At 52.0% G+C, this 108,812-nt stretch overlaps 1 protein-coding gene across 4 annotated transcripts; it reads right to left on the reverse strand.

The window, feature by feature from the left end:
- Positions 1–19,827: 19,827 nt before the first annotated feature.
- Positions 19,828–83,414, reverse strand: MAP2K4 (mitogen-activated protein kinase kinase 4). Of its 4 annotated transcripts, none has more exons than XM_040331171.1 (15): positions 83,256–83,413; positions 72,126–72,158; positions 64,097–64,190; positions 61,321–61,428; positions 59,180–59,296; positions 56,725–56,793; positions 45,512–45,686; positions 42,004–42,123; positions 41,463–41,582; positions 39,480–39,531; positions 38,403–38,530; positions 24,323–24,400; positions 23,965–24,113; positions 21,839–21,884; positions 19,828–20,702 (listed from the first exon to the last, which is right to left on the reverse strand). In XM_040331171.1, exons 1-15 carry the CDS (start codon positions 83,338–83,340, stop codon positions 20,589–20,591), a joined length of 1,488 nt encoding a protein of 495 aa, XP_040187105.1. In that variant the 5' UTR covers positions 83,341–83,413; the 3' UTR covers positions 19,828–20,588. The 4 variants fall into 4 exon arrangements, with proteins under 4 accessions (XP_040187105.1, XP_040187108.1, XP_040187106.1 ...); XM_040331173.1 differs by lacking the exon at positions 19,828–20,702 and adding an exon at positions 20,782–20,862; XM_040331174.1 differs by lacking the exon at positions 61,321–61,428 and having other exon boundaries at positions 83,256–83,414.
- Between the last annotated feature and the right edge of the window lie 25,398 nt (positions 83,415–108,812).

Raw genomic sequence — 108,812 nt, forward strand, 5'->3', positions numbered from 1 at the left:
AGAGAACCCAGGGAACCCACAGAGCCCAGAGAGCCCAGAGAACCCAAAGAGACCAGAGAACCCAGAGAGCCCAGAGAACCCAGAGAGCCCAGAGAACGCAGAGAGCCCAGAGAGCCCAGAGAGCCCAGAGAACCCACAGAGCCCAGAGAACCCACAGAGCCCAGAGAGCCCAGAGAACCCAGGGAACCCAGAGAGCCCAGAGAACCCAGAGAACCCAGAGAGCCCAGAGAACCCAAAGAGACCAGAGAACCCAGAGAGCCCAGAGAGCCCAGAGAACCCAAAGAGACCAGAGAACCCAGAGAGCCCAGATGTCAGGGTACTAGCTCCATCTCTGACAGATTCCCGCACATGCCCAGTAGAATGACATTTCGGCGCATGCCTGTGCGTGGAAGCGCGCACGTGCACGTATGCGGCAACCCTGGGGCCAATCAGAGGCCGGACATTCCTATTTAAACCAGCAGCCTTCCCTGAACAGGTTGCTGGTTTGTCTTCAGCTCCTATGTGTTTACCTGTTGCCGTACCTGCCTGTTTTGACCCGGAATTCCTGACGACTCTCCTCTCACCTGGAACCTCTGACCCTTTGGCTAACGTTACCTGGATTGCTGTTGTCTCCTGCCCCTTGACCTTGGCTTGCTCTCATGGACTCCCTCTGAACTCTCCTGCCCTTGACCCTCGGCTTGTGACTCGGATTTGCCCTCATCTCCTGTGGACCCTACCAGACTCACCTACCAGTTCCTGCCTGACCAACGCTTGTCTCCAGTCTTCTGCACCTGCCCTGCTTCTGTCAGCTGCACCAAGTCTTCCTGCCAGCTCCCGGCGCCGGTGCCTCCTTGTGCCGTCCCTCCTCTGTCCCAACTCCAGGGAGTGGTCTGCACAGGGTCGCAAAGGTGAGCCGCCCTCAGCATCTCGGTCTCTGTGAGTACAGGTTCTGACACCAGAGAGCCCAGAGAGCCCAGAGAACCCAAAGAGCCCAGAGAACCCAGAGAACCCACAGAGCCCAGAGAGCCCAGAGAACCCAGAGAGCACAGAGAGCCCAGAGAACGCAGAGAGCCCAGAGAGCCCAGAGAACCCACAGAGCCCAGAGAGCCCAGAGAACCCAAAGAGACCAGAGAACCCAGAGAGCCCAGGGAACCCAAAGAGACCAGAGAACCCAGAGAACCCAAAGAGACCAGAGAACCCAGAGAGCCCAGGGAACCCAAAGAGACCAGAGAACCCAGAGAACCCAGAGAACCCAGAGAACCCAGAGAACCCAGAGAGCCCAGAGAGCCCAGAGAGACCAGAGAACCCAGAGAGCCCAGAGAACCCAAAGAGACCAGAGAACCCAGAGAGCCCAGAGAACCCAGAGAGCCCAGGGAACCCAAAGAGACCAGAGAACCCAGAGAACCCAAAGAGACCAGAGAACCCAGAGAGCCCAGGGAACCCAAAGAGACCAGAGAACCCAGAGAACCCAGAGAACCCAGAGAACCCAGAGAACCCAGAGAGCCCAGAGAGCCCAGAGAGACCAGAGAACCCAGAGAGCCCAGAGAACCCAAAGAGACCAGAGAACCCAGAGAGCCCAGAGAACCCAGAGAACCCAGAGAGCCCAGAGAGCTCAGTGCTCAGTCCTCAGTGCTCAGTCCTCAGATAGAGAATGTGATCATTCTCTCTTGTAATTGTAACAAAAGTACTGTGAACTTTAGAGAGGTGCAATGAGGAGATGGGAAGGAGAAACAAAACCGGGACCAGGAAAAGGGAGGAGCCGGTAAATAAACAAATGGTTTTAAATAAATTGAAATCCTTTACTGCACCCATTTCACCTCCCCCAGGTGTGTCACTACATGAAGGAGCAGCATTTTTACACTATGCTGTTATATTCATAACTCACCACAAGATGTCACTGTTACACTTCTGATCAGTTCAGCTAGAAAATCATTGCATGGTGAGTGTAGAAAGCACACAGAGCGGGGAGGGGGGGTTGCAGAAGACGGGGTGACCACGTGACTCTAGAGCCCCCTTTCTCCATAACCTGTACACAAGGTGGCGGTGCAATAACACCGGTGAGGTTCTGGTGTCCATAACCCATAAAATTGTCCTGCATGACATTTAGGAACTGGCGAGCCTTAGATGAATGCGCGGTTCCCTCCGCCCAGTCCATGGATAATATACATAGACATACATATGGAGATCATATCCCCCCCCCTTATGTATTTATACATAGAGATCATATCCCCCCCCCTTATATATTTATACATGGAGATCATATCCCCCCCTTATGTATTTATACATGGAGATCATATCCCCCCCTTATGTATTTATACATGGAGATCATATCCCCCCTTATGTATTTATACATGGAGATCATATCCCCCCCTTATGTATTTATACATGGAGATCATATCCCCCCTTATGTATTTATACATGGAGATCATATCCCCCCTTATGTATTTATACATGGAGATCATATCCCCCTTATGTATTTATACATGGAGATCATATCCCCCCCTTATGTATTTATACATGGAGATCATATCCCCCCCTTATGTATTTATACATGGAGATCATATCCCCCCCTTATGTATTTATACATGGAGATCATATCCCCCCCCTTATGTATATATACATGGAGATCATACCCCCCTTATTTATTTATACATAGAGATCATATCCCCCCTTATGTATTTATACATAGAGATCATACCCCCCCCCCCTTATGTATTTATACATGGAGATCATATCCCCCCTTATGTATTTATACATGGAGATCATATCCCTCCTTATGTATTTATACATGGAGATCATATCCCCCCTTATGTATTTATACATATAGATCATATCCCCCCCCTTATGTATTTATACATAGAGATCATATCCCCCCCCTTATGTATTTATACATGGAGATCATATCCCCCCTTATGTATTTATGCATGGAGATCATATCCCCCCTTATGTATTTATACATGGAGATCATATCCCCCCTTATGTATTTATACATGGAGATCATATCCCCCCTTATGTATTTATACATGGAGATCATATCCCCCCCCCCCTTATGTATTTATACATAGAGATCATATCCCCCCCCCCTTATATATTTATACATGGAGATCATATCCCCCCCTTATGTATTTATACATGGAGATCATATCCCCCCCTTATGTATTTATACATGGAGATCATATCCCCCCCTTATGTATTTATACATGGAGATCATATCCCCCCCCCCTTATGTATTTATACATGGAGATCATATCCCCCCCCCTTATGTATTTATACATGGAGATCATATCCCCCCTTATGTATTTATACATGGAGATCATATCCCCCCCTTATGTATTTATACATGGAGATCATATCCCCCCCCTTATGTATATATACATGGAGATCATACCCCCCTTATTTATTTATACATAGAGATCATATCCCCCCTTATGTATTTATACATAGAGATCATATCCCCCCCCTTATGTATTTATACATAGAGATCATATCCCCCCTCCTTATGTATTTATACATGGAGATCATATCCCCCCCTTATGTATTTATACATGGAGATCATATCCCCCCTTATGTATTTATACATGGAGATCATATCCCCCCTTATGTATTTATGCATGGAGATCATATCCCCCCTTATGTATTTATACATGGAGACCATATCCCCCCCTTATGTATTTATACATGGAGATCATATCCCCCCTTATGTATTTATGCATGGAGATCATATCCCCCCTTATGTATTTATACATGGAGATCATATCCCCCCTTATGTATTTATACATGGAGATCATATCCCCCCTTATGTATTTATACATGGAGATCATATCCCCCCCTTATGTATTTATACATGGAGATCATATCCCCCCCTTATGTATTTATACATAGAGATCATATCCCCCCCCTTATATATTTATACATGGAGATCATATCCCCCCTTATGTATTTATACATGGAGATCATACCCCCCTTATGTATTTATACATGGAGATCATATCCCCCCCTTATGTATTTATACATGGAGATCATACCCCCCTTATGTATTTATACATGGAGATCATATCCCCCCCTTATGTATTTATACATGGAGATCATATCCCCCCTTATGTATTTATACATGGAGATCATACCCCCCTTATGTATTTATACATGGAGATCATATCCCCCCCTTATGTATTTATACATAGAGATCATACCCCCCTTATGTATTTATACATGGAGATCATACCCCCCCTTATGTATTTATACATGGAGATCATATCCCCCCCTATATATATTTATACATGGAGATCATATCCCCCCTTATGTATTTATACATGGAGATCATATCCCCCCCTTATGTATTTATACATGGAGATCATATCCCCCCTTATGTATTTATACATGGAGATCATATCCCCCCTTATGTATTTATACATGGAGATCATATCCCCCCCTTATGTATTTATACATGGTGATCATATCCCCCCCTTATGTATTATACATGGAGATCATATCCCCCCTTATGTATTTATACATGGAGATCATATCCCCCCCTTATGTATTTATACATGGAGATCATATCCCCCCCTTATGTATTTATACATGGAGATCATATCCCCCCCCTTATGTATTCATACATGGAGATCATATCCCCCCCTTATGTATTTATACATGGAGATCATATCCCCCCTATATATATTTATACATGGAGATCATATCCCCCTTATGTATTTATACATGGAGATCATATCCCCCCTTATGTATTTATACATGGAGATCATATCCCCCCTTATGTATTTATACATGGAGATCATATCCCCCCCTTATGTATTTATACATGGAGATCATATCCCCCCCTTATGTATTTATACATGGAGATCATATCCCCCCTTATGTATTTATACATGGAGATCATATCCCCCCTTATGTATTATACATGGAGATCATATCCCCCCTTATGTATTTATACATGGAGATCATATCCCCCCTTATGTATTTATACATGGAGATCATATCCCCCCTTATGTATTTATACATGGAGATCATATCCCCCCTTATGTATTTATACATGGAGATCATATCCCCCCCTTATGTATTTATACATGGAGATCATATCCCCCCCTTATGTATTTATACATGGAGATCATATCCCTCCTTATGTATTTATACATGGAGATCATATCCCCCCTTATGTATTTATACATGGAGATCATATCCCCCCCTTATGTATTATACATGGAGATCATATCCCCCTTATGTATTTATACATGGAGATCATATCCCCCCTTATGTATTTATACATGGAGATCATATCCCCCCCTTATGTATTTATACATGGAGATCATATCCCCCCTTATGTATTTATACATGGAGATCATATCCCCCCCTTATGTATTTATACATGGAGATCATATCCCCCCCTTATGTATTTATACATGGAGATCATATCCCTCCTTATGTATTTATACATGGAGATCATATCCCCCCTTATGTATTTATACATGGAGATCATATCCCCCCCTTATGTATTATACATGGAGATCATATCCCCCTTATGTATTTATACATGGAGATCATATCCCCCCTTATGTATTTATACATGGAGATCATATCCCCCCCTTATGTATTTATACATGGAGATCATATCCCCCTTATGTATTTATACATGGAGATCATATCCCCCCTTATGTATTTATACATGGAGATCATATCCCCCCTTATGTATTTATACATGGAGATCATATCCCCCCTTATGTATTTATACATGGAGATCATATCCCCCCCTTATGTATTATACATGGAGATCATATCCCCCTTATGTATTTATACATGGAGATCATATCCCCCCTTATGTATTTATACATGGTGATCATATCCCCCCTTATGTATTTATACATAGAGATCATATCCCCCCTTATGTATTTATACATGGAGATCATATCCCCCCTTATGTATTTATACATGGAGATCATATCCCCCTTATGTATTTATACATGGAGATCATATCCCCCCTTATGTATTTATACATGGAGATCATATCCCCCCTTATGTATTATACATGGAGATCATATCCCCCCTTATGTATTTATACATGGAGATCATATCCCCCCTAATGTATTTATACATGGAGATCATATCCCCCCTTATGTATTTATACATGGAGATCATATCCCCCCTTATGTATTTATACATGGAGATCATATCCCCCCCTTATATATTATACATGGAGATCATATCCCCCCTTATGTATTTATACATGGAGATCATACCCCCCCTTATGTATTTATACATGGTGATCATATCCCCCCTTATGTATTTATACATGGAGATCATACCCCCCCCCCTTATGTATTTATACATGGAGATCATATCCCCCCCTTATGTATTTATACATGGAGATCATATCCCCCCTTATGTATTTAAACATGGAGATCATATCCCCCTTATGTATTTATACATGGAGATCATATCCCCCCTTATGTATTTATACATGGAGATCATATCCCCCCCCTTATGTATTTATACATGGAGATCATATCCCCCCCTTATGTATTTATACATGGAGATCATATCCCCCCCTTATGTATTTATACATGGAGATCATATCCCCCCCCTTATGTATTTATACATGGAGATCATATCCCCCCCCCTTATGTATTTATACATGGAGATCATATCCCCCCCCTTATGTATTTATACATGGAGATCATATCCCCCCCTTATGTATTTATACATGGAGATCATATCCCCCCCTTATGTATTTATACATGGAGATCATATCCCCCCCTTATGTATTTATACATGGAGATCATATCCCCCCTTATGTATTTATACATGGAGATCATATCCCCCCCTTATGTATTTATACATGGAGATCATATCCCCCCCTTATGTATTTATACATGGAGATCATATCCCCCCTTATGTATTTATACATGGAGATCATATCCCCCCTTATGTATTTGTACATGGAGATCATATCCCCCCCTTATGTATTTATACATGGAGATCATATCCCCCCTTATGTATTTATACATGGAGATCATATCCCCCCTTATGTATTTATACATGGAGATCATATCCCCCCTTATATATTTATACATGGAGATCATATCCCCCCCCCTTATGTATTTATATGAACTTATGCACGGAGGTGGGTGGTATGTGCAGGAGAGGGGGGAGGAGGGTGGAGGTGGGTGGTATGTGTGGGAGAGGAGAGCGGAGGTGGGTGGTATGTGCGGGAGAGGAGGGCGGAGGTGGGTGGTATGTGTGGGAGAGGAGAGCGGAGGTGGGTGGTATGTGTGGGAGAGGAGGGTGGAGGAGGGTGGTATGTGTGGGAGAGGAGGGTGGAGGAGGGTGGTATGTGTGGGAGAGGAGGGTGGAGGTGGGTGGTATGTGCGGGAGAGGAGAGCGGAGGTGGGTGGTAAGTGCGGGAGAGGAGGGTGGAGGTGGGTGGTATGTGCGGGAGAGGAGGGTGGAGGTGGGTGGTATGTGCGGGAGAGGAGAGCGGAGGTGGGTGGTATGTGTGGGAGAGGAGGGTGGAGGTGGGTGGTATGTGCGGGAGAGGAGAGCGGAGGTGGGTGGTAAGTGTGGGAGAGGAGGGTGGAGGTGGGTGGTATGTGCGGGAGAGGAGAGCGGAGGTGGGTGGTATGTGCGGGAGAGGAGAGCGGAGGTGGGTGGTAAGTGCGGGAGAGGAGGGTGGAGGTGGGTGGTATGTGCGGGAGAGGAGAGCGGAGGTGGGTGGTATGTGTGGGAGAGGAGGGTGGAGGTGGGTGGTATGTGTGGGAGAGGAGGGTGGAGGTGGGTGGTATGTGCGGGAGAGCGGAGGTGGGTGGTATGTGTGGGAGAGGAGAGCGGAGGTGGGTGGTATGTGTGGGAGAGGAGGGTGGAGGTGGGTGGTATGTGCGGGAGAGGAGAGCGGAGGTGGGTGGTATGTGTGGGAGAGGAGGGTGGAGGTGGGTGGTATGTGTGGGAGAGGAGAGCGGAGGTGGGTGGTATGTGTGGGAGAGGAGGGCGGAGGTGGGTGGTATGTGTGGGAGAGGAGGGCGGAGGTGGGTGGTATGTGCGGGAGAGGAGGGCGGAGGTGGGTGGTATGTGTGGGAGAGGAGTGCGGAGGTGGGTGGTATGTGCGGGAGAGGAGGGCGGAGGTGGGTGGTATGTGTGGGAGAGGAGTGCGGAGGTGGGTGGTATGTGTGGGAGAGGAGGGTGGAGGAGGGTGGTATGTGTGGGAGAGGAGAGCGGAGGTGGGTGGTATGTGTGGGAGAGGAGAGCGGAGGTGGGTGGTATGTGCGGGAGAGGAGGGTGGAGGTGGGTGGTATGTGCGGGAGAGGAGGGCGGAGGTGGGTGGTATGTGTGGGAGAGGAGGGTGGAGGTGGGTGGTATGTGTGGGAGAGGAGGGCGGAGGTGGGTGGTATGTGTGGGAGAGGAGGGCGGAGGTGGGTGGTATGTGTGGGAGAGGAGGGTGGAGGTGGGTGGTATGTGCGGGAGAGGAGGGCGGAGGTGGGTGGTATGTGCGGGAGAGGAGGGCGGAGGTGGGTGGTATGTGTGGGAGAGGAGGGCGGAGGTGGGTGGTATGTGTGGGAGAGGAGGGTGGAGGTGGGTGGTATGTGCGGGAGAGGAGAGCGGAGGTGGGTGGTATGTGCGGGAGAGGAGGGCGGAGGTGGGTGGTATGTGTGGGAGAGGAGGGTGGAGGTGGGTGGTATGTGTGGGCGGAGGAGGGTGGTATGTGCGGGAGAGGAGGGCGGAGGTGGGTGGTATGTGCGGGAGAGGAGGGCGGAGGTGGGTGGTATGTGTGGGCGGAGGAGTGTGGTATGTGTGGGAGAGGAGAGCGGAGGTGGGTGGTATGTGTGGGAGAGGAGTGCGGAGGTGGGTGGTATGTGCGGGAGAGGAGGGCGGAGGTGGGTGGTATGTGTGGGAGAGGAGAGCGGAGGTGGGTGGTATGTGTGGGAGAGGAGGGTGGAGGTGGGTGGAATGTGTGGGTGGAGGTGGGTGGTATGTGTGGGAGAGGAGGGCGGAGGTGGGTGGTATGTGTGGGAGAGGAGGGTGGAGGTGGGTGGTATGTGTGGGCGGAGGAGGGTGGTATGTGCGGGAGAGGAGGGCGGAGGTGGGTGGTATGTGCGGGAGAGGAGAGCGGAGGTGGGTGGTATGTGTGGGAGAGGAGGGTGGAGGTGGGTGGTATGTGCGGGAGAGCGGAGGTGGGTGGAATGTGTGGGAGAGGAGGGCGGAGGTGGGTGGTATGTGTGGGAGAGGAGGGCGGAGGTGGGTGGTATGTGTGGGAGAGGAGTGCGGAGGTGGGTGGTATGTGCGGGAGAGGAGGGTGGAGGTGGGTGGTATGTGCGGGAGAGGAGGGCGGAGGTGGGTGGTATGTGTGGGAGAGGAGTGCGGAGGTGGGTGGTATGTGTGGGAGAGGAGGGTGGAGGAGGGTGGTATGTGTGGGAGAGGAGAGCGGAGGTGGGTGGTATGTGCGGGAGAGGAGGGTGGAGGTGGGTGGTATGTGTGGGAGAGGAGAGCGGAGGTGGGTGGTATGTGCGGGAGAGGAGTGTGGAGGTGGGTGGTATGTGTGGGAGAGGAGGGTGGAGGTGGGTGGTATGTGTGGGAGAGGAGGGTGGTATGTGTGGGAGAGGAGGGCGGAGGTGGGTGGTATGTGTGGGAGAGGAGTGCGGAGGTGGGTGGTATGTGTGGGAGAGGAGGGTGGAGGTGGGTGGTATGTGTGGGAGAGGAGAGCGGAGGAGGGTGGTATGTGTGGGAGAGGAGGGCGGAGGTGGGTGGTATGTGTGGGAGAGGAGGGCGGAGGTGGGTGGTATGTGTGGGAGAGGAGTGCGGAGGTGGGTGGTATGTGTGGGAGAGGAGGGCGGAGGAGGGTGGTATGTGTGGGAGAGGAGAGCGGAGGTGGGTGGTATGTGTGGGAGAGGAGTGCGGAGGTGGGTGGTATGTGCGGGAGAGGAGGGCGGAGGTGGGTGGTATGTGTGGGAGAGGAGGGCGGAGGTGGGTGGTATGTGTGGGAGAGGAGGGTGGAGGTGGGTGGTATGTGTGGGAGAGGAGGGCGGAGGTGGGTGGTATGTGTGGGAGAGGAGGGTGGAGGTGGGTGGTATGTGTGGGAGAGGAGGGTGGAGGTGGGTGGAGGTGGGTGGTATGTGTGGGAGAGGAGGGCGGAGGTGGGTGGTATGTGCGGGAGAGGAGGGCGGAGGTGGGTGGTATGTGCGGGAGAGGAGGGTGGAGGTGGGTGGTATGTGTGGGAGAGGAGAGCGGAGGTGGGTGGTATGTGTGGGAGAGGAGAGCGGAGGTGGGTGGTATGTGTGGGAGAGGAGTGCGGAGGTGGGTGGTATGTGTGGGAGAGGAGGGTGGTATGTGCGGGAGAAGAGTGCGGAGGTGGGTGGTATGTGTGGGAGAGGAGAGCGGAGGTGGGTGGTATGTGTGGGAGAGGAGGGTGGAGGTGGGTGGTATGTGTGGGAGAGGAGGGTGGAGGTGGGTGGTATGTGTGGGAGAGGAGGGTGGTATGTGTGGGAGAGGAGGGTGGTATGTGCGGGAGAGGAGGGTGGTATGTGTGGGAGAGGAGGGCGGAGGTGGGTGGTATGTGTGGGAGAGGAGTGCGGAGGTGGGTGGTATGTGCGGGAGAGGAGAGCGGAGGTGGGTGGTATGTGCGGGAGAGGAGAGCGGAGGTGGGTGGTATGTGCGGGAGAGGAGGGCGGAGGTGGGTGGTATGTGTGGGAGAGAAGAGCGGAGGTGGGTGGTATGTGCGGGAGAGGAGGGCGGAGGTGGGTGGTATGTGCGGGAGAGGAGGGCGGAGGTGGGTGGTATGTGTGGGCGGAGGTGGGTGGTATGTGTGGGAGAGGAGGGTGGAGGTGGGTGGTATGTGTGGGAGAGGAGGGCGGAGGTGGGTGGTATGTGCGGGAGAGGAGGGCGGAGGTGGGTGGTATGTGTGGGAGAGGAGGGCGGAGGTGGGTGGTATGTGTGGGAGAGGAGTGCGGAGGTGGGTGGTATGTGCGGGAGAGGAGAGCGGAGGTGGGTGGTATGTGTGGGAGAGGAGAGCGGAGGTGGGTGTTATGTGTGGGAGAGGAGGGCGGAGGTGGGTGGTATGTGCGGGAGAGGAGGGCGGAGGTGGGTGGTATGTGTGGGAGAGGAGAGCGGAGGTGGGTGGTATGTGTGGGAGAGGAGAGCGGAGGTGGGTGGTATGTGCGGGAGAGGAGAGCGGAGGTGGGTGTTATGTGTGGGAGAGGAGGGCGGAGGTGGGTGGTATGTGCGGGAGAGGAGGGCGGAGGTGGGTGGTATGTGTGGGAGAGGAGTGCGGAGGTGGGTGGTATGTGCGGGAGAGGAGGGCGGAGGTGGGTGGTATGTGTGGGAGAGGAGTGCGGAGGTGGGTGGTATGTGCGGGAGAGGAGAGCGGAGGTGGGTGGTATGTGTGGGAGAGCGGAGGTGGGTGGTATGTGTGGGAGAGGAGTGCGGAGGTGGGTGGTATGTGTGGGAGAGGAGGGTGGTGGTGGGTGGTATGTGCGGGAGAGGAGTGCGGAGGTGGGTGGTATGTGTGGGAGAGCGGAGGTGGGTGGTATGTGTGGGAGAGGAGGGTGGTATGTGCGGGAGAGGAGAGCGGAGGTGGGTGGAATGTGTGGGAGAGGAGGGTGGTATGTGCGGGAGAGGAGGGTGGAGGTGGGTGGTATGTGCGGGAGAGGAGGGTGGAGGTGGGTGGTATGTGCGGGAGAGGAGGGTGGAGGTGGGTGGTATGTGTGGGAGAGGAGGATGGAGGAGGGTGGTATGTGTGGGAGAGGAGAGCGGAGGTGGGTGGTATGTGTGGGAGAGGAGAGCGGAGGTGGGTGGTATGTGTGGGAGAGGAGAGCGGAGGTGGGTGGTATGTGTGGGAGAGGAGGGCGGAGGTGGGTGGTATGTGTGGGAGAGGAGTGTGGAGGTGGGTGGTATGTGTGGGAGAGGAGGATGGAGGAGGGTGGTATGTGTGGGAGAGGAGAGCGGAGGTGGGTGGTATGTGTGGGAGAGGAGAGCGGAGGTGGGTGGTATGTGCGGGAGAGGAGAGCGGAGGTGGGTGGTATGTGTGGGAGAGGAGAGCGGAGGTGGGTGGTATGTGTGGGAGAGGAGGGCGGAGGTGGGTGGTATGTGTGGGAGAGGAGGATGGAGGAGGGTGGTATGTGTGGGAGAGGAGAGCGGAGGTGGGTGGTATGTGTGGGAGAGGAGAGCGGAGGTGGGTGGTATGTGTGGGAGAGGAGAGCGGAGGTGGGTGGTATGTGTGGGAGAGGAGGGCGGAGGTGGGTGGTATGTGTGGGAGAGGAGAGCGGAGGTGGGTGGTATGTGTGGGAGAGGAGAGCGGAGGTGGGTGGTATGTGTGGGAGAGGAGAGCGGAGGTGGGTGGTATGTGTGGGAGAGGAGAGCGGAGGTGGGTGGTATGTGTGGGAGAGGAGGGCGGAGGTGGGTGGTATGTGTGGGAGAGGAGAGCGGAGGTGGGTGGTATGTGTGGGAGAGGTGGGTGGTATGTGTGGGAGAGGAGGGCGGAGGTGGGTGGTATGTGTGGGAGAGGAGGGCGGAGGTGGGTGGTATGTGTGGGAGAGGAGAGCGGAGGTGGGTGGTATGTGTGGGAGAGGTGGGTGGTATGTGTGGGAGAGGTGGGTGGTATGTGTGGGAGAGGAGGGCGGAGGTGGGTGGTATGTGTGGGAGAGGAGAGCGGAGGTGGGTGGTATGTGTGGGAGAGGTGGGTGGTATGTGTGGGAGAGGAGGGCGGAGGTGGGTGGTATGTGTGGGAGAGGAGAGCGGAGGTGGGTGGTATGTGTGGGAGAGGAGAGCGGAGGTGGGTGGTATGTGTGGGAGAGGAGAGCGGAGGTGGGTGGTATGTGTGGGAGAGGAGAGCGGAGGTGGGTGGTATGTGCGGGAGAGGAGAGCGGAGGTGGGTGTTATGTGTGGGAGAGGAGGGCGGAGGTGGGTGGTATGTGCGGGAGAGGAGGGCGGAGGTGGGTGGTATGTGTGGGAGAGGAGTGCGGAGGTGGGTGGTATGTGCGGGAGAGGAGTGCGGAGGTGGGTGGTATGTGTGGGAGAGGAGGGTGGAGGTGGGTGGTATGTGTGGGAGAGGAGTGTGGAGGTGGGTGGTATGTGTGGGAGAGGAGGGCGGAGGTGGGTGGTATGTGTGGGAGAGGAGGGTGGAGGAGGGTGGTATGTGTGGGAGAGGAGAGCGGAGGTGGGTGGTATGTGCGGGAGAGGAGGGCGGAGGTGGGTGGTATGTGTGGGAGAGGAGTGCGGAGGTGGGTGGTATGTGTGGGAGAGGAGTGCGGAGGTGGGTGGTATGTGTGGGAGAGGAGAGCGGAGGTGGGTGGTATGTGCGGGAGAGGAGTGCGGAGGTGGGTGGTATGTGTGGGAGAGGAGGGTGGAGGTGGGTGGTATGTGTGGGAGAGGAGGGTGGAGGTGGGTGGTATGTGCGGGAGAGGAGAGCGGAGGTGGGTGGTATGTGTGGGAGAGGAGGGTGGAGGTGGGTGGTATGTGTGGGAGAGGAGGGAGGAGGTGGGTGGTATGTGTGGGAGAGGAGTGTGGAGGTGGGTGGTATGTGTGGGAGAGGAGAGCGGAGGTGGGTGGTATGTGTGGGAGAGGAGGGTGGAGGTGGGTGGTATGTGTGGGAGAGGAGTGTGGAGGTGGGTGGTATGTGTGGGAGAGGAGGGCGGAGGTGGGTGGTATGTGTGGGAGAGGAGAGCGGAGGTGGGTGGTATGTGTGGGAGAGGAGGGCGGGGGTGGGTGGTATGTGTGGGAGAGGAGGGCGGAGGTGGGTGGTATGTGTGGGAGAGGAGGGCGGAGGTGGGTGGTATGTGTGGGAGAGGAGGGTGGAGGTGGGTGGTATGTGTGGGAGAGGAGAGCGGAGGTGGGTGGTATGTGTGGGAGAGGAGGGTGGAGGTGGGTGGTATGTGTGGGAGAGGAGGGTGGAGGTGGGTGGTATGTGTGGGAGAGGAGAGCGGAGGTGGGTGGTATGTGTGGGAGAGGAGGGTGGAGGTGGGAGAGGAGGGCGGAGGTGGGTGGTATGTGTGGGAGAGGAGGGTGGAGGTGGGAGAGGAGTGCGGAGGTGGGTGGAATGTCCAGAGAAGCAATCCTGAGGCACAAGGACAATCTATGAATTGGGGTTCAGTCCTCAAGGCGCCCCAACAGGTCAGGTTTTCAGGCCTTCCATCATTTTGCTCAGGTGAGTTGATCAGGTTCACTGCCTTAGTAATTACCACAGCCGTGTCATCTGAGGGGAAATCCTGAAAACACGACCTGTTGGGGCGCCCCGAGGACTGGAGTTGAGAACTTCTAGATGTTCAGATGCACCTGAAAATCTGTCATGTGGACAGTCAGATGTTTCCCGATTCCTCGCTGACTGGAGGCGACTCCTTAGGTGCGGACAACAGGTAAAAGAAAGGGCCACAGCCGGCTAGTGCAGGGGCCCAGAGATGGGGACGTATCCCAGAAGAAGGAAGGTGATTTTGTGGAATTTAATTCAAGACTTCCATGAAGGAAACGCACAGTTCGGTTTTTGGACAATAATGGTGTAGAGGTCCTCAGGGCCCACTAACAGGCCAGGTTTGCAGCATAACTGAAATACATGACAGGGGATCTCATTTGCTGCTCAGTGCATCTCCCCAAGGTAATACATAAAACCTGGCCTGTTAGTGGGCCCTGAGGAAGGGGTTGATGACCAATGCTGTAGAATAACCAGCCCATGTGGGAGAAGAGTGAGGAACGGCCTTAACCTACACTTCAGCAAACCACACCCCGTTGGAAGCCTTTTTCCCCACCCACCAGATTGTAAACCACGCCCAACTGATGCATTTCAAAGTGGTGCAGGCCGAGGCCGTTTCTCACATGGAGTGCTCTGGAGGGCCGCGGTTATTCTACCCCATGATGGGTTGTCCAAGCTTCATACTTATGTTTTGGGACTGGTAAAACCTCAGGATTGGCTGAAAGGACAGGAGGACCCGGATACACCTGACAGAGCCAAAGACAACACCGGAGAAACCAAAACACCCAACATGACTCCACATCTGAACCCTCAGGGGCCACGCTGTAGCAGTCCTGTGAGTAGAAGAGTTGGGGGCTCTACAAGAACGGATAGGCAACCAGCTCGGGGTAAGAGATCTAAACTAGTGAAACCCGGACAGCTGGTACCAGACGGGAAGTGGGACGTCAGAGGGTTAGCCAATGTGGGTGGGAAGCAGGAAAAGCCGCACAGAACTGGATGGAGACACTTCCCTCTCTTTCCCCCCGCAGCATTAATCTCAATTACATCACAGCCAGAAAAATTGAGGGAATCCTCGGAGGCTGGCCTAGAGTTTTTTGATTGCCAGGGTATGTATTAGTCCGTAGGGTTCAATATTGAGTTGGCTCCGCCCTTTCCAGCTATAACAGCTTCACCTCTTCTGGGAAGGCCGTCCACAAGGTTTAGGAGGGTGTCTATGGGAAGGCCGTCCACAAGGTTTAGGGGTGTGTCTATGGGAATGTTTGAGCAAGGTCCATAAAGACATTAATGAGTGAGTTTGTGGTGGAGGAACTTGACTGGCCTGCACAGAGTCCTGACCTCAACCCCATAGAACATGGGTCTTCAAACTACGGCCCTCCAGGTGTTCAGGAACTACAATTCCCATCATGCCTAGTCATGTCTGTGAATGTCAGTGCCTCATGGGATGTGTAGTTCTACAACAGCTGGAGGGCCGTAGTTTGAGGACCCCTGCCATAGAACATCTTTGGGATGAATTAGAGTGGAGACTGTGAGCCAGGCCTTCTCATCCAACATCAGTGCCTGACCTCACAAATGCTCTTCTGGAAGAACGGTCAAACATTCCCATAGACACACCCCTAAACCTTGTGGACGTCCTTCCCATAAACACACCCCTAAACCTTGTGGACGGCCTTCCCATAGACACACCCCTAAACCTTGTGGACAGCCTTCCCATAGACACACCCCTAAACCTTGTGGACGGCCTTCCCATAGACACACCCCTAAACCTTGTGGACGGCCTTCTATAGACACCCTCCTAAACCTTGTGGACGGCCTTCCCATAGACACACCCCTAAACCTTGTGGGCGGCCTTTTCTATAGACACACCCCTAAACCTTGTGGACGGCCTTCTATAGACACCCTCCTAAACCTTGTGGACGGCCTTCCCATAGACACACCCCTAAACCTTGTGGGCGGCCTTCCCATAGACACACCCCTAAACCTTGTGGACGGCCGTCTATAGACACACCCCTAAACCTTGTGGACGGCCTTCCCATAGACACACCCCTAAACCTTGTGGACGGCCTTCCCATAGACACACCCCTAAACCTTGTGGGCGGCCTTCCCATAGACACACCCCTAAACCTTGTGGGCGGCCTTCCCATAGACACACCCCTAAACCTTGTGGACGGCCTTCCCAAAAGAGGTGGAGCTGTTGGGGAACAGAAAAGAGAATTGGGCACAATGGAGCCGAGAGATCGCTCCAGATTTGTCACCAACATTCATCTGCCGATCGCATCGATCTGGACGGCCAAAAGGAACATTTTCCCATTTTCACAGCAGAATTATAATGGAAGTCACCCCTCCCCCCGTCTACTGAACTTCACATTCTGAAACCACATTTAAAAACAGATCCTCACCCAAACCCATCCCTACCGATTGCCCGACCTTGTCCCTACCGATCACCCAAACCCATCCCTACCGATTGCCCGACCTTGTCCCTACCGATCACCCAAACCCATCCCTACCGATTGCCCGACCTTGTCCCTACCGATCACCCAAACCCATCCCTACCGATTGCCCGACCTTGTCCCTACCGATCACCCAAACCCATCCCTACCGATTGCCCGACCTTGTCCCTACCGATCACCCAAACCCATCCCTACCGATTGCCCGACCTTGTCCCTACCGATCACCCAAACCCGTCCCTACCGATTGCCCGACCTTGTCCCTACCGATCACCCAAACCCGTCCCTACCGATTGCCCGACCTTGTCCCTACCGATCACCCAAACCCGTCCCTACCGATTGCCCGACCTTGTCCCTACCGATCACCCAAACCCGTCCCTACCGATTGCCCGACCTTGTCCCTACCGATCACCCAAACCCGTCCCTACCGATTGCCCGACCTTGTCCCTACCGATCACCCAAACCCGTCCCTACCGATTGCCCGACCTTGTCCCTACCGATCACCCAAACCTGTCCCTACCGATTGCCCGACCTTGTCCCTACCGATCACCCAAACCCGTCCCTACCGATTGCCCGACCTTGTCCCTACCGATCACCCAAACCCATCCCTACCGATTGCCCGACCTTGTCCCTACCGATCACCCAAACCCATCCCTACCGATTGCCCGACCTTGTCCCTACCGATCACCCAAACCCATCCCTACCGATTGCCCGACCTTGTCCCTACCGATCACCCAAACCCATCCCTACCGATTGCCCGACCTTGTCCCTACCGATCACCCAAACCCATCCCTACCGATTGCCCGACCTTGTCCCTACCGATCACCCAAACCCATCCCTACCGATTGCCCGACCTTGTCCCTACCGATCACCCAAACCCATCCCTACCGATTGCCCGACCTTGTCCCTACCGATCACCCAAACCCATCCCTACCGATTGCCCGACCTTGTCCCTACCGATCACCCAAACCCATCCCTACCGATTGCCCGACCTTGTCCCTACCGATCACCCAAACCCATCCCTACCGATTGCCCGACCTTGTCCCTACCGATCACCCAAACCCATCCCTACCGATTGCCCGACCTTGTCCCTACCGATCACCCAAACCCATCCCTACCGATTGCCCGACCTTGTCCCTACCGATCACCCAAACCCGTCCCTACCGATTGCCCGACCTTGTCCCTACCGATCACCCAAACCCGTCCCTACCGATTGCCCGACCTTGTCCCTACCGATCACCCAAACCCGTCCCTACCGATTGCCCGACCTTGTCCCTACCGATCACCCAAACCCGTCCCTACCGATTGCCCGACCTTGTCCCTACCGATCACCCAAACCCGTCCCTACCGATTGCCCGACCTTGTCCCTACCGATCACCCAAACCCGTCCCTACCGATTGCCCGACCTTGTCCCTACCGATTGCCCGACCTTGTCCCTACCGATCACCCAAACCCGTCCCTACCGATTGCCCGACCTTGTCCCTACCGATCACCCAAACCCATCCCTACCGATTGCCCGACCTTGTCCCTACCGATCACCCAAACCCATCCCTACCGATTGCCCGACCTTGTCCCTACCGATCACCCAAACCCATCCCTACCGATTGCCCGACCTTGTCCCTACCGATCACCCAAACCCATCCCTACCGATTGCCCGACCTTGTCCCTACCGATCACCCAAACCCATCCCTACCGATTGCCCGACCTTGTCCCTACCGATCACCCAAACCCATCCCTACCGATTGCCCGACCTTGTCCCTACCGATCACCCAAACCCATCCCTACCGATTGCCCGACCTTGTCCCTACCGATCACCCAAACCCGTCCCTACCGATTGCCCGACCTTGTCCCTACCGATCACCCAAACCCATCCCTACCGATTGCCCGACCTTGTCCCTACCGATCACCCAAACCCATCCCTACCGATTGCCCGACCTTGTCCCTACCGATCACCCAAACCCGTCCCTACCGATTGCCCGACCTTGTCCCTACCGATCACCCAAACCCGTCCCTACCGATTGCCCGACCTTGTCCCTACCGATCACCCAAACCCATCCCTACCGATTGCCCGACCTTGTCCCTACCGATCACCCAAACCCGTCCCTACCGATTGCCCGACCTTGTCCCTACCGATCACCCAAACCCATCCCTACCGATTGCCCGACCTTGTCCCTACCGATCACCCAAACCCGTCCCTACCGATTGCCCGACCTTGTCCCTACCGATCACCCAAACCCATCCCTACCGATTGCCCGACCTTGTCCCTACCGATCACCCAAACCCATCCCTACCGATTGCCCGACCTTGTCCCTACCGATCACCCAAACCCATCCCTACCGATTGCCCGACCTTGTCCCTCCCGATCACCCAAACCCATCCCTACCGATTGTCCGACCTTGTCCCTACCGATCACCCAAACCCATCCCTACCGATTGCCCGACCTTGTCCCTACCGATCACCCAAACCCATCCCTACCGATTGCCCGACCTTGTCCCTACCGATCACCCAAACCCATCCCTACCGATTGCCCGACCTTGTCCCTACCGATCACCCAAACCCATCCCTACCGATTGCCCGACCTTGTCCCTACCGATCACCCAAACCCATCCCTACCGATTGCCCGACCTTGTCCCTACCGATCACCCAAACCCATCCCTACCGATTGCCCGACCTTGTCCCTACCGATCACCCAAACCCATCCCTACCTCACCCCTGCCTATCTCTCAACCTCAACCCCACTGATCACCCGAATCCCGTCCCTACCGTTCGCCCGACCTCGTCCCTACCGATCACCCGACCCCTTCCCTACCATCCCTGATCCCTCTCACCTCATCCCCACTGATCTACCTGACCTCATCCCTACCGATCACCCAAACCCATCCCTACCGATCGCCCGACCTCACCCCTGCTTATCTCTCAACCTCATTCCCACTGATCACCCGATCCCGTCCTTACCCCTTCCCTACCATCCCTGATCCCCCTGACCTCATCCCCACCCATCACCTGAACTCATCCCTATTGAACACCTATCCAACATCACAGATCCCCACAAACTTCCTCTGAACGCCTTCCTAGAAGAGTAAAGTCTATAATGGACGTAAGGTGGAGGTGAAGGGGGAGGGGCTTGGTTATTGAATGGGAGGTCCAGGAAGGTCATATAGGTGCGATTTGTCCGAGGTCCCTCCCCTTATATTGTCACGGACCCCAAAGAACCAATCATTCCAACCAAAGTTATACTCCATCTCTTAATATTTTAATGTTCGATTTTTTCCAATGCAACATCATTTTTGTGTTTTTTGGTAAATATTTACTATACTTTGATTCTTAAAAAAGAAAAATAAAATTCAACGGACACTCTGAGAACATAAAATAAAACTAAAGTGGAAGAGAATTTCATATTTATTACCCCCATTCTCTGCCAGAAGGGCGAAAAGAAAAGTCCTGATCGGCGGCAGAACCGCCTGGCGAAGAATTGGTTAACCTATTGCACTTTGTGAAGAATTTTTTTTTTGTTTTTTTATTTAAAAATAATAAAAATATATATATTTATATAATTCATATTCTTTTCGCCTCTTCCCGCCTCCGCGGAGCGGTCGGTCGTACGACGCGCGTGGTCTCGCTCCTCTGCGGCGGTCGGCGTCCATTTTTACGTTGGTTTCAGGTGGAAGAGGTCACAGCAGAGATATTATTGGTTGATTCCAGTCTCACTCGAGTTCCATGGAGCGGTTTGCACGGAACGTGGGCTTCTGTCTGTCCGCCAGCCGAGCGCCGGCGACCGGCGGGATTAAAGGGATGCGATTTTTTTTTACATATGACTTTAGCGCACAGACACAATGGAAAGATAGGAAACAAAAACACTGATCTTATTGCACTGCAGCCGGAGAGGGAAGTCATGTCGGGTTCATGCTGCGCCGTCTCTCCGTCCGGTTTGCCCCCCCAGCCCGTCCGGTCCTTGACGTTGCCATTTGCTAGCGTTGCGGGTGGAGGCGGGGTCAATCGACGTACATCGGAGAGCTGGGCGTGGCCGGCATCTGATCCATAATTCTAATGACGTATCCGGCGACATCGACGTTCCGCTCCTCGTACATCATGATGAAAGAATGTTTCTACAACGAGAAGAAGCGTCAGATTCCAAATCTCTCCGCCCCTTTCCTACAGGCCCCGCCCCTTTCCTACAGCCTCCACCCCTTTCCTACAGCCTCACTGCCACAGCCCCCCAGCGACATCGACGTTCCGCTCCTCGTACATCATGATGAAAGAATGTTTCTACAACGAGAAGAAGCGTCACATTCTAAATCTCTCCACCCAAAGCTACAAATCTGTTTATTCTAGTGAGATCCCGCGCTACAGCCTCCGCCCCTTTCCTACAGCCTCACCGCCACAGCCCCCCGCCCCTTCCCTTACCCCCCCTGCTGCCACCACACCTTTCCTTCATCCTTGCTGCCACAGCCTCTGCCCCTTTCCTTGCCCGCCCCCCCCGCCACAGCCTCCGCCCCTTTCCTTGCCCCCCCCCTCCTTCATTCTTGCCGCCACCTCCACCCTAATCCCAGGATCCCCACCGCCATTGCCTCTTCCCTTCCCAGGATTCTATCGCCACAAGCCCCACCCCTTCCCAGGATCACCACCACAGCCTCCACCCCTTTCCAGGATCCCCAACCACAGCCTCCACCCCTTTCCAGGATCACCACCACAGCCTCCACCCCTTTCCAGGATCACCACCACAGCCTCCACCCCTTTCCAGGATCACCACCTCAGCCTCCACCCCTTCCCAGGATCACCACCACAGCCTCCACCCCTTTCCAGGATCACCATATCCTCTGCCCCTCCCAGAACCCAAACACTAGAGTCCCGATCCCACTGCTCGAGTCTGGATTGGAATCACCCCAAGTGATGCTAAAATATGAAAATGCCGCAAACTCGTCACAATGAGTTAGTAGAGCTCCGCCCCATCTAGTGAATCACAGGAGGACGGTGCCTAGAGTGGTCTGCATGCAACTGCAGCCTTCCTAGGTCGGCCCACCCCTCCAGACTGAAACCCACCAATCAAGGCATTCTGATATTTGAACAACTCCACCCAAGAGCCCGCCCACTGCTTACATCAGGACTGAGGACTTGTGATAGGCCTACTGTACAACACTCTGCTGGCCTCTCACACCAGCCATGATCTGATGGCACTGCATAGAGGAGCACAGAGCCCCAGTAGGGACATCCTTGGATCTGATCTAAGGAAGGAGACACTCACCAGAAGCTCTCTGTACTTTGGCCTCTTCGATTCGTCCTTCGTAAGGCTGCAGAAAAAAAAAAAAAATAAGGAAAAATAAAAAAATTCAACAGATTCCAGTCAAAACCACAACAATCCTCCCAATAATGTCAGAAATTTCGGTTGTGGAGCCTTTGTGTCGTCCCGGGATTTCTACATTCTTCTAGATCAGGGGTGTCCAAACTTTTTCAAAGAGGGCCAGATTTGATGAAGTGAACATGCGTGAAGGGCCGACTATTTTGCCCGACATTCTATGAACCATTAAAATTCTGCCTAAGTGTGTTCGTCTGAGCGCCAATACACGGCCCAACGAGAAATCTCCCGCCTTAGTGGCCGTGTGGTGAAGAGATGAGCGCGGGTGTGTTATTTGGATCTACTGTATATATTTATTTGTGGCCCCAACGAATCCCAGAGCGCTGCTTAGGACGAAGGATGAGCGCGGGGCGTGTTATTTGGATATACCGTATTTATCGGCGTATAACACTCACAGGCTTACCATTGCCATGAATGCAGCCTCACCATTGCAACCAATGCAGCCTCACATGTGCCATAAATGCAGCCTTACCATTGCCATCAGTGCAGCCTGAACAATGCCCATCTGAAGCCTCGGAGGGCAGAGGGAGGGGGCGGGACGAGTGCCAACAGATTACAAACAGGAGAATGCCTTGTTTATCTTGTGGCCTCTTTAATAGACAGAACAGTCGTCCAATGGCATCCCAGGAGACGGGACTTCCAATACAGACGCTGCTGAGTAAACAGGAGATTCTCTTCATGTAATCTGACGGCGCTCGTCCTGTCCCCTCCAAGGCTGCGCCAATAAATACAGTATATATCTTTTGTGGCCCTGGGGGCCACAAACAATATATACATCCAAATCCCCAGGGGGGCCATATTAAATCAACAGGGGGGCCGCATTTGGCCCCCAGGCCTGACTTTGGACATGCCTGTTCTAGATCATTCCAACTTCAGCCCATAGAGGGCGGTGCTGCACCCTGAAGAACAAACGTCACCCGGGGAGCGTGCACCCCCCCCCACCCTCCCCCCCAACATCCTCCATCCTCCCCCCCCCCCCCCCACGATCTCTAGATTTGGGTCACTGGGCCCCAGAAATTGTCAGTTAGTGCCCAACAGTCCTGCTACAAGTTGCTGATCGCCGCCATTCCTAGTAAGGAATACAGATATCCCATAGTTTGGGCGTCTACAATCAACATTCACTTATTAATATGTAGCAGAAATGATATAAGACACACATTGATGAAGAAATTTCATTCTCTAAATTTAAAAACTAAATTTTTTTATTAGATAGCAGCAAGCAAAAAAAGAAATATATTTTTAATCAAAATTTACGTTTTTTTGTTTATAAAGGCAAAAAATGAAACCCGCAGAAGTAATCAAATACCACCAAAAGAAAGCGCCATTTCAGGGGAAAAAAAGGGGACGTCAAATTTTGTGTCACAAGACCGCGCAATTGCGGGGGGTAAATCTTCCAGAGGTCAAGTGGTTAATAAGCAGAATTTTGCTTAAAAATAAATAAAGAAATTGTAACCGTAACTACAACACACCAGCAGGGGGCAGCAAAGCAGCGCTCAGATTTCCTATTACAAGTCGCAGGCTGCAGAACATGGCACCTTCCAGTAGATGGCAGCAAATACAAAGATTCAACCCAATGAGTCGAAACAGAAGGTCAGTGTGAAAAGTGCCGCAATCAATATCAAGCCGATCGTCTATACCGATCAGATGCCAAGACTCAGAAATGAGAACCGACACCCCGATCTTACGTCCTGTGGGTGGAGTCACAACACCAAACCGCAATCAATCCCAATTCAGACGCTCATAGCGGCGCTCCCAATATCTGTCCGTTTCTGATTGGTTACAGACCTGTAAAGACAGAATTCTTACTTCTCTAGATCTATCCAATCAGAAACATCACAGCCGATGACAGGGGAATGATCCGCTCTTCAAAGAAAGTCGTCGCCGAGAGAAGTGCGGCTGTGACCACCATGCCGACGCCTACTTAGGTTTTGTGCCGCCCCCCTGCAAGGTGCTGCCCTAGGCCAAGATACAGCTTTGCCCCTACTTGCCGACACTGAACCCAAAGAAACGCTCACCACAAGTTGACAAAGTTGATGAAACTGGAGGAGAATTCGCGTTCGTCGGAGTTGCTGAGCTGCGGAGGGTCGCCCTTCACCACCTGCGTCAACTGATCGAACACGCTGTTCCATTTGGGGTACGGGAACCTCCCTGTCGCCAACTCATACTGCGGAGAGGAACAACACTTCATACCATGTACAGTACTACAAATCCCCTCCCACAGCCCATCAACATCTTATAATGCACTATAGATCCCCTCCCCCACTGACTGCCAACAGTACAATCACCCCTCCCCCCCCGATACAGATCACGATTTGGTGCCAGTCTGTGGATTGGATGACACAGAAGGTTGCATTATATAGAATGATTTCTCACCAATGTGATGCCGAGACTCCAGACATCGGAACGCACGTCGTATCCTTGGCGGGACGCACTCGGGTCGATTCTCTCCGGCTGGGGACACAAAATGGAGGAGACAAGTGAGACTTCAAAGACGAGGACACAATTCACCACTTTCTCTGCCCTCCCCCTCCTTTCCGATTTGTTTTTATAACGGGTTCGAGTAAAAGATGGAGGTTTGTACCAAACTTGTCCAATTATCTCCAGAGGGGTCCCAACAGGGGAAGGTCCATAATATAAAGATCTATATAGAGGAATCAGGACCTCCTTCCCCCTGATGAAGACCCCTCTAGTGATATAAAGATCTATATAGAGGAATCAGGACCTCCTTCCTCCTGATGAAGACCCCTCTAGTGATATAAAGATCTATATAGAGGAATCAGGACCTCCTTCCTCCTGCTGGTGACCCCTCTAGTGATATAAAGATCTATATAGAGGAATCAGGACCTCCTTCCCCCTGATGAAGACCCCTCTAGTGATATAAAGATCTATATAGAGGAATCAGGACCTCCTTCCTCCTGATGAAGACCCCTCTAGTGATATAAAGATCTATATAGAGGAATCAGGACCTCCTTCCTCCTGATGAAGACCCCTCTAGTGATATAAAGATCTATATAGAGGAATCAGGACCTCCTTCCCCCTGATGAAGACCCCTCTAGTGATATAAAGATCTATAGAGGAATCGGGACCTCCTTCCTCCTGATGAAGACCCCTCTAGTGATATAAAGATCTATATAGAGGAATCAGGACCTCCTTCCTCCTGCTGGTGACCCCTCTAGGGATATCTGAAGATCTATATAGAGGGATCTGGTCCTCCTTCTGTTAGTGATCCCTCTAGTGATATAAAGATCTATATAGAGGAATCAGGACCCCCTTCCTCCTGATGAAGACCCCTCTAGTGATATAAAGATCTATATAGATGAATCAGGACCTCCTTCCTCCTGCCGGTGACCCCTCTAGTGATATAAAGATCTATATAGAGGAATCAGGACCTCCTTCCCCCTGATGAAGACCCCTCTAGTGATATAAAGATCTATATAGAGGAATCAGGACCCCCTTCCTCCTGATGAAGACCCCTCTAGTGATATAAAGATCTATATAGAGGAATCAGGACCTCCTTCCCCCTGATGAAGACCCCTCTAGTGATATAAAGATCTATATAGAGGAATCAGGACCTCCTTCCCCCTGATGAAGACCCCTCTACTGATATAAAGATCCGGCAGAGTGGAGGGGGCGGGAGGCGCGGCAGAGTGGAGGGGGCGGGAGGCGCGGCAGAGCGGAGCTAACTTTCCATATTAATGGGGAAGCTGAGGGGCCGGGAAATCAGAAGAATGGATTTCAGACAGCGGTAGTGATGACATCATCAGCAGACGGCCAATCACACGCGCCGAACAGAGCTGGAGCCCAATACCGACCACAGAACTCCTCCACACCGCCCTCCAGATATAAGATATATTATACAGAGTGACATCACCACTCTCCAGATATAAGATATATTATACAGAGTGACATCACCACTCTCCAGATATAAGATATATTATACAGGAGTGACATCACCACTCTCCAGATATAAGATTATTATACAGAGTGACATCACCGCCCTCCAGATACAAGATATATTATACAGAGTGACATCACCACTCTCCAGATATAAGATATATTATACAGGAGTGACATCACCTCTCTCCAGATATAAGATATATTATACAGGAGTGACATCACCACTCTCCAGATATAAGATTATTATACAGAGTGACATCACCACTCTCCAGATATAAGATATATTATACAGAGTGACATCACCGCTCTCCAGATATAAGATATATTATACAGAGTGACATCACCACCCTCCAGATATAAGATATATTATACAGAGTGACATCACCGCCCTCCAGATATAAGATATATTATACAGAGTGACATCACCACCCTCCAGATATAAGATATATTATACAGGAGTGACATCACCGCCCTCCAGATATAAGATATATTATACAGAGTGACATCACCGCTCTCCAGATATAAGATATATTATACAGGAGTGACATCACCGCTCTCCAGATATAAGATATATTATACAGAGTGACATCACCACTCTCCAGATATAAGATTATTATACAGAGTGACATCACCGCTCTCCAGATATAAGATTATTATACAGAGTGACATCACCACTCTCCAGATATAAGATATATTATACAGAGTGACATCACCGCCCTCCAGATATAAGATATATTATACAGAGTGACATCACCTCTCTCCAGATATAAGATATATTATACAGAGTGACATCACCGCTCTCCAGATATAAGATATATTATACAGAGTGACATCACCACTCTCCAGATATAAGATATATTATACAGAGTGACATCACCGCCCTCCAGATATAAGATATATTATACAGAGTGACATCACCACTCTCCAGATATAAGATATATTATACAGGAGTGACATCACCGCTCTCCAGATATAAGATATATTATACAGAGTGACATCACCGCCCTCCAGATATAAGATATATTATACAGAGTGACATCACCACCCTCCAGATATAAGATATATTATACAGAGTGACATCACCGCCCTCCAGATATAAGATATATTATACAGGAGTGACATCACCGCTCTCCAGATATAAGATATATTATACAGAGTGACATCACCGCTCTCCAGATATAGGATTATTATACAGAGTGACATCACCGCTCTCCAGATATAAGATATATTATACAGAGTGACATCACCGCTCTCCAGATATAAGATATATTATACAGAGTGACATCACCACTCTCCAGATATAAGATATATTATACAGAGTGACATCACCACTCTCCAGATATAAGATATATTATACAGAGTGACATCACCGCTCTCCAGATATAAGATATATTATACAGAGTGACATCACCACTCTCCAGATATAAGATATATTATACAGGAGTGACATCACCGCTCTCCAGATATAAGATATATTATACAGAGTGACATCACCGTCCTCCAGATATAAGATATATTATACAGAGTGACATCACCACTCTCCAGATATAAGATATATTATACAGGAGTGACATCACCGCTCTCCAGATATAAGATATATTATACAGAGTGACATCACCGCTCTCCAGATATAAGATATATTATACAGGAGTGACATCACCGCTCTCCAGATATAAGATATATTATACAGAGTGACATCACCGCTCTCCAGATATAAGATATATTATACAGAGTGACATCACCGCCCTCCAGATATAAGATATATTATACAGAGTGACATCACCGCCCTCCAGATATAAGATATATTATACAGAGTGACATCACCGCTCTCCAGATATAAGATTATTATACAGAGTGACATCACCGCCCTCCAGATATAAGATATATTATACAGAGTGACATCACCGCTCTCCAGATATAAGATATATTATACAGAGTGACATCACCGCCCTCCAGATATAAGATATATTATACAGAGTGACATCACCACTCTCCAGATATAAGATATATTATACAGAGTGACATCACCACTCTCCAGATATAAGATATATTATACAGAGTGACATCACCACCCTCCAGATATAAGATATATTATACAGAGTGACATCACCTCTCTCCAGATATAAGATATATTATACAGAGTGACATCACCACTCTCCAGATATAAGATATATTATACAGAGTGACATCACCACTCTCCAGATATAAGATATATTATACAGAGTGACATCACCTCTCTCCAGATATAAGATATATTATACAGAGTGACATCACCGCTCTCCAGATATAAGATTATTATACAGAGTGACATCACCGCCTCTCCAGATATAAGATATATTATACAGAGTGATATCACCGCTCTCCAGATATAAGATATATTATACAGAGTGACATCACCACCCTCCAGATATAAGATATATTATACAGAGTGACATCACCGCTCTCCAGATATAAGATATATTATACAGAGTGACATCACCACTCTCCAGATATAAGATATATTATACAGAGTGACATCACCGCTCTCCAGATATAAGATATATTATACAGAGTGACATCACCTCTCTCCAGATATAAGATATATTATACAGAGTGACATCACCGCTCTCCAGATATAAGATATATTATACAGAGTGACATCACCGCTCTCCAGATATAAGATATATTATACAGAGTGACATCACCGCTCTCCAGATATAAGATATATTATACAGAGTGACATCACCGCTCTCCAGATATAAGATATATTATACAGAGTGACATCACCGCTCTCCAGATATAAGATATATTATACAGAGTGACATCACCCTCTCCAGATATAAGATATATTATACAGAGTGACATCACCGCCCTCCAGATATAAGATTATTATACAGAGTGACATCACCGCTCTCCAGATATAAGATATATTATACAGAGTGACATCACCTCTCTCCAGATATAAGATATATTATACAGAGTGACATCACCGCCCTCCAGATATAAGATATATTATACAGAGTGACATCACCTCTCTCCAGATATAAGATATATTATACAGAGTGACATCACCGCTCTCCAGATATAAGATATATTATACAGAGTGACATCACCTCTCTCCAGATATAAGATATATTATACAGAGTGACATCACCTCTCTCCAGATATAAGATATATTATACAGGAGTGACATCACCGCCCTCCAGATATAAGATATATTATACAGAGTGACATCACCACTCTCCAGATATAAGATATATTATACAGAGTGACATCACCGCCCTCCAGATATAAGATATATTATACAGAGTGACATCACCGCCCTCCAGATATAAGATATATTATACAGAGTGACATCACCGCCCTCCAGATATAAGATATATTATACAGAGTGACATCACCGCTCTCCAGATATAAGATATATTATACAGAGTGACATCACCGCTCTCCAGATATAAGATATATTATACAGAGTGACATCACCACCCTCCAGATATAAGATATATTATACAGAGTGACATCACCTCTCTCCAGATATAAGATATATTATACAGAGTGACATCACCACTCTCCAGATATAAGATATATTATACAGAGTGACATCACCGCTCTCCAGATATAAGATATATTATACAGAGTGACATCACCACTCTCCAGATATAAGATATATTATACAGAGTGACATCACCTCCCTCCAGATATAAGATATATTATACAGAGTGACATCACCGCTCTCCAGATATAAGATATATTATACAGAGTGACATCACCGCCCTCCAGATATAAGATATATTATACAGAGTGACATCACCGCTCTCCAGATATAAGATATATTATACAGAGTGACATCACCGCTCTCCAGATATAAGATATATTATACAGAGTGACATCACCGCTCTCCAGATATAAGATATATTATACAGAGTGACATCACCGCTCTCCAGATATAAGATATATTATACAGAGTGACATCACCGCTCTCCAGATATAAGATATATTATACAGAGTGACATCACCGCTCTCCAGATATAAGATATATTATACAGAGTGACATCACCACTCTCCAGATATAAGATATATTATACAGAGTGACATCACCGCTCTCCAGATATAAGATATATTATACAGAGTGACATCACCACTCTCCAGATATAAGATATATTATACAGAGTGACATCACCGCTCTCCAGATATAAGATATATTATACAGAGTGACATCACCGCTCTCCAGATATAAGATATATTATACAGAGTGACATCACCGCTCTCCAGATATAAGATATATTATACAGAGTGACATCACCGCTCTCCAGATATAAGATATATTATACAGAGTGACATCACCACTCTCCAGATATAAGATATATTATACAGAGTGACATCACCACTCTCCAGATATAAGATATATTATACAGAGTGACATCACCACTCTCCAGATATAAGATATATTATACAGAGTGACATCACCACCTCTCCAGATATAAGATATATTATACAGAGTGACATCACCACTCTCCAGATATAAGATATATTATACAGAGTGACATCACCGCTCTCCAGATATAAGATATATTATACAGAGTGACATCACCACTCTCCAGATATAAGATATATTATACAGAGTGACATCACCGCTCTCCAGATATAAGATATATTATACAGAGTGACATCACCACTCTCCAGATATAAGATATATTATACAGAGTGACATCACCACTCTCCAGATATAAGATATATTATACAGAGTGACATCACCACTCTCCAGATATAAGATATATTATACAGAGTGACATCACCGCTCTCCAGATATAAGATATATTATACAGAGTGACATCACCACTCTCCAGATATAAGATATATTATACAGAGTGACATCACCTCTCTCCAGATATAAGATATATTATACAGGAGTGACATCACCACCCTCCAGATATAAGATATATTATACAGAGTGACATCACCGCCCTCCAGATATAAGATATATTATACAGAGTGACATCACCGCTCTCCAGATATAAGATATATTATACAGAGTGACATCACCACTCTCCAGATATAAGATATATTATACAGAGTGACATCACTACTCTCCAGATATAAGATATATTATACAGAGTGACATCACCACCCTCCAGATATAAGATATATTATACAGAGTGACATCACCTCTCTCCAGATATAAGATATATTATACAGAGTGACATCACCTCTCTCCAGATATAAGATATATTATACAGAGTGACATCACCTCTCTCCAGATATAAGATATTATACAGAGTGACATCACCTCTCTCCAGATATAAGATTATTATACAGAGTGACATCACCACTCTCCAGATATAAGATATATTATACAGGAGTGACATCACCACTCTCCAGATATAAGATATATTATACAGAGTGACATCACCGCTCTCCAGATATAAGATTATTATACAGAGTGACATCACCACTCTCCAGATATAAGATATATTATACAGAGTGACATCACCGCCCTCCAGATATAAGATATATTATACAGAGTGACATCACCTCTCTCCAGATATAAGATATATTATACAGAGTGACATCACCACTCTCCAGATATAAGATATATTATACAGAGTGACATCACCACTCTCCAGATATAAGATATATTATACAGGAGTGACATCACCGCTCTCCAGATATAAGATATATTATACAGAGTGACATCACCGCCCTCCAGATATAAGATATATTATACAGAGTGACATCACCTCTCTCCAGATATAAGATATATTATACAGAGTGACATCACTACTCTCCAGATATAAGATATATTATACAGAGTGACATCACCTCTCTCCAGATATAAGATATATTATACAGAGTGACATCACCGCTCTCCAGATATAAGATATATTATACAGAGTGACATCACCACTCTCCAGATATAAGATATATTATACAGAGTGACATCACCGCTCTCCAGATATAAGATATATTATACATTGGTGACATCACCGCTCTCCAGATATAAGATATATTATACAGAGTGACATCACCGCTCTCCAGATATAAGATATATTATACAGAGTGACATCACCACCCTCCAGATATAAGATATATTATACAGAGTGACATCACCACCCTCCAGATATAAGATATATTATACAGAGTGACATCACCACTCTCCAGATATAAGATATATTATACAGAGTGACATCACCGCTCTCCAGATATAAGATATATTATACAGGAGTGACATCACCGCTCTCCAGATATAAGATATATTATACAGAGTGACATCACCGCTCTCCAGATATAAGATATATTATACAGAGTGACATCACCACTCTCCAGATATAAGATATATTATACAGAGTGACATCACCGCTCTCCAGATATAAGATATATTATACAGAGTGACATCACCACTCTCCAGATATAAGATATATTATACAGAGTGACATCACCGCTCTCCAGATATAAGATATATTATACAGGAGTGACATCACCACCCTCCAGATATAAGATATATTATACAGAGTGACATCACCGCTCTCCAGATATAAGATATATTATACAGAGTGACATCACCACTCTCCAGATATAAGATATATTATACAGAGTGACATCACCGCTCTCCAGATATAAGATATATTATACAGAGTGACATCACCGCCCTCCAGATATAAGATTATTATACAGAGTGACATCACCGCTCTCCAGATATAAGATATATTATACAGAGTGACATCACCGCCCTCCAGATATAAGATATATTATACAGAGTGACATCACCGCTCTCCAGATATAAGATATATTATACAGAGTGACATCACCACTCTCCAGATATAAGATATATTATACAGGAGTGACATCACCTCTCTCCAGATATAAGATATATTATACAGGAGTGACATCACCACCCTCCAGATATAAGATTATTATACAGGAGTGACATCACCACTCTCCAGATATAAGATATATTATACAGGAGTGACATCACCGCTCTCCAGATATAAGATATATTATACAGGAGTGACATCACCACTCTCCAGATATAAGATATATTATACAGGAGTGACATCACCACTCTCCAGATATAAGATATATTATACAGGAGTGACATCACCACTCTCCAGATATAAGATATATTATACAGAGTGACATCACCACTCTCCAGATATAAGATATATTATACAGAGTGACATCACCGCTCTCCAGATATAAGATATATTATACAGAGTGACATCACCACTCTCCAGATATAAGATATATTATACAGAGTGACATCACCACTCTCCAGATATAAGATATATTATACAGGAGTGACATCACCACTCTCCAGATATAAGATATATTATACAGAGTGACATCACCGCTCTCCAGATATAAGATATATTATACAGAGTGACATCACCGCTCTCCAGATATAAGATATATTATACAGGAGTGACATCACCACTCTCCAGATATAAGATATATTATACAGGAGTGACATCACCACTCTCCAGATATAAGATATATTATACAGGAGTGACATCACCACTCTCCAGATATAAGATATATTATACAGAGTGACATCACCACTCTCCAGATATAAGATTATTATACAGAGTGACATCACCACTCTCCAGATATAAGATATATTATACAGAGTGACATCACCGCTCTCCAGATATAAGATATATTATACAGAGTGACATCACCACTCTCCAGATATAAGATATATTATACAGGAGTGACATCACCACTCTCCAGATATAAGATATATTATACATCAGAGATGTCGTCATTTTATGGAAACATTTAGTGGGCGGTCTAGAAGGGTTTGTGGTGGGCGGCGCTCAGCCTATCAGGACGCTGCGTTGGATGAATACTTGTATGGCCGGGGACGAGCATGCGCGGTCGGTGACATCAGCTTCTTGCAGAATAATTCATGAAATGCCGATCTCCTCACCAAATTCCTCCGCGGTGACGACTGAGAAAATACCGCGGCTTACCCGGAGGAGGGGGAGGGGTTATAATACGGAGAGACTATAAATAGCGAATGACATCACTCGGTCCCGAGATTAGATCTCACGCCGAATATTACCGCCGATTAAAGGGGAACTCCGCTCTCCTAGAAATCGTCACCCCTATAAAATGGGGGGGGGGGGGGCAATCCACATTTGTTTTTCCTTAACCCCTCACTTCCCAAACCTCTTCTGACACGGGGGGGGCTGCACCGTCATGGAAAGGGGGGGGGGGCTGCACCGTCATGGAAAGGGGGGGGCTGCACCGTCATGGAAAGGGGGGGGGGCTGCACCGTCATGGAAAGGGGGGGGGGGCTGCACAGTCATGGAAAGGGGGGGGGGGCTGCACCGTCATGGAAAGGGGGGGGGGGTGCACCGTCATGGAAAGGGGGGGGCTGCACCGTCATGGAAAGGGGGGGGCTGCACCGTCATGGAAAGGGGGGGGGTTGCACCGTCATGGAAAGGCGGGGGCTGCACCGTCATGGAAAGGGGGGGGCTGCACCGTCATGGAAAGGGGGGGGCTGCACCGTCATGGAAAGGGGGGGGGCTGCACCGTCATGGAAAGGGGGGGGCTGCACCGTCATGGAAAGGCGGGGGGCTGCACCGTCATGGAAAGGCGGGGGCTGCACCGTCATGGAAAGGGGGGGCTGCACCGTCATGGAAAGGGGGGGGCTGCACCGTCATGGAAAGGGGGGCTGCACCGTCATGGAAAGGGGGGGGGCTGCACCGTCATGGAAAGGGGGGGGCTGCACCGTCATGGAAAGGGGGGGGCTGCACCGTCATGGAAAGGGGGGGGCTGCACCGTCATGGAAAGGGGGGGGGGCTGCACCGTCATGGAAAGGGGGGGGGCTGCACCGTCATGGAAAGGGGGGGCTGCACCGTCATGGAAAGGGGGGGGCTGCACCGTCATGGAAAGGGGGGGGCTGCACCGTCATGGAAAGGGGGGGGGCTGCACCGTCATGGAAAGGGGGGGGGCTGCACCGTCATGGAAAGGGGGGGCTGCACCGTCATGGAAAAGGGGGGGCTGCACCGTCATGGAAAGGGGGGGGGCTGCACCGTCATGGAAAGGGGGGGGCTGCACCGTCATGGAAAGGGGGGGGCTGCACCGCCATGGAAAGGGGGGGGCTGCACCGCCATGGAAAGGGGGGGGCTGCACCGTCATGGAAAGGGGGGGGCTGCACCGTCATGGAAAGGGGGGGGCTGCACCGTCATGGAAAGGGGGGGCTGCACCGTCATGGAAAGGGGGGGGCTGCACCGTCATGGAAAGGGGGGGGGCTGCACCGTCATGGAAAGGGGGGGGCTGCACCGTCATGGAAAGGGGGGGCTGCACCGCCATGGAAAGGGGGGGGCTGCACCGTCATGGAAAGGGGGGGGCTGCACCGTCATGGAAAGGGGGGGGCTGCACTGTAAGCCTCTTTCATAGGGAGCGGAGGGATCTCTCCACTGATGAGTTAAAATAATTTTTTGCTAGAAAATTACTGAAACCCCCCAAACATTATATATATATTTTTAGCAGAGACCCTTGAGAATAAAATGGCGGATGTTGCAATATTTTATGTTTTCCCAATATTTTTGGGAAAACAAAACCGTAAAGTCAGCCCAATTTTTTGCAATAATGTGGAAGATGATGATGTCATCGCGAGAATCGTGATCTTTATTCCAAGCAAAAAAAATGATTGAGATTCTCATTTTAGCCAGAAATCTGTACACACCCCCCCCCCCATTCCACCAGGGTACACCCCCCCCACCAGAGCTCCCCCATTCCACCAGGGTACACCCCCTCCTGCCAGAGCTCCCCCATTCCACCAGGGTACACCCCCCCCCCCAACAGAGCTCCCCCATTCCACCAGGGCACACCCCCTCCCCTGCCAGAGCTCCCCATTCCACCAGGGTACACCCCCCCCCACCAGAGCTCCCCATTCCACCAGGGTACACCCCCCCTGCCAGAGCTCCCCATTCCACCAGGGTACACCCCCTCCTGCCAGAGCTCCCCCATTCCACCAGGGTACACCCCCCCCCCCAACAGAGCTCCCCCATTCCACCAGGGCACACCCCCTCCCCTGCCAGAGCTCCCCATTCCACCAGGGTACACCCCCCCCCACCAGAGCTCCCCATTCCACCAGGGTACCCCCCCCCTGCCAGAGCTCCCCATTCCACCAGGGTACACCCCCCCCACCAGAGCTCCCCCATTCCACCAGGGTACACCCCCCCCCCCCCAACAGAGCTCCCCCATTCCACCAGGGTACACCCCCCCCCCCAACAGAGCTCCCCCATTCCACCAGGGTACACCCCCCCTGCCAGAGCTCCCCATTCCACCAGGGTACACCCCCCCCCACCAGAGCTCCCCCATTCCACCAGGGTACACCCCCCCCCCCCAACAGAGCTCCCCCATTCCACCAGGGTACACCCCCCCCCCAACAGAGCTCCCCCATTCCACCAGGGTACACCCCCCCTGCCAGAGCTCCCCATTCCACCAGGGTACACCCCCCCCCCCAACAGAGCTCCCCATTCCACCAGGGTACACCCCCCCCCCCCAACAGAGCTCCCCCATTCCACCAGGGTACACCCCCCCCCCCAACAGAGCTCCCCCATTCCACCAGGGTACACCCCCCCCCAACAGAGCTCCCCCATTCCACCAGGGTACACCCCCTCCTGCCAGAGCTCCCCCATTCCACCAGGGTACACCCCCCCCCCCCAACAGAGCTCCCCCATTCCACCAGGGTACACCCCCCCCCCCCAACAGAGCTCCCCCATTCCACCAGGGTACACCCCCCCAACAGAGCTCCCCCATTCCACCAGGGTACACCCCCCCAACAGAGCTCCCCCATTCCACCAGGGTACACCCCCCCCCCCCAACAGAGCCCCCCCATTCCCCCAGGGTACCCCCCCCCCCCCCAACAGAGCTCCCCCATTCCACCAGGGTACACCCCCCCCCACCAGAGCTCCCCATTCCACCAGGGTACACCCCCCCTGCCAGAGCTCCCCATTCCACCAGGGTACACCCCCCCTGCCAGAGCTCCCCATTCCACCAGGGTACACCCCCCCCCTGCCAGAGCTCCCCCATTCCACCAGGGTACACCCCCCCTGCCAGAGCTCCCCATTCCACCAGGGTACACCCCCCCCACCAGAGCTCCCCATTCCACCAGGGCACCCCCCCCCCTGCCAGAGCTCCCCATTCCACCAGGGTACACCCCCCCCCCCCAACAGAGCTCCCCCATTCCACCAGGGTACACCCCCCCCCCCAACAGAGCTCCCCCATTCCACCAGGGTACACCCCCCCCCACCAGAGCTCCACATTCCACCAGGGCACACCCCCTCCCCTGCCAGAGCTCCCCATTCCACCAGGGTACACCCCCCCCCCACCAGAGCTCCCCATTCCACCAGGGTACACCCCCCCTGCCAGAGCTCCCCATTCCACCAAGGGCACACCCCCTCCCCACCAGAGCTCCACATTCCACCAGGGTACACCCCCTCCCCGCCAGAGCTCCCCCATTCCACCAGGGCACACCCCCCCCCTGCCAGAGCTCCCCCATTCCACCAGGGTACACCCCCCCCCCCTGCCAGAGCTCCCCCATTCCACCAGGGTACACACCCCCCCCCCCCCTGCCAGAGCTCCCCCATTCCACCAGGGTACACACCCCCCCCCCTGCCAGAGCTCCCCCATTCCACCAGGGTACACCCCCCCACCAGAGCTCCACATTCCACCAGGGTACACCCCCCCCACCAGAGCTCCCCCATTCCACCAGGGTACACCCCCCCCTGCCAGAGCTCCCCATTCCACCAAGGGTACACCCCCCCCACCAGAGCTCCACATTCCACCAGGGTACACCTCCCTTCCCCACCAGAGCTCCACATTCCACCAGGGTACACCCCCCCCCCGCCAGAGCTCCCCATTCCACCAGGGTACACCCCCCCCCCTGCCAGAGCTCCCCATTCCACCAAGGGTACACCCCCCCCACCAGAGCTCCCCATTCCACCAGGGTACAGCCCCCCCACCAGAGCTCCCCATTCCACCAGGGCACACCCCCTCCCCGCCAGAGCTCCCCATTCCACCAGGGCACACCCCCTCCCCGCCAGAGCTCCCCCATTCCACCAGGGTACAGCCCCCCCACCAGAGCTCCCCATTCCACCAGGGTACAGCCCCTCCACCAGAGCTCCCCATTCCACCAGGGCACACCCCCTCCCCGCCAGAGCTCCCCATTCCACCAGGGCACACCCCCTCCCCGCCAGAGCTCCCCCATTCCACCAGGGTACAGCCCCTCCACCAGAGCTCCCCATTCCACCAGGGCACACCCCCTCCCCGCCAGAGCTCCCCCATTCCACCAGGGTACACCCCCCCGCCAGAGCTCCCCATTCCAGCAGGATTCCCCATCCTTACACCAGGGTCTTTCCACCAGGACCCCCACCAGAGCTCCCCCCCCCCCCCCCCCCCCCGACTCTCTCTTTTGCTTCAACACACAAATGGGGAGATTTACTAAAACTGCACAGCGCAAAATCCAGTTTAGTAAATCTCCCCCTATGAGTGACTGGATGATAAACAAGCATGCAGCAAGTAAAGTACCACAGAGGCTCCCACACCAGACGCGGCTACTCACCGCCATGTACGGCCGGCAGCCGGCATCCCTCGTCTTGGCGATGGAGTCCACAAGCTGCCCGCTGATGCCAAAGTCACATAGCTTAATATTTCCATTCCTGTCCAGAAGGATATTCGAAGGTTTGATGTCTAATGGGAGGAAGAAAAAAATCGCCATCAATGATTGGTTAGCCGCCCCTCCCCCCGCACCATCCTGAGGCCGCCATTGTCTTCATGGTTGCCAATGGAATCGTTTTCTAAAGGAATCAGAGCAACTTTCTCATGAGCGCGACTCCAAAAGTGCGCGACTCCAAAAGTGCGCGACTCCAAAAGTGCGCGACTCTCACTCTCTGGCACTCAAATTGCACCAAAGTAGTGCAGGAACTTTTCCAGAGTCGCTGGAACTTCACAAGGATTGGAATGAGCGGAGCGTCACTGAAATCAATTGGGCGCAACACACAGGCGCCGCCGCCCCCCCCCCCCGGGACTCCGCGCGCAACAAAGGCGCCGCGTCCCCCCCCCCCCCCGGGACTCCGTGCGCGCAACACACAGGCGCCGCGCCCCCCCCCGGGACTCCGTGCGCGCAACACACAGGCGCCGCGCCCCCCCGGGACTCCGTGCGCGCAACACACAGGCGCCGCGCCCCCCCGGGACTCCGTGCGCGCAACACACAGGCGCCGCGCCCCCCCGGGACTCCGTGCGCGCAACACACAGGCGCCGCGCCCCCCCGGGACTCCGTGCGCGCAACACACAGGCGCCGCCCCCCCCCCCGGGACTACGTGCGCGCAACACACAGGCGCCGCGCCCCCCCCGGGACTCCGTGCGCGCAACACACAGGCGCCGCCCCCCCCCCCGGGACTCCGTGCGCGCAACACACAGGCGCCGCGCCCCCCCCCGGGACTCCGTGCGCGCAACACACAGGCGCCGCGCCCCCCCCGGGAATTATCCTTCGGATCGCTTTTTCTGTCCCTCCTAAAATCACATTTAATCTGGATATTATATAAACAGATATAAAGTAGCAAAATGAAACCTTTCCTGGTGTGGGGGGGGGGGGGGGGGTCGAGTCATGTGACAATATTCTCACACAGCATTGGCTCACCTCTGTGAATTATTTTCAAGTTTTCTTTTAAGTGGTTCAACGCTTTCACAGTCTGCCGGAGAAAGAAAGGGAAAAAAGAATTGGTTACCGAAGATCTAATCTGACCAATCGCAGGTCACATGACTGACAGATCGTTCCAGAACAAAACGCGTCAGAGCTTCATAAATATTCCCAAACCAGTCCGTCTCCACCGTGATTTATTGGGGCCCCCAACTTCCCAAACAAAGGGCCACTTTTATATCCTTCCAACTTAATGGGGGGGAGGGGACTGTGACCAGTCGGAGAAGATCGTACCCTGATGTCAGTGGGAGGAGCTATTCCCCATTGATGCTGAGAGTGGGGGGGAGGGGGTGATAAGGTCTCAGGGGCCAAATAAAAGCAAGCAAAGGGCCACAGTTTGGAGATCCATCACCAGGGGCACCATCTGCACGACTTTATGTCCCCCTCCCCCGAGGAAACCTAAAATGAGGACCCCCCACGCCTCCCATAACCCAAAAATACACCAGCTGAGGAATCAGCGAAAATTATCAACCATGACGAGTCCTCAGTGATCTCTGTACTGCACTGCGGTATATGTCAGAGCTATATGGATGGGAAAATGGATAAACACAACAAAATATACATCACTGCCTAGAAATAAAACATTATCTATTACAGCTCTCTCTATATACCACATTATATATTACAGCTCTCTCTATATACCACTATATATATATATGTATACACACCACATTATATACACAGCTCTCTCTATATACTCTATATACCATTATATACATATATACACACACGTCTCTCTCTCTCTCTCTCTATTAGACACGTCTCTCTCTCTCTCTCTCTATTAGACACGTCTCTCTCTCTCTCTCTCTATTAGACACGTCTCTCTCTCTCTCTCTCTATTAGACACGTCTCTCTCTCTCTCTATTAGACACGTCTCTCTCTCTCTCTATTAGACACGTCTCTCTCTCTCTATTAGACACGTCTCTCTCTCTCTCTCTATTAGACACGTCTCTCTCTCTCTCTCTATTAGACACGTCTCTCTCTCTCTCTCTATTAGACACGTCTCTCTCTCTCTCTATTAGACACGTCTCTCTCTCTCTCTATTAGACACGTCTCTCTCTCTCTATTAGACACGTCTCTCTCTCTCTATTAGACACGTCTCTCTCTCTCTATTAGACACGTCTCTCTCTCTCTATTAGACACGTCTCTCTCTCTCTCTATTAGACACGTCTCTCTCTCTCTCTATTAGACACGTCTCTCTCTCTCTCTATTAGACACGTCTCTCTCTATTAGACACGTCTCTCTCTATTAGACACGTCTCTCTCTATTAGACACGTCTCTCTCTATTAGACACGTCTCTCTCTATTAGACACGTCTCTCTCTATTAGACACGTCTCTCTCTATTAGACACGTCTCTCTCTATTAGACACGTCTCTCTCTATTAGACACGTCTCTCTCTCTCTATTAGACACGTCTCTCTCTCTCTATTAGACACGTCTCTCTCTCTCTATTAGACACGTCTCTCTCTCTCTATTAGACACGTCTCTCTCTCTCTCTATTAGACACGTCTCTCTCTCTCTCTATTAGACACGTCTCTCTCTCTCTCTATTAGACACGTCTCTCTCTATTAGACACGTCTCTCTCTATTAGACACGTCTCTCTCTATTAGACACGTCTCTCTCTATTAGACACGTCTCTCTCTATTAGACACGTCTCTCTCTATTAGACACGTCTCTCTCTATTAGACACGTCTCTCTCTATTAGACACGTCTCTCTCTATTAGACACGTCTCTCTCTCTTAGACACTGGGCGTTGTACTCACAGCTCTCTCTCTCTATTAGACACGTCTCTCTCTATCAGACACGTCTCTCTCTCTATTAGACACGTCTCTCTCTCTATTAGACACGTCTCTCTCTCTATCAGACACGTCTCTCTCTATCAGACACGTCTCTCTCTATCAGACACACTGGGCGTTGTACTCACAGCGAGGGTGATTTTCCCGAGGATCTCCTCCGGAATGACGTCATCTAATGAACTATAAACATATTTATAAAACTTGTCAAAGGAAGTCGCCATCAACTCCATGCAGATCCAGCAATCCCCCTGGAAGAGGAACGTTTCAGGTCACAAATCTTCACTTCATGTCACTCATCAGATTCCCTCCTGTCCGCTCTCCCGGAAGTCCCGCCCCCCTCGCCACTTTACCTTATGAGGAATGGCGCCCGAGGCGGGATCCCCGGACAGGTAAGTGTCCCAATATTAAAAGTCAGCAGCTGTCATCCAGGATTTGTAGCTGCTGGGGGGGGGTCTCTTATTTAAGGAACAAGACATTAAACAACATTTGGGGTCCCCCGATTTCATGACACCCCCTGGCAGTACAGCTAAGTGGGAGGAGGGGGGAGGGGTGCTACAGATTCCCGATGTTTAGGGCTTCTGTTTATTGAGCAATCTCCTGCGGGTCCCCCAGACAGACGACCAGGACCCCTCCGTACGGCTCAGTCAGGAATATGGGGGGGGGACTCACCTCTCTGAATAACGCCCCATAAAACTGAACAATGTAAGGACAGTCGCTGCTTCTCATCACCACATCCAGATCCATCAACAGCTGCTTCTGTTCCTTCTCATCTACGGTGGAACGGATCCTCTGCGGGGGAGAAGGAGACAACGGGGGATCAGAAGGAGGAGGAGACAACAGGGGGGGGACAGAAAACGGGGGGACAGAAGGAGAGAACGGGGGGAACACAGGAGAGAACGGGGGGGGGGACACAGAAGGAGAGAACGGGGGGGACAGGAGGAGAGAACGGGGGGGGGGGACACAGAAGGAGAGAACGGGGGGGGGGGACAGAAGGAGAGAACGGGGGGGGGGGGAACAGAAGGAGTGAACGGGGGGGGGGACAGAAGGAGAGAACAGAAGGAGAGAACGGGGGGACAGGGGGGACAGAAGGAGAGAACGGGGGGGGGGGCGGAACGACAGAAAGAGAGAACTGGGGGGGGACGGGACGACAGAAGGAGAGAACGGGGGGGGGACGGGACGACAGAAGGAGAGAACTGGGGGGGGACGGGACGACAGAAGGAGAGAACGGGGGGGGACGGGACGACAGAAGGAGAGAACGGGGGGGGACGGGACGACAGAAGGAGAGAACGGGGGGGGACGGGACGACAGAAGGAGAGAACGGGGGGGGGACGGGACGACAGAAGGAGAGAACGGGGGGGGGACGGGACGACAGAAGGAGAGAACGGGGGGGGACGGGACGACAGAAGGAGAGAACGGGGGGGGACGGGACGACAGAAGGAGAGAACGGGGGGGGACGGGACGACAGAAGGAGAGAACGGGGGGGGACGGGACGACAGAAGGAGAGAACGGGGGGGACGGGACGACAGAAGGAGAGAACGGGGGGGGGGGGGACGGACGACAGAAGGAGAGAACGGGGGACACAGAAGGAGAGAACGGGGGGGGGGGGGGACACAGAAGGAGTGAACGGGGGGGGGAACAGAAGGAGAGAACGGGGGGGGGGGAACAGAAGGAGTGAACGGGGGGGGGAACAGAAGGAGAGAACAGAAGGAGAGAACGGGGGGGGGACGGGGGGACGGGACAGAAGGAGAGAACGGGGGGGGGGGGCGGAACGACAGAAAGAGAGAACTGGGGGGGGACGGGACGACAGAAGGAGAGAACGGGGGGGGACGGGACGACAGAAGGAGAGAACTGGGGGGGGACGGGACGACAGAAGGAGAGAACGGGGGGGGACGGGACGACAGAAGGAGAGAACGGGGGGGGACGGGACGACAGAAGGAGAGAACGGGGGGGGACGGGACGACAGAAGGAGAGAACGGGGGGGGACGGGACGACAGAAGGAGAGAACGGGGGGGGACGGGACGACAGAAGGAGAGAACGGGGGGGGACGGGACGACAGAAGGAGAGAACGGGGGGGGACGGGACGACAGAAGGAGAGAACGGGGGGGGACGGGACGACAGAAGGAGAGAACGGGGGGGGACGGGACGACAGAAGGAGAGAACGGGGGGGGACGGGACGACAGAAGGAGAGAACAGGGGGGGGGGGGGGCGGACGACAGAAGGAGAGAACGGGGGGGGGGGGCGGACGACAGAAGGAGAGAACGGGGGGGGGGGACGGGACGACGACGGGACGACAGAAGAAGAGAACGGGACGGGACGACAGAAGGAGAGAACGGGACGGGGACGGGACGACAGAAGGAGAGAACGGGACGGGGACGGGACGACAGAAGGAGAGAACGGGACGGGGACGGGACGACAGAAGGAGAGAACGGGACGGGGACGGGACGACAGAAGGTGAGAACGGGACGGGGGGGACAGAAGGAGAGAACGGGGGACAGGGGGGACAGAAGGAGAGAACGGGGGACAGGGGGGACAGAAGGAGAGAACGGGGGACAGGGGGGACAGAAGGAGAGAACGGGGGACAGGGGGGACAGAAGGAGAGAACGGGGGACAGGGGGGACAGAAGGAGAGAACGGGACAGGGGGGACAGAAGGAGAGAACGGGACAGGGGGGACAGAAGGAGAGAACGGGACAGGGGGGACAGAAGGAGAGAACGGGACAGGGGGGACAGAAGGAGAGAACGGGACAGGGGGGACAGAAGGAGAGAACGGGACAGGGGGGACAGAAGGAGAGAACGGGGGGACAGGGGGGACAGAAGGAGAGAACGGGGGGACGGGACGACAGAAGGAGAGGACGGGGGGACGGGACGACAGAAGGAGAGGACGGGGGGACGGGACGACAGAAGGAGAGGACGGGGGGACGGGACGACAGAAGGAGAGAACGGGGGGGCACAGAAGAAGGAGAAAACGGGACGGGGGGGGGAGGGAAGGAGAGAACGGGACGGGGGGGGGGCAGAAGGAGAGAACATAAAAACCCATCACCCATTCAGTGCTAAAGTGAGAGAGTTCCCTTACTGCCTCTGGGAGTCAGCCTTGCAATGCCTCATGGGACTTGTAGGGCCCCCAGCATGAGACCCCTGATCTACGCTCTGGCTCTTAAGAGCCCAAGTAAAATTTACAGGAACCCCCAGCATGAGACCCCTGATCTACGGTTCATTGACAGGAACCCCCAGCATGAGACCCCTGATCTACGGTTCATTGACAGGAACCCCCAGCATGAGACCCCTGATCTACGGTTTATTGACAGGAACCCCCAGCATGAGACCCCTGATCTACGGTTCATTGACAGGAACCCCCAGCATGAGACCCCTGATCTACGGTTCATGGACAGGAACCCCCAAGCATGAGACCCCTGATCTACGGTTCATTGACAGGAACCCCCAGCATGAGACCCCTGATCTACGGTTCATTGACAGGAACCCCCAGCATGAGACCCCTGATCTACGGTTCATGGACAGGAACCCCCAAGCATGAGACCCCTGATCTACGGTTCATTGACAGGAACCCCCAGCATGAGACCCCTGATCTACGGTTCATTGACAGGAACCCCCAGCATGAGACCCCTGATCTACGGTTCATTGACAGGAACCCCCAGCATGAGACCCCTGATCTACGGTTCATGGACAGGAACCCCCAGCATGAGACCCCTGATCTACGGTTCATTGACAGGAACCCCCAGCATGAGACCCCTGATCTACGGTTCATTGACAGGAACCCCCAGCATGAGACCCCTGATCTACGGTTCATGGACAGGAACCCCCAGCATGAGACCCCTGATCTACGGTTCATGGACAGGAACCCCCAGCATGAGACCCCTGATCTACGGTTCATGGACAGGAACCCCCCGCATGAAGCTCAATTTGACCAATCAGCAATTAATGAAATACTTTATTTTAGTTTTGGATTGGGGAAGAATTAGAACCCCGTCAGGCTGAAAAACGAAACCGTCCAAACCACGAGCCGAATGTGGCCCCCCAAATCATTGCACCTCCCCCATGATCTCCCAGGTCTGGGGGGGGCTGCTGTTGCGGCACGCGATGGTCTAAGCGGAAGGGCCTCACACGGGTCCTCCTCCGTCGACCAATGATGGGAACGGTCCTGTAGGAAGGGCGGCGGCTCACCTTGACGGCCATTATCTGGCCGCTCGGATTGTGCATCATTTTATTGACCGATCCATACGCTCCTCTCCCAATCTCGCCGAGGTCCTTCAGGTCCTCCGCTGTGAAGTCCCAATGCTGCTCCGGGGAAAGCTTTAATTTTCCAGAAGACTCAATGCTGTGCGTTCGTAAACGCTCTCTGTATGGACGGAAGGGACAGCAGGTAAAAAACAGAACTAAAAAAGCACAAAAGACAAAACTTTCTAGAGCAGTGGTCACAGCCATTGGTCCACGAGAAAATGAAGGTGGTCCCCGGAGTTGGCGGATGTAGAACATCCAATGTTGTTTAGTGTTCTCAATGCTCATTAATGCCGATACCTCTTCTGTGGTTCCGGCTCCTGGGAACTCAGAGGGAGGTGCTGGGAGTAGTGCAGAGTGTGGGGGGTGAAGGAAGAACTTCCAATGGCAGAGCTGATCAGACTGTGGGAGGGAGAATGGACAAGGAGGTGAAATCCAATGAGGAGTCTGTAAGGCAGCAGTGTGATTGGGGGGAGAGGGGCAGAGAGGCGGAGCATTGTGTGTATAAGGCAGCAGTGTGATCCAGGGGGAGGGGCAGAGGCGGAGCATTGTGTGTATAAGGCAGCAGTGTGATCCAGGGGAGAGGGAGAGAGGCGGAGCATTGTGTGTATAAGGCACCAGTGTGATCAGGGGGAGGGGGACAGAGAGGCGGAACATTGTGTGTATAAGGCAGCAGTGTGATCCAGGGGGAGGGGCAGAGGCGGAGCATTGTGTGTATAAGGCAGCAGTGTGATCAGGGGGAGGGGACAGAGGCGGAGCATTGTATGTATAAGGCAGCAGTGTGATCAGGGGGAGGGGACAGAGGCGGAGCATTGTATGTATAAGGCAGCAGTGATCTAGGGGGAGGGGACAGAGCATTGTGTGTATAAGGCAGCAGTGATCTAGGGGGAGGGGACAGAGGCAGAGCAGTGTGTGTATAAGGCAGCAGTGATCTAGGGGGAGGGGACAGAGGCGGAGCATTGTGTGTATAAGGCAGCAGTGTGATCAGGGGGAGGGGGACAGAGAGGCGGAGTGTTGTGTGTATAAGGCAGCAGTGTGATCAGGGGGACAGAGGCAGAGCAGTGTGTGTATAAGGCAGCAGTGATCTAGGGGGAGGGGACAGAGGCGGAGCATTGTGTGTATAAGGCAGCAGTTGATCAGGGGGAGGGGGACAGAGAGGCGGAGCATTGTGTGTATAAGGCAGCAGTTGATCAGGGGGAGGGGGACAGAGCATTGTGTGTATAAGGCAGCAGTGATCTAGGGGGAGGGGGACAGAGAGGCGGAGCATTGTGTGTATAAGGCAGCAGTGTGACCCAGGGGGAGGGGGAGAGAGGCGGAGCATTGTGTGTATAAGGCACCAGTGTGATCAGGGGGAGGGGGACAGAGAGGCGGAGCATTGTGTGTACAAGGCACCAGTGTGATCTAGGGGGGGGGGACAGAGGCGGAGCATTGTGTGTATAAGGCAGCAGTGTAATCAGGAGGAGAGGGACAGAGAGGCGGAGTGTTGTGTGTATAAGGTAGCAGTGTGATCAGGAGGAGAGGGACAGAGAGGCGGAGCGTTGTGTGTATAAGGCAGCAGTGTGATCAGGGGGACAGAGGCAGAGCAGTGTGTGTATAAGGCAGCAGTGTGATCAGGGGGACAGAGGCAGAGCAGTGTGTGTATAAGGCAGCAGTGATCTAGGGGGAGGGGACAGAGGCGGAGCATTGTGTGTATAAGGCAGCAGTGTGATCAGGGGGACAGAGAGGCGGAGCATCGTGTGTATAAGGCAGCAGTTGATCAGGGGGAGGGGGACAGAGGCGGAGCGTTGTGTGTATAAGGCAGCAGTGTGATCAGGGGGACAGAGGCGGAGCAGTGTGTGTATAAGGCAGCAGTGATCTAGGGGGAGGGGACAGAGGCGGAGCATTGTGTGTATAAGGCAGCAGTGATCTAGGGGGAGGGGGACAGAGCATTGTGTGTATAAGGCAGCAGTGATCTAGGGGGAGGGGACAGAGGCGGAGCATTGTGTGTATAAGGCAGCAGTGATCTAGGGGGAGGGGGACAGAGCATTGTGTGTATAAGGCAGCAGTGATCTAGGGGAGGGGGACAGAGGCGGAGCATTGTGTGTATAAGGCAGCAGTGATCTAGGGGGAGGGGACAGAGGCGGAGCATTGTGTGTATAAGGCAGCAGTGATCTAGGGGGAGGGGGACAGAGCATTGTGTGTATAAGGCAGCAGTGATCTAGGGGGAGGGGGACAGAGCATTGTGTGTATAAGGCAGCAGTGATCTAGGGGGAGGGGACAGAGGCGGAGCAGTGTGTGTATAAGGCAGCAGTGATCTAGGGGGAGGGGACAGATAGGCGGAGCATTGTGTGTATAAGGCAGCAGTGATCTAGGGGGAGGGGGACAGAGGCGGAGCATTGTGTGTATAAGGCAGCAGGGATCTAGGGGGAGGGGACAGAGGCGGAGCATTGTGTGTATAAGGCAGCAGTGATCTAGGGGGAGGGGACAGAGGCGGAGCATTGTGTGTATAAGGCAGCAGTGATCTAGGGGGAGGGGACAGAGGCGGAGCATTGTGTGTATAAGGCAGCAGTGATCTAGGGGGAGGGGGACAGAGGCGGAGCATTGTGTGTATAAGGCAGCAGTGTGATCAGGGGGACAGAGGCGGAGCATTGTGTGTATAAGGCAGCAGGGATCTAGGGGGAGGGGACAGAGGCGGAGCAATGTGTGTATAAGGCAGCAGTGATCTAGGGGGAGGGGACAGAGCATTGTGTGTATAAGGCAGCAGGGATCTAGGGGGAGGGGACAGAGGCGGAGCAATGTGTGTATGAGGCAGCAGGGATCTAGGGGGAGGGGACAGAGCATTGTGTGTATAAGGCAGCAGGGATCTAGGGGGAGGGGACAGAGGCGGAGCAATGTGTGTATAAGGCAGCAGTGATCTAGGGGGAGGGGACAGAGGCGGAGCAATGTGTGTATAAGGCAGCAGTGATCTAGGGGGAGGGGGACAGAGGCGGAGCATTGTGTGTATAAGGCAGCAGGGATCTAGGGGGAGGGGACAGAGCATTGTGTGTATAAGGCAGCAGTGATCTAGGGGGAGGGGACAGAGGCGGAGCATTGTGTGTATAAGGCAGCAGTGATCTAGGGGGAGGGGGACAGAGCATTGTGTGTATAAGGCAGCAGGGATCTAGGGGGAGGGGACAGAGGCGGAGCAATGTGTGTATAAGGCAGCAGTGATCTAGGGGGAGGGGACAGAGCATTGTGTGTATAAGGCAGCAGGGATCTAGGGGGAGGGGACAGAGGCGGAGCATTGTGTGTATAAGGCAGCAGGGATCTAGGGGGAGGGGGACAGAGGCGGAGCATTGTGTGTATAAGGCAGCAGTGATCTAGGGGGAGGGGACAGAGGCGGAGCAATGTGTGTATAAGGCAGCAGTGATCTAGGGGGAGGGGGACAGAGGCGGAGCATTGTGTGTATAAGGCAGCAGTGATCTAGGGGGAGGGGGACAGAGGCGGAGCATTGTGTGTATAAGGCAGCAGTGATCTAGGGGGAGGGGACAGAGGCGGAGCATTGTGTGTATAAGGCAGCAGTGATCTAGGGGGAGGGGGACAGAGGCGGAGCATTGTGTGTATAAGGCAGCAGTGATCTAGGGGGAGGGGGACAGAGGCGGAGCATTGTGTGTATAAGGCAGCAGGGATCTAGGGGGAGGGGGACAGAGCATTGTGTGTATAAGGCAGCAGGGATCTAGGGGGAGGGGACAGAGGCGGAGCAATGTGTGTATAAGGCAGCAGGGATCTAGGGGGAGGGGACAGAGGCGGAGCAATGTGTGTATAAGGCAGCAGGGATCTAGGGGGAGGGGACAGAGGCGGAGCAATGTGTGTATAAGGCAGCAGTGATCTAGGGGGAGGGGGACAGAGGCGGAGCATTGTGTGTATAAGGCAGCAGGCATCTAGGGGGAGGGGGACAGAGCATTGTGTGTATAAGGCAGCAGTGATCTAGGGGGAGGGGACAGAGCATTGTGTGTATAAGGCAGCAGTGATCTAGGGGGAGGGGACAGAGGCGGAGCATTGTGTGTATAAGGCAGCAGTGATCTAGGGGGAGGGGGACAGAGCATTGTGTGTATAAGGCAGCAGTGATCTAGGGGGAGGGGACAGAGGCGGAGCAATGTGTGTATAAGGCAGCAGTGATCTAGGGGGAGGGGACAGAGGCGGAGCAATGTGTGTATAAGGCAGCAGTGATCTAGGGGGAGGGGACAGAGCATTGTGTGTATAAGGCAGCAGTGATCTAGGGGGAGGGGACAGAGGCGGAGCATTGTGTGTATAAGGCAGCAGTGATCTAGGGGGAGGGGACAGAGGCGGAGCATTGTGTATAAGGCATGTAAAATGTTAGTGGTCCACTAAAAAAAACAAAAAAAAAAAAAAAAAATATCGCTTATTGACGCCATTGTATACCTGGGAATCTCTTCTGCAGGGTTACTGGGCGCCGCTTTCACACTGACCCGCGGGTTCCCGGCCCTGAGCCACAGACTTCTGTTATTACCTGCGAGTTTGGTGAGTTTTCTGAAAGTGTCTCACACCTGCAGAATATAATAAAGTCTATTGCAAAGTGCAGGAAAGCCAGAGATACACTGCATTGCACCCGCGGTGCAGGAAAAACCGCAGCGCATCAGTGTGAGAGCAGCCTGGGGCCCCTTTCACACGGTCAGTCCGACCCAATTGGACCCTCCATTCACCTCTAAGAATTGGCAGACATAAACCGACTCGTGTCCTCCAATCTGATCCACTAAAAAGAGCGGGCCGTGTCCTTGTATATGCTCATTGTGACCCCCGACCGCTCTTCAAAAGTTTGGGCACCCCTGGTCTACAGACATTGACCTCCATTCAGTCGAAGAATATCAAAGGCCAATGTAAAGAATGTTCTGATTCCTTGTCCAGTCTCCATTCCAGAGATGAAGATCCTCCTCCTCGGTTCTCCCCCTCATATCCTCCCATTTTCCACCATTACATCCCCAAACTACCTTCTTCCCCCCGAGACCTCGTCTCCTCCGTGTTTCCTCCCCACCCTTCCGTTTCTTCCACAGGACTTCCCCCTTATTATCCCCATTATAGTAGAGAATTAAACATCTAGGCTCATTCCTGACATAGGACTAGAGATATATATTGGGTCTCAGGAGGAACCGTCGTGACGCCATGTAGACGGGTTCTTCACCAGGGAATAAGAAGAGGGGACTTGTGAGAAAGGTCACCCTATCTGGGATTGTATTTGGATTGCACCAATGGGGTCCAAAAAAGAAATTGGTTTTCCCCACTTGGGGTAGAACTTAGCGGCGGTCTGACTTCCAATGAAGACGGGTGATAAATGGAAACTTTCAGCAAGATAATTCTGCCCTTCGATTCCACAAATCTGATTAACCAATCGGCAGTCATTAGTTGCTAATATTCCCCGGAGTGTCTTTGCAGTTGGTGATAAACGATCCAAGAGAAAACAATAAATAACTTTCCCCAATGCAATTCCAGGCCTGCCGAGTCCCGTGGAGCAAATCTGAGATGATCAAATATATTGCAGCTTTCCGGGGGGGGGGGGGGGGGGGGGGGGGAAGAGAGAGAGAGAGAGAGAGAGAGAGAGAGAGAGAGAGAGAGAGGAGAGAGAGAGAGAGAGAGAGAGAGAGAGAGAGAGAGAGAGAGAGAGAGAGAGAAAGAGAGAAAGAGAGAAAGAGAGAAAGAGAGAAAGAGAGAAAGAGAGAAAGAGAGAAAGAGAGACACGGGGGGAGAGAGACGGAGAAAGCATTTCCGGAAACACAGTCGACATTCTTAGTGAAGATCTTCGCAGTCTACACAAAGGAATAGAAAATATTACATGGCCAATAATTAGGAGAGGTCTCCTCCCAAATAACTGGGTTCAGGTGGTATCCAGGATGGGAACTACTGCAGCCTCTCTCAACAGAGGGACCCCTACATTGGTGATCAGTGAGAAGAATGTCCCTTACATTGGTGATCAGTGAGAAGAATGTCCCTTACATTGGTGATCAGTGAGAAGAATGTCCCTTACATTGGTGATCAGTGAGAAGAATGTCCCTTACATTGGTGATCAGTGGGAAGAATGTCCCTTACATTGGTGATCAGTGAGAAGAATGTCCCTTACATTGGTGATCAGTGAGAAGAATGTCCCTTACATTGGTGATCAGTGAGAAGAATGTCCCTTACATTGGTGATCAGTGGGAAGAATGTCCCTTACATTGGTGATCAGTGGGAAGAATGTCCCTTACATTGGTGATCAGTGAGAAGAATGTCCCTTACATTGGTGATCAGTGAGAAGAATGTCCCTTACATTGGTGATCAGTGAGAAGAATGTCCCTTACATTGGTGATCAGTGGGAAGAATGTCCTTACATTGGTGATCAGTGAGAAGAATGTCCCTTACATTGGTGATCAGTGAGAAGAATGTCCCTTACATTGGTGATCAGTGGGAAGAATGTCCCTTACATTGGTGATCAGTGGGAAGAATGTCCCTTACATTGGTGATCAGTGAGAAGAATGTCCCTTACATTGGTGATCAGTGAGAAGAATGTCCTTACATTGGTGATCAGTGAGAAGAATGTCCCTTACATTGGTGATCAGTGGAAGATGTCCTTACATTGGTGATCAGTGAGAAGAATGATCCTTACATTGGTGATCAGTGAGAAGAATGTCCCTTACATGGTGATCAGTGGGAGAATGTCCCTTACATTGGTGATCAGTGAGAAGAATGCTCCTTACATTGGTGATCAGTGAGAAGAATGTCCCTTACATGGTGATCAGTGAGAAGAATGTCCCTTACATGGTGATCAGTGGAAGAATGTCCCTTACATGGGGGGCTGATCATTGAGAAGAATGTCCCTTACCATTGGTGATCAGAATGGGAAGAAATGTCCCTTACATTGGTGATCAGTGAGAAGAATGTCCCTTACATTGGTGATCAGTGGGAAGAATGTCCTTACATTGGTGATCAGTGAGAAGAATGATCCTTACATTGGTGATCAGTGAGAAGAATGTCCCTTACATTGGTGATCAGTGGGAAGAATGTCCCTTACATTGGTGATCAGTGAGAAGAATGCTCCTTACATTGGTGATCAGTGAGAAGAATGTCCCTTACATTGGTGATCAGTGAGAAGAATGTCCCTTACATTGGTGATCAGTGGGAAGAATGTCCCTTACATTGGTGATCAGTGAGAAGAATGTTCCCTTACATTGGTGATCAGTGGGAAGAATGTCCCTTACATTGGTGATCAGTGGGAAGAATGTCCCTTACATTGGTGATCAGTGAGAAGAATGTCCCTTACATTGGTGATCAGTGAGAAGAATGTCCCTTACATTGGTGATCAGTGAGAAGAATGTCCCTTACATTGGTGATCAGTGAGAAGAATGTCCCTTACATTGGTGATCAGTGAGAAGAATGTCCCTTACATTGGTGATCAGTGGAAGAATGTCCCTTACATTGGTGATCAGTGAGAAGAATGTCCCTTACATTGGTGATCAGTGGGAAGAATGTCCCTTACATTGGTGATCAGTGGGAAGAATGTCCCTTACATTGGTGATCAGTGAGAAGAATGTCCCTTACATTGGTGATCAGTGAGAAGAATGTCCCTTACATTGGTGATCAGTGAGAAGAATGTTCCTTACATTGGTGATCAGTGAGAAGAATGTTCCTTACATTGGTGATCAGTGAGAAGAATGTCCCTTACATTGGTGATCAGTGAGAAGAATGTCCCTTACATTGGTGATCAGTGGGAAGAATGTCCCTTACATTGGTGATCAGTGAGAAGAATGTCCCTTACATTGGTGATCAGTGAGAAGAATGTCCCTTACATTGATGATCAGTGAGAAGAATGTTCCTTACATTGGTGATCAGTGGGAGGAATGTCCCTTACATTGGTGATCAGTGAGAAGAATGTCCCTTACATTGGTGATCAGTGAGAAGAATGTCCCTTACATTGGTGATCAGTGGGAAGAATTTCCCTTACATTGGTGATCAGTGGGAAGAATGTCCCTTACATTGGTGATCAGTGGGAAGAATGTCCCTTACATTGGTGATCAGTGGGAAGAATGTCCCTTACATTGGTGATCAGTGAGAAGAATGTTCCTTACATTGGTGATCAGTGAGAAGAATGTCCCTTACATTGGTGATCAGTGAGAAGAATGTTCCTTACATTGGTGATCAGTGAGAAGAATGTCTCTTACATTGGTGATCAGTGGGAAGAATGTTCCTTACATTGGTGATCAGTGGGAAGAATGTCCCTTACATTGGTGATCAGTGAGAAGAATGTCCCTTACATTGGTGATCAGTGGGAAGAATGTTCCTTACATTGGTGATCAGTGGGAAGAATATCCCTTACATTGGTGATCAGTGAGAAGAATGACCCTTACATTGGTGATCAGTGGGAAGAATGTCCCTTACATTGGTGATCAGTGAGAAGAATGTCCCTTACATTGGTGATCAGTGGGAAGAATGTTCCTTACATTGGTGATCAGTGGGAAGAATGTTCCTTACATTGGTGATCAGTGGGAAGAATGTTCCTTACATTGGTGATCAGTGGGAAGAATGTCCCTTACATTGGTGATCAGTGAGAAGAATGTCCCTTACATTGGTGATCAGTGAGAAGAATGTCCCTTACATTGGTGATCAGTGGGAAGAATGTCCTTACATTGGTGATCAGTGAGAAGAATGATCCTTACATTGGTGATCAGTGAGAAGAATGTCCCTTACATTGGTGATCAGTGAGAAGAATGTCCCTTACATTGGTGATCAGTGGGAAGAATGTCCCTTACATTGGTGATCAGTGAGAAGAATGTCCCTTACATTGGTGATCAGTGAGAAGAATGTCCCTTACATTGATGATCAGTGAGAAGAATGTTCCTTACATTGGTGATCAGTGAGAAGAATGTCCCTTACATTGGTGATCAGTGAGAAGAATGTCCCTTACATTGGTGATCAGTGGGAAGAATGTCCCTTACATTGGTGATCAGTGAGAAGAATGTTCCTTACATTGGTGATCAGTGAGAAGAATGTCCCTTACATTGGTGATCAGTGGGAAGAATGTTCCTTACATTGGTGATCAGTGAGAAGAATGTCCCTTACATTGGTGATCAGTGAGAAGAATGTCCCTTACATTGGTGATCAGTGAGAAGAATGTCCCTTACATTGGTGATCAGTGGGAAGAATGATCCTTACATTGGTGATCAGTGAGAAGAATGTTCCTTACATTGGTGATCAGTGAGAAGAATGTCCCTTACATTGGTGATCAGTGGGAAGAATGTTCCTTACATTGGTGATCAGTGGGAAGAATGTCCCTTACATTGGTGATCAGTGAGAAGAATGATCCTTACATTGGTGATCAGTGGGAAGAATGTCCCTTACATTGGTGATCAGTGAGAAGAATGTTCCTTACATTGGTGATCAGTGAGAAGAATGTTCCTTACATTGGTGATCAGTGAGAAGAATGTCCCTTACATTGGTGATCAGTGAGAAGAATGTCCCTTACATTGGTGATCAGTGAGAAGAATGTCCCTTACATTGGTGATCAGTGGGAAGAATGTCCCTTACATTGGTGATCAGTGGGAAGAATGTCCCTTACATTGGTGATCAGTGAGAAGAATGTTCCTTACATTGGTGATCAGTGAGAAGAATGTCCCTTACATTGGTGATCAGTGGGAAGAATGTTCCTTACATTGGTGATCAGTGGGAAGAATGTCCCTTACATTGGTGATCAGTGAGAAGAATGTCTCTTACATTGGTGATCAGTGAGAAGAATGTCCCTTACATTGGTGATCAGTGGGAAGAATGTCCCTTACATTGGTGATCAGTGAGAAGAATGTTCCTTACATTGGTGATCAGTGAGAAGAATGTCCCTTACATTGGTGATCAGTGGGAAGAATGTCCCTTACATTGGTGATCAGTGAGAAGAATGTTCCTTACATTGGTGATCAGTGAGAAGAATGTCCCTTACATTGGTGATCAGTGGGAAGAATGTCCCTTACATTGTTGATCAGTGAGAAGAATGTCCCTTACATTGGTGATCAGTGAGAAGAATGTCCCTTACATTGGTGATCAGTGAGAAGAATGTTCCTTACATTGGTGATCAGTGAGAAGAATGTCTCTTACATTGGTGATCAGTGGGAAGAATGTTCCTTACATTGGTGATCAGTGGGAAGAATGTCCCTTACATTGGTGATCAGTGAGAAGAATGTCCCTTACATTGGTGATCAGTGGGAAGAATGTTCCTTACATTGGTGATCAGTGGGAAGAATATCCCTTACATTGGTGATCAGTGAGAAGAATGACCCTTACATTGGTGATCAGTGGGAAGAATGTCCCTTACATTGGTGATCAGTGAGAAGAATGTCCCTTACATTGGTGATCAGTGGGAAGAATGTCCCTTACATTGGTGATCAGTGGGAAGAATGTCCCTTACATTGGTGATCAGTGGGAAGAATGTCCCTTACATTGGTGATCAGTGAGAAGAATGTCCCTTACATTGGTGATCAGTGGGAAGAATGTCCCTTACATTGGTGATCAGTGGGAAGAATGTTCCTTACATTGGTGATCAGTGGGAAGAATGTTCCTTACATTGGTGATCAGTGGGAAGAATGTCCCTTACATTGGTGATCAGTGAGAAGAATGTCCCTTACATTGGTGATCAGTGAGAAGAATGTCCCTTACATTGGTGATCAGTGGGAAGAATGTCCCTTACATTGGTGATCAGTGGGAAGAATGTTCCTTACATTGGTGATCAGTGGGAAGAATGTTCCTTACATTGGTGATCAGTGGGAAGAATGTTCCTTACATTGGTGATCAGTGAGAAGAATGTCCCTTACATTGGTGATCAGTGGGAAGAATGTCCCTTACATTGGTGATCAGTGAGAAGAATGTCCCTTACATTGGTGATCAGTGAGAAGAATGTCCCTTACATTGGTGATCAGTGAGAAGAATGTCTCTTACATTGGTGATCAGTGGGAAGAATTTCCCTTACATTGGTGATCAGTGAGAAGAATGTCCCTTACTCTTGTAGTCATTGACACGGTTCAACCAATGTGCTGTGGAGGAACTCCAGTGGCCTTCACACAACCATGACCTACTGAGCACCTTTGGGGTGACTGGGTTCAGGAGGTATCAGTGATGGAGACTGTTATACTACTACATACAAAAGACATTTTAGACAATTGTGCTCAGCTAACCTTGTGGTAATTGCTTTTTGAACGTCATTTTCTGTTCCACCATGACCGTACCCGTGCACAAAGCCAGCTCTATAGAAAGACATGAACATTACTACCTTTAAACCCACGAAAGCAAACAATAAAGTTCTGTACAATATTAAAAAATAAATAAACAGAATAAATAAGACCCATATACAACGGGGGGGCGGACGGGGACGGGGGGTTGGGTGGCTTAAGAACAGCCGTCATCAGACCTAGAAGTCAAAAACTATGTATAACAAATGCCCCCTAAAAGGGATATATGACTGCACTGCTTTAACTCCACCGCAACAAAACGTGCATATAACAAATGGTCCAAACATTTGGTCTTGTGAAGTGACAAAAGCAGTGACGAGGTCCTCCTCCACACCCACCAGAACATGCTGACCTCTTTGTTACATGTCATCAAAAAGCACTTTACGCAATGGTTGGCTTCTTCTCCTTGAGTTGGATATGGTCTCCAAGTACTTGGAAAGAGTTTGAAGACCAAATCCCACTGGAGAAGACGACTAACCATTACGTAAAGTGCTTTTTGATGACTTGTAACCGAGAGGTCAACAAGTTCTGGTGAGTGCGGTGTGCACTATGTGTGCAGAAGGAAGGAGGACCACGTCACTTCACAAGACCATGTTTGGACTATTTGTTATTATATGTATTTTATGTTGCACAAAGTTAAAGGAGCGGGGGTCATATATCTCTTAGGGGGGTATTTATTGTCCATGAAAAGACATGGTTTGACCAGTTTGGTGTGAAGGAACTCTAGTGGTCAGACCTCAAACACTACTGAACTTATTTAGGATGAACTGGAATGAGCCAGGTCTTCCCATTTAACATTAGTACCTGACAAATGGGTACAAATACCTACAGACACCCTCCAGAATCTTGTGGAAAGCATTCCCAAAAGAGTGGAGGATGTGCTAGCGTCAGAGGGCAGAGGGGGCAACGCCATATTAATGTCATGGTTTTGGATGAGCAACGTGCTCATTCAGGTGTGATAGTCCAGGAGCTTTAACCTTGGTCATCCAGTATAGCTTTAATGTAAAAAGGGTCGGTACACAGTGTGTGGTTTAGTTAAGGGTGTACTCAAGAGCTTCTAAATTTTTGAGGACTAAAAAAAATAAATCAGTCTGCTGTAGCCATTTAACCATTGCCATTTCTAGGCTGTAGCCATTTAACCGTTGCCATTTAACCGTTGCCATTTCTAGGCTGTAGCCATTTAACCGTTGCCATTTCTAGGCTGTAGCCATTTAACCGTTGCCATTTCTAGGCTGTAGCCATTTAACCGTTGCCATTTCTAGGTTGTAGCCATTTAACCGTTGCCATTTCTAGGCTGTAGCTATTTAACCGTTGCCATTTCTAGGCTGTAGCCATTTAACCGCTGCCATTTCTAGGCAGTAGCCATTTAACCATTGCCATTTCTAGGCTGTAGCCATTTAACCATTGCCATTTCTAGGCTGTAGCCATTTAACCATTGCCATTTCTAGGCTGTAGCCATTTAACCATTGCCATTTCTAGGCTGTAGCCATTTAACCATTGCCATTTCTAGGCTGTAGCCATTTAACCATTGCCATTTCTAGGCTGTAGCCATTTAACCGTTGCCATTTCTAGGCTGTAGCCATTTAACCGTTGCCATTTCTAGGCTGTAGCCATTTAACCGTTGCCATTTCTAGGTTGTAGCCATTTAACCATTGCCATTTCTAGGCTGTAGCTATTTAACCGTTGCCATTTCTAGGCTGTAGCCATTTAATCGTTGCCATTTCTAGGCTGTAGCCATTTAACCGCTGCCATTTCTAGGCTGTAGCCATTTAACCATTGCCATTTCTAGGCTGTAGCCATTTAACCATTGCCATTTCTAGGCTGTAGCCATTTAACCATTGCCATTTCTAGGCTGTAGCCATTTAACCATTGCCATTTCTAGGCTGTAGCCATTTAACCATTGCCATTTCTAGGCTGTAGCCATTTAACCATTGCCATTTCTAGGCTGTAGCCATTTAACCATTGCCATTTCTAGGCTGTAGCCATTTAACCATTGCCATTTCTAGGCTGTAGCCATTTAACCGTTGCCATTTCTAGGTTGTAGCCATTTAACCATTGCCATTTCTAGGCTGTAGCTATTTAACCGTTGCCATTTCTAGGCTGTAGCCATTTAATCGTTGCCATTTCTAGGCTGTAGCCATTTAACCGCTGCCATTTCTAGGCTGTAGCCATTTAACCGTTGCCATTTCTAGGCTGTAGCCATTTAACCGTTGCCATTTCTAGGCTTAATCATGAGTAGTTGCAACTGACCTAGAATGTTAAGCAGCAAATGTATAAAAGGAAAGAGAAGGCTTTCAGTTTGTTATGGAAACACACAGCTTTGTCTGGTTCCTGGGGGGGGGGGGGGGGGGCAGATGCGATTGGACAGGTCAACCATCATAGAAGGACAAGGAAAACTTACAGTCTGCTCTTTGTGGCCTGCTCGCTGGAGCTGTACGACCTTCCACCACCAAATCGCACTTCCTGTTTTTGGTAGGACGTTGTCTCGAGGTTCCGAGCGGCGGATGGTTTCTGCACCCTTCATAGGCAAGAGGAGACACAAAGGGGGTCGGGTTTATGGGTGACGAGCCATGCGTACTTAAATGTTATTCACATATTTACCAAGAATTCACGACTTTTGGGGAGAGGGTGGCACAAGACATTAAGGATGAAATCAAAATTCAACATGCAGGGCAATTCAGTAACAGGCAGATTTTATACCAGCATTGTGATGTGTGGACCTCAAACCGCTACCCTGTACAGAACTACAACTGGGCAAAATCCTCAAAGTCTTCATAAATCAGAGTTTAAGATTTGATGGAGCTCCTCACCCTAAAAGCAGCCAATAGAGGAGTCACTTTCATTCAACCAGCGGGCTGAACCGTAAAAAAAAAACCTGACTCTTCCCCCATCCACACATTTAAGGGGGATGGGGGAATCCTCCCTGCTGTGCCATTGTGTTCCAACACTGGGAAGGTTTCCCTGCCACCAGAATACAATGATCAGCACTGCCGGCTATAGCCTACTGCGCTGACTGATCAAGGAAATCCAATAGGGTGGTTGTACAGAAGTTGGTCTGTAGATTGACTTCTGTACAACCTCCTTGCCCATATATGGATCAAAATTCATCTGGTTCCTGCTGAACCGGACACATTTTAATCCATTTACGGCCGGTTTAAGCCATGTGATTTAAATGATTGACCCTTATGCAAACTTTGAAGCCAAGGACGGGTATAGGCAACTAGAACGTGGGGCTTCCTTCAACGGATGGGATTCATCAACTAGAACGTGGGGCTTCCTTCAACGGATGGGATTCATCAACTAGAACGTGGGGCTTCCTTCAACGGATGGGATTCATCAACTAGAACGTGGGGCTTCCTTCAACGGATGGGATTCATCAACTAGAACGTGGGGCTTCCTTCAACGGATGGGATTCATCAACTAGAACGTGGGGCTTCATCAACGGATGGGATTCATCAACTAGAACGTGGGGCTTCCTTCAACGGATGGGATTCATCAACTAGAACGTGGGGCTTCCTTCAACGGATGTGATTCATCAACTACAACGCGGGGCTTCCTTCAACGGATGGGATTCAACTAGAACGTGGGGCTTCCTTCAACGGATGGGATTCAACTAGAACGTGGGGCTTCCTTCAACGGATGGGATTCATCAACTAGAACGTGGGGCTTCCTTCAACGGATGGGATTCATCAACTAGAACGTGGGGCTTCCTTCAACGGATGGGATTCATCAACTAGAACGTGGGGCTTCCTTCAACAGATGGGATTCATCGACTACAACGTGGGGCTTCCTTCAACGGATGGGATTCATCGACTAGAACGTGGGGATTCCTTCAACGGATGGGATTCATCGACTAGAACGTGGGGATTCCTTCAACAGATGGGTTTAGGTAACCAGAACAGGGGTTCCTCAACTTCACATCTCCCGTCCTCTTGTCCATGGACAATTCACATCTGCCTTGAGAGATTCATGGAGATTGAAGGTTTCGGTGCCACCCATGTGGATCTCCATGACACTCAATAGAACTGAAAAGGTGGCTTGGAGAAACGATGAATGTTGGGTAACTAGTAATATTAGAGACTTTGTTGGGATGTATTTAAAGTGAAATGCGGAAATCCAACTGGCCTCGCTAGCGCGATGAGGTCACATTTATGCTTTTAGTTTTATCGCCCAAGCAACAATCTACACTATACAATGTAAATATCCAATCAGAAGGACTTCTAGACTTTTTATATTGATCTGTAGATCTTTGAAGAGTTAAACTGCTGCCAGAAGAGCAGCCTTGTGCCATCGGGAGTAAAAATGACAAAGTGACCCCTCAATGTGTGTGATTGGACCCAATGCTGGTACAAAGCATGCTCACTGCCATTCGGAGGATTTTCTTCCCACTACTGAATGTGTTTAGTGTAAGAACTCTTGCCAGGATATTAAAGTGGTACTTTAGTCAGAAAATGATCACTGGGTTTGCCCCTTGTGCAGGTATAGCAATGTAAAACATATATAATAAGTGACTGTTAAAAATCCAGTAATACACCGTCTCACCCTGCTATGCACATGCTCAGTTGCTCTCTATTTTTCGGCAGTGTGCCAAAAAAGTGCAGGTCGATCTGCTGACTGCTTAAACATTTACTGCTGTTCAGGGGCACGTTCCTAGCAAAGAAAAACCATTAGCCAAGGATGGTGATAAATGGGTTGCCTGATAACAATCGGTTATTACACGGTTTAGATCTAATGAACAATACAGTTAGTGATTAAAATGGTCATTGACAGTAATGTCCAAAAAGGAAATAAAAGGAAAAACTTATACATCTCAAAATTTCAAAAAGGTTTTAGATAAAAAGGGTATTCTTGCTGCCAATACCAAGAATTTTCACGAGTACTTGTGACAACGCCCCCAATACTGAAACACTGTGCGCTACGTCCGTACAAAAGCAATGCAAAGAACTAGCATGCGATTTGTCCGAATCACATGAGGTTTCCCGCACTACTCCTGCGTGAACGTAGGCTTGTCATAGTGAAGTTCACACAGGAGCGGTGCGGGAAACCTCCCTGCATGACGAGTTCCACCAGCTCCGGTTCCCATCTGAGGATATCTGCGACTCCTCCTGCCTCTTTTCCCTGCATTTCCAGCGGCTCTCTCCCCCCCTCCCCCAGCTGCTCTCTATTATACAACATTTTAGGGAAGAAGAGCAACTTGAATACGTGTCCCGGGGTCACCAAGGTGACACCCCGCTTGTGTTACATTTAGTTGATCTCTGTGGGGTGATTTTCATGTCGGACACGTCGGGTTTTAGCGTTCCGTCTGTTTATAATTTTATAATAAACGAACAAACCCGCCAACTACCGTGTTTCCCCCGAAAATAAGCCTGGGTCTTATATTAATTATGCCAACAAAAGACACAGTAGGGCTTATATTCGGGGGAGGTCTTACCATGTAATGTGCTGTCTTCTCTCCCCCTCTCCCTCCCTGCCTGTCAGGAATCCCAAGTGTGAACTGAGTTAAAATGTTTGTACAATCCTTTAATCCACTCTATTACAGTAGTATATAATGTACAATGTGTGCGTTTCTGTAATATAATTGTGCCAAATACCTTTGTTATAGCGCCGGTCTGAACTTCTGTTACCCGCCGGAGCTCTCTTCCCCACAATTATATTACAGAAACACACACATTGTACATTATATACTACTGTTATATAGTGGATTTTACAAGCATTTTTAACTAGGGCTTATTTTCAGGGTAGGGCTTATATTGCAGCCCTCCTGGAAAATAACGCTAGGTCTTATTTTCAGGGTAGGTCTTATTTTTGGGGAAACAGGGTATATCAAAAATCTTCAATAGAAAAAAATCGTCCTTTGTGTCCAAGAGCTGTGCACTCCAAACTGTGGCCCTTTGCTTGCCTTTACCTGGCCCCTGGTGCCAAACGATGGGACACTACTCCTCCCACTGACGGGACACTACTCCTCCCACTGACGGGACACTACTCCTCCCACTGATACCAATGATGGGACACTATTTCCCCCACTGACACCAATGATGGGACACTATTCCCCCCACTGACACCAATGATGGGACACTATTCCCCCCACTGATACCAATGATGGGGCACTATTCCCCCCACTGACACCAATGATGGGACACTATTCCCCCCACTGACACCAATGATCGGACACTATTCCCCCCACTGACACCAATGATGGGACACTATTCCCCCCACTGACACCAATGATCGGACACTATTCCCCCCACTGACACCAATGATGGGACACTATTCCTCCCACTGACACCAATGATGGGACACTATTCCCCCCACTGACACCAATGATGGGACACTATTCCTCCCACTGACACCAATGATGGGACACTATTTCCCCCTCTGACACCAATGATGGGACACTATTCCTCCCACTGACACCAATGATGGGACACTATTCCTCCCACTGACACCAATGATGGGACACTATTCCCCCCACTGACACCAATGATGGGACACTATTCCCCCCACTGACACCAATGATGGGACACTATTCCTCCCACTGACACCAATGATGGGGCACTATTCCTCCCACTGACACCAATGATGGGACACTATTCCCCCACTGACACCAATGACGGGACACTATTCCTCCCACTGACACCAATGACGGGACACTATTCCCCCACTGACACCAATGACGGGACACTATTCCCCCCACTGACACCAATGATGGGACACTATTCCTCCCACTGACACCAATGACGGGACACTATTCCTCCCACTGACACCAATGACGGGACACTATTCCCCCACTGACACCAATGACGGGACACTATTCCCCCACTGACACCAATGACGGGACACTATTCCCCCACTGACACCAATGATGGGACACTATTTCTTGCCCTAATCTAAAAGATGGGGCACCATTTAGGTCTACTGATGTCGACATTTTCTATTTCTGCTGGCCGCACTCCGGCCCCCCTTCAGTAAACTTGGAGCCCTCCAAGAAGATCTGAATTGGAAGGCGTGTCTTGGCTCTCCTACTCCATATAGCGTCACTGCTCTGTGATTGGTCACAATGTTGAAGGGTTGGGCCCGGGTGCAGTAGTTGATTGTATAAAGGGTTTCAGCATCTCCTCAATCAGTAACCTTCCTTCTTCTCTATTATACTGGAGCCCTTCAAGTGGCCATCCCAAAAACCCACCAATCCCAAAACAGAAAATCACCCAACCGACTTCACACAGGAAGGAATATCAGCAGATCTGCCTCTGAACCCGGGAACACCAAGGAGCAGAGGAGAGGGGGAGGGGTCTCCCATTCCGGGACCCTCGGTACTCACAGGTGGGGGGGTTGGATGGTGGGATTCAGAGTGAATTTTGCTGTCGTTTTGAAGGCCGGATTGGCAAAATTTAACTTCAGTGCTTTCCGTTTACCTGAGAAGACAAAAAACACAAAAATTACCCACAAAACACCCGCCAGGCGACAACCCGGAACACCCCGCCCACGCCAAATACCCCGCCCACACAAAATAACCCGCCCACACCAAATACCCCGCCCATCAACCGTCTGCATTCCACCTCAAATACTACTCTCCTTCCTCTATAACTCTCCTCTCCTGATATACTCTGCTGGAGGACTCTGCTCCTTCCTCTATAACTCTCCTCTCCTGATATACTCTGCTACAGGACTCTGCTCCTTCCTCTATAACTCTCCTCTCCTGATATACTCTGCTGGAGGACTCTGCTCCTTCCTCTCTAACTCTCCTCTCCTGATATACTCTGCTGGAGGACTCTGCTCCTTCCTCTATAACTCTCCTCTCCTGATATACTCTGCTGGAGGACTCTGCTCCTTCCTCTATAACTCTCCTCTCCTGATATACTCTGCTGGAGGACTCTGCTCCTTCCTCTATAACTCTCCTCTCCTGATATACTCTGCTGGAGGACTCTGCTCCTTCCTCTATAACTCTCCTCTCCTGATATACTCTGCTACAGGACTCTGCTCCTTCCTCTATAACTCTCCTCTCCTGATATACTCTGCTGGAGGACTCTGCTCCTTCCTCTCTAACTCTCCTCTCCTGATATACTCTGCTGGAGGACTCTGCTCCTTCCTCTATAACTCTCCTCTCCTGATATACTCTGCTGGAGGACTCTGCTCCTTCCTCTATAACTCTCCTCTCCTGATATACTCTGCTGGAGGACTCTGCTCCTTCCTCTATAACTCTCCTCTCCTGATATACTCTGCTGGAGGACTCTGCTCCTTCCTCTATAACTCTCCTCTCCTGATATACTCTGCTACAGGACTCTGCTCCTTCCTCTATAACTCTCCTCTCCTGATATACTCTGCTACAGGACTCTGCTCCTTCCTCTATAACTCTCCTCTCCTGATATACTCTGCTGGAGGACTCTGCTCCTTCCTCTCTAACTCTCCTCTCCTGATATACTCTGCTGGAGGACTCTGCTCCTTCCTCTATAACTCTCCTCTCCTGATATACTCTGCTGGAGGACTCTGCTCCTTCCTCTATAACTCTCCTCTCCTGATATACTCTGCTGGAGGACTCTGCTCCTTCCTCTATAACTCTCCTCTCCTGATATACTCTGCTGGAGGACTCTGCTCCTTCCTCTATAACTCTCCTCTCCTGATATACTCTGCTGGAGGACTCTGCTCCTTCCTCTATAACTCTCCTCTCCTGATATACTCTGCTGGAGGACTCTGCTCCTTCCTCTATAACTCTCCTCTCCTGATATACTCTGCTGGAGGACTCTGCTCCTTCCTCTATAACTCTCCTCTCCTGATATACTCTGCTGGAGGACTCTGCTCCTTCCTCTATAACTCTCCTCTCCTGATATACTCTGCTGGAGGACTCTGCTCCTTCCCCTATAACTCTCCTCTCCTGATATACTCTGCTGGAGGACTCTGCTCCTTCCTCTATAACTCTCCTCTCCTGATATACTCTGCTGGAGGACTCTGCTCCTTCCTCTATAACTCTCCTCTCCTGATATACTCTGCTGGAGGACTCTGCTCCTTCCTCTATAACTCTCCTCTCCTGATATACACTGCTGGAGGACTCTGCTCCTTCCTCTGACTCTCCTCTCCTGATATACTCTGCTGGAGGACTCTGATCCTTCCTCTATAACTCTCCTCTCCTGATAAACTCTGCTACAGGACTCTGCTCCTTCCTCTATAACTCTCCTCTCCTGATATACTCTGCTGGAGGACTCTGCTCCTTCCTTTATAACTCTCCTCTCCTGATATACTCTGCTCCTTCCTCTATAACTCTCCTCTCCTGATATACTCTGCTGGAGGACTCTGCTCCTTCCTCTATAACTCTCCTCTCCTGATATACTCTGCTGGAGGACTCTGCTCCTTCCTCTATAACTCTCCTCTCCTGATATACTCTGCTGGAGGACTCTGCTCCTTCCTCTATAACTCTCCTCTCCTGAAATACTCTGCTGGAGGACTCTGCTCCTTCCTCTATAACTCTCCTCTCCTGATATACTCTGCTGGAGGACTCTGCTCCTTCCTCTATAACTCTCCTCTCCTGAAATACTCTGCTGGAGGACTCTGCTCCTTCCTCTATAACTCTCCTCTCCTGATATACTCTGCTGGAGGACTCTGCTCCTTCCTCTATAACTCTCCTCTCCTGATATACTCTGCTGGAGGACTCTGCTCCTTCCTCTATAACTCTCCTCTCCTGATATACTCTGCTGGAGGACTCTGCTCCTTCCTCTATAACTCTCCTCTCCTGAAATACTCTGCTGGAGGACTCTGCTCCTTCCTCTATAACTCTCCTCTCCTGATATACTCTGCTGGAGGACTCTGCTCCTTCCTCTATAACGCTCCTCTCCTGAAAAGCACAACAATTATAAATGATAATAAAAAAAGAAGGGGGAATAATAAAATGAAAGGACTCCATGCAGTAAATGGTGGGTGAGGGGAGGAATATTGATTTTCCTTGGAGATCGGAGAGTCGGGGGAGGGGATATCGCCCGTCCGTTTTTACATCTGAAGTGTAAATCTCCATTATCGGCCATATTAACCATCTTCCTGGAAATGGTCACACATTCCGGCCCTCACCCCGCGCCGCATGCGGAGAAAGGCGGGAGAATTTGGGAAATGAGTCACCTGAGCAGCGATCTGATATTCCCAGAAATGCCGCTTCTCCTACACAGGGACACGCACCACGCATGCATTATTGATTGGGGGGGGGGGGGGGTACGCAGCTGGTGCCGCAGCCCCGGCGGGTGAGGGGACCACACAAGACAGATAACTGCCACGTGTCCGCTTTATAGGGAAATAAAAATAGATCGTCCAAGAGGGTCGCGGCTGAAACGTGCGCCATTGTTTTGTGTTTTTATAAGAAAGCAAAATGACCTTCCATGTATTTAACTACAAATAAAAAATACAAATATATAGAACTATAAAACTTGGAGCCCAGATAAAGAAAGGTCACTGCTCAATATATTGTGCATGAAAAATAAATAAAAAACACCCCACAATACAAATAAAATAAGAGTTGAAAACCCCACACCGAAAAATAAAAGTGTAAAACTGCTCCCGACCACTAACAAGAGGGGCGCGGCACACAGAAGGGGGGGTACCAACAAGAGGGGCGCGGCACACAGAAGGGGGTACCAACAAGAGGGGCGCGGCACACAGAAGGGGGTACCAACAAGAGGGGCACGGCACACAGAAGGGGGGGTACCAACAAGAGGGGCGCGGCACACAGAAGGGGGTACCAACAAGAGGGGCGCGGCACACAGAAGGGGGGTACCAACAAGAGGGGCGCAGCACACAGAAGGGGGGGTACCAACAAGAGGGGCGCAGCACACAGAAGGGGGTACCAACAAGAGGGGCGCGGCACACAGAAGGGGGGGTACCAACAAGAGGGGCGCAGCACACAGAAGGGGGGGTACCAACAAGAGGGGCGCAGCACACAGAAGGGGGTACCAACAAGAGGGGCGCGGCACACAGAAGGGGGTACCAACAAGAGGGGCGCGGCACACAGAAGGGGGTACCAACAAGAGGGGCGCGGCACACAGAAGGGGGTACCAACAAGAGGGGCGCGGCCCACAGAAGGGGGTACCAACAAGAGGGGCGCGGCCCACAGAAGGGCGTACCAACAAGAGGGGCACGGCACACAGAAGGGGGGACCAACAAGAGGGGCACGGCACACAGAAGGGGGGTACCAACAAGAGGGGCGCGGCACACAGAAGGGCGGGTACCAACAAGAGGGGCGCGGCACACAGAAGGGCGGGTACCAACAAGAGGGGCACGGCACACAGAAGGGCGGGTACCAACAAGAGGGGCACGGCACACAGAAGGGGGTACCAACAAGAGGGGCACGGCACACAGAAGGGGGTACCAACAAGAGGGGCGCGGCCCACAGAAGGGGGTACCAACAAGAGGGGCGCGGCCCACAGAAGGGCGTACCAACAAGAGGGGCACGGCACACAGAAGGGGGTACCAACAAGAGGGGCACGGCACACAGAAGGGGGGTACCAACAAGAGGGGCGCGGCACACAGAAGGGCGGGTACCAACAAGAGGGGCGCGGCACACAGAAGGGCGGGTACCAACAAGAGGGGCACGGCACACAGAAGGGCGGGTACCAACAAGAGGGGCACGGCACACAGAAGGGCGGGTACCAACAAGAGGGGCACGGCACACAGAAGGGGGGTACCAACAAGAGGGGCGCGGCACACAGAAGGGGGGGCGCGGCACACAGAAGGGGGTACAGGGGGAGCAAACAAAAAGGAAGAGGGAGGGCCGCCGTTACACCGAAGATGTTCTTCTAGACATTGCATAGTGCTAAAACACAGGTGTAAGGAACGCGTCCGATTGGTTTGCTGCCTCGCCCTGCTTGTATTCCTGTCTGCTTTTTGAAGAATGTTGCAGAATGTAAAAAATAAAAACCCATCTGCTGCACAATTCTCAGAAACCGCCATGTTTTACGATTGCCATATTTGTAGATTTCTCCATGGCAATGGAAAGGAACGCAGAAAAGCGCGACCGCACTCCACGCCAGAGGGGGAAATTTACAGAGACCTTCACAAAAATTTGCACTTTACAATTTCTTTGGTCAACATTTTTTGCAGCTGTGGGAAATATTCCACTCATATGTACGTTATAAGAGCTACAAAAGGCAAAATATGGTTTGGGCAATTTATGGGCAACCTTCTGGCAATCTCTACCAGACTTTAGACACCAAGAACCAGGAAAAAAAAAACATCCTTTTCAAACATATGAAATAAATTGAAATTTAGCAATGATGAATAAGCAAAAATAAAAATCAGAAAAAGCCGCAATCCACACATGGAATGTTTTGCTTTACCAATCACAATATTTATGGTGTCCATTCAATGAGATCGATCGTTCTCTCTAGTAAGCTCACCAAAACAAAACTGACGGGACGGACATTTTATAAAGGTTTACGTATTGGCGGCCATCGGAAAGAAGGAGGATTGCTCAAAGTCTCTCACCATAAAACACGATGAATGAAGTCCAATGGCGATGATTTCAAGGTCAGAGAATTTTAAGACCGGCTGGACAAGGGGCTCCGTGACCTGAAACTGTTTATTTTGTCCTTTGCAGCTTTTTTGGGGGACATGCTGGGGATTGAAGTTCACGCTACAGAGATCCTTTTACCAATTTTTCCAGAGTTTCATCTCTTGAATTTACACCAGAATGTTGGAGGCCCCGGGGACTGAAGTTGGCCAGTTGTCCAGCCAGGTCTTGAAATTTAAGGCAGAATACCCGAGGACTCTAGATGATGATCATTATCATCTAGAGGGAGTTCCTGGAGAGTCTTGTACAGGAATTCACTTTCCAACCTGAAGACAAATCCAATACACATTTTTATGGGGAGCCTCTTTTAAAGTGGACCTGTCAACCTTCTCATTCAAAGCTACCCAGAGAACTTTCCTAACATTTTCATGAAAAAGGAGTCAATTTATTACAGTGCAGGAGAAAGAAGAAGATTAAAGCATTGGAAAGAAATGGCTTCTCCCGTCACCAAAGAAATAATGAACCCGATCTGGAGGAACCTTCATGTTCCCCACTATGCTGCCAATTCTACAGATCCTCCATGTACATAGAACTGAGCACCAAGGTCTTCTCATTGTTTCTAGAATGACCAACATCTCAATATTTCTCAACGTGGAAGTAAACCCCCCCCAATGTCGTCTTCAGCCAAGGAAGCCGCCATGTTGGCCTCAGTTTAATCTTCAGCTGCCATGATGCCCCCCACGTGATCGGTTAGGACAGCATTTCTCAAGGCGCCCAACAGGTCACGTTTTCAGGCTCTCCATTATTTTTTGCACAGGTGAGTTGCTCCGTTTCACTGCCTTAGTAATTACCACATCCATTTTCATCTAAAGGGAAATCCTGAAAACATGACCTGTTGTGGGGCACCTTGAGGACTGGAGTATAGAAACACCGAGTTAGGACACCAGCCATTGGATGTTTGATAGTTTGGTTGAGCGCACACATTCTGGGAAGGCAAGTTTTTTGAACCCTAAATTGATGGGTTTAGGACTTGATATGCCCCTTTAGTGGCACACACTTATTTGGGAAAATACTTACAGCTCTGGGTCTCCTTACCATCTCAACTCGCGGGGTGGAGAACTGAGATCTTAAAAGTGGAACTAAACCCATCGATTTAACAAACGCCTGGGAATGAAATGGTGACATTTGCTTGTGCTCTCAACCAAGCTTAACCCATCCAATGGCCGGTGTCATCACTGATCCCATGAAGATCAAACAGAGGCCAAGATGGCGGCTTCCTTGGCCGATGACAGGAGGGTCTAGCTTCACTTTAATCTGCAATGACCGAGATTTGGAAATATCCAAAAGGTCACATTAACTGACCAATGAACTAAGTTATCACGACTCCACCTAGAAGGTAAAGGTGGTGGCCCTCCATTCTGGATTTCACGTTTCCAGAACTACACAAGTCAAATGACGGCGACCACAAGCAGCTCAGTTATATATGATGGATGGATGGATGGATGGCCAGACAGGTCAGCCTGCAGGGTTGTTGTATTTTGTAGAACCTTTTAGATTTCACTCAACAAGAGGTCTGAAGTGACTGTAAGGCCAACCACACATTGGTAGAGGGGCTGATAAAAGTGGACACCCCCTGCGAGAAACACCCGAAACTTTCAGATTTGTCAAAACTGATAAAAATGCAACACCGTGTCACCTCATCGGTAAAATGCGGACCGCCTTCTATGACCAAAGCCTTCTCCACGAGGAACCGACAGAACGGGGGAAAGTCAAAGCCGACGGCGTCGGTAACGTCAGTAGCCAATGAGACTTGGTCACCAGCACAACGTGCTGCCGGTACCCCGAGAAAGTGGGACAGAAAATACCGCGTTCGGAGCAACCGTCAGAAAATCGGATCCATTAGTACGAGAGAGAGCCGATCACGATGTGAAGGAAAAGCATGGGGGGGGTAAAACAAATTGGGCTTTTTTTGGTGGTAAATGGTAATGGATATCCGATTATCGAAAGAAAACTGGTTCAAAAATAGACCCCCCCACCATTTAAAGTTTTAGCGTTATATATTTCTGGTTACTACCATAAACTTTCAAAGAATAACCCAAAAAAAATAAATAAAAAAAAGCCTGGCCAAAAATACTGACCCCGACCGAAACACTCGCCTGGATCAAACCTTGATTTAGGCATTTCCATTTTTATTTTATTCCCTTTTTCTGAAAAAACAGAAAGATACACAGAAAACACGGGGGCGGGCTTCAGTGTGACAGATCACTCTGATAGCCAATCAGAGGCCACAACCAGGTGACCTGTGATCTCAAGTTCCGATCATTAGTACGGGGCCCGGGGGTCATGGTTAGGGCCCGAGTCATGTGACCTCACGAAAAAAAAGCCCAGTCCGGTATTTGTGTGGCATCGGCGCCAAGTGGTTAACTTTAGGAACCTTTTGGTTTTCGAGACGATAAATAAGAAGAAGCCGATCATTCGTCCGATACGCTCATCACGTGTACGAGGTTTAAGGTCTTCTTCAGGCGCTAATAAAATCACGCGGGTTTTGGAAAGATAGGCGGTAATGCAAAGACATCAGTGGAACCGTCAGAATTCTACCGGCCGACACTTCACCCATTTATGGGGGGGGCGGGGGGGCGTTACTCCGAGTATAACGTTTCACTTCACACGATAGACAAGGCCAATATTCTCGGGGTTCAAGCGATGGAATCCAACACGGTACAGACAAGAGACTCGGGGTGCATTTTCAGACAGATCAGGTTATAAGAGATTTCAGGGTGACAGGTCCACTTTAGAGAGCGGGGAGTGATAGAGGAAACATTCCCAAGATGGAGGTGAAAGGAGCGAGAAGGAAATCACATCTTACTTTGGCCATTGTCACAGAAGTTTATCTGAAGGCCTGAAGTAGAAAAAACACAAATTCTGGTTCATATTACAGCAAAACACACAATAAATACACAAAACACACAAAACACACAATAAATACACAAAACAAAATAAATACACAAGACACACAATAAATACACACAAAACACAATTGTCAAGGAAAGAAAAACAAATACTGGACATTTCAAGTTATTAAACTTTTGCAGTAAAGACCCCCCACAAAAAAAATAAAATACATGAATAAAAGACACAAAATTCTGAAAAACAAACAAATACCCAGAAAATGTGACAAATGTTCAACAAAACTCCTCCTGCAAGGAATGTGGTTCCTTCGCCACGTCCTAGATATCCGTTCCTTGGATAACACGCTGTCACCCCCCCCCCCCCCCCCCGGGAGCCAAATACTGAACTCGGGAAAAGTCATCACCTGGATCCAGAGAGCTTACAAGTTTCGAGGGCGATCCCCTCTCTTCCAGAGCCAAACCTATCGGATTCTCACACCTCCCCCATTCCTAGATCTCTGCTGGGGAAGATTCCTCCATCCAGGCATTGGGTGGGTCGCGTCTTCTACGTCGCGTCTTCTTGTAGAGTTGGTGACACCGCAGGACAAATACGTATTGAACCCGTCACCTTGTTTCTAGGTGAATCTATTGGTGACATGAAATGTTCTCCACCGAAACAAATCATCAATAAAATGGAAAAAACACAGGAAAAAGTATTGAACCCCCAACTGAAATGTACCGTATTTATCGGCGTATACCGCGCACTATTTTGCCCTGAAAATCAGGGCAAAATCGTGGGTGCGCGATATACGCCGATACCCGCCACAAGTTTGAATACTGCGCCGGCATATACCGAGCGCAGTACACTCGTGAATCTTCGGGCAGTCTCGGCGCCTCTCGCACTGACGTCCTGTATGTACAGGACGTCAGCGCGACAGTTGCCAAGCCTGCCCGAAGATTCACGAGTGTACTGCGCTCAGTATATGCCGGCGCAGTATTCAAACTCGTGGCGGGAAGGACGCCGGACCCGCCGAAGAGGACACCGGACCCGCCGCAGAAGGACACCGGACCCGCCGCAGAAGGACACCCGAAGCCGCAGAAGGACACCGCGCAAGACCAAAACTGTAAGTACAAAAAAAAACTTTTTCCACAGGATTGGGGGCCACTTTAGGGGTGCGCGGTATACGCGGGAGCGCGTATATACCGCAATAAATACGGTATTTAATATTTGGTACAAAATCCTTTGTTGGCGATGACGGCTTCAAGACGCGTATGGAGGCACGAGCCCCCCCGCATGGTAGGGAGGAACAAGCCCCCCCCCCCGCTCATGGTAGGGAGGAACAAGCCCCCCCCCCGGTAGGGAGGAACAAGCCCCCCCCCCCGGTAGGGAGGAACAAGCCCCCCCCCCCGGTAGGGAGGAACAAGCCCACCCCCCGGTAGGGAGGAACAAGCCCCCCCCCCGCTCATGGTAGGGAGGAACAAGCCCCCCCCCCGCTCATGGTAGGGAGGAACAAGCCCCCCCCCGCTCATGGTAGGGAGGAACAAGCCCCCCCCCCGCTCATGGTAGGGAGGAACAAGCCCCCCCCCCGCTCATGGTAGGGAGGAACAAGCCCCCCCCCCCGCTCATGGTAGGGAGGAACAAGCCCCCCCCCGCTCATGGTAGGGAGGAACAAGCCCCCCCCCCCGCTCATGGTAGGGAGGAACAAGCCCCCCCCCCCGCTCATGGTAGGGAGGAACAAGCCCCCCCCCCCGGTAGGGAGGAACAAGCCCCCCCCCCCCCCGGTAGGGAGGAACAAGCCCCCCCCCCGGTAGGGAGGAACAAGCCCCCCCCCCCCCCCCCGGTAGGGAGGAACAAGCCCCCCCCCCCCCCCCCGGTAGGGAGGAACAAGCCCCCCCCCCCCCCCCGGTAGGGAGGAACAAGCCCCCCCCCCCCCGGTAGGGAGGAACAAGCCCCCCCCCCCCGGTAGGGAGGAACAAGCCCCCCCCCCCGGTAGGGAGGAACAAGCCCCCCCCCCCCGGTAGGGAGGAACAAGCCCCCCCCCCCCGGTAGGGAGGAACAAGCCCCCCCCCCCGGTAGGGAGGAACAAGCCCCCCCCCGGTAGGGAGGAACAAGCCCCCCCCCCGCTCATGGTAGGGAGGAACTGTGGTGGTTTTACTGACTCCGCCTCCCGTTCTCTAGTGAGGATTGGCAGCCTGGCCTGTCACCTGCCGATCATGTGACCACCATAACGGCCAATCACGTGATCCGTTGTACCAGAAATCTGGTGACTGTAGAGAAGAACTGATCCAGGAAAAATAAATGCTGCAGAACCTTCCAGTCAAAATGCAGTAAAGTGAATTCTGATTGGCTGCTGCCGGCGCCATTTACTGAAGGAATTCCAAAGGCCAGGGCCTGGAAAAAGTATTCATACCCCTTGACATTCCTCACATGTTACAGCCAGAAACATAAATGTATTTCATTGGGATTTTATGTGAGAGACACAAAGTGTCACATGATTGTGAAGTGGAAGGAAAATGATACAAATAAATCTGTGAAAAGTGTGGGGGGAGGGGCATTTGTATGGCGCCCCCCGGAGTCAATACTTTGTAGAACCCCCTTTCTCTACAAGTCTTTTTGGGGGTGTCTCCAGGGCTGGGACAAGGGGTGGGCACTGTGGTATAATGTAAAGTGGGGAGGGGCATTTGTATGGCGCCCCCTTTACTCTGATAACTAAAATCTAGTGGAACCAATCGCCGTCAGAAGTCACCTAATTAGTAAATAGAGTCCACCTGTGTGTCATGTAATCTCAGTATAAATACAGCTGTTCTGTGAAGCCCTCAGAGGTTTGTTAGAGAACCTTAGTGAACAAACAGCATCATGAAGGCCAAGGAACACACCAGACAGGTCAGGGATAAAGTTGTGGAGAAGTATAAAGCAGAGTTATGTTATAAGAAGATCTCACAGAGCTTCTGTTCAATCCATCATCGGAAAATGGAAAGAGTACGGCACAACTGCAAACCTACCAAGACACGGCCGTCCACCTAAACTGACCGGGCCGGGCAAGGAGAGCATTCATCAGAGAAGCAGCCAAGAGGCCCATGGTAACTCTGGAGGAGCTGCACAGGAGCTGCACAGCTCAGGGGGGAGAATCTGTCCACAGGACAACTATTAGTGGTCTCTCCACAAATCTGCCCTTTATGGAAGAGTGACAGGAAGAAAGACATGTGGGGGAGGGGGACACAGCAAACATGTGGGGGAGGGGGACACAGCAAACATGTGGGGGGAGGGAGGACACAGCAAACATGTGGGGGGAGGGGGGACACAGCAAACATGTGGGGGGAGGGGGGACACAGCAAACATGTGGGGGGAGGGGGGACACAGCAAACATGTGGGGGGAGGGGGGACACAGCAAACATGTGGGGGGAGGGGGGACACAGCAAACATGTGGGGGGAGGGGGGACACAGCAAACATGTGGGGGGAGGGGGGACACAGCAAACATGTGGGGGAGGGGGACACAGCAAACATGTGGGGGAGGGGGGGACACAGCAAACATGTGGGGGAGGGGGGGACACAGCAAACATGTGGGGGAGGGGGGGACACAGCAAACATGTGGGGGAGGGGGACACAGCAAACATGTGGGGGAGGGGGACACAGCAAACATGTGGGGGAAGGTGCTCTGGTCACATGATACCAAAAGTAAAACTTTATGTGTGGGGGAAAACTAACACTGCACACCCCCCTGAACACACCATCCCCACTGTGAAACATGGTGGTGGCAGCATCATGTGGTGGGGATGCTTTTCTTCAGCAGGGACAGGGAAGCTGGTCAGAGTTGATGGGAAGATGGATGGAGACAAATACAGGACAATCTTAGAAGAAAACCTGCAAAAGACTTCAGACCGGGGGGGGAGGGGTTCACCTTCCAGCAGGACAACGACCCTAAAGTACAGCCAGAGCTACAATGGAATGTTTTAGATCAAAGCCCCCCCCCATACACAATCCATACAGGGGTCAGGTAACCTGGCAGCTGATGGGGGGGGGTCAGGTAATCTGGCAGCTGATATGGGGGGGGGAAGCCTGTCTGCATTCATCTGGGGGAGGGGGAGCTGCGGCTGTGACTGCTGCATGATGGAGACCGCACTCCCATCCCCCGAGGACCGCATGCACCAGAATGATAGGAAACGAATCATCACTAATTCTGTAACAATGACATATATAATAGGAACCAATCACAGGGCACCTTTCACAGTGTTGCCTGCTAGGGAATGATGGAAAGTGAAATCTGATTGGCTGCAATGGATTACAGGACTGCTGATTAGAAGGGGTGAGGCAGGTTATGGGGGAAATAGAGGGAAAACATGGGGGTGCCGGGGGGGGGGGGTCAGGGGACACCGGATATCACCCCCTCCCCTGTACACCTGACCTCAATCATCACCAGGACATCCAGAACAGAAGAAACACACCATGGGATACAGAGGGGACAGAAGTGACAGGGGGGGGACGACACACAGAGGGGACAGAAGTGACAAGGGGGGGATACACAGAGGGGACAGAAGTGACAAGGGGGGGGACGACACACAGAGGGGACAGAAGTGACAGGGGGGGGACGACACACAGAGGGGACAGAAGTGACAAGGGGGGGATACACAGAGGGGACAGAAGTGACAAGGGGGGGACAACACACAGAGGGGACAGAAGTGACAAGGGGGGGGGACGACACACAGAGGGGACAGAAGTGACAAGGGGGGGACAACACACAGAGGGGACAGAAGTGACAAGGGGGGGGGACGACACACAGAGGGGACAGAAGTGACAAGGGGGGGACGACACACAGAGGGGACAGAAGTGACAAGGGGGGGACGACACACAGAGGGGACAGAAGTGACAAGGGGGGGACGACACACAGAGGGGACAGAAGTGACAAGGGGGGGACGACACACAGAGGGGACAGAAGTGACAAGGGGGGGACGACACACAGAGGGGACAGAAGTGACAAGGGGGGGACGACACACAGAGGGGACAGAAGTGACAAGGGGGGATACACAGAGGGGACAGAAGTGACAAGGGGGGGATACACAGAGGGGACAGAAGTGACAAGGGGGGGATACACAGAGGGGACAGAAGTGACAAGGGGGGGATACACAGAGGGGACAGAAGTGACAAGGGGGGGGACACAGAGGGGACAGAAGTGACGGGGGGACGACACACAGAGGGGACAGAAGTGACAAGGGGGGGACGACACACAGAGGGGACAGAAGTGACAAGGGGGGACGACACACAGAGGGGACAGAAGTGACAAGGGGGGGACGACACACAGAGGGGACAGAAGTGACGGGGGGGTACGACGACACACAGAGGGGACAGAAGTGACGGGGGGACAGAAGTGACAAGGGGGGGGGACGACACACAGAGGGGACAGAAGTGACGGGGGGTACGACGACACACAGAGGGGACAGAAGTGACGGGGGGACAGAAGTGACAAGGGGGACGACACACAGAGGGGACAAAAGTGACGGAGGGGGGGGGGGGAACACACAAAGGGGACAGAAGTGACAAGGGGGGGGGGGGAACACACAGAGGGGACAGAAGTGACGGGGTACGACGACACACAGAGGGGACAGAAGTGACAAGGGGGGGGACGACACACAGAGGGGACAGAAGTGACAAGGGGGGGATACACAGAGGGGACAGAAGTGACAAGGGGGGGATACACAGAGGGGACAGAAGTGACAAGGGGGGGATACACAGAGGGGACAGAAGTGACAAGGGGGGGGACACAGAGGGGACAGAAGTGACGGGGGGACACAGAGGGGACAGAAGTGACGGGGGGACACAGAGGGGACAGAAGTGACGGGGGGACGACACACAGAGGGGACAGAAGTGACAAGGGGGGGGGGATACACAGAGGGGACAGAAGTGACGGGGGGGACGACACACAGAGGGGACAGAAGTGACAAGGGGGGGGACGACACACAGAGGGGACAGAAGTGACAAGGGGGGATACACAGAGGGGACAGAAGTGACAAGGGGGGGATACACAGAGGGGACAGAAGTGACAAGGGGGGGATACACAGAGGGGACAGAAGTGACAAGGGGGGATACACAGAGGGGACAGAAGTGACAAGGGGGGGGACACACAGAGGGGACAGAAGTGATGGGGGGACAGAAGTGACAAGGGGGACGACACACAGAGGGGACAAAAGTGACGGAGGGGGGGGGGGACAACACACAAAGGGGACAGAAGTGACAAGGGGGGGGGGACAACACACAGAGGGGACAGAAGTGACAAGGGGGGACGACACACAGAGGGGACAGAAGTGACGGGGGGACAACACACAGAGGGGACAGAAGTGACAAGGGGGGGATACACAGAGGGGACAGAAGTGACAGGGGGGGACACACAGAGGAGACAGAAGTGACAAGGGGGGACGACACACAGAGGGGACAGAAGTGACAAGGGGGGAAACACAGAGGGGACAGAAGTGACAAGGGGGGGACGACACACAGAGGAGACAGAAGTGACAAGGGGGGGGGACACACAGAGGGGACAGAAGTGACAAGGGGGGGACGACACACAGAGGGGACAGAAGTGACAAGGGGGGGGGGACAGAAGTGACAAGGGGGGGACGACACAGAGGGGACAGAAGTGACGGGGACACACAGAGGGGACAGAAGTGACAAGGGGGGGACACACAGAGGAGACAGAAGTGACAAGGGGGGGACACACAGAGGAGACAGAAGTGACAAGGGGGGGACGACACACACAGGGGACAGAAGTGACAAGGGGGGGGGACACAGAGGGGACAGAAGTGACAAGGGGGGGACGACACAGAGGGGACAGAAGTGACGGGGACACACAGAGGGGACAGAAGTGACGGGGGGGGACACACAGAGGGGACAGAAGTGACAAGGGGGGGACAGAAGTGACAAGGGGGGGATACACAGAGGGGACAGAAGTGACAAGGGGGGACGACACACAGAGGAGACAGAAGTGACAAGGGGGGACGACACACAGAGGAGACAGAAGTGACGGGGGGGGGACGACACACAGAGGAGACAGAAGTGACGGGGGGGGACGACACACAGAGGAGACAGAAGTGACGGGGGGGGGGTACGACACACAGAGGAGACAGAAGTGACAAGGGGGGACGACACACAGAGGAGACAGAAGTGACAAGGGGGGACGACACACAGAGGGGACAGAAGTGACAAGGGGGGGACACAGAGGGGACAGAAGTGACAAGGGGGGGACACAGAGGGGACAGAAGTGACAAGGGGGGGACACAGAGGGGACAGAAGTGACAAGGGGGGACACAGAAGTGACAAGGGGGGGACACAGAGGGGACAGAAGTGACAAGGGGGGGACACAGAGGGGACAGAAGTGACAAGGGGGGGACACAGAGGGGACAGAAGTGACAAGGGGGGGGACACAGATGGGACAGAAGTGACGGGGGGGGACACACAGATGGGACAGAAGTGACAAGGGGGGGACACACAGAGGGGACAGAAGTGACAAGGGGGGGACACACAGAGGGGACAGAAGTGACAAGGGGGGGACACACAGAGGGGACAGAAGTGACAAGGGGGGGACACACAGAGGGGACAGAAGTGACAAGGGGGGGACACAGAGGGGACAGAAGTGACAAGGGGGGGACACACAGAGGGGACAGAAGTGACGGGGGGGGGGACACACAGAGGGGACAGAAGTGACGGGGGGGGGGGCACACAGAGGTGACAGAAGTGACAAGGGGGGGACACAAGTGACAAGGGGGGGACACAGAGGGGACAGAAGTGACGGGGGGGGGGACCCTTCCAATTGACAGTTCTGTAATCCATTGCAGCCAATCAGATTGCACTTCTGGGGAGGGAGTATGGTATAGGGAGATACGGTGGGGGAGGGGAGTACAGAGGCGACGGTCTGGGATAACACAGTGACGAATGTCGGGGTGCCGTGGGTCGGAGCTATTTTGGGGCTCTCTCTACACGGGGGGGGGGGGGGCACAATAAATGTACCAACCGGAGCCAGGAGCTGTACACAGATCTCCCAGACTGTGTAGTGTAACAATGGTGATCGCAGCACAGATGGGGGAGGGGGGGTAAAGAGGGGACAGAAGGGGGGGGGGGTCAGTGCGTCCTCCATACCTACAGAGGGGGGTACATGGAGGATATTATATACAGAGGAGGTGAATACATGTACAGAGATATATATAGATGTGTATATTATATATGGGGGGAGGGGGGGGTCTGTGTATATAATATATATACAGGGGGAGGGGGGGTCTGTGTATATAATATATATATGGGGGGAGGGGGGGGGGTCTGTGTATATAATATGTATACAGGGGGGGGAGGGGGGTCTGTGTATATAATATATATACAGAGGGGGGGGGGGGTCTGTGTATATAATATATATATGGGGGGAGGGGGGGTCTGTGTATACAATATATATATGGGGGGAGGGGGGGTCTGTGTATATAATATATATATGGGGGGAGGGGGGGTCTGTGTATATAATATATATATATGGGGGGAGGGGGGGGTCTGTGTATATAATATATGGGGGGAGGGGGGGGTCTGTGTATATAAGATATGGGGGGGAGGGGGGGTCTCTGTATATAATATATGGGGGGAGGGGGGGTCTGTGTATATAATATGTATACAGGGGGGGGAGGGGGGGTCTGTGTATATAATATATATATATGGGGGGAGGGGGGGGTCTGTGTATATAATATATGGGGGGGAGGGGGGGGGTCTCTGTATATAATATATGGGGGGAGGGGGGGTCTGTGTATATAATATGTATACAGGGGGGGGAGGGGGGGTCTGTGTATATAATATGTATACAGGGGGGGGGGTCTGTGTATATATGTATACAGGGGGGGGAGGGGGGGTCTGTGTATATAATATATATATGGGGGGAGGGGGGGTCTGTGTATATAATATGTATACAGGGGGGGGGAGGGGGGGTCTGTGTAAATGGGGGGGGTCTGTGTATATAATATATGGGGGGAGGGGGGGTCTGTGTATATAATATATGGGGGGAGGGGGGGTCTCTGTATATAATATGTATACAGGGGGGGGAGGGGGGGTCTGTGTATATAATAAATGGGGGGAGGGGGGGTCTCTGTATATAATAAATGGGGGGAGGGGGGGTCTGTGTATATAATAAATGGGGGGAGGGGGGTCTCTGTATATAATATATGGGGGGAGGGGGGGTCTGTGTATATAATATATATATGGGGGGAGGGGGGGTCTGTGTATATAATATATATATGGGGGGAGGGGGGTCTGTGTATATAATATATATATGGGGAGGGGGGGTCTCTGTATATAATATGTATACAGGGGGGGGTCTGTGCATATAATATATATATGGGGGGAGGGGGGGTCTGTGTATATAATATATGGGGGGAGGGGGGGTCTGTGTATATAATATATATATGGGGGGAGGGGGGGTCTGTGTATATAATATATGGGGGGAGGGGGGGTCTGTGTATATAATATGTATACAGGGGGGAGGGGGGGTCTGTGTATATAATATATGGGGGGAGGGGGGGTCTGTGTATATAATATGTATACAGGGGGGGGTCTGTGCATATAATATATATATGGGGGGAGGGGGGGTCTGTGTATATAATATGTATACAGGGGGGGTCTGTGCATATAATATATATACAGAGAAGGGGGGAGGGGGGTCTGTGTATATAATATATATATGGGGGGAGGGGGGTCTGTGTATATAATATATATATGGGGGGAGGGGGGTCTGTGTATATAATATATATATGGGGGGAGGGGGGGTCTGTGTATATAATATATGGGGGGAGGGGGGGTCTGTGCATATGATATATATACAGAGAAGGGGGGAGGGGGGGGGCTGTGTATATAATATATGGGGGGAGGGGGGGTCTGTGTATATAATATATGGGGGGAGGGGGGGTCTGTGCATATGATATATATACAGAGAAGGGGGGAGGGGGGGTCTGTGTATATAATATGTATACAGGGGGAGGGGGGGGTCTGTGCATATAATATATATACAGAGAAGGGGGGAGGGGGGTCTGTGTATATAATATATATATGGGGGGAGGGGGGGTCTGTGTATATAATATATATATGGGGGGAGGGGGGGTCTGTGTATATAATATATGGGGGGAGGGGGGGTCTGTGTATATAATATGTATACAGGGGGGAGGGGGGGTCTGTGTATATAATATATGGGGGGAGGGGGTTCTGTGTATATAATATGTATACAGGGGGGGGTCTGTGCATATAATATATATATGGGGGGAGGGGGGGTCTGTGTATATAATATATGGGGGGAGGGGGGGTCTGTGTATATAATATATGGGGGGAGGGGGGGTCTGTGTATATAATATATGGGGGGAGGGGGGGTCTCTGTATATAATATGTATACAGGGGGGGGGGTCTGTGTATATAATATATATATGGGGGGAGGGGGGGTCTGTGCATATAATATATATATGGGGGGAGGGGGGGTCTGTGTATATAATATATGGGGGGAGGGGGGGTCTGTGTATATAATATGTATACAGGGGGGGGTCTGTGCATATAATATATATATGGGGGGAGGGGGGGTCTGTGTATATAATATATGGGGGGAGGGGGGGTCTGTGTATATAATATATGGGGGGAGGGGGGGTCTGTGTATATAATATGTATACAGGGGGGAGGGGGGGTCTGTGTATATAATATGTATACAGGGGGGGGTCTGTGCATATAATATATATATGGGGGGAGGGGGGGTCTGTGCATATAATATATATATACAGAGAAGGGGGGGGTCTGTGTATATAATATGTATACAGGGGGGGGGGGGGTCTGTGTATATAATATGTATACAGGGGGGGTCTCTGTATATAATATGTATACAGGGGGGGGTCTGTGCATATAATATATATATGGGGGGAGGGGGGGTCTGTGTATATAATATGTATACAGGGGGGAGGGGGGGTCTGTGTATATAATATGTATACAGGGGGGAGGGGGGGTCTGTGCATATAATATATATATGGGGGGAGGGGGGGTCTGTGTATATAATATGTATACAGGGGGGGGGTCTGTGCATATAATATATATACAGAGAAGGGGGGAGGGGGGTCTCACCCTGCATGCCGCTGACAGCGCCGTGTGGCCCCTGCGCCCCGGGCCCCGCTCCTCCTCCGCTCTCTCCGGGGTTGGAAGTCGCCATTGTTAGAGATGAGATTTCAGATGAAGGCTGCAATGCAGCAACCCCCACTGTGCGCCCCGCCCACTATCCCGGCCGTGACGTCTCAAACCCCGCCTTCCTCTCTCCGCTCCGCTACTCCTCCCACCGGCCAGGGTCGTGACGTCATCCAGGTTCCGACTCCTCCCTCCACAACGCTGCAAAACTCCTAACCCCGCCCCTCTTCCGTTCCCTGATTGGGGAGGAGTGGTCTGAGGTCTCTAGGGCACGCCCTTCTACACCACCGCCCCCCCTTAGTGGACGTGACGTCCCTGGGCCCCGCCCTTCCTTAGTTACGCCCACTGCGTCCCTATTCCGGATCCGCTCTCCGCCCCTTCCCGCCTCAGCTGCTGCAGAACCTCCTGTCAGTCACACGTCTGTGGGCGTGGCTATGGCTACTACAAGCCCGCCCCTTTCCTGTCAGTCACACGTCTGTGGGCGTGGCTACGGCTACTACAGGCCCGCCCCTTTCATGTCAGTCACACGTCTGTGGGCGTGAATAAGGCTACTACAGGCCCGCCCCTTTCCTGTCAATCACAGAAACATGAGCTTTCTATCCATAGATCACAGCAGCAGAGCTTCCCCTATCCATAGATCACAGCAGCAGAGCTTCCCCTATCCATAGATCACAGCAGCAGAGCTTCCCCTATCCATAGATCACAGCAGCAGAGCTTCCCCTATCCATAGATCACAGCAGCAGAGCTTCCCCTATCCATAGATCACAGCAGCAGAGCTTCCCCTATCCATATATCACAGCAGCAGAGCTTCCCCTATCCATAGAACACAGCTGCTGCAGAGCTTCCCCTATCCATAGATCACAGCTGCTGTGGAAGGAAGAGGTGGGGGAGGAGGAAGAGGTGGGGGAGGAGGAAGACGCGGGGGAGGAGGAAGAGGCGGGTGGGGAGGAAGAAGAGGCGGGGGAGGAGGAAGAGGCGGGGGAGGAGGAAGAGGTGGGGGAGGAGGAAGAGGCGGGGGAGGAGGAAGAGGTGGGGGAGGAGGAAGAGGCGGGGGAGGAGGAAGAGGCGGGGGAGGAGGAAGAGGCGGGGGAGGGGGAAGAGGCGGGGGAGGAGGAAGAGGAGGGGAGGAGGAAGAGGCGGGGGAGGGGGGGGGGGGGGGGGGGGGAGGGGGGGGGGGGGGGGGGGGGGGAGGGGGGGGGGGGGGGGGGAGGGGGGGGGGAGGGGGGGGAGGGGGGGGGGGGGGGGGGGAGGGGGGGGGGGGGGGGGGGGGGGGGAGGGGGGGGGGGGGGGGGGGGGGGGGGAGGGGGGGGGGGGGGGGGGGGGGGGGGGGGGGGGGGGGGGGGGGGGGGAGGGGGGGGGGGGGGGGGGGGGGAGGGGGGGGGGGGGAGGGGGGAGGGGGGGGGGGGGGGGGGGGAGGGGGGGGGGGGGGGGGGGGGGGGGGGGAGGGGGGGGGGGGGGGGGGGGGGAGGGGGGGGGGGGGGGGGGGGGGGGAAGGGGGGGGGGGAGGGGGGGGGGGGGGAGGGGGGGGGGGAGGGGGGGGGGGGGAGGGGGGGGGGGGAGGGGGGGGAGGGGGGAGGGGGGGAGGAGGAAGAGGCGGGGGAGGAGGAAGACGCGGGGGAGAAGGAAGAGGCGGGGGAGGGGGAAGAGGTGGGGGAGGAGGAAGAGGCGGGGGAGGGGGAAGAGGCGGGGGAGGAGGAAGAGGCGGGGGAGGGGGAAGACGCGGGGGAGGGGGAAGAGGCGGGGGAGGAGGAAGAGGCGGGGGAGGAGGAAGACGCGGGGGAGGAGGAAGAGGTGGGGGAGGAGGAAGAGGCGGGGGAGGAGGAAGAGGCGGGGGAGGAGGAAGACGCGGGGGAGAAGGAAGAGGCGGGGGAGGGGGAAGAGGTGGGGGAGGAGGAAGAGGCGGGGGAGGGGGAAGAGGCGGGGGAGGAGGAAGAGGCGGGGGAGGGGGAAGAGGCGGGGGAGGAGGAAGAGGCGGGGGAGGAGGAAGACGCGGGGGAGGGGGAAGAGGTGGGGGAGGAGGAAGAGGAGGGGGAGGAGGAAGACGCGGGGGAGGAGGAAGAGGCGGGGGAGGAGGAAGAGGCGGGGAGGAGGAAGAGGCGGGGGAGGAGGAAGACGCGGGGGAGGGGGAAGAGGTGGGGGAGGAGGAAGAGGAGGGGAGGAGGAAGAGGTGGGGGAGGAGGAAGAGGTGGGGGAGGAGGAAGACGCGGGGGAGGGGGAAGAGGTGGGGGAGGAGGAAGAGGTGGGGGAGGAGGAAGAGGCGGGGGGGAGGAAGAGGCGGGGGAGGAGGAAGAGGCGGGGGGGAGGAAGAGGCGGGGGAGGAGGAAGAGGCGGGGGAGGAGGAAGACGCGGGGGAGGAGGAAGAGGCGGGGGAGGAAGAGGAGGGGAGGAGGAAGACGCGGGGGAGGAGGAAGAGGCGGGGGAGGAAGAGGAGGGGAGGAGGAAGAGGTGGGGGAGGAGGAAGAGGCGGGGGAGGAGGAAGAGGCGGGGAGGAGGAAGAGGCGGGGGAGGGGGAAGAGGTGGGGGAGGAGGAAGAGGAGGGGAGGAGGAAGAGGTGGGGGAGGGGGAAGACGCGGGGAGGAGGAAGAGGTGGGGGAGGAGGAAGACGCGGGGGAGGGGGAAGAGGTGGGGGAGGAGGAAGAGGTGGGGGAGGAGGAAGAGGCGAGGGGAGGAAGAGGTGGGGGAGGAGGAAGAGGCGGGGGAGGGGGAAGAGGCGGGGGGAGGAAGAGGCGGGGGAGGGGGAAGAGGTGGGGGAGGAAGAGGTGGGGGAGGAGGAAGAGGTGGGGGAGGAGGAAGAGGCGGGGGAGGAGGAAGATGTGGGGGGGAGGAAGAGGCGGGGGAGGGGGAAGAGGTGGGGGAGGAAGAGGTGGGGGAGGAGGAAGAGGTGGGGGAGGAGGAAGAGGCGGGGGAGGAGGAAGATGTGGGGGGGAGGAAGAGGCGGGGGAGGGGGAAGAGGCGGGGGGAGGAAGAGGCGGGGGAGGAGGAAGAGGCGAGGGAGGGGGAAGAGGCGGGGGGAGGAAGAGGTGGGGGAGGAGGAAGAGGCGAGGGAGGGGGAAGAGGCGGGGGGAGGAAGAGGTGGGGGAGGAGGAAGAGGTGGGGGAGGAGGAAGAGGCGGGGGAGGAAGAGGCGGGGGAGGGGGAAGAGGCGGGGGGAGGAAGAGGCGGGGGAGGGGGAAGAGGTGGGGGAGGAAGAGGTGGGGGAGGAGGAAGAGGTGGGGGAGGAGGAAGAGGCGGGGGAGGAAGAGGCGGGGGAGGGGGAAGAAGCGGGGGGAGGTAGAGGCGGGGGAGGGGGAAGAGGTGGGGGAGGAGGAAAAGGTGGGGGAGGAGGAAGAGGCGGGGGAGGGGGAAGAGGTGGGGGAGGAGGAAGAGGCGGGGGAGGAAGAGGCGGGGGAGGGGGAAGAGGTGGGGGAGGAGGAAGAGGCGGGGGAGGTAGAGGCGGGGGAGGGGGAAGAGGTGGGGGAGGAGGAAAAGGTGGGGGAGGAGGAAGAGGCGGGGGAGGGGGAAGAGGTGGGGGAGGAGGAAGAGGCGGGGGAGGAAGAGGCGGGGGAGGGGGAAGAGGCGGGGGGAGGAAGAGGTGGGGGAGGAGGAAGAGGTGGGGGAGGAGGAAGAGGCGGGGGGAGGAAGAGGCGGGGGGGAGGAAGAGGCGGGGGAGGAGGAAGAGGTGGGGGAGGAGGAAGAGGCGGGGGGGGAGGAAGAGGCGGGTTTTAGTCCTTGTCTTCCCTCCTGACAGAACGGAGATCTGTTTTGTTTACATAGGAAGATCGGCGTTCTGTCTCTCTGCTGGATGATCGGCAGCTGTCAGGAAACACTGAGTCCCGTTACCCACCGCTGGGCTCCTGCTGCGCCTGCGCGTGATCACAGCGACTCACCGGCGGCGTGCATGTGCACCCCCCCCCACCAGTGTTGTAAGTAATTACATTTGCCCCAGCAGGAGCGCCGTTAGATTCGCTGCGTTACCCGTTACATCGAGCACGGCGCGGGTGGCAGTCCGGGGTCTCTGTCTAATTTCTCCTCAGGGCCGGCGGGATGGAGCATGTAAATGCAGTGTGAAGTGTGATTGGGTGGCCCGGGTCATCACATGATGCCATGTTGCTCCTTGATTGGTCGCCGGCGGGCATGTGACTCAGTGTCGGACTGACTCGGTGGATGGTGCTGGCGTGGCGCAGACGTGACTTGTGTGTCGGGAGTCGGGACTCGTCGGGTGCGACTGACTGAGGGAGCCGGCGCCGACATCTCCCCCGTCCGTCTCCCGCGGCGGCTCCGCTCCACCACCACCGGTCCGATGCCCGCAGCCAAGGAAGAGGTGGGGGAGGAGGAAGAGGTGGGGAATAGAAAAGTGAAGAGGAAAGTTTGGGAGGAAGAAATAAAGAAATGGCTGCTGCCTCTGTGGCCAGAACTGAGCTAATGCCTAAAAACAGATAGAACTCTTATCAGAGACAAACCGCTTGTCCCAACAGAAGGGACTCCCTACCTACGCGTTTCGCTGCCCAAGAGAAGGGACCACGGTGTCCGGGAGAGGCTTGAACCCGGACAGAAGCTGCCGAATGCAGAAGGTAAGGACAACCGACCAGAATTCACTGCCATGAGGTATGAGGAAAAAAAGGAGAATGTGGGGGCTGCACTGACCATTTCTTTTATAATATTCACTAGTCCTGAGGGAGGAGCCAAGGCGGAGCTTGTCACAGGTATACCGCCATGGAGGTACCAGGAAAACAATATATGCCTAGAAATAAAATGGAAAGCCCGGAAGGATGTGAGGTGATCCTTAGGGTGCGACTCTCATCATGGATGCGATAGCAGACGGCGTTCTTGTGAGGAAACTCTGCGAAAAAGACCCCAACAGATCCACAGAGGGGTTCCCAGTCTTATCAGCGCTGTGAGCGGCGCACGGGAAAGGCTGAACCCGGCGGACGCTGCCGAGAGGTATGGACGTACTGCTACTTCACCAGCACAAGAAGGTATGAGGGGGAAAAGGAGAATGTTGGGGGAGGGACTATGCCTTTAATTTATGCTATTCACTAGTCCTGGAGGCGGAGCTCTATCACAGGTATGCTGCCATGGAGGCGCCAGGTATTAGGGTTTGATGCAGGACGCTGCTGCCATCTACTGGGGCAAAAAGCAAACTGCAGAAGGCCATATTGGTTCTGTTTTATTCATTTATTTTAAAGCGTATCTAATCTTTAGGAACAAAAATGTAATATTTTCCAGCTTATCGCTCCTTCTATGGAAAAGCTTCATTAGCTTTCAGGATTTTCCCTTTTATTTTTCGCCTGGTGATCCTGCCAGTAACACACTTCCAGTCCTATGGTGACAACATTTACACACTGTACCAATGGAGAAGCAGCGTTGTCACCCTAGAACAGGACTACAGAACACCCTACATGATATTAAGCTGCCGAATTTTCTTTTTTTCCCCACAGTCAGCGGAGCGCCTCTCTAAGCAGATCTAGGGGGTGCCGAGGTTGGCTCTGCCCACCCCCCCTCCCCAGAGCTTGTGCAGAGCTGAGTGCTCCTGCTGTGGTGTCACCTCTCTGCAGAGCTCCCCTGAGACTCAGGGCACACACCCCACTTTCCTTCTTACACAGCTGCTGGCAGGGAGAGGGCTGCTGTGCTGTAGTTTACAATAACCCAGCGCTGGTGGCTGCCTATTAGAGCCGGACACAGGGTGAGCCTAGGAGGGAAGAAAAGGCTGCGGAAGGGGGAAGTTGCACTTCCTGGGTGCAGAAAGGAAAGCTGTTGATTGGAGCGAATGGGCCTGATGGGTGAAGAGATGAGAACTGTGGATTGGGCATGGTGCTAGGTGCAGAGGTCAGAGCTGGGAATAGTGGGGGCTGGGTGCCAAGGTGAGAGCTGTGGACATGGACACAGTGTCAGTAGAGCAGTGGACGGTGTCAGTAGAGCAGTGGACGGTGTCAGTAGGGCAGAGGATGGTGTCAGTAGAGCAGTGGGTGGTGTCAGTAGAGCAGTGGACGGTGTCAGTAGAGCAGTGGGTGGTGTCAGTAGAGCAGTGGACGGTGTCATTAGAGCAGTGGACTGTGTCAGTAGAGCAGTGGGTGGTGTCAGTAGAGCAGTGGACGGTGTCAGTAGGGCAGAGGACGGTGTCAGTAGGGAAGAGGACGGTGTCAGTAGAGCAGTGTCAGTAGAGCAGTGGACGGTGTCAGTAGAGCAGTGGATGGTGTCAGTAGAGCAGTGGATGGTGTCAGTAGGGCTGTGGACGGTGTCAGTAGAGCAGTGGACGGTGTCAGTAGAGCAGTGGATGGTGTCAGTAGGGCTGTGGACGGTGTCAGTAGAGCAGTGGACGGTGTCAGTAGAGCAGTGGAGGGTGTCAGTAGATGTTATATCCTCTGTGTTGTGAGGGAGACAAGACTCTGGGCTGGAACAATGGATGTTTATTCAGTATAGCCTGTACACTGCAACATGCATCTCAGGACATTACATATCTCTCTGCTTCCTACATGTGGTCTCTCTAAGATGGCTACTATGCCCCTTGACCCTTGTCATCACTGTTGGGTGGAGCCAGCCTTAAAGTGCCAGTACATGTGAAACCCTTCAGGTATAACACCTTCCATCCATCCCTAAAAAAAAACAAAAAACAAAAAAAAAAAAAAAACACAACAAAACAATAACAGGCACAAAACATTAACTGATAGCTGTCCAATAACAGTCCTCCAAACACAGGAGAATTATGGGACTTCAAGCTTCCAGGAACCGTTGCGGGGTTAATATGTCATCGGATCACTTCCGTCGGCCCCGTCGAAAGTCTCGTAACCGCTCTTGCAACTGAAACCGGTCAGGAGGGCGACAGTGTCGCTGAGGCCGGGCATCCAGCGATTCGGGACCGGAGGAAACAGGGCTGGCCGGAATGGGTACCGGCAGGGCCAAGAAGGGATCCCCCAGCTCAGAGGGTAAACAGACCTCCGGACCAGAGCTGGAGGGCTCTGTTGGAGACGAGTTCAAAAGTTCAGAGTCCCCACAATCATCAGTCTCTGTGCATCCTGATTCGCTGGGAGCAGATCCTTGAGACACTGATGGTTCAGCCGGCATCAGGGATTCGGGCAGTTGAGAACGAGGACGCAGTTGGTCCGCATGACGTCTGCAAATGGAACCATCTTCCAGGCGGACCTTGTACATCTTGGGTCCCAAGGTCTCTGCAATGACAGCAGGAAGCCAACGGGTGTTGGAAGCCCCATAAGATCGGGCCCATACCTTTTGTTGGGCTGTGAATCGGGGGAGCTCATTGTGTTGGACCATCTTGTCTTGGGACTGTAGTACATGTTCCTGGACTGTTTGAGGGCGGAGCATATCCAAAACAGTCCATGGCTGCCGCCTCAGAAGGAGTTCTGCTGGAGTTTTCCCAGTGGTTGCATGTGGTGTGTTTCTGTAAGCAGAAAGGAAGGAGTCCAGCTGCTGGGGTGACAGGGACTGTTGTTTACTTGCAGCCACTGTAGCTTTGAAGTAGCGTTTAAAAGTCTGCACAAACCGCTCTGCTTGACCATTTGTAGCCGGGTGGTAAGGTGCGGTCAACTTGTGCTTGATGTTGTGGGCAGTCAGGAAACGCTGAAACTCCTGACTGGTGAATTGTGCACCGTTGTCTGTGACGATTTCTCTGGGGTATCCAAACGTAGCAGCGAGATGTAACAGTATGGAAACCGTTGCCTTAGTCGTTGGCTGAGTAACAGGAATTACCTCAGGCCACTTTGAATGGGCGTCCACTATGATCAAGAAGGTGTGTCCTCTGATCGGGCCTGCAAAGTCCAAGTGTAGGCGAAACCAAGGAACCGTGGGCCAAGTCCAGGGCTGGACGCACCCTCGAGGAGGGTCTCTTGCCGTTTGTGCACATCCAGCACAAGCATTCACATATGTTGTGATATCTGAGTCTAGGTTTGGCCACCACACATAGCCTCTGGCCTTTTGTTTCATACGTGTGCTCCCGGGATGACCAGTATGTAGCAAGTCCAGAATGTGTCTCCGGAGGGTCTGTGGAATGATCACTCGGTCTCCCCATAAAACACAGTTGCCAGCCACAGTTAATTCCATACGCCTACGGAAATAAGGTTCATACTCCTGTGTGACAGTTGCAGGCCAACCGGAACGTACCCAGGAGAGTATTGTTTTCAGAAAGGTATCCTTGTTTGTATGGGCTGCTATCTCCCCAGAAGACAAGAAGGACAGGCTGGTGTAACGACAACTCTTGACCGGTGGAGAAGAGTCCATGGACCTCCCTGTCAGTCGGGACATAGCGTCCGCATTAGCATTGGCATCATGACCACGATACTGAATTTTGTAGCTGTATGCCCCCAAGAATAGGGCATAGCGTTGGAGGCGGGCCGCAGTAGTCTGGGAGATGCCTTTGTCAGGGCTAAAGATCTGAAGGAGTGGTTTATGGTCCGTCAGTATGGTGAATTCCCTACCATACAGGTAAAGATGAAACTTCTTAATTGCCCATATCAGCGCAAGAGCCTCTTTGTCAATGTGTGAGTAATTGCTTTCTGCTTTTGTCAAAGACCTGGAGGCAAATGCCACTGGTTTTTCTGACCCATCTGGTAAGATGTGAGATAGTACCGCCCCCAGACCATAGGGTGAGGCATCACAAGCCAAGGTGAGAGGCTTCTGGAGGTCATAGTGCACGAGCATGCGTGACGCCAACAGCTTCCGCTTAGAAACTTCAAAAGCACGTTGGCATGCAGCCGACCAGTCCCATCTGGAGTGTTTCTCCAAAAGCTTGTTCAACGGAAACAAGGTGTGTGCCAGATCTGGCAGGAATTTGTGGTAATAGTTCAGCAAGCCAAGGTATGATCGCAGCTGCTGGACGTTGGTTGGGGCTGGAGCTTTGACTAACGCATCAACCTTGGCTTCCGTGGTGTGTATACCTTCTGCATCCACAAGGTGGCCACAAAACTCCAATTTAGGCACCATGAATTGGCATTTTGCTAAGTTCACTTTCAGACCCTGTTCTTGGAGTCTCGCCAACACAAGCTCCACATTCTGCTTGTGTTCCTGGTCGGTCCGTCCTGTAATGAGCATGTCATCTAGCAGGCACTGAGTGAAAGGAATGTCCGCCAAAATCTCGTCCATTTTTCGTTGCCAAATGGCTGGGGCAGAGGCTACCCCAAACACCATCCGATTATATTGATACAGTCCCTTGTGGGTGTTGATGGTCAGAAACTTGCGGGAAGAAGGATGGACCTCAAATTGTAAATATGCTTGTTTGAGATCAAGCTTGGTGAACTTTTGACCTCCTGCAAGAGAGGCAAAAATGTCATCTACTCTGGGTAGGGGATACTGGTCTATTTCCAGTTGAGAGTTCAGTGCCATGCGGAAATCGCCACAAATGCGCAAGTCCCCATTCGATTTCTTTACCGGTACAACTGGTGATGCCCACTCACTGTGCTCTACCTTTGAGATGACACCTTGTTCCTCCAGCCGACTTAGTTCTGCTTCCACTCCTGCTCGGAGTGCGAAAGGTACTGTCCGAGCTTTGAAGAACTTAGGCTGAGCGTTGGGTTTCAGCTTGAGTCTCACACAGTCATGCTTTATTTTTCCCAACTGGTCATCAAAAATCTTTGGGAACCGCTGCTTCAGGGACACCACCCATCCCTCATTATCTCCTAATGGAATGGTAACGGTGTTACAGGGACTTATGGCGATGTCTGGCATACCAAAGTGAGCAATCCAGTCTCTCCCAAAGAGAGGGGGTCCCCCATTTTCTAGGATATATAATGGCAGTCTCTTTGTCTGACCCTTGTACAATACCTTTACTTTTGCGTAACCCAGTGGGTGGAGTATCTGTTTTGAGTATGTCTGCAGTTTGATTGGTGTTGGGCGGACAGTTTTTCGGGTCTGAAGTTGTCTCCATTGTTTCTGGGTGATAACTGAAACTGCTGCTCCTGTGTCTACATCCATCCTGAGTTTCTTTCCCTCAATGGTTACATCTACAGTCATTGCGGAGGGTGCTGAATGCATATGATGTATGTCCAACCTGTGGAGCATTTCCTCATCCTCTGACTCAGATGATGATGTATATCTTCCCACCATATATGTCTTAGTCTTGGGGTTCAGAGGTTGTTTATCTCGCACCTTCTTGCTACGGCAAACTCGTTTCAGATGGCCGGTCCTACCGCAATTATGACAGGTCTGATCCTTAAACCGGCAGACTTTGTAATCATGGTCTGTATTCCCACAACGGTAGCAAGCTGACTCCCGGCTTGGTGGGGGTCTGTATTCCCACAACGGTAGCAAGCTGACTCCCGGCTTGGTGGGGGTCTGTATTCCCACAATGGTAGCAAGCTGACTCTTGGCTTGGTGGGGGTCTGTATTCCCACAATGGTGGCAAGCTGACTCCCGGCTTGGTGGGGGTCTGTATTTCCAGTTTGCAGCAGTTGGCTTGACTGCTGTTCTGAAAACTTCCTGCTTCACCTCTTCCCTTCTGCTCTGGGGGTTCAATTCCTCTGTATCTTTCACAGCCATTTCCATCACTGAAGCTATCTCAATTGCCTTTGTAAGGGTAAGGTCTTTTTCTGTTAACAGTCTCTTTTGTGTTGACTCACAATTCAGTCCCATGACAAACTTATCTCTCAGTGCAGTAGGTAGGTAGTCCCCAAAAGAACAGGTCGAGGCTAGTCTGCGAAGGGCGAGCACATAAACTTTAATCTCTTCACCTGTCTGCTGCTGCCTTTGATAGAAGCGAAATCTTTCTGCAATCTCTAATGGTTTAGGCTGGAAGTGATCCTCTAGCAGTGTCAGCAGCTCTGCCAATGTCTTAGCTGCTGGTTTTACAGGGGAAAGCAGATCCCTAAGAGTGTCATATGTCTTGGCCCCAACCACTGTCAGAAACACTGCTACTTGCCTGTTGTCTGGGATGGCATTTGCACTGAAATACTGTTCCAGCCTCTCAACCCAGGAAGTCCAGGATGTCTGTTCTCCATCAAACTCACTTAATGTCCCGATTAATGACATTTTCCTGCTGGGATCTGTGATTGCTTTTATCCAGGTGACAATCCACAATGTCTTTGTCTCTCTCTCAGACTGATAGACACTTTGTAAATCCCATCCTCGTCGCCACTGTTATATCCTCTGTGTTGTGAGGGAGACAAGACTCTGGGCTGGAACAATGGATGTTTATTCAGTATAGCCTGTACACTGCAACATGCATCTCAGGACATTACATATCTCTCTGCTTCCTACATGTGGTCTCTCTAAGATGGCTACTATGCCCCTTGACCCTTGTCATCACTGTTGGGTGGAGCCAGCCTTAAAGTGCCAGTACATGTGAAACCCTTCAGGTATAACAGTAGAGCAGTGGACGGTGTCAGTAGGGCAGTGGACGGTGTCAGTAGGGCAGTGGACGGTGTCAGTAGGGCAGAGGACGGTGTCAGTAGGGCAGAGGACGGTGTCAGTAGGGCAGTGGACGGTGTCAGTAGGGCAGAGGACGGTGTCAGTAGGGCAGTGGATGGTGTCAGTAGGGCAGTGGACGGTGTCAGTAGGGCAGAGGACGGTGTCAGTAGGGCAGAGGACGGTGTCAGTAGGGCAGTGGACGGTGTCAGTAGAGCAGTGGACGGTGTCAGTAGGGCAGTGGACGGTGTCAGTAGGGCAGTGGACGGTGTCAGTGGAGCAGTGGACGGTGTCAGTAGGGCAGTGGACGGTGTCAGTAGAGCAGTGGACGGTGTCAGTAGGGCAGTGGACGGTGTCAGTAGGTGTTATACCTTAAGGGTTCCACATGTACTGGCACTTTAAGGCTGGCTCCACCCAGCAGTGATGACAAGGGTCAAGGGGCATAGTAGCCATCTTAGAGAGACCACATGTAGAAAGCAGAGATATGTAATGTCCTGAGATGCATGTTGCAGTGTACAGGCTGTACTGAATAAACATCCATTGTACCAGACCAGAGTCTTGTCTTCCTCACAACACAGAGGATATAACAGTGGCAACGAGGATGGGATTTACAAAGTGTCTATCAGTCTGAGAGAGAGACAAAGACATTGTGGATTGTCACCTGGATAAAAGCAATCACAGATCCCAGCAGGAAAATGTCATTAATCGGGACATTAAGTGAGTTTGATGGAGAACAGACATCCTGGAGTTCCTGGGTTGAGAGACTGGAACAGTATTTCAGTGCAAATGCCATCCCAGACAACAGGCAAGTAGCAGTGTTTCTGACAGTGGTTGGGGCCAAGACATATGACACTCTTAGGGATCTGCTTTCCCCTGTAAAACCAGCAGCTAAGACATTGGCAGAGCTGCTGACACTGCTAGAGAATCACTTCCAGCCTAAACCACTAGAGATTGCAGAAAGATTTCACTTCTATCAGAGGCAGCAGCAGACAGGTGAAGAGATTAAAGTTTATGTGCTCGCCCTTCGCAGACTAGCCTCTACCTGCTCTTTTGGGGACTACCTACCTACTGCACTGAGAGATAAGTTTGTCATGGGACTGAATTGTGAGTCCACACAAAAGAGACTGTTAACAGAGAAAGACCTTACCCTTACAAAGGCAATTGAGATAGCTTCAGTGATGGAAATGGCTGTGAAAGATACAGAGGAATTGAACCCCCAGAGCAGAAGGGAAGAGGTGAAGCAGGAAGTTTTCAGAACAGTAGTCAAGCCAACTGCTGCAAACTGGAAATACAGACCCCCACCAAGCCGGGGGTCAGCTTGCTACCGTTGTGGGAATACAGACCCCCACCAAGCCGGGAGTCAGCTTGCTACCGTTGTGGGAATACAGACCCCCACCAAGCCGGGAGTCAGCTTGCTACCATTGTGGGAATACAGACCATGATCACAAAGTCTGCCGGTTTAAGGATCAGACCTGTCATAATTGCGGTAGGACCGGCCATCTGAAACGAGTTTGCCGTAGCAAGAAGGTGCGAGATAAACAACCTCTGAACCCCAAGACAAAGACATATATGGTGGGAAGATATACATCATCATCTGAGTCCGAGGATGAGCAAGTGCTCCACAGGTTAGACATACATCATATGCATTCAGCACCCTCCGCAATGACTGTAGATGTAACCGTTGAGGGAAAGAGACTCAGATGGATGTAGACACAGGAGCAGCAGTTTCAGTTATCACCCAGAAACAATGGAGACAACTTCAGACCCGAAAAACTGTCCGCCCAACACCAATCAAACTGCAGACATACTCAAAGCAGATACTCCACCCACTGGGTTACGCAAAAGTAAAGGTATTGTACAAGGGTCAGACAAAGAGACTGCCATTATATATCCTAGAAAATGGGGGACCCCCTCTCTTTGGGAGAGACTGGATTGCTCACTTTGGTATGCCAGACATCGCCATAAGTCCCTGTAACACCGTTACCATTCCATTAGGAGATAATGAGGGATGGGTGGTGTCCCTGAAGCAGCGGTTCCCAAAGATTTTTGATGACCAGTTGGGAAAAATAAAGCATGACTGTGTGAGACTCAAGCTGAAACCCAACGCTCAGCCTAAGTTCTTCAAAGCTCGGACAGTACCTTTCGCACTCCGAGCAGGTGTGGAAGCAGAACTAAGTCGGCTGGAGGAACAAGGTGTCATCTCAAAGGTAGAGCACAGCGAGTGGGCATCACCAGTTGTACCGGTAAAGAAATCGAATGGGGACTTGCGCATTTGTGGCGATTTCCGCATGGCACTGAACTCTCAACTGGAAATAGACCAGTATCCCCTACCCAGAGTAGATGACATTTTTGCCTCTCTTGCAGGAGGTCAAAAGTTCACCAAGCTTGATCTCAAACAAGCATATTTACAGTTTGAGGTCCATCCTTCTTCCCGCAAGTTTCTGACCATCAACACCCACAAGGGACTGTATCAATATAATCGGATGGTGTTTGGGGTAGCCTCTGCCCCAGCCATTTGGCAACGAAAAATGGACGAGATTTTGGCGGACATTCCTTTCACTCAGTGCCTGCTAGATGACATGCTCATTACAGGACGGACCGACCAGGAACACAAGCAGAATGTGGAGCTTGTGTTGGCGAGACTCCAAGAACAGGGTCTGAAAGTGAACTTAGCAAAATGCCAATTCATGGTGCCTAAATTGGAGTTTTGTGGCCACCTTGTGGATGCAGAAGGTATACACACCACAGAAGCCAAGGTTGATGCTTTAGTCAAAGCTCCAGCCCCAACCAACGTCCAGCAGCTGCGATCATACCTTGGCTTGCTGAACTATTACCACAAATTCCTGCCAGATCTGGCACACACCTTGTTTCCGTTGAACAAGCTTTTGGAGAAACACTCCAGATGGGACTGGTCGGCTGCATGCCAACGTGCTTTTAAAGTTTCTAAGCGGAAGCTGTTGGCGTCACGCATGCTCGTGCACTATGACCTCCAGAAGCCTCTCACCTTGGCTTGTGATGCCTCACCCTATGGTCTGGGGGCGGTACTATCCCACATCTTACCAGATGGGTCAGAAAAACCAGTGGCATTTGCCTCCAGGTCTTTGACAAAAGCAGAAAGCAATTACTCACACATTGACAAAGAGGCTCTTGCGCTGATATGGGCGATTAAGAAGTTTCATCTTTACCTGTATGGTAGGGAATTCACCATACTGACGGACCATAAACCACTCCTTCAGATCTTTAGCCCTGACAAAGGTATCTCCCAGACTACTGCGGCCCGCCTCCAACGCTATGCCCTATTCTTGGGGGCATACAGCTACAAAATTCAGTATCGTGGTCATGATGCCAATGCTAATGCGGACGCTATGTCCCGACTGACAGGGAGGTCCATGGACTCTTCTCCACCGGTCAAGAGTTGTCGTTACACCAGCCTGTCCTTCTTGTCTTCTGGGGAGATAGCAGCCCATACAAACAAGGATACCTTTCTGAAAACCATACTCTCCTGGGTACGGTCCGGTTGGCCTGCAACTGTCACACAGGAGTATGAACCTTATTTCCGTAGGCGTATGGAATTAACTGTGGCTGGCAACTGTGTTTTATGGGGAGACCGAGTGATCATTCCACAGACCCTCCGGAGACACATTCTGGACTTGCTACATACTGGTCATCCCGGGAGCACACGTATGAAACAAAAGGCCAGAGGCTATGTGTGGTGGCCAAACCTAGACTCAGATATCACAACATATGTGAATGCTTGTGCTGGATGTGCACAAACGGCAAGAGACCCTCCTCGAGGGTGCGTCCAGCCCTGGACTTGGCCCACGGTTCCTTGGTTTCGCCTACACTTGGACTTTGCTGGCCCGATCAGAGGACACACCTTCTTGATCATAGTGGACGCCCATTCAAAGTGGCCTGAGGTCATTCCTGTTACTCAGCCAACGACGAAGGCAACGGTTTCCATACTGTTACATCTCGCTGCTACGTTTGGATACCCCAGAGAAATCGTCACAGACAACGGTGCACAATTCACCAGTCAGGAGTTTCAGCGTTTCCTGACTGCCCACAACATCAAGCACAAGTTGACCGCACCTTACCACCCGGCTACAAATGGTCAAGCAGAGCGCTTTGTGCAGACTTTTAAACGCTACTTCAAAGCTACAGTGGCTGCAAGTAAACAACAGTCCCTGTCACCCCAGCAGCTGGACTCCTTCCTTTCTGCTTACAGAAACACACCACATGCAACCACTGGGAAAACTCCAGCAGAACTCCTTCTGGGGCGGCAGCCATGGACTGTTTTGGATATGCTCCGCCCTCAAACAGTCCAGGAACATGTACTACAGTCCCAAGACAAAATGGTCCAACACAATGAGCTCCCCCGATTCACAGCCCAACAAAAGGTATGGGTCCGATCTTATGGGGCTTCCAACACCCGTTGGCTTCCTGCTGTCATTGCAGAGACCTTGGGACCCAAGATGTACAAGGTCCGCCTGGAAGATGGTTCCATTTGCAGACGTCATGCGGACCAACTGCGTCCTCGTTCTCAACTGCCCGAATCCCTGATGCCGGCTGAACCATCAGTGTCTCAAGGATCTGCTCCCAGCGAATCAGGATGCACAGAGACTGATGATTGTCGGGACTCTGAACTTTTGAACTCGTCTCCAACAGAGCCCTCCAGCTCTGGTCCGGAGGTCTGTTTACCCTCTGAGCTGGGGGATCCCTTCTTGGCCCCGCCGGTACCCATTCCGGCCAGCCCTGTATCCTCCGGTCCCGAATCGCTGGATGCCCGGCCTCAGCGACACTGTCGCCCTCCTGACCGGTTTCAGTTGCAAGAGCGGTTACGAGACTTTCGACGGGGCCGACGGAAGTGATCCGATGACATATTAACCCCGCAAGCTTGAAGTCCCGTAATTCTCCTGTGTTTGGAGGACTGTTATTGGACAGTTAGCAGTTAATGTTTTGTGCCTGTTATTGTTTTGTTGTGTTTTTTTTAGGGATGGATGGAAGGTGTTATACCTGAAGGGTTCCACATGTACTGGCACTTTAAGGCTGGCTCCACCCAGCAGTGATGACAAGGGTCAAGGGGTATAGTAGCCATCTTAGAGAGACCACATGTAGGAAGAGATAACCTGTAATGTCCTGAGATGCATGTTCCAGTGTACAGCCTGTACTGAATAAACATCCATTGTACCAGACCAGAGTCTTGTCTCCCTCACAACACAGAGGATATAACAGTAGGGCAGTGGACGGTGTCAGTAGAGCAGTGGACGGTGTCAGTAGAGCAGTGGACGGTGTCAGTAGAGCAGTGGACGGTGTCAGTAGGGCAGTGGACGGTGTCAGTAGGGCAGTGGACGGTGTCAGTAGAGCAGTGGACGGTGTCAGTAGGGCAGTGGACGGTGTCAGTAGGGCAGTGGACGGTGTCAGTAGGGCAGTGGACGGTGTCAGTAGGGCAGTGGACGGTGTCAGTAGGGCAGTGGATGGTGTCAGTAGAGCAGTGGGCGGTGTCAGTAGGGCAGTTGACGGTGTCAGTAGGGCAGTTGACGGTGTCAGTAGGGCAGTGGACGGTGTCAGTAGAGCATGGATGGTGTCAGTAAGGCAGTGGACGGTGTCAGTAGGGCAGTGGATGGTGTCAGTAGGGCAGTGGACGGTGTTAGTAGAGCAGTGGACGGTGTCAGTAGAGCAGTGGACGGTGTCAGTAGGGCAGTGGACGGTGTCAGTAGAGCAGTGGACGGTGTCAGTAGGGCAGTGGATGGTGTCAGTAGGGCAGTGGATGGTGTCAGTAGGGCAGTGGACGGTGTCAGTAGAGCAGTGGACGGTGTCAGTAGAGCAGTGGACCGTGTCAGTAGAGCAGTGGACGGTGTCATTAGAGCAGTGGACGGTGTCAGTAGGGCAGTGGACGGTGTCAGTAGGGCAGTGGATGGTGTCAGTAGAGCAGTGGACGGTGTCAGTAGGGCAGTGGACGGTGTCAGTAGAGCAGTGGACGGTGTCATTAGAGCAGTGGGTGGTGTCAGTAGAGCAGTGGGTGGTGTCAGTAGGGCAGTTGACGGTGTCAGTAGGGCAGTGGATGGTGTCAGTAGAGCATGGATGGTGTCAGTAGGGCAGTGGACCGTGTCAGTAGGGCAGTGGATGGTGTCAGTAGGGCAGTGGACGGTGTCAGTAGAGCAGTGGACGGTGTCAGTAGAGCAGTGGACGGTGTCAGTAGAGCAGTGGACGGTGTCAGTAGAGCAGTGGATGGTGTCAGTAGGGCAGTGGGTGGTGTCAGTAGAGCAGTGGACGGTGTCAGTAGGGCAGTGGACGGTGTCAGTAGAGCAGTGGACGGTGTCATTAGAGCAGTGGACGGTGTCAGTAGGGCAGTGGACGGTGTCAGTAGGGCAGTGGACGGTGTCAGTAGAGCAGTGGACGGTGTCAGTAGGGCAGTGGATGGTGTCAGTAGGGCAGTGGATGGTGTCAGTAGGGCAGTGGACGGTGTCAGTAGAGCAGTGGACGGTGTCAGTAGAGCAGTGGACCGTGTCAGTAGAGCAGTGGACGGTGTCATTAGAGCAGTGGACGGTGTCAGTAGGGCAGTGGACGGTGTCATTAGAGCAGTGGACGGTGTCAGTAGGGCAGTGGATGGTGTCAGTAGAGCAGTGGACGGTGTCATTAGAGCAGTGGACGGTGTCAGTAGGGCAGTGGACGGTGTCAGTAGGGCAGTGGACGGTGTCAGTAGAGCAGTGGACGGTGTCAGTAGGGCAGTGGATGGTGTCAGTAGGGCAGTGGGTGGTGTCAGTAGAGCAGTGGACGGTGTCAGTAGAGCAGTGGACGGTGTCAGTAGGGCAGTGGACGGTGTCAGTGGAGCAGTGGATGGTGTCATTAGAGCAGTGGACGGTGTCAGTGGAGCAGTGGATGGTGTCAGTGGGGCAGTGGACGGTGTCAGTAGAGCAGTGGACGGTGTCAGTAGGGCAGTGGACGGTGTCAGTAGGGCAGTGGACGGTGTCAGTAGGGCAGTGGACGGTGTCAGTAGGGCAGTGGACGGTGTCAGTAGAGCAGTGGGCGGTGTCAGTAGAGCAGTGGACGGTGTCAGTAGGGCAGTGGATGGTGTCAGTAGAGCAGTGGACGGTGTCAGTAGGGCAGTGGACGGTGTCAGTAGGGCAGTGGACGGTGTCAGTAGGGCAGTGGATGGTGTCAGTAGGGCAGTGGACGGTGTCAGTAGGGCAGTGGACGGTGTCAGTAGAGCAGTGGACGGTGTCAGTAGGGCAGTGGACGGTGTCAGTAGAGCAGTGGACGGTGTCAGTAGGGCAGTGGACGGTGTCAGTAGGGCAGTGGACGGTGTCAGTAGAGCAGTGGACGGTGTCAGTAGAGCAGTGGACGGTGTCAGTAGGGCAGTGGACGGTGTCAGTAGGGCAGTGGACGGTGTCAGTAGAGCAGTGGGCGGTGTCAGTAGGGCAGTTGACGGTGTCAGTAGGGCAGTTGACGGTGTCAGTAGGGCAGTGGACGGTGTCAGTAGAGCATGGATGGTGTCAGTAAGGCAGTGGACGGTGTCAGTAGGGCAGTGGATGGTGTCAGTAGGGCAGTGGACGGTGTCAGTAGAGCAGTGGACGGTGTCAGTAGAGCAGTGGACGGTGTCAGTAGAGCAGTGGACGGTGTCAGTAGAGCAGTGGAAGGTGTCAGTAGAGCAGTGGACGGTGTCAGTAGGGCAGTGGACGGTGTCAGTAGGGCAGTGGACGGTGTCAGTAGAGCAGTGGGCGGTGTCAGTAGGGCAGTTGACGGTGTCAGTAGGGCAGTTGACGGTGTCAGTAGGGCAGTGGACGGTGTCAGTAGGGCAGTGGACGGTGTCAGTAGAGCAGTGGACGGTGTCAGTAGAGCAGTGGACGGTGTCAGTAGAGCAGTGGACGGTGTCAGTAGGGCAGTGGACGGTGTCAGTAGGGCAGTGGACGGTGTCAGTAGAGCAGTGGGCGGTGTCAGTAGGGCAGTGGACGGTGTCAGTAGGGCAGTGGACGGTGTCAGTAGAGCAGTGGGCGGTGTCAGTAGGGCAGTGGACGGTGTCAGTAGGGCAGTGGACGGTGTCAGTAGAGCAGTGGACGGTGTCAGTAGAGCAGTGGACGGTGTCAGTAGGGCAGTGGACGGTGTCAGTAGGGCAGTGGACGGTGTCAGTAGAGCAGTGGGCGGTGTCAGTAGGGCAGTTGACGGTGTCAGTAGGGCAGTTGACGGTGTCAGTAGGGCAGTGGACGGTGTCAGTAGAGCATGGATGGTGTCAGTAAGGCAGTGGACGGTGTCAGTAGGGCAGTGGATGGTGTCAGTAGGGCAGTGGACGGTGTCAGTAGAGCAGTGGACGGTGTCAGTAGAGCAGTGGACGGTGTCAGTAGAGCAGTGGACGGTGTCAGTAGAGCAGTGGAAGGTGTCAGTAGAGCAGTGGACGGTGTCAGTAGAGCAGTGGACGGTGTCAGTAGGGTAGTGGGTGGTGTCAGTAGAGCCGTGGATGGTGTCAGTAGGGCAGTGGACGGTGTCATTAGAGCAGTGGACGGTGTCAGTAGGGCAGTGGATGGTGTCAGTAGAGCAGTGGACGGTGTCATTAGAGCATGGATGGTGTCAGTAAGGCAGTGGACGGTGTCAGTAGGGCAGTGGACGGTGTCAGTAGGGCAGTTGACGGTGTCAGTAGGGCAGTGGATGGTGTCAGTAGAGCATGGATGGTGTCAGTAAGGCAGTGGACGGTGTCAGTAGGGCAGTGGACGGTGTCAGTAGAGCAGTGGACGGTGTCAGTAGAGCAGTGGATGGTGTCAGTAGAGCAGTGGGCGGTGTCAGTAGGGCAGTTGACGGTGTCAGTAGAGCAGTGGATGGTGTCAGTAGAGCATGGATGGTGTCAGTAAGGCAGTGGACGGTGTCAGTAGGGCAGTGGATGGTGTCAGTAGGGCAGTGGACGGTGTCAGTAGAGCAGTGGACGGTGTCAGTAGAGCAGTGGATGGTGTCAGTAGAGCAGTGGATGGTGTCAGTAGGGTAGTGGGTGGTGTCAGTAGAGCAGTGCATGGTGTCAGTAGGGCAGTGGACGGTGTCATTAGAGCAGTGGACGGTGTCAGTAGGGCAGTGGACGGTATCAGTAGGGCAGTGGACAGTGTCAGTAGAGCAGTGGACGGTGTCAGTAGAGCAGTGGGTGGTGTCAGTAGAGCAGTGGACGGTGTCAGTGGAGCAGTGGATGGTGTCAGTAGAGCAGTGGACGGTGTCAGTAGGGCAGTGGACGGTGTCAGTAGAGCAGTGGACGGTGTCATTAGAGCAGTGGACGGTGTCAGTAGGGCAGTGGACGGTGTCAGTAGGGCAGTGGACGGTGTCAGTAGGGCAGTGGACGGTGTCAGTAGGGCAGTGGGTGGTGTCAGTAGAGCAGTGGATGGTGTCAGTAGAGCAGTGGACGGTGTCAGTAGAGCAGTGGACGGTGTCAGTAGGGCAGTGGACGGTGTCAGTAGGGCAGTGGACGGTGTCAGCAGAGCAGTGGACGGTGTCAGTAGAGCAGTGGACGGTGTCAGTAGGGCAGTGGACGGTGTCAGTAGGGCAGTGGACGGTGTCAGTAGAGCAGTGGGCGGTGTCAGTAGAGCAGTGGGCGGTGTCAGTAGAGCAGTGGGCGGTGTCAGTAGGGCAGTTGACGGTGTCAGTAGGGCAGTGGATGGTGTCAGTAGAGCATGGATGGTGTCAGTAAGGCAGTGGACGGTGTCAGTAGGGCAGTGGACGGTGTCAGTAGAGCAGTGGACGCTGTCAGTAGAGCAGTGGACGGTGTCAGTAGAGCAGTGGACGGTGTCAGTAGAGCAGTGGACGGTATCAGTAGGGCAGTGGACGGTGTCAGTAGGGCAGTGGGTGGTGTCAGTAGAGCAGTGGACGGTGTCATTAGAGCAGTGGACGGTGTCAGTAGGGCAGTGTCAGTAGAGCAGTAGACGGTGTCAGTAGGGCAGTGGACGGTGTCAGTAGGGCAGTGGACGGTGTCAGTAGAGCAGTGGGCGGTGTCAGTAGGGCAGTGGATGGTGTCAGTAGGGCAGTGGACGGTGTCAGTAGGGCAGTGGACGGTGTCAGTAGAGCAGTGGATGGTGTCAGTAGAGCAGTGGACGGTGTCAGTAGGGCAGTGGACGGTGTCAGTAGAGCAGTGGACGGTGTCAGTAGGGCAGTGGACGGTGTCAGTAGGGCAGTGGACGGTGTCAGTAGAGCAGTGGACGGTGTCAGTAGGGCAGTGGACGGTGTCAGTAGGGCAGTGGAGGGTGTCAGTAGAGCAGTGGACGGTGTCAGTAGGGCAGTGGACGGTGTCAGTAGAGCAGTGGACGGTGTCAGTAGGGCAGTGGATGGTGTCAGTAGAGCAGTGGACGGTGTCAGTAGAGCAGTGGACGGTGTCAGTAGGGCAGTGGACGGTGTCAGTAGGGCAGTGGACGGTGTCAGTAGGGCAGTGGACGGTGTCAGTAGGGCAGTGGACGGTGTCAGTAGGGCAGTGGACGGTGTCAGTAGGGCAGTGGATGGTGTCAGTAGGGCAGTGGACGGTGTCAGTAGGGCAGTGGACGGTGTCAGTAGAGCAGTGGACGGTGTCAGTAGAGCAGTGGACGGTGTCAGTAGGGCAGTGGACGGTGTCAGTAGAGCAGTGGACGGTGTCATTAGAGCAGTGGATGGTGTCAGTAGAGCAGTGGACGGTGTCAGTAGGGCAGTGGACGGTGTCAGTAGAGGAGTGGACGGTGTCAGTAGAGCAGTGGGTGGTGTCAGTAGAGCAGTGGACGGTGTCAGTAGGGCAGTGGACGGTGTCAGTAGAGCAGTGGACGGTGTCAGTAGAGCAGTGGACGGTGTCAGTAGAGCAGTGGACGGTGTCAGTAGGGCAGTGGACAGTGTCAGTAGGGCAGTGGATGGTGTCAGTAGGGCAGTGGACGGTGTCAGTAGGGCAGTGGATGGTGTCAGTAGGGCAGTGGATGGTGTCAGTAGAGCAGTGGACGGTGTCAGTAGGGCAGTGGACGGTGTCAGTAGAGGAGTGGACGGTGTCAGTAGGGCAGTGGACGGTGTCAGTAGGGCAGTGGACGGTGTCAGTAGAGCAGTGGACGGTGTCAGTAGAGCAGTGGACGGTGTCAGTAGGGCAGTGGACGGTGTCAGTAGGGCAGTGGATGGTGTCAGTTGGGAAAAGATTGGTGTCAGGACTCTATGCCACATGGGGTGATTAGGGAGTGCCCAGGCACATCCGGCACGCCTAGAGGTGTGAACTCCTTATTGCATTCTTGTTGTACTTACTATGTAGAATGAAAATCTGCAGCCTGAACCACCAAAGTGCTGATAATTGGTGGCGGCTCCACCATCTTCTCTATGAAAAGTGTAATTGTCCATTTTAAATGACTTCCAATACAATAAAAGTAGAATCCGTTCTCCACGTTTTCTGAGCGCTCAGCCAGAGAATTTCTTTAATATTCAGGAAAAGAGACATTGATCTGGATTGGGATCGGAAACGTCGGATTTTTATCGATCATTAACCCATTATACAGAAAGGGGAAAGGTCATGAGGGTGTGAGCAGGGAGATCGCCTTGTGATCGGTGACACCAGCAGGGAGATCGCCTTGTGATCGGTGACACCAGCAGGGAGATCGCCTTGTGATCGGTGACACCAGAAGGGAGATCGCCTTGTGATCGGTGACACCAGCAGGGAGATCGCCTTGTGATCGGTGACACCAGCAGGGAGATCGCCTTGTGATCGGTGACACCAGCAGGGAGGTCGCCTTGTGATCGGTGACACCAGCAGAGAGATCGCCTTGTGATCGGTGACACCAGCAGGGAGATCGCCTTGTGATCGGTGACACCAGCAGGGAGATCGCCTTGTGATCGGTGACACCAGCAGGGAGATCGCCTTGTGATCGGTGACACCAGCAGAGAGATCGCCTTGTGATCGGTGACACCAGCAGGGAGATCGCCTTGTGATCGGTGACACCAGCAGGGAGATCGCCTTGTGATCGGTGACACCAGCAGGGAGATCGCCCTGTGATCGGTGACACCAGCAGGGAGATCGCCTTGTGATCGGTGACACCAGCAGGGAGATCGCCTTGTGACCGGTGACACCAGCAGGGAGATCGCCTTGTGATCGGTGACACCAGCAGGGAGATCGCCTTGTGATCGGTGACACCAGCAGGGAGATCGCCTTGTGATCGGTGACACCAGCAGGGAGATCGCCTTGTGACCGGTGACACCAGCAGGGAGATCGCCTTGTGATCGGTGACACCAGCAGGGAGATCGCCTTGTGATCGGTGACACCAGCAGGGAGATTGCCTTGTGATCGGTGACACCAGCAGGGAGATCGCCTTGTGATCGGTGACACCAGCAGAGAGATCGCCTTGTGATCGGTGACACCAGCAGGGAGATCGCCTTGTGATCGGTGACACCAGCAGGGAGATCGCCTTGTGATCGGTGACACCAGCAGGGAGATCGCCTTGTGATCGGTGACACCAGCAGAGAGATCGCCTTGTGATCGGTGACACCAGCAGGGAGATCGCCTTGTGATCGGTGACACCAGCAGGGAGATCGCCTTGTGATCGGTGACACCAGCAGGGAGATCGCCCTGTGATCGGTGACACCAGCAGGGAGATCGCCTTGTGATCGGTGACACCAGCAGGGAGATCGCCTTGTGATCGGTGACACCAGCAGGGAGATCGCCTTGTGATCGGTGACACCAGCAGGGAGATCGCCTTGTGACCGGTGACACCAGCAGGGAGATCGCCTTGTGATCGGTGACACCAGCAGGGAGATCGCCTTGTGATCGGTGACACCAGCAGGGAGATCGCCTTGTGACCGGTGACACCAGCAGGGAGATCGCCTTGTGATCGGTGACACCAGCAGGGAGATCGCCTTGTGATCGGTGACACCAGCAGGGAGATCGCCTTGTGATCGGTGACACCAGCAGGGAGATCGCCTTGTGATCGGTGACACCAGCAGGGAGATCGCCTTGTGATCGGTGACACCAGCAGGGAGATTGCCTTGTGATCGGTGACACCAGCAGAGAGATCGCCTTGTGATCGGTGACACCAGCAGGGAGATCGCCTTGTGATCGGTGACACCAGCAGGGAGATCGCCTTGTGATCGGTGACACCAGCAGGGAGATCGCCTTGTGATCGGTGACACCAGCAGAGAGATCGCCTTGTGATCAGTGACACCAGCAGGGAGATCGCCTTGTGCCGCATACAAACGATCGGACATTCCCACAACAAAACCGCGGAACTTTTTCCCGATGGATTGCCTTGCATGAACACGGTCGCAGAAAAATGTTGTCGGGAATTGCGAACGCCAAGAACGCGGGGAGGTACAAGACGTACGACGAGCCGAGAAAAATGAAGTTCAATAGGCAGTGCGGCTCTTCTGCTCGATTACGAGCATGCGTGGAATTTTGTGAGTCAGAATCGTCTACACACGCTCGGAATTTCTGACAACAAGTTTTGTTGTCAGAAAATTTGAGAACCAGCTCTCTAACATTTGTTGTCAGAAATTCCGACCGTGTGTACGCGGCATTAGTCCGGAGGGTTCAATATTGAGTTGGCTCCGCCCTTTGCAGCTATAACACCTTCAACTTTTCTGGGAAGGCCGTCCACAAGGTTTAGGGGTGTGTGTATGGGAAGGTTATCCACAAGGTTTAGGGGTGTGTCTATGGGAAGGCCGTCCACAAGGTTTAGGGGTGTGTCTATGGGAAGGCCGTCCACAAGGTTTAGGGGTGTGTCTATGGGAAGGCCGTCCACAAGGTTTAGGGGTGTGTCTATGGGAAGGCCGTCCACAAGGTTTAGGGGTGTGTCTATGGGAAGGCCGTCCACAAGGTTTAGGGGTGTGTCTATGGGAAGGCCGTCCACAAGGTTTAGGGGTGTGTCTATGGGAAGGCCGTCCACAAGGTTTAGGGGTGTGTCTATGGGAAGGCCGTCCACAAGGTTTAGGGGTGTGTCTATGGGAAGGCCGTCCACAAGGTTTATGGGTGTGTCTATGGGAAGGCCGTCCACAAGGTTTAGGGGTGTGTCTATGGGAAGGCCGCCCACAAGGTTTAGGGGTGTGTCTATGGGAAGGCCGCCCACAAGGTTTAGGGGTGTGTCTATGGGAAGGCCGTCCACAAGGTTTAGGGGTGTGTCTATGGGAAGGCCGCCCACAAGGTTTAGGGGTGTGTCTATGGGAAGGCCGTCCACAAGGTTTAGGGGTGTGTCTATGGGAAGGCCGCCCACAAGGTTTAGGGGTG

Source organism: Rana temporaria, chromosome 12, assembly GCF_905171775.1.
Source record: "Rana temporaria chromosome 12, aRanTem1.1, whole genome shotgun sequence".
Taxonomy (NCBI): Eukaryota; Metazoa; Chordata; class Amphibia; order Anura; family Ranidae; genus Rana; species Rana temporaria.

What these genes read in the sequence shown, in the direction of transcription:
- MAP2K4 (XM_040331171.1), bottom strand. Translation starts at nt 83,340, where the DNA reads ATGGCGACTTCCAACCCCGGAGAGAGCGGAGGAGGAGCGGGGCCCGGG. An exon ending in GCCAGATAATGGCCGTCAAG is followed by an intron (nt 42,124 to 45,511) that starts GTGAGCCGCCGC and finishes TCTCCCCCGCAG; the next exon opens with AGGATCCGTTCCACCGTAGA. An exon ending in ATCAACTTTGTCAACTTGTG is followed by an intron (nt 21,885 to 23,964) that starts GTGAGCGTTTCT and finishes TTTTTTCTGCAG; the next exon opens with CCTTACGAAGGACGAATCGA.